General features: G+C 32.9%; 2 protein-coding genes and 2 long non-coding RNA genes across 5 annotated transcripts; 3 read left to right on the top strand and 1 right to left on the bottom strand.

The window, feature by feature from the left end:
* The first annotated feature begins 59,865 nt into the window (after positions 1–59,865).
* Positions 59,866–78,144, top strand: LOC143076415 (Na(+)/citrate cotransporter-like). 2 transcript variants are annotated; one of them, XM_076252170.1, is made up of 14 exons: positions 59,866–60,051; positions 62,845–62,994; positions 63,712–63,827; positions 64,677–64,825; positions 65,885–65,984; positions 66,776–66,949; positions 68,358–68,483; positions 69,146–69,238; positions 72,387–72,491; positions 73,271–73,356; positions 74,931–75,034; positions 75,923–76,084; positions 76,857–76,994; positions 77,948–78,144. In XM_076252170.1, the coding sequence occupies exons 1-14, from the start codon at positions 59,953–59,955 to the stop codon at positions 78,122–78,124; spliced, it is 1,779 nt and encodes a 592-aa protein (XP_076108285.1). In that variant the 5' UTR covers positions 59,866–59,952; the 3' UTR covers positions 78,125–78,144. The 2 variants fall into 2 exon arrangements, with proteins under 2 accessions (XP_076108285.1, XP_076108286.1); XM_076252171.1 differs by lacking the exon at positions 59,866–60,051 and adding an exon at positions 61,383–61,427.
* Positions 78,145–81,207: 3,063 nt separating this feature from the next.
* LOC143076414 (Na(+)/citrate cotransporter-like) lies at positions 81,208–107,021 on the top strand. Its single transcript, XM_076252168.1, has 14 exons — positions 81,208–81,408; positions 86,165–86,314; positions 86,742–86,857; positions 88,056–88,216; positions 88,696–88,801; positions 89,390–89,548; positions 91,613–91,738; positions 92,186–92,278; positions 94,399–94,503; positions 96,219–96,310; positions 97,089–97,201; positions 98,020–98,181; positions 98,894–99,031; positions 106,796–107,021. Exons 1-14 carry the CDS (start codon positions 81,310–81,312, stop codon positions 106,988–106,990), a joined length of 1,815 nt encoding a protein of 604 aa, XP_076108283.1. The 5' UTR covers positions 81,208–81,309; the 3' UTR covers positions 106,991–107,021.
* An 8,329-nt stretch (positions 107,022–115,350) lies between these two features.
* On the bottom strand, positions 115,351–121,262 carry LOC143076413 (uncharacterized). The gene is made up of 4 exons (XR_012978639.1): positions 121,192–121,262; positions 119,076–119,136; positions 117,503–118,268; positions 115,351–115,476 (listed from the first exon to the last, which is right to left on the bottom strand). It is a non-coding gene; the product is annotated as an uncharacterized LOC143076413 (long non-coding RNA).
* A 52-nt stretch (positions 121,263–121,314) lies between these two features.
* Positions 121,315–125,236, top strand: LOC143076412 (uncharacterized). Its single transcript, XR_012978638.1, has 3 exons — positions 121,315–121,497; positions 123,266–123,322; positions 124,090–125,236. It is a non-coding gene; the product is annotated as an uncharacterized LOC143076412 (long non-coding RNA).
* Positions 125,237–144,179: the final 18,943 nt, after the last annotated feature.

The raw sequence follows: 144,179 nt of genomic DNA, 5'->3' as shown, positions 1-144,179 counted from the left end.
AATAAGAGGGGAAGGAAAAACGGCCTTCCGTTTAAAAAATCAAATATTGTACATGAAAAAAATTAGCCAGTTTAATATGTTGCTGAATAAGTTCACAATAAGACGTTTTCGAAGAAAAATAAGAAAAACATCCATAAATAATGTTTTTGTGAGTACTCAATTTTGAAATGAAGAGATATCCAAATATAGATGTAACTACCATTATCGACATTAAACATATTTGTACCTATTCTTTAAAAACACAGATCAGAAGTTTCACCTGTAAATCAATTTTAATCTTATAAACCAATATAACGTACTATTCAAATCAACATGCATGTGAATGTATTTTACATTAAAACTTTTGCAGAGACATTACACACAGGTGTCAATATTTACACCCCCACCGATTAAAGGTTAAATGTATGGCAAACATGTTTGTGTGTATATAATTACCTTACGCCCTTGCATTTTATAGTTAATATAAATAAATAAACTAATATTTATTAAAAAATAAGCAACATATATAGACGAATAATTTATTAGTTCCTCAACAAACTACAACAGAAATAAAGAATCAACAGAGGATTTAATCTTTAATTACTTTTTTTTATAATTATTTATTCGAGAGATATAATACTTTAAATAAATATATAATTAATCTAAAATGCACTTATCAAGCAGAAGGGCCGTAACTCGTGGCATACTGAACGGGTCTAAACATGGTCTGACACTTTTGAATGTTAATTTTGAGATTTGATCTGTTTTGGTCTAACACGGTCTTAACGGATCTAAACAGCTCGCTAGAAGATTCAGTCTTGATAATCGTGACATGCCTTAACGGACTAATTTACCTAATGAGACTATCGATCGGAACGAAGACTTAACGATCTTACAAGTCTTGACGTTTTCCTCTAGTGGTAAATCCAGTCAATTAAGATATGATCAGACCAAAATGAACGTTTCAGACTGAAATCGTGCTACTAGTGTCACATCTTCATAGGTAAGTTTAAAGTAAATTCCTATTGTAATAGGTCTAAAATTCAGAATAAAATTACATCAATCTAAAAAAGATATATATTGCGTACAGAAATAATAGAACAACTGACGATTTTGCACCCCACTACACAAAAATATTTTTTGATTTATCATTATTTATATTTTGATTTATACTGCAGTAAGCATCTGTGTATTTTACTTTATGCTTACTGTTGGTAAGATTTTAGTGACTATGTGTAACATTGAGTGAAAGTGTGAACGTGAGTAACCTTTTTTCAATAACTCTGATACGTACTTGTATACAATTTTCAATAGTTATTCCAAAAACTATGGTGAAGTGTTGCGTTTTAGGGTTCTGTAAACAAATGAAATATAAAAAAGAACAATTATTGCCAAGAAACATTTCTTTTTGGCAATACATTATGATTTGATATGCTAATATGATTCAAAAGTGAACTTTTGATATTTCCTAGGAGCCTGTGTCGCTCACCTGATATTTCTTTTTATTTACAATTGATGCATACTATAATGGAGCTGTTACACTTTTGCTTAAGTTTCAGTGATATAAGTCTAAAATTGCATTTTCCCCCTATATGTCCTATTTCTATCTCTATAATAATATTCAAGATAAAAACCAAAAAATGCAAAATGTCATTAAAGTTACCAAATCTGGGGCGGCAACCTAATAACAGGTTGCCCAATTTGTCTGAATATTTTAGGGTAGATAGATCCTGACCTGATACGCAATTTTACCTTGTCGGATTTGCTTTAAATGCTTTCAGAGCTATAAGCCAAAATCTACATTTTACTACTATGTTCCATTGTTAAATGTAGCTATGACAGCCATTTTGGTTTGGCGAGCCGGTTCATCGGACATATTTGATAAACTACATACACCATTGATGAGTGTGGCTAGGTTTGGTAATATATTTTATTAAGTAGTTTCAAAAAAAAAAATTGTAAAAGTTAACGACAGACGACGGACACCAAGTGATGAGAAAAGCTCATAAAAATCGAACTAAAACCTTACAGAACTTGTAAGTTCGTCTTTTTCTTTTGTCCTTTTCTCTTGAACTGATTTATCCAATTGTGACACCTCGGAAGACTTCCCAGGCATTGATAGGGACACTGCATCAGGCTTCAATCTTTTTTGCGCTGGAAACGTTTTACAATCATAAGATTTGCTTATGTCGCTCAGCACATGCTTATCCTTTCCTGTAAAAATACAAATTAAAATGTCAATTTGAATCATAAGGAAAGCTTTTTCAAAATGATAGATATGCCTTTTTGCAATGATATAGATTGACCGCAAAATCAGTTTTATTTCTTTATATGAATTACCTATAACATGAAAATTCATGGTTCGCCCTATTTGCAAATCATAAATGTTCTTAAGTATTGTATTGCCTAATCGAATCCACAATGAATGGCTACAAATCTGATAATACAAAAATGTTATTTTCATTATAATGCAAAGCTGTATATGTTGTAAAATGTGTAATTTAACGCATCTAAAATATAAGGAACATATTAATTGTATAAAGTAAAATCACAAAAATACTGAACTTCAATTCGAAAAGTCCATAATCACATGGTAAAATCAAATAACAAAACGCATCAAAAACGAATGGACAAGAACTGTCATATTCCTGACTTAGTACAGGCATTTTCAAATGTAGAAAATGATGGATTACACCTGGTTTTATAGCGCTAACCCTCTCATTTTGATGACAGTCTCATCAAATTCAAATATATTGCTAAAGGGCAATTACATCAAGAGTTATTCAACCACTAGGGATATACGGAATACGTATACTATGAATATACATAGTTTTATCGCATAATGGCATTAACCATAGTAAGTCAAAAGAATTCCATTATTTATCAAAAGCTACCTCAATCCTTAACAACACATTCCACAATGAAAATCTAAAAAAAAAAACGTCCAAAATTAATAAACCTCATTGCCTAACCCCACACAACAAATCATACTACGCTAAAAGTTCATTCGGCACATTTTGTAAAAAAATCTACTTGTGGGTGAAACATGGTACACTGAAAAACAAGTATTCAGTATGATGGAGATCATCATTTACAACATACATTGTATTTGCAGAATTAATGGTAGAATATTCAAACCGATTGTTGGCATTCATATGGGAATCCACTATGCACCTCTCCATGCCGATTTTTTACTTTTTAACTCAACAAACAAGAGATCAAATATACCACAGTTACAGTTTCGAATGCGTCAATTTCAGATGATATGAGTAATAGGATATCTATAACATTACAATGTATAAATAGTAAACGGATTTTTTGCGAGGTTTTTACGATATAATTGCTAAATAACACTCGATTTTAACTTTTGTGGATGTTTTTCTCGTTTGTAATCATACAAAATCTTTTTTATTTTTATATTAATCAGTTGGTGATATTAAAACTAGTATTGTTAAATCAAACAGTTTAACCTAACCGGTTGCGTGAATAATCTATGGACCGATTTACCGATTAACTGGTAGTTTAGTTGATAGTTAAAGGCCTCATCACTACCTTAGACATGTGCGTTTTTATATTAACAATAGCAATCAATGTAATGGACAAATGATCTGTTAAATTCATTACCACGACGATCTTTTAAACTAAAATAAAAAAAGATTCTAATATTATCAGATTATTACATGGCATTTTTCATATCGCATGTATTATCAGCCCTAGGTTCAATATCAGCCCAAGAGCCGCATGGCTCGAGGGCTGATATTGACCGAGGGCTGATAATACATGCGATATGAAAAATGACATGTTATGATCTTTTTATCATATGCTTCAACAATGGAGAAAAATAACAGATCATATATTGATCCTTTTACGTGGTTCCCAAATAGAAGTTCAAAGATTGAAAAGTTCACGGACGTCGGACCCAAATTTAGTACATTCGATATCAAATCTTTCTACCATATGCCTCAACAGAGGAGAAAACATTTTTAATATGGACGACTCGACATACCCCTAAAAAAACCAACAATATACATAGTGAGCACTGTTTGGAAAAGTCAACCTTTTATTAAATATTTTTTTTTTTAATTTTAATTTTTTTATTATTTTAAACAATATACTTTCCAGTATTCAAATAATTGTTTTGTACACTACTTTGTAATGTTTTTCACTGAAAACGTACCATTGAGGTGTATTTTCAGGAATTGGCCGAGTATTACCGGAATGCCATGTGATAACGTTACGGAAAGGCATGTGATAACAATCGAAGCATGTGATAAACTTTTCATATCAGCCCGCTAAGCACCAATTCGAAAAATGTGGTTTTTACGTAAATGTAATGCTATTATCATACGGTAAAATTTATATGTTATTTAGTCTAAGTAAATGATAAACATTTATATCAAATCTATAAGAATTAGATAAAACAGGTTCGGTTAACCGGTTAGCGTTTTTGGTATTCGAAATCTGGTACTTCCGACGGTTAACCGATTAACCCGTTAATCGTTGACAACACTTATAAAAACCCTTTTCAAGAATTATTACCTTGAAAGATAGATACGACACAATTTAAGCAAGAGTTACTACCCAATTGTTACCGTGTTGGAAGCTACAATCTAAATTTATTTGTACCTTGGAATGATACGTTAGTACCTTTTATTTACACATTGCACATATTGTCGTCTTACCTCCTGGTCCAATTAATGAATAACGTCTGGTTATCTTTTTATATATAAAAAAACAACCAATTGTGGCAACACCAACCCCAACGGCTCCTACGATAACATCTTTCTGGATAGGCATGGTGTATTTTACTCAACCAATCGAAGAATTTTATCCTGTAATCAAGAATCTCATTTGTATAAAAAGACACTTCTTTCATTTTGTTAGATAGAAAAATGAATTCGAAATAAAAGTCATTAAAAACAAAAATGTCTAGCGTGTTTAGTTTCCTGTAGATTTTAATCTTGTAGTGAACAAATATGAATGATGATGAGGAGATAAATGACTGACGACCACTAAACTTTATAAAAAAAAATGTATTGCATATTTATATGTTGTACATGTCAGACGGACAGGTTTTATATATACTCATCATAGATACCAGGACTAAATTTTGTATATATACGCCAGACGCGCGTTTCGTCTACAAAAAACTCATCAGTGACGCTCGAATCCAAAAAAGTTCAGAAAGCCAAATAAAGTACAAAGTTGAAGAGCATTGAAATCCAAAATTCCTAAAAGTGTTGCTAAATACAGCTAAGGTAATCTATAAGACCTTAACCTAGTATCATGGTTTATTGAAAAATGTTTCGTTTTTTTAGTTTGATGGACGATCTATTTTGCAGATGCTTTATGCAATAAAGTCACTATATATACTTGGTGTGTGGAATGATTGTTAGGTGTACTGACATCTTTCATCTGACCTTGACATCATTGTTATAGTTCGTTTAATATACATATTCAAACATAATAGTTCCAATAGTGGCAATGTTGGTATCAAAGGAAAGGTGAATGACTGTGGATCATTGTAGAACTTGTATTAAATGATTATATTAAATAATGAAAAAAATTAACTGATATGAAGTTAAAACAGAAGGGCATTTATTGCCTGTTTCTCAGATCTGAAATACCTGTTTTAGTTCTTCCGAACTTCAAGGAACCAGTACAGTCTTATATGCAAAGGTATGATGACTTTTCAAGCAGGGGTAAACAGAAGGTATTGTTTTGATATGGAACGAGTGTCACTTCATTTGAACTTAAAACAAAAGAGCTATGAAAGCTTGAAATCAAGGAATTTAACATAGATATCAATTGGACCATTACTTAGTGGTGTCTCATGTTGTAAATTTCAACACCTCGTATCTCAAATACGAAAACAGGTTGCTCCCTTTTTGGGTTTTTTTGTCGTGCATTTTAACATGTCGAATTCGTAAGTCAAATCAAAAAACAAATAACGAGGAGTAGTTAAGTACATTCACTTCGCATCACTAGACACTTTACCTTCTTTTTTTAATTTTTTATGTAACAACATGTCTTTTATGTATTCCGTGTGCATGGAATTTGTTGATATGTCATTTATATTGTCGTTTATTCGATTAGAGCTTTGGTAATATTTATGTATTTGATCAGAATTCAAACAATCCAAACATATCAGGCTTAGTTCAAAAGACAAAAGTCATGGCCTGCCCAGGTGTTTCTTTCTAAAATTACAGTTATCTTCCTCGAGGTGAAAGTTCAATGTCACATGAAGGTAAAGATTGTAAGGGGCACAAAACCTCATGGTGATACATCAACATGCCAAAGAATTCAGGTAGAGGTACAAAATACGCAGAAGATAATGCCTGTTTGTGTTTTTTGCAAACAAATACATTAAGTTGACTTTGGGGTCAAATTTGAAGCTCACATGAAGGTTATCATGATACAAGACACCTTATGACTAAACATCCACATGCCAAGTATCTAAATCAAACGATGAAAAAAAGTTTTGGCTCATATGTACATTTTATTATACGGATGGAATTGCTATACTTTATTAAGGGTGGGGGTCTATTGTAATCTTGATTTGAAAACAATCTGATGGTGTAATTGATTTAGATTTTTGCAAGAATACCAGACTGATATTGTACAACAAATGGTTAGGTTTTTTTTTTTAAAAAAACAACACATGTTTTTAATTAACATCGACAAATAAATGACCAATCATAGTCATTTTTGATTGCGACATCTTAGACCACCCCTTCTTTTATCCGACTAAAATTTAAATTTAGAAACATAAATAAAAAAAGGGTATCAATCAATTCATTATATGATTATATTGACTATGCTTTTGTCAATTAAGGCTTGATATATAAAAAAAAACCATGTTTACCACTATACCACTATATGACCCATGTCATGTTTAGGTGGCCATACCTTTTTACTAACGGTTCAAATCTTTAAAACAAATTACATGATGTTCAGCTAGCCTAGCTTATCAATGAGATAAACAAAACAAGATGAAATAAACGACAGGTTTGTTGCGATAAAGGGGGGGGGGTATAGTGTAGGGTACTCTCTCAAATTATAGCTTACATAAATGTTCAATTCGGAGATATTTTCTTTATGGAAACACATCGATTGTCAAAAAGAGAATATGGCGCAAAGTCATTTTTGTGATTGAAATCACATCCGAAAACAAGCATATTTTATTTTTGTAAAGGGATATACACCGGTTATTTTATTTATAATTAGACCATTTAAATCCAATATCAATGGAAGCTAATACCCCTTTTAAGCACTGCTATGCATGTCATTTACAAATCCGTCTTTATAAAAAGTAAACCAGTTAATGCAAAAAATTATGTGTTCAACGCCGTGATAGAACTTTTTTTCTAAGTACAAATGATAATAAATTATTAAATGTTAAGTCATCACCTTTGAAAAAGACCAAAGTTCTGTAATATAAAATCATTAAATATCCAGTCATCAATTTTGACAAAAGACCATTGTTCTTTAAAATAAAATCATTGAATATTTAGTCATCATGTTTACAAAAGACCATAGTTCTTTAACAACCAGAACAATCTTCCACATTATACTAATTTCTGAATTTAATTAACCTTAAGCATGTGTTTATGAGAAACATAAGAACTTTAACATCACAGTAAAACCATAACAATGATTGTAATTATCGTTATGTTACACACTTTGTCAACATGATCTTTTTGATTAATATGATAGATATAAAGAGTTCTTAAATAAAAACTCGTTGTAAAGGTTGTCCGTTAGCACCGTGTTTCAATATGGTGTTGCTAATGTTAATTCGGTCGCACGTTATAACAAAAAAAATATATGATTACTTTTGACTGTACGTTATTTATCCGTCCATTTTTGGGGTCTTAAAGGGTCTTCAACTCTTCAGCATACGACACATTTTACGACAAAAGAGATTATTTCAGCTTTCCAATTGTGAACTTTCCATTTCTTAGTAGCAACATTCCAGCAGCACCTGCATACAGTGTATATACATGTTTCTCCCAATTGATACGATATTCCCGTGTTTGCATGTCCTATCATGATTTTCTTGATAGAGGATTATTGCTCACAAGGAAGCTATTAAACCAAGAGTTTTTAATGGGCTTCGTGTTGTTTATTCTTTAGTTTTCTATGTTGTGTCATGTGTACGATTGTTTGCCTGGTTGTCTTTTTCGTTTTTAGCCATGGTGTTGTCAGATTATTTTCGATTCATGAATTTGACTGTCCCTCTGTATCTTTCTTCCCTCTTTTAGATAATCTCCAACGGTTGCTTGCGATACACAAATATCGCCATCTCTTGATTTCTCAAAGTTGACAGAAAAAAAACACATTTCATAAGTGATTTATGATGACTGTACGGTATTTGTCCGTCTATGTCTTGGGTCTTAAAGGGTCTTCAACTCTTCAGCATCTTACTTTATATGACTGTTTTAACTTGTTTGGTTCGAGCGTCGCTGATTATGATTTTATGTAGACAAAACACATTTCTGGCGTATACAGTTTTAATCCTGGTACTTTTAAGACATTATATTTACCAACACTGCTGGTGTGGGTCCACATTTTTTTACAAAATATTAATCAAAACTTTCAATAATATTAAAACAATGATAAAGTCAGTGTCACTACGATCATGTTTAGAAAACGAAAAATCTACAAATTATAATTATGTTTTTATACAAAATGGTTCTGAAAACGTAATCAAGACCAACAAAGAATTTGCACAGACACAATTAATGGATGGTAATCTATTACAAAATGTGTACCAACAATAAACCTACCAACTGACTGTTGCATAAGTATCACACGGTGTCCATAAGTACAGCTTTTAGCAATGTCTCTACGATGCTGTAGAAGCGAATAAAGTATAATATAACATTGAGAATGAAAATGGGGAATGTGCCAAAGAGATAACAACCCGACAATAGAAAAAAACAACAGCAGAAGGTCACCAACAGGTCTTCAATGTAGCGAGAAATTCCCGCACCCGGAGGCGTCCTTCAGCTGGCGCTTTTCACCGTTTACGTTCAGGCTGAGATTATCTAGGACGTATTTAAATCATAAGAAAAGACAATTATCAAACTACTAAATACAGTAAGTTTTGAATAAAATAATATGTGATATGATTATCTTCTTGTTATAATCAATGACATATACATTTGTATAAGAAAAACTATGGTCGGGTAAATGAATAATTTAAATGATATCTCCAAATCTGTAGTAATGTATCGCTTTAATTAACTACAGTTTGTTTTGTAATTGATACCGTGATATGAAAGAGTAAGGTTCAAAACAATATGTAATTAGGTATCTAAGATGACAAATCCTATATTTACCTATTGTGTATTTAGATAAAGACAACAGTAGTATACCGCTGTTCAAAAGCCATACATCGATTGAGAGAAAACAAATCCAGATTACAAATTAAAACTATGAGAAAACCAGGCATTTGATAAAAATATCAATTCCTCGGGTATTTTCTTTTTCTCTCGAAATACATAAAAAAAGACATGGTTATGATTTAAAAAAAAACATAAATTTAGATAATGACTTATTTTTTACATAGGATTGTTAAGTACATGTGTAACTATCATATTTGGTCCATTTCTTAGTACTGAATTTAAGACATTTTATAACACCAAAATTTTCGGTTAAAATTGACCCTATGAAAATGACAATATGTGACTCTCACTTAGTTATCAGTTATTAATATAATTATGTGGTCATTTAAAAAAATGTCCTGTTGACAAAACATTTAATTGTTCGAAAAACTAAAGTTTTTTTTTTGTCCCATGCATAGATTACCTTAGCCGTATTTGCAACAGCTGTTGGGAATTTCAGGTCCTCAATGCTCTTCAACGTTGTACATGTTTGAGTTGTATGTAGACAAAACGTGCGTCTGGCATATTAAATTATAATACTGGTACCTTTGATAGCTATTTACCGAACCCATTGACAATCAAAATATACAAAGGCCGAGATGTAATCAGTTTAAAGACACGCTATTTTTCTTTTGTGTTTTTTCTTTCTTTTTATTAAATGATCCTATCATTACACAACATAAAACAGTTGTCTTTACAATAATCGATCATGACAATGTTTTGTCGGGATTTAACATGTTTAACAATATAACAAATTGTTTAGAATTTGTAAATCTCGACTCTTATATTCATGTGGGGAAAGAATTCAAAATCAATTGAAGCTTTTGTTAGATAACATAGCTATGATAATGGCGTCTATAACTATAACTACATTGTATATTTTGGCGCTACTTTGCCTTAAAAGAATCAATAAGTGTAGTTGTTATAACTGTACATACTGTATCTTTAACATGTTTAAGGCAAATCTCTGATTTCTTATCTAGTTCTTCAAACCGATTTTTTCTTTTTCTTTTTTTTCTTTTTAAGCATTGAAAAGAACTGAAGAGACATGCATTTTAATGCACGAGAGTGTAAATATAAAATGTTATAATTACCACTGGTTAGCTAACCTTGTCCAGTTTGACATTCTTTTTGTCTGTTTTTGTTTGTCATCTATAATTCAACTTTTAATATCAAGAACTCACATAGATTGTCATGTGCAGTCAGAATGATAAAATTGATGATCCGCGTATACAAAAATACCTTATTTATTTATAGGTATATAAACCGGATATTATTTTTAAGAATAAATATATAGATTTATCTCTACATGTTATTAAAAAAAAATCAAGTTTCAAATGCCATGATAGTATGAATAGATTGAACACTATTGTTAGACTGTGATTGTACATTCGGTTATTCTTACATTTTTTGCATTTTGCTTTGTAAAGTATTTCTTGTAAAATTGAAAAAATATCATGTTTGAAGTTATTATGTTTTGTGTTTGTACGTCTGCTTTGATGTATTACTGATCGAGTTCATGTTTGTTTCTGCTCTGCTGTTTTTGCCGAAACAACGGGCTTACTAATGGCCTCAAGTTTTAGTTTTTACTTTTCTAACAGGGCCATTCGTGTCGTTCCAGCACATATAGTTCTTTTATTATTTTCCCGAAACATCAGCGAAGAGGCATTCAAGGATATTATTAGGTCAGTAGCTAATAATTCGATGCTTTCATACAATTACGAGTGTTGTATGTGTTTAAATTGTTTTTAATTGCCTTGTCCAGTTTTCTGTACTTTTGTCTTTTTTTTAGTTCGTTTGATCATCTCTTCAATAAGGTCCGAGACCACAATGGTCGTCCATTGATTTTCGTTGTTCACAAATATAGTCCCTAGTATTGACAGTGGGTTACTTGCCAATAATTTTTATACCCCTTCCAAATTATTTCTCCATGTTTAATGCCTCACATTGCAAGTAGGGGGTGAAATGACATTGTAAAAAATGTGGGTCCAGAATTTTAGAGGACAGTACTAATTTGGTCCAGCTGAAAAAGGTGTTAAATTAGCACTTCGGAAGCTGTCAAAAGATTTCAAGACGCCCTAAACATAAAATTGTCCATATTTTGAGTTAGAGCCGATGAAGTTTTTTATAACTTTTATATAATTTGTCCCAAAAGTAGTACAACACACTGTAAAAGTTTCTTTGAGAAAGCGCAGGTGGGATTTTTTTTAATTTTCATTGATGTTTTAAAAGAAATGAAAATATTGTGGTCTCGGACCATACATCTTTTTTTAGTGAAACACATAGATTGTTGAACAGCGCATATGGCGTATAGGAACTTTTAGGTTCATTGTATTAAATCATTTAAACAGGCGTATTCTTTTTATTAATAAATATATACACTGGTAATTTTTATGATTAAATCAAAATCTTATATCCATAAAAGCTTATCCCCTTTTTGAGCAGTGTTCTGCATGAAATTTTTAAGTGAATAGTAAACAAGCTAATGCAAAACTTCTAGTGTCAATGCCATGGCCATGATAATACTTAAAGATTAAGTACAAATAATATAAAATCATTAGATATTTAGTCATCGCTTTTGAGGAAGACCATAGTTCTTTAATTTTAAATTATCAAATATTTGGTCATCACTTTTGACAAAAGACCATTGTTCTCTATATAAAATCATTAAATATTTAGTCATAATTTTTGACAAAAGATCATAGTTTTTTATCAACCAGAATAATCTTTCACATTATACTAAGTTGCTAATTTAATTAACCTTAAACAGGTGCATGAGAAACATAAGAACTTTAACATCACAGTAAAACAAAACAATGCGTGTAATGCTTGGTATGTTACACACTTTGTAAACAAGATCTCTTTAATAAAAGCTTGTTGTAAAGGTTGTCCGATAGCATCGTGTTCAATATATTGTGGCTAATGTCTACTGGTCGTACGTAATAACAAAACCAGTATATCATAAGTTTAAAATAATCTCAAAGGGTTGCGTGCGATACAGAAATGTAATCTCTTAAAGTTGACAGAAAAAACATTTCCAAAGTCATTTATGTTGACTGTACGGTATTTATCTGTCCAGTTCTCAGGTCTTAAAGGGTCTTCAACTATTCTGCATCGTACTGTATTTGACTGTTTTAACTTGTTTGGTTCGATCATCACTGATTATGATTTTATGTAGACAAAATATTTATCAAAGGTACCAGGATTATGACGCGCGTTTCGTCTACATAAGACTCATCATACAGTTCTGGCGTAAACAGTTATAATCCTGGTACCTTTATGAGATTATATTTACCAACACTACGGGTGAAAGTCCCACAAGTTTTACAAAATATTAATCGAAACTTTCAATAATAATAAAAAAGCGATAATGTAAATGTCACTACCAACATGTTTAGAAAACGAAACACCTACACGTTATAATTATGTTTCTCTACAAAATGGTTATTTTTATTATATAATGTGTATTTACAATAAACCTGCCAACTGACTGTGGCATACATATAACACGGTGTCCATTTGTTGAATGTTTATAGCAATGTCTCTACAATGCTATAGGAGCGAAAACTGTAAAATAAATCTTTTCTCCGTTTACGTTCAGACTGAGATGATCTAGAACGTATTTAAATCAAAAGGAAGGACAATTATCGAACAACAACATACAATTAGTTTTAAATAAAATATTATATGATATGATAATCTTGTTAAAATCAATGACATAAAACATTTGTATAAAAAAATATGTCGGGTAAATGTATAATTTAAATCATATCTTTAAATCTGCAGTAATATATCTCTTTAATTAACTACAGTTTGTTTTATAATTTATACCGTGATATTTGAGGGTATTAAAGGTACAAAACAATACGTAACTAGGTATCTAAGATGACAAATTCAAAATCAATTCACCTATAGTGTATTTAAATAAATGCAACACTAGTAAACCGCTGTTCAAAAGTCATAAATCGATTGAGAGAAAACAAATCCGGGTTACAAACTAAAACTATGAGAAAACCAGGCAAATTAAGCATGTTAATTTAGAAATAAAAAGTACAGGTTCCTGCCCCGGCGCCGGGGAGGAAGTTACGAATCATATCTACTCTGACATCGTTAGGTTGATTTTCTAGGCACTTTATAACAAAAAACTAATATATTATATATTCAGTTATAAATTTAAAAAAAATCATAAATTTTAATACTGACCTAATTTTTTTCATTGGATTTTAATGTAAAGTACATGTATAAATATCATATTTTGTCCATTTCTGAGTACGGAATTTTAGTCATTTGATAACACAAAAATTTACGGTTAAAATGGGCACTATAAAAATGACAATATGTGACTCTCACAGAGACAAACTTAGTTCCTAATGGTGTAGATGTACGCTAACATGTGCACATCCCTTACAAGCAAAGACAAGTAAAAAAAAGCCCGATAGAAGAATGACACTTGCCATGGCAAAAGAGATATAGGTGCATGACAGAACCATCACAGCAGTTTGAGATGGTAAGAATTGTTTGCATTTATATTGTCGCAATGATACATATGATATGAAATAAACATTCATTGTCTCCGAGTTTAAAATGTATGTAAGATTAGAATTGGGATGAAATGTTAGGCGTGTCCTGTTTTGCGCCGAGCACAATTGAATTATATTTTGGGACAATACATGGTTATTGAATTTATATTGTAACATACAATATTCAGCTACTTTTACAAAGGTGCTATTTCTGTACTGACAATTTGTAGTACTGGAAATTTACCTTTAATATTTAGTTCTATTTCTTTACTTTACACTATAGTAATATGTAGGTACATGTATTTCCAGTAATTGATTAGTACTTAAAATATTGATACAAAAATTATACCAACATTGATCACTGTAATCCATGTTTGAACATCATAACTTTATGAGATTTGAAATAGACAAAATTTCAAAATGCTGAAAATGTAACCATGCAATTAAAAATCTGTAGTACTTAACAATTTCTAGTACAAATCAAGTACTGTAAAATACAGGTACCTTAATATTACAATAATTCTTAAGTAGATTTCTTGTACTGCATATTTTTGGTACACAACTAGTACCTATGCAAAAGTAGATGTGTATAATCTCACTATTGTTATGGTACATTTTTTTTTACTAGTAAGTCATGGTTATAACTTAAAACATAAACCAGCCTTCGTATATTGTTGGGAAATATTCAGTGACAAAACATAATTCGATCTTAACCTATTTATTCTCAACAAAACACTATCTAATGGGTTATTTCTTAGTATTTGTTTCTATTATGCATTTCAATGACTAAATAAGTAATCGAGGGAATGTAAATGACCGTCACACGTAGTAAAGACTTCAGTGATTCTTTATCATACCTCTATCAGAGCATTTTAGAGTAAGTTTCACACCCTTATTTATGAAGATGCCTTATTGTGAACAAACATGGGCGTGTCATAGTAACTGATATATGTAAATGCCATACGGTTGAGCAGATAATGTACGTATGCAACTAAGAAATATGAAGTTGGAAACAAAAAAATGAACGTCCTCACGTTTGTCATCATTACAACCGCAGCATAAAACAGCCAAAGGCCAACAATAGGTCTTCAACTCAGCGAGAAAATCCATCACCCAAAATGATCCTCAAATGGCTTTTTAAATCAATTGTATACCAGTTCATAAAACGGATGTCACACTAAACATATTCTAGTCAACAGAACAAACGATACACGAATTTTTTCCATATTAAAGATGAAGTTTTCCGTTGAAAGGACCGAAATTGATAGTTAATGACCATGTATATATAAATCTGTTCGTCATTTGCGAAATTCAAGGTTTTTGACAAAATTAACATCAAACGACAATTTGAAGAAAAAAAAATTCCAAGTAAGGATGTCAACCACTGATTTAAAGACATAGATAATGTTTGCCCTCAATTCCTTTTTTTAAATCGTACAGTTTCTTTGTTTATTTGTAAAGCAAAATTTTGCCCCACAAGAAATCGTCTAAATGTAAACAGTATCAATTGCTTTACCATTGACAGTATATGTAACGTGAAATAAAAAAAAACGTTAACAGTCTTAAAACTAATCCGAAAGGTCCAAATTTAAGGTGTGTTGTTTTCATATCTAAAACATTGATTTGAAATGAAAATTATTTTTTCTGAGATTTCAAAAAAAACTTTTTTTACCAAATAAACAAAAAAAAACACAATACCTCAACCCATAAGTTACAACATAAACATAACTTGATTAGCATATTGAATATTTTAAAACAAATTTAAACATTCATTTTGGTACTTAGAAAAATGTGTGTCAATTTTGTGTCCAACTTTCCGCAAAAAAATTTTGCATCCTATGATCGTTTACACGGAATTTAGTTACTTTCCAAAAGGTTTTGATTTTCATTATCATATGTGCATACTTTGCAAATGAAAGCTTTTGGAAATAGTATATCTCCTTTTGTATTAGATTTAATACTTTTTGATAAATTTTATTCTAAAGTCGTGTATCGTTTCTTTTGTTAACTAGTATATAAATGAACTAAAATTACAAAAATAAAACACAAGACTAACAAAGACCAGAGGATCCGGACTTTGGACCAGCGCAAACATGCAGCGATGTAAAACATGTTTTGTGAAATCTCAACCCTCCCCCTATACCTGTAGTCTATTAAGAATAAAGACACACAAAGCAATAGCCAAAGTAAAACTCATTTTAAAAGAAGTATGAGTACAATATCAGAATAGGTACCACAAGAAACTCAGCAATTGACAATGATACATAAATTTCCAAACGACATTTAGCAAATACTGACATGCAAGCTCCAGACTTCAATTAAACTGATTGAAAGATTGTCTTCGTTATATAAAAATAAAGTACAATCCCTCCCATTTGGAGTTTAGTATCATACCATCATAAAATATTCGAGACGAACATAACCCGTATCATGCCAACAACTTGTTTTAGAATAAATGTTTTTTTATTTCCGATTCTCCTAAAACTGATTTGAAACTATTTGATATGGAATGAAATTGAAATTGAATAACAGTTGCTTCAAGGCTTTATGTTAATGGCCTCTTATGAATGTTAACTCGCTTTATTGGAATATTTAACCAATAAATTTAAAACCACATTGTTTCATAAAGAAATACAATAACATGATCATTTCCATATCTATTCTATCACCACATATCAATAAGATTGCAGCATGCGTCTATAACACACGATATTGTGAAAAAGTCAGTATCCATATTACATTAATATCACCTTAATAAATACCACTTACCGATTTATTCCGCCTTAAGCATCATAAAAAACGGGTTGACTTGCCCCCTTGTTAACAAATAACTGCACAGTACTTCTGTCAACATTTTACTTTTTACAGTCGAAAAGCAAAGATCAATATAATGCGTACATGTTGAACGAACGCCTCAAATTTAAACTAACTGATATCATTTACAGTCATTATCGCTCTGCTGATTATAAGTATTACGATTGGTCAGGTAGATTTGATTAACTTGTCTAAAACGTTAAACAAAGGTTGGCTGTTGACTTTTAAATCCATTCTATAGTTTGTACAAAAAGTGTGTATCTTTTTTTTTTCTAAGCAAAAGTTTGACAATACAACTTTTCATTTCACCTTTAACTGGTAAAACATGGTTTGTTTTGCACACAAATATCCATTTAGTGTTGTTTCCTCCAAACAAACAAGACAAACAATTGACACAACTACCAATTAATAGAATTTAAACAAAAAACCAGTTGTACACACTCCCCGTAATCGTACCCCAAAACTGGTATACTTACACATACTGAAGAATACATTTACTGAAAAATTTCGAAAATGCAACAGGGCACTCTTACTTACAACTTACAACTCCTGTTAGCGCCATGTTTCGCATAGGGCACGAATGGAAGCCTTTCATCTGAGTCTGTCTGCTGCTGCTTGTTGTGCTTCTCTCCATATTCTCAATCCAAATTCTGTTCTTTCCTCACCTACCATTCGTCTCCAAGTTTCTTTTGGTCTTCCTACATTTATCTTTCCTGGTGGTGTCCATGTCAAGGTGATTCTACAATCATTCCATGGGTCCATCCTCAGGATGTGACCTATCCAACTCCATCTCCTGATCTTAATAGTGTTGGTTATGCTGCACATGTTCACTTTTTGTAGCAGTTTTGCGTTGGATATCATAGTTGGCCAAAATATTCTAAAGATTCTACGCAAGTTCCTATCTCCATCTCTCTTGCTTATCTTCCAACATTCTGTCCCTTAAAGTAAAACTGATATTACATTGCTTTTATAAATTTTCATTTTGGTGTTTCTACTGTATTGGTTTGATGCCCATATTTTTCTTAGTTTATAGAATGCTGCTCTTGCTTTTTTCATTCTATTCCTTATGTCGGCTGTTGCATTGTCGTTGGTATCTATGACCGATCCAAGGTATGTGAAGCTGTCTACTATCTCTATTTCTTCCTTGTTCAATTTAATAGGCTGGATTTTGTTTGCCTTTACACACATTATTTTACTCTTTCTCTTGTTTATTTCTAAGCTATCTTTTGTATATCATCTGTTTAAGCTTGCAGCTGTGTTCTTGTTGCTGATAGGAGAGCAATATCATCTGCAAAATCAAGATCTTCTAATACCTCTTGTCTTCCCCAGTTGATAACTTGCTTTTCTGTGTTGTTTGCTTCATTGTCCAATCTATAACCAGTAAGAAAAGGAATCCAGACATCATACACCCTTGTCTGACTCCTGATTTAATGTGGAATCATTCCGAATGTTTACCCTCATGTTCGACTACACAACCGAAGTGATCATAAAATGCTTGTGCCATCCTGATTATTTTACCTGGGATTTTATAGTTTTTTCTTTCGCATTTAAAATCTCTTTAAAGTGTTCTTTCCATCTCTCTCACTGTTTCTTCTCGTTGATTATTGCATGTCCCTCTTTTGACTTTACAGGTGGTCTGCTCCCTCTCATGCTGCTGTTGGAAATTTTCTTACTCAGCATATATAGCTTGTTCTGCTCTCCTCTATTTTGCATTTTTTGCAATATTATCAATATATTTTCTCTTATCATCTCTTGTAATAAATTGTATCTCCTTGTTTTTCTGTTTATAATCTTTCTCAAGCTTTTCCTTCTGTCTTTGTGATCTTGTAGCATTGATTTTTTGATTTATCTGTTTACGTTCTTGTATTTTGTGGATACTGTTGGTAGTAATCCATTCTGGTTGTTTACTGTCTTTAAATCCCAGTGTGTGTTCACCAACCTCACATATTGCTTGTTTAATATCTATCCACTGTTCTTCTATGCCTTCTGTTTCTCCCAATATTTGAAATCTGTTCCTTAACTCAAGTCTGAACTCTTGTGCAACTTTAGCTTATCTGGGTCATATCTTTTCTTCTGTCCCTGAGTTACTCTCTGTCTACAAAGTTTAAGCTTAACTCTGGATATAAGTAGTTCATGGTCACTACCAACATCAGCACCTCTATATGACCGTACATCTTCCATAGATCTTCTAAACCTTTTGTCAATCGTAATATGATCAATCTGATTCTTGATGTTTCCGTCTGGTGACGTCCATGTATATTTATGAATATCTTTATGTTGGAATATGCTGGAGCAAATTACAAAACCAGGGCACTCTAAACGATAGAAAAGTGTTTTATTTTTAACAAATGACTTGATAAAGAAAGATGAAAAAAGAAAGCATATGGCCATCGTAGTAAAGTTATGCCATATCTTAATAAACTGTGTTCAGAAAAATCTACAATGTGATTTGGAATGTCCTCCACCGTCCATATCAACAAAGTAATGTGTTAGCGCCTACCGGAAATCAGAGTGCAAAAGTTGTTGCACTATCAAATTGTAACCAATATTGCCCCTTATAGGCATTGTTTTTCGAAAAATTGTGATCAATATGCTGTTAGTACGATGAGATACACTCTAATTACGATTACATTTTTAGCCATGGCGTTGTCAGTTTATTTTCGATTTAGGATCTTGGTTGTCCCTCTGGTATCTGTCGTCCCTCTTTTACAATTAACCATCAGATAATTACATTGTGTAAGTCTTTATTTTGTAGCTCTGGCTTACATTTGTGACTAGTATATTTTACCCGCCACATTATTTATGTGCCTGTCCATCACCAGGAATTTGTATTGGGCAAAAATTTCAATTTTGTTTTTCTGCGATGAAGTTGAGAAAATTCTGTGAAAACATATCTTTAAATGTCCAATTGTTTAAGTAATGAAATATTCATGGCCAATTACTGCATTAGTAATATTTCTGACGTCACAACTATGTATGAATTTGTTAACGCCTGATTTCTGACATAATTTGGTGAGAAACCTTGTTCTTTTACTTTTCAACCAAAATTATAATGGTCCAGAGATGGCGCCACATATGAAATCAGGAAATGTCTTATTTATTTGAATATATCAATGGATATTTTGCTATTGAAAAAATAAATTGAAAGCCTAAATTACATGTAGTTTTTTTACACTTAAAGTAATGAAGAAAAGTATTCGAAATGTATACGACTCTGTTCAATAAACAGGAGGGGGTCGTGCTACTTATTCTTTGATTTTCTATGTTATGTCTTGCGTACTATTATTTGTCTGTCTTTTTCTTTTTTAGCTACGTTGTTGACAGTTTGTTTTCGATCTACGAGTTTTAATGTTCCTCTTTCATATTCATTTGTTAAAATTTACTGTTTGCAATAGTGTGAATTGTTTTTTATAATATGAATGTTCTTATCCTGGGCATACAAACAATGCCGTATTTGGCAAAACCTTTTCAACTTTTGATCTTCAGTGCTGTACAATTTGTATTTTTTTCGTCACTGGTGAGTCTCGTGTGGACTAGACGCGTTTTTGGCGTATTGAATTTTAAACCTGATGCTTTTTGTTATCTATTAATCATGCTTTTCTTTGTCTAATATGTTCTGCTTTTTATTTGTATTGTAGTCCTGTAATATTTTGTTTTCATTTCAATGTTATATTTAACTGTGCCATTAAAGTGCGAGGTTTGGCATGCCTTAAAACCAGGTTCAACCCACCACTTTTATTCCCCTTTAAAAGTGTCCTGTACCAAGTCAGGAAGATGGCCATTGTAATAATATTGTTCGTTTCTGTGTGTGTGTTGCATTTTAACGTTGAGTCGTTTCTGTTTTCTCTTATTTTTGAGATAAGACGTGGCACGGTACTTGTCTATCCCATATTCATGTATTTGGTTTTGATGTTATATTTGTTATTCTCGTGGTGTATTGTCTGTTGCGTGGTCCGTTTCTGTGTGCTGTTGCGTTTCGGTGTTGTGTCGTTGTTCTCCTCTTATATTTAATGCGTTTCCCTCGGTTTTGGTTTGTTGCCCCGATTTTGTTTTTTGTCCATGGATTTATGAGTTTTGAACAGCGGTATACTACTGTTGCCTTTATTCCTCTGGCATCTTTCGTCCATTTTTCTCTTTCAGAACAGTTCTTTAGAGGTACTTTTGTACAATATAACAATCCATAATATACCTCTGTTGTCTTTGTCCAAAGTGTCATTTGAGGAATGGTAGTAATTGAAAGCCGCTAACAGGGCCTTTTCATAGTTTGAATCTCCTGTGGTACCAGTGTTTAATGTTAAGATATGCTGTTTCAATTCATCTGCATTTTCTATTGTTGCAAAGGCTAACTCGTTTCCATAACACGAATGACTGGTTGACGGTACCGATGGTGTTTTTGCCTCCTCATCAAATGAAACAATTTTAACCTATACAACATTTATGTAGTAAATTTGATGACAAAAAATAAAAACACAAACACAAAAGTCATATAAACCCAAAATAAAACGAAATAGGCCTTTTATATAAAAAAGAAGATGTGGTATGATTGCCAATGAGACAACTGTCCACAAGAGACCAAAATGACACAGACATTAACAACTATAGGTCACCGCAACAATGAGCAAAGCCCATACCGCATAGTCAGATATAAAAGGCCCCGATAAGAAAATGTAAAACAATTCAAATCCATGTTTTTCATCTCATGATTATGATTTGATATCACATTTGTCTATGCATCGTAAACCTATCTGGCTGGCTGGCTGGCTGGCTGTAATGTAATAATGTATAGCTATGTATCTTTTGTATATATACATGTTGCACTATAATAAATCAATCATTCATTCATAACACATATTCAAAAGAACAAATCATACAAAATTATTTACAACTTTACATTACCAGTAAATGTTTCGTTTTTCAATATAAAAAGTTGACCAAAACAATAATACGGTATTGGTCACTGGGAAAATAGAGACATGTTTGATTGAATTTTATATTTTCTGTTCAACCCTCTGATAATGTGGAAATGCTCGTATTATGGGTTTAGATGATAATATTATAAATACAATACATCTATTAATCTTCTTTTGTCTTTCTTTGTGGCGCCAAACCCGACGTGGCCATTGCATTAATATTTCAGGTACAATTGAATAATTTCACCTTTTAGTCGAAAGTGAAGAAATTAACAATTGATGCTGCCTTTCAGTTGATATTTATATACCTAACTATGAAATACCTTTGTTAGAGTGCCAACCGCAGGGCAGTGAACGGAATGACACGAACTATCAAATGCATTACGGTTAGAAGAAGCTAAGTATTTATGCATCTCGTCATGCATAACAATTACTTGTTATTTTTACGACAGGATTTATATATTTACGTCAGCTACGCTTTGAATTACATCAAACTATAGCAGAGCATTTAAACCCTTGACCCAAATTGACGAATACATGACCAAATATTGTTGCACAGACAAATAAAGACTAAGTAAAAAATGAAATAAAAAAAAACAAACAAACAAACAAACGCAAAAGCAAGTGCCACGATAATGTCATTAGTTCTTGTTTCACAAAACACCAAATGCTATTCGCCTCTTTATAATCTATAGGACTGTAGTTTATTCCTTCATCACGTCGTTGGTTTAATTCCAATTGTTTAGTACCTTTTTAACCAATCACAACGTTTTATTACCCATAATGCATTAGATTCTAAAACGGCGAATTGACGGACTAGAACTCTTGTTTCAGTCAACAACCATGTACATATGCATACTTACTCTGTCGTTCGATTTAAGCGTTTGAATGACGTTATTTGCCGCCTCTTTAACAATGACCATTTTTGTTTTGGCTGTAATACCAGATGGTTGTTTCATGGAGGAACTGGTGTCGATAACGAGGACAACATCTTTATCTGTTGGAGAAGCTGCTGAAGCATATGAAGACCTGTCATGATAGAATAGTAAATCATAAAAAATCATTCTTACACATACATGTGTGATACACAATTGTATACTGCAACTAGTTGTGATTATTCCCTAAATATAGTAACACAGCTATATTTTGTGCAATTTCAATTTCATTATGGAGAACCTTTCCCCATAATCAGGGGCTCTTTAACGGATGAAAATAAGATTGAACTTGTTTTACAATTAATTAGCTATCAATGCATTAATATAAGTTGCAGTATAAAAACAATATTAGGTCAATGTCAGAAAAATATTAACTTTTTTTATTCGGCGCAATACTGGGGAAGGGCGAGGTTCTACCAAGCCCTTTCTAAGTTTTTTGCCGAATACACTTCATACAAAAAAGTTAATATTTTTTCTGACATAGACCTAATATTGTATATACACATGTAGTGGTTTGCCTAAATTCATGTCATTCTTTCTTTGGCGAAAAGTTTCCTCATCGGCAATCATATTACATGTACATCTCTTTCTTTTTTTTATACCAAATATCTTTTTGTGTTTTGTGATATTACACTTCTGTGTACTATTTCGAAAAATTGCTAACGTTTTACTATATGCTACGTTTGGTTTTACCCTGTCTGGTGGTGTGTAGTAAATATGCGTCATTACTTTATACACTATATCCTGTCTTTTGTTCACACATTGTTTTCAATAAAATGGCATTTGATGCGACTGTGATACAAATAAGATGTTCAGCTACCTATAAAGCAGATTTTATTTACTACTGTATTCATCTCCATCTACATCAGAAAATGTCTGAGCTTTTGGTTTTGCCATTTGATAAGGGACTCTCCCCTTTTTTTTTTTACACGATTACTCGATATGTTTATATACCTTGATATGAACATCGGTAAACAACACACACCGCAATTAATTATATTGAAAGCATTACATACTATCCTAAATTGTATGTTAAAAGTACTTTGTACTTGGTTACAGATTTAACAAACATATTCAAACTTACGTGTATCTGGGATCAAAATTTCTACAATTTTCCCAATTAGTTGCAGGATAAATTACAGACACGCCCTCTGTCGTGCTGTAATGCTGCCACAAAACGTTCTTGTTTAAGTAGTATTTGTTTTTCATGGTTGCACTGATTTGATCTGTCGGATATTTTAAGTTGTCCATTTCAATAGGTGAAGTTGTTACACACGCTGTACTAACATCTACCTAAAATACCAATCGACAAACATCGGTGTGATTCCGCTTCTCTCCATCTGTTAAATGAAAGTACGGAATCGGCCGAGTTGCGACGAATGCCTAAAGTATGTTTATGGATGCTTGCTGCTGACATTCTCAGCATTAATTTGGTATTTGATTTGTAACTTGTAGAGTATTCCTTGGCAATTTTTTAAATCTTAAAAGTCACCTTTATTTTATTCAGTCTAATTGCAATATAAAGCCGTGCACAGATTTGTCTACTTAAAACTTTCATATTTTGAATGATTGTATCTCTAAAGAAACTTCTTACAGAAAATTCCTATACCAAGTCAGGAATATGACAGTTGATATCCATTTATTTGTTGTGTTTCAGCTTTTGGTTTTGCCATTTTATTACGGACTTTCCATTTTAAATGTTTCTCGGAGTTTGTTTTTTTTGTGATTTTTCTTTTTTTAAGTAAAAAAAATTATTCGGACAAAATAGACTTATTTAGGTTTTAGGCAAAAAAAAACATATCTAAGTAAAAGTATCAAATACGATAATTATATAACCACATAACATAACAATGGTTAGGAAACATTTTAGCATGTTACCATTGTTTTAACTTTTTCGAGCTGTGTGATCACATGGAGAGAAAAAGAATTTTTTAAAGGGTTTGAGCAGAAGTCTGAATTAGCTTTTTTCGCCATTTCTAAAATATTTTTTTTACCTTTGTTTGGAACTTTGGTATGTAGGTAAGTTGGCCGTCTGGTATATCACAACATCTTGGAAGACTCGAACTATCAGTATCTGTATTAACGTTCACTATTTTATCTTTTACATCGGTCAATACTTTGTTTAATTGTGTTAACGAGACGTCGAGACTAGACTGAATATGTGATAAAATAAAGTGTTACATTACAGATACCATTATTAAATTACAATGATTAGTTGATTGATTACATGTAGCACTGTAGCTAATACATTGACAAAACTGCTACGATTTATATGAAGTAAGTTCATGTGAATATCAGTTTGAACATTTTTTCATTCCTCAGTTTCAAGTTGAAATATATCTCATCTCATTTCAAAGTTTGAACTAAAAAATGTCAACCTCAGAATTTCATGTTGGAAGTATGATATGAAATGTTTTGTAAACAAAGTACCCTAACCAATCTATTGAAGTATAGTTGAATAGTGGCCTATACGAGCAGCTCCAATTATCCCCAGATTTTGGTGGGGTTCGGGTTGCTTAGTCTCTTATTTTCTATGTTGTGTACTATTGTTTGTCTGTTTGTCTTTTTTTATCCATAGCGTTGTCAATTTATTTTCGATTTATGAGTTTGAATGTCCCTCTGGTATCTTTCGTCCCTCTGTACCATCATTGTCAGTCCAGGTATATTGACACTATTGGACCAATTTGTGTTACTTCCAAAGAAAATAACAACAATGTTACTAATAAAATCTAATAATATTTAAAAAAAAAAATAGTACAAAGCTAATCCATGTGGTAATCAAAAGCTGCGGTGCGGTTATAAGTCAAAGTTCTGTACAGCTGAAATCAAATGTTGACCTATAAAAGTGAGAATGGAAATGGGGAATGTGTTAAAGAGACAACAACCCGACCATAGAACAAACAACAGCAGAAGGTCACCAACAGGTCTTCAATGCAGCGAGAAATTACGCTTCCCGTTAGCAGTTCAGTGTCATACCATCATAACATATATGAGAAGAACATAACCCGTGTCATGCCAACAACAATTTTTTTTTAAATAAATGGGTTTAGTTCCGATGCAAAGACGCTATAGGTGATCCATGGCGTTGTCAATTTATTTTCGATTTATGAGTTTGAATGTCCCTCTGATATCTTTCGTCCCTCTGTACCATCATTGTCAGTCCAGGTACTGTAAACCAACTTATTTTCGCGAGCGATTTATTTTCGCGACTTTCGCGAGTAGAAAAATAACGCGAAAATAAATCGTCGCGAATATGTTAAACTCTGTTGTTACCTTAATAAAAAACACCAAGTCAGCTGGAAAATCGCGAAATTAAATAGCCGCGAAGTGGACTAGAGAGGATCAAACGCGAAATATAGTATCCGCGAAAATAAGTTGATTTACAGTATATTGACACTATTGGACCAATGTGTGTTACTTTCGAAGAAAATAACAACAATGTTACTAATAAAATCTAATACTATTTAAAAAAAAATAAAAGTACAAAGCTAATCCATGTGGTAATCAAAAGCTGCGGTGCGGTTATAAGTCAAAGTTCTGTACAGCTGAAATCAAATGTTGACCTATAAAAGAGAGAATGGAAATAGGGAATGTGTTAAAGAGACAACAACCCGACCATAGAACAAACAACAGCAGAAGGTCACCAACAGGTCTTCAATGCAGCGAGAAATTCCGCACCCGGAGTCGTTCTGCAGTTGCCCCCCAAACAAATATATATACTAGTTCAGTTATAATGAACGCCATACTAAACTCCAAATTGTACACAAGAAACTAAAAAAAAAATAAAACAAGACTCACAAAGGCCAGAGGCTCCTGACTTGGGACAGGCGCAAAAATGCGGCGGGGTTAAACATGTTTATGAGATCTCAACCCTTCCCCTATACATCTAGCCAATGTAGAAAATTAAACGCATAACAATAAGCACATTAAAATTCAGTTCAAGAGAAGTCCGAGTTTGATGTCAGAAGATGTAACCAAAGAAAATAAACAAAATGACAATAATACATGAATAACAACAGACTATTAGCAGTTAACTGACATGCCAGCTCCAGACTTCAATTAAACTGATTGAACGATTATTAGTTAATCATATGAATATCAGGCACAATCCTTCCCGTTAGCAGTTTAGCATCATACCATCATAACATATATGAGAAGAACATAACCCGTGTCATGTCAACAACTGTTTTTTTTTTAAATAAATGTGTTTAGTTCCGATGCAAAGACCCTATAGGTGATCAATATTAACGCCAAATTATGCAATCTCAAACTAAATAAATAAAGGTTTGTTTTGCAAATGTTATTATTAAGGTAACTTTTTTGGTACATCTCATCGTTATTTCATCGTTTCAGTAACTCTTGTTAAGGTGTACACTTGTTTTATTTCGATAACATCATTTACACTTCCAGTCTTCTTACCCGTTGTAACAACTGGTTTCCAGTGTCTGATTTTGTTTCATAAGGAAAATTGTTAAATTGATCCTGAAATAAAATGAAATCAATTTGATGATTATTTTATATCATTTGTATTGTATAACGTTTTGTTTTAGCTTATAAGAAACCATAATCTCATCAACATATGAAGTCAATCATGATATGCATGTATGTTAGTAAAACATATATGTATATTGAATGCTTGTCAATTAAGAAAATGATAAATAGGTAAGTAAATATAGATCACCGTACAACCTTCAGCCATGAGAAATTTCTTTACCTGGTATAATCCATAAAATGCCCCAAAAAGGCAAACCAAAAAACAACCGAAACGGAAAACCAACCGACAGATTTACGCATAAAACAAATCTGAAAGACAGCAATTAAACCAACGACAACCACTAAATTGCAGTAAAAAAAAATACTTGATGTACATTTAAATTCAAAATCTTTTAATGTTTTACAGAGGAAACCCATGTGTCCTTCTCCTACCTGTAAATAATTTACACCAATCCCCTCCTTGGCCTTTCTGAGTTCAGCTGCTAGTAAAGCGCCATCTATACTGTCAACTGCAGTTACAGTGGAACATGCATATAATCCAATCAGAAACGTCAATATAAGAAACATGTTCCACTGTTAATTTAATGAAACTAAAACTGTTGCCTGCAAAAGAGAATGACATGTGACTTTCTACAAGTTTGTAAAGATTTTCGATATGTAATGTTCAAATATCTGTTTCATATACATGAAAAAAAGGATATGTTCCACCAAATTTCACATGAAGTAGATGAAATTATTTTAACAATCAAGCAGACGGCCTTCAGCAATGGGAAAAATGCATACCGTATAGTAGGCTATAGAAGGCTCCGACATGAAAAATATGAAACATTTCAATTCAGAAAACTAACGACCTAATCTAAAAATAATAAATTCAATTCAAAGTCAAAACTTGTTGTTTACACTCTGGTCATGGACATGCTGTTTTAAGCACACTTTCACTGCTTGTTTTTGAAAGCTATCATTCCCGACTTTAAATTATAATATTTTGACAAAGTCTTCGTTGCATTACAAAACGTTAAAACGTTTTCATTAATCATTATTTCACATAAGATATACTTATTGCTTAAACTATTTTGTCTGCGTATATCAATTTATTAATACAAATCATTACCCCATAAAAAGTCGAACGTTTCATCAGTTATGATTTTATATGCAAACGAAAAAATATATATATTGTTGATGTAAGGTATACGTCGTCAATGTGACAGCAAGCTAACGACAACAATTATAAAATAACATCTAGAAGGCAACACACAAACAAGTATTCAACCAGAGAAAGATGTCTATAAAATAGGTCCAGCTAAAACCGCCTAGAATCTATTTAATGTGTATAACAGTAACACATGTTAAAAAAAAGCATAAAACTACTGCCGAGGCTACCGACTAGAAAATGTGGCAGTGATACACGCTCGGATACACGTGCATTTAAAAATATCAACTCCTACGTCGTTCGGATTAATTAGGGTCAACAGAGCCGTGAGGATTATATGATATATTTTATACCGACTGGCTTGGTCAATATCTATATAACATATAACTTTTACAGATCAAAATATCGTCAACATCATGTTCTCAGAACCTATATCTTAATTTTCGGAAGTAATATTTATGAATAAGAGCTGCATCTCAGGTTAATAAAATTAATTCACTTTACCTCATTTGTTAAACTGTTGTTGTCCTCAGCTTTTAGTAATTAAAAACACGTTGGATATTTGGATATTATACATGTTATACACAAAATAAGTGCAGAAATAGACACCCTATTTACGGTAATTTAGGTCAAAATGATTTAATAAAGTGTAATAACCCACCTACGTATAGATGGATGACTATGCATGGTCTATTTTGTCTCATATTTCGTCCTTGCAACGTCTCGCGCTATTAATTTGTATTTTTCCACAAATCAAGGAACTGAAGTTGGGAATACCCGATCTAAATTTAGAATGTAATTATTCTGTAGTCCACCGTTTTACTATTATGAATGCAGACGTATATATAATAAATAAAAATGTAATATTATTTTCCTACAAGAGGCCTAATCAACGATTTATACACACAAAAATAAAATATCCTTGTTTTGGTATATACATACATGTATATACAAGTCTAAATTGAAACTACGTTCAAACCTATGATTGCGTTGGATAAAAACCGCAATTTTTATACGTGTGCATGTAAAACAAATTTCGTTGTAGAAGGGTCTAAATACTGCACAAACAACATTTTCCAAAAGACAAAAAAAGTGAAAAAGTATATTTAAACAAAACGCATTTGACTACCAGGTCGAACATACATGTATATATATATATATATATATATATATATATATATACAACTCGTCTAAACATCAACCCAACAATGTTAGATCTGTAAATTTGCTTTCGCAAATTTTTGGTTCTTCCCTCGCCGGGATTCGAACCCATGCTACTGTGATATCGTGACACCAAATCGCCTGCACTGCAGCCGTCCCGCTAGACCACACGACCACCTGGGCTCTCAAAAAAAGAGCTTTCGGTGGGCATGTGTTACCTTTCCACGTCAGTTTTAATCTAGCGGCGTACTACAGTACATGATATATAAGGTATGAAGATGTTATTGTTACAGATCAGCTAAATTATCTATAGCAAAGGATCCTACAAATTAATGTAAGATACAGTCACAGAAAATAATTATATTCATAAGTACGTCTGAGTCAGTGACAACCCTACAACAGATGTATCCATCGGATCGCCATCAATGATGGTGATACATGGCTGTGTACATAATGTATATACAACTCGTCTAAACATCAACCCAACAATGTTAGATCTGTAAATTTGCTTTCGCAAATTTTTGGTTCTTCCCTCGCCGGGATTCGAACCCATGCTACTGTGATATCGTGACACCAAATCGCCTGCACTGCAGCCGTCCCGCTAGACCACACGACCACCTGGGCTCTCAAAAAAAGAGCTTTCGGTGGGCATGTGTTACCTTTCCACGTCAGTTTTAATCTAGCGGCGTACTACAGTACATGATATATAAGGTATGAAGATGTTATTGTTACAGATCAGCTAAATTATCTATAGCAAAGGATCCTACAAATTAATGTAAGATACAGTCTATAAACAGAAACATTATTTCGATATTATCAGCCAGTTAAGTTAACTTTTGTCAAAAGAAGGTCATAATGGCTTATGTATATCTATTTTATGGCTTCCAAGTCAATGTTTTTAAAACTTAAAAAAGTCCGTTTTATCCGTAATTTTGAACCTTTGCAAGAGACTGGAAATCAGGAAGCCTCAGAGAAAACCCATTTCATTAAAACTTCATACAAGTATAAAGCGAAAAGATAATTTACCTTTAAAAAAATATATCTATCTAAACTATTAAACGAGAAGACCTCATTTTGTGTGTCGCTTCTCTTCCTTCCAGAATAAATTAATCATCATAACTCTGTGTTCTTTAGGTAACATGCATAGTCGCATTTGTCATCCATTCTTATGATTATTCAGATTGAGTTTTTTTGGGAGAAAAACGACAAAATAGGTGTCCGGATATTGTTTCCGTTATCAGACTGACTTTTAGTCATAGATAGGACTTCCGGGTTCAAACATGCACAAGAACAACCAATCATATGATAGATTACAAAAATGAAAAATAAATAAGCCAATCAAAGCTTTCTCCATATCATGGTTTTTTTATCGCAAGAACCACAACTATGATACCTCCTTGGAGACAATTATGTTTTCGTGTTAATCCACCTGTAAACTACGATTTGTACTTCTATAATATACAGAGACTCTCTGTATTCTGTCTTCTTTTTTCTGAAATATTTACTATCTAAGGGTCATACCAGTTGCATATATATTGAAATAAGTAAAACCTGTGGAAACAAGAATGTATTTATAGTATACGGCTGCCACATCGGCACTATCATTTACTATGTTAAGTGGACCGTGAAATGGGATAAAATCTCTAATTTGGCATTCAAATTAGAAAGATCATATTATAGGGAACATATTTACTAAGTTTCGAGTCGGTTGGACTTCAGCTTCATCAAAAACTACCTCGAAAAAACTTTAACCTGAAGCGGGACAGACGGACGGACGAACGAACGAACGGACAAACAGACTAGAAAACATAATTCCCATAAATGGGGCATACAAATTTATTGTTGAAAGTGAAAGAAGGGATTTGGCCAAAATGAAAGTAGGGTAGAGATTAGAGGGAGGCAGGACTTATTCTGGACGTCGGGATCGGGTGTTTTTAAGCTCGGTATTTCTGGATTGATCTTTACGGGATGCGGGAATATATTTTTTTAATATCGGGATGTCGGGATATGAATTTCGTTAAAATACGCACCTCGGGATTTCATGTTTTTAAGCCCGGGATTTCGGGATCAGGGCCCCTCAGACCACCCTCAAATGAGCCTTAGTCATTTATACGAGATTCAAATCCTGCCATTGGCATGTTAATATGGCTCTCAAAAGGAAAAGCACTGATGGATTGTCCTAGAAGCACATTTTATTATAATAATAATGGTATATAAGCAGTTTCATTTATTTCATGTTTGAAGCGTTGCAAATTTTTAATTTAATTTGACTTTTAACAAAAAATGCATTGTAGCAAAGGGGAAGAATAATTGTGGTATTAGGCCAGAAACACGAAAAATAATTGAATTTAACAGAAAGGAAACCCATAACGGACTTTGAAAAAAGGGAGTGGGCTGTTGATACCTTATATGAAATTCTCCAGTCATAATATCTTTTACAAAAATGCATCCTACGACAGTTTGCAAGCTTAAATGCCCGCGATTTCGCGGGTGTGTTCTAGTGACACTAAATCAAACGGACATAGACGAATCGTTATTATACGATTCATCTCGCTAATCTATATGCTTATACCTGTGCTTATATCGAGTCGTATGACCGTCAAAAGTTGTTTCATGTCACCCCGAAAGTTAATTTCATGGTTTCTGGTGAAAATTCGTATGAAATGATGATACAATGTACCGATTTATGTTTCTTATAGTCTTTTATTATTTTTTGGATGCATTTGCACGTTTTAGTATGTTACAAATTAAATATCAGAATATCCCTTGACCATTTATTAAACAAGAAACATGGAACATGTTTGTCGTCTTTGGTTATCGTTTTCCTAAGGTGACATGAAAATAAGAATATGTGGAATGATTGCCATTGAGACTACTCTCAAAAAAAGACAAAATGACATAGAAATTACCAACTTTAGGTCACCATACGGCCTTCAAAATTGAGCAAAACCCATACCACATAGTTTATAGCTGTAAAAGGCCCCGAAATGACAAATGGGAAACAATGTATATATACACAACAATGGAAAAAAAAGTAAATATGATATACAGCAGCAAACGACAACTACTACATTACTTGACGAAGGACAAGTGCAGACAAAATATGACTGGTTGGTAATACAATTTACATGCAAGACCACAAAAACACAACCAACTTGTACTATTGAAATGTTTGTTGCCAGTCATCTTAAATAGTCATTTGTTATTTGATATAGAATTAGAAGATATTTATAAAAGTTATTTACTTCTTACCTTTGCGTTTTCAGTTTACAATAAATATAAAGTGATTTTTGTAAACATTTAAATTTTTATTACATATTAATGTATTCTGAATATCTGTTTTCAACTCACTGAAGTGTGATTTAACTATTCATGTAGCGGGTACATTTGCATATACATTATTTGTATGTTACGATTATGAAGTTTTCCGAAAGTGTTTGATTATAAAAGTATTTCCCGTTAAGGTCACCAGTCAGGGTCGTCTTCAAAATCACGAACTTTCAATTTTAGCCAAGAGATAATATAAAATTGCAGATTGTGATTGGGCAGGAAAGATATCATATTTTATATTATACATGAACACTATTTTAAAGTAAAGCAATGCCATTTTACAAGTTGCGTTGTCTGCTAAATTCCATAGAAAACCTTCCAAGGAAAGTTCAAACAGTCTTTTTCAAATGGTAAAATCAAAAACTCAAACACATCAAACGAACAGACTCATTGTTCGTTGTTTAACGTCCAGTGGCAAATACTTCATGCACATTTTGGACAAGAACAACTTAACAATAAATACAAAAGGTAGGTTTTTGTAATAGAGGCGTCCGGGATTAAAGTCGGAGAAATTTAGACTGCAACGGGAAATGATGGTATATTGGATAGAGACATAATTAAGCCTTGCAACAGGTCAATTACGGACACCTCAAGGGTTCTTAACGTGCAAAGAGCGTGACACTCTCTTTACACGAGGCATCGGATTTAACTTATCGGACGTAGCTGCAAATTTGTACATCCCGCACAGCAAACGGATATCACACTTTTGCAAGGGTTTTACTGCTAGACGGAGGAAGACAAGCCAAAAGAAAACAACATTGGCCATGGCCTTATGTAGAAGCGGTGAATTAAACCTGGTGTTATTAAATTACATGAGAGTGTAAATGGGGAATATATGAAAGAGACAACAACCCGACCAAAGAGCAGCGAACAACATTAAAGGCCATCAATGAGTCTTAAACGTAGGGAGAAAATCCCGAAACCAGAGGTGGTCCTTTTAACAGGCCCCTACATAAAAATGTGTACTAGTTCATCAGTGACAATGGACGTCAAACTAAACTCCAAAACATATAAATAGTATATATTTTAAAGCATACAAGACTAACAAAGGCCAGAAGCTTTCTGATTTGGGTCAGGTACAAATATGCAGAGGGTTAAAACGTGTGTTGTGGGATCTCAACCGTATTCTATACCAATGAAGAAATACGCATAGTAAATCTGAGTTATAGCTATCTGAACATATCACTGGTATGACAGTCTCATAGAATTCCATTATATTGACAATAATGTGAGCAAAACAAACAGAAACACTTTGAATGACAGTTGTCTCATTGGCACTCATACCATATCTTCTTATATCTATATAATAGATAAGATTTTTAAAATTTGGATAACACATACTGTTGATACTGATTTGAAGTACAGCACTGGAACACATATTTTTTACTATGTCATTGCTTTAAGTTACGAAGAAAACCACCTGAATAGTATCAACTGGTCATTTTGTACAAAGCACAAATAAGATACGAATAAAATGGAATGCATTTTTTAGGATAACATACTTGTTTCTTTCTCACAAAATCTGGAGTGCAAATCAGACATGTTAATATGGATTCATATGTTGTTTCCTATTTTTTTATTGTTCATATTGTTTATCAACCAATTTGTTAACATATTTCATAAACAACGATAATATTACTCAAATTTATGGAAAAACAAATTATGAATTGTGGCAATAGCTTTTTGAAAGAAAAAAAAATATAGAGTTGTTTTTTAGAGAAATTAACGCCTACCTACACCTAAATGTGTCCTAATTTCTTTAATTTTAACCCAGACATTAACACACATTCAAACTTTTATTGAAAATTTTGTTTTTTGATAAAAAAAATAAAGAGAATCGATGTTTAAAGAAAAATAGAATATTAAACTTAAAACAATTACATGCTAATATGGATTCAGTTCACAATAACCTACGAATATTAAAATTTAGAGAACCATTTTGAATTTATTTTACTGTTAGTATTTTCATTTTTTATACAGAAGATTTCTGAAACGCATGTTTTTTGAAATTTTCATTTTTGTTTGTTAAAGTGTCAAGGTACATTTTTTGTCAAAACTTTATAAAAATTAAGCGAGACAAATTAATTTTAGTCGAAGTGTTTGGTACCACCCTAATAAAAAAATACCTGCTAAAGTAAAGGTTTGGAATTAGGGACATTAATAACCAATGTTGAGACGTAATAACTATTTAAAGAGGGACGAAAGATACCAAAAGGACAGTCAAACTCATAAATCTAAAACAAACTGACAACGCCATGGCTAAAAATGAAAAAGACAAACAAACAAACCAGAGGCAGATTTAAGGGGGGGGCAGGGGGGCAGGGGGCCAGGGTCCCCCTTTTTGTGAACAAATTTGGATGCTTATATAGGGAATCACTGAAGCGTGACTGGAGCAGGCCCCCTCTTAGGTCAGTCAATGGGCCCCACTTATGACAATTTCTGGATCCGCCACTGAAAACAGCACACATGACACAACATAGAAAACTAAAGAGTAAACAACACGAACCCTCCAAAAAACTAGGGGTGATCTCAGGTGCTCCGGAAGGGTAGGCAGATCCTGCTCTACATGTGGCACCCGTCGTGTTGCTTATGTGCTAACAAATCCGGTAAATAGTCTCATTCGGTAGGTCACATTCATGAAAGGGAAGGGGATTAACCTGTCAACATTAGAGTAACATGTTCCACATGCTTACATTTTTGTAGCATGCATAACTGCTAAACCTATCGAAAATTTCACTATTCATCACACATCCATGGAATGAAAAACAATTTGCTTTCTTTAAAAAAAGAAAAGCAATATGTGAACCTGAGATCGCTGGTCGCCAAAAGATTTTTAACGAATTTTTGTTTGCTTTTGAACTGAAATAATTGACTACGAATAGACGTCGATAATGATTTTAAACTAACTTTATCAATAATATGTAATTGTGTGTACATTCTTGCACAAGTCAGTTGAAATCAATGCTGGGTAGTTGTGAATATTAAAGGGTATACGTTTAGCTACTATTTGAAAATACATTTTAAAGCTAGGCTATTCTATTTATTACCTTGGAATACACATAACATTTGCATAACCCTTTTGTAGATTCCAGTTTCTACAAACCAGATCTCTAGTGCAAATTGCACAAACCGATAGCAATATTCATTTAGCCACTAAGTTTGCTTTATCATTTGAATGCATTTATTGTTTTTGTCATATCTTTATATGCGGTTTCCTGCATGATACCTTCATACCATAAACTCATTATTGAAGGTGTATCAACTCATGGTAGATGTTGTATATATATACAGATAAATTTCAAGTCCAATTTCAATTTAAAGTTAAACCCAGTGCCATGTCACTTATATTAGAAGGTTTCGTATATTTTTCGTAAGAGTGTCACACCAGCTTAATTTGGTCCTCTTATATAGATACTTATTTTAGTCTCATAAAACATCAAATGTTAAGGATTTAGTTTTAAATGTTTATAAACGTGAATGGTACATTCATAGTGTATACATGTAAGTTTTTTTTATATACATATTTTTTTTCTTCATTTTATCACAATCTTCAGAAATGTATTGTGATAGAATTATTGTCTTCTAATTATCTTATTCGCCGAAAGCTTGTTCGCATGCACTGAACTATGCACGTGTACACAAATTTACATTTAAATTACAAGTTCCACTGTAAATATGATTTATTCCAATATTAGGCTGGTATCATAAATTGCAACATGCAACATACATATAATTGCCATCTTAATAAAATATTCAGTAGAGCAAGGTGTTCAGATCCAGAAAAATAATAAAGTAAAATTTATTCATTATAACTCTCTGGTCTCTCGTCTTCATTCACTTCTTTTCCCGCTTCTTCGGATTCCGGTATTTGTGCCTCATTTTCAAGTAAAAGTTTTTTATGTCCATCCCAACATTTCCTTTTGTTGTCACACCGTTTCATAACGAATGGATTACTAAGATGTGGCCGGTAGATAATTTTAACACGATGGAAATGACCACTATCCTCACTGCTTCTAACATTTAACTTTTTATTCGATTTTAAAGCTTTGACGTTTTCTGCTGATAAATCAATATAATGAGTATGCGGACCCGGATTGGATATGGTTGCCATTGACATTACAAGCGTTATGCCACTTTTCACAGACAATTTGATCTTTTCCTTTCTCAATTTTTCAATACTCTCATCTTCAAGTACATTATGGAACATTTTCAGATATTTGTTATTTTCCAAAACTATGTCTTTAAGAGATTCCATTTCTTTATACGCGGTGTTTCCTTCGCTGTAAAGTGGCACGATTGGGTATCTCTGACGAATGATACCTATATCTTTAATTTCTGGAAGAAACACCCGGATACCAGCTGACCGGGTATATCTTACTTTTCCATTGCGATCTAGCACACCGATACCTCCGTTTCCCGTATTTCCCCTTTTCTTTTCTTTTCCACTATAAAAACTTTGTGGGGTTTGGAAAAAATACCAACTATTTGTACCATTATATGCTGTATGAATATCATTACCGCCATTTCGTTTCCCATTCTCGGTAACATATTGTGCTTCCGGGTCATTCTTGTAATGACCTTTGTAGGTTATATTATACGGATTCCAATTGCTAAGTGGGTTAAGGTATATGATTTCAAATGGAACAGCGTATGACCATCGCTGGTTGTAATATTTACAAGGTTTGTTCTGTAATGATTCTTCTTTTGAGCAATAGTTTAAACTTTTCCCTCCAACTTGTGGTTGTGATGTCATCGACATAAACAGATTGCTGTCAGAAAATGCTCGTTTTCGTAACGATAAACGCATGTAATCAGGTCGAATCTCTTCCCAGAATCGATGATAATATGCACTGTTTAATAGCTTTTTCTTTTTCATGTTTTTACCATCAGCACTATATGCTGGAAGATTTAACGCTTCGTCTGTCAAGTTCCCGCCATAATTGTCTAAAAATTAAAAAACATACAAGACTAACAAAGGCCAGAGGCTCCGGACTTGGGACAGGCACACAAATAAACATAGAGATGTCCTCGCCCGGACACACACTCCATTAACTAGCATATTATAAGAGCATAAACCTGAAGCACGGGGAGGCACTCTACTGTCTCCACACGGCATGTTCATTTTGTATAAATCAGCAAAAATTCATATATATTAACGTTTTATTCTCCTAGATAAAATATCACCATCAATTTCTAATTCAAAATATCAATTCTCTAATTTTTTTAAATTACTATGCTCTGTCATTTTATAACTTTATGCAGGAACATATATAAACTGTTGCCAGCTTTATGAAACAAGTAAATATAGGGAAATTAATTTAGAGCAATTTATTTTATGGATTCTCTCAAAGTTTAAAGCCATAATTAACTAGCGGTGTACCGTGTAAATCTGTTTCCAATAATTTAATTTGTTCATAACAGTTTTTACCTGGGACTATCATCATGATTATACAATATAAAATCTGATTATGTCCCAGTCTTTATATAATACCTTTATTTAATTGCATAACTTGACCATCAGCCAACATTTTTTTCATACAATTTTATACATGTACCTAAATTTCAAAATGTTGGCATAGGTTGAATAAACCAAAAAATCACCTGTGGTCCAGTAATTATCTCAAATTAAAAAAATGAAATAGTTCTTTTTCCTGTATGCAATAGCAAAAATAATTCATTTTAGTCTTTGATCTAGATGCAAAAGACGATAATACTCCTTGCATTTTAAACAGTCTACTCCAAATTTCGAAGTATGTCCAGTGCACGATGTTTTGTCGATATTGTCAACATCGCAATGTCAACTTTATAGTGTCGTTATAGTGTTTACATTGTATCCTATCTCTATGTTCTGTTCTATCGTTGTGTTTACATTGATCACATCGTATATTCGTGATGTTAACAATGTCGTGTCAACATCGTGTTTATGTTGTATATCGACTCTATAACTTTCTGTTTACATCGTTGACATCGTATACATCGTGATGTTGACAATATCGTTTTTACATTGTCAGCATTGTATAGATGTTGTGAACCAAGTCTTTACTTTTGTGTTTACATCGTTCACATCGTATACATCGTGATGTTGACAATATCGTTTTTACATTGTCAACATTGTATAAATGTTGTGAACCAAGTCTTAATCTTTGTGTTTACATCGTTCACATCGTATACATCGTGATGTGAACAATGTCGTGTCAACATCGTGTTTATGTTAAAGATAGAGTCCATACCTTTCTGTTTACATCGTTCACAACGTATACATCGTGATGTTGACAATATCGTTTTTACATCGTCAACATCGTATAAATGTTGTGAACCAAGTCTTTACCTTTGTGTTTACATCGTTCACATCGTATACATCGCAATGTTGACAATATCGTGTCAACATCGTGTTTATGTTGAATATAGAGTCCATACCTTTCTGTTTACATCGTTCACATCGTATACATCGTGATGTTGACAATATCGTTTTTACATCGTCAACATCGTATAGATAGATGTTGTGAACCAAGTCTTTACCTTTGTGTTTACATCGTTCACATCGTATACATCGCAATGTTGACAATATCGTGTCAACATCGTGTTTATGTTGTATTTCGACTCTATAACTTTCTGTTTACATCGTTAACATCGTTTACATCGTGATGTTGACAATATCGTTTATACATCATTTACATCGTCAACATCGTATAAATAATGTGTACCAACTCTATACCTTTGCATTTACATCGTTCACATCGGGTACATTGTGATGTTGACAATATTAAAAAAAAAGTTTTTTTATTCATTTATATAATAATTATTCAATGAAGTTTGTCGATTACATGTCAACAGTTTACAATGTGATGTTATAGCTCTAATTTAACACTATTTTGTTAACATAGTTAATATGGCGATGTAAACAATGTAAACACAAAATCTTTTTTAATATTGTATACATCACGATGTTTACGATGTCAACGATGTTAACAATACATAAGGGCTGCGTTCAATATCGTAGCAGCTACGTAGTGCTACGTAGCATTTCACTATTGAACGTGTAGCTATATACTAGTTGTTACATAAATATTGATAGCAGCTACGTAGCCGCTACGTAGCTGCTACGATATTGAACTCAACCCAGATTTAAGACAATGTAAACGATGTTGACACAACATCGTGTTAACATTGTATACATCGCGATGTTAACGATGTCAACGATGTTAACAATATATAAGGGTTCAAACAATGTATACGATGTTGACACAACATCGTGTTAACATTGTATACATCGCGATGTTAACGATGTCAACGATGAAAACAATATATAAGGGTTCAAACAATGTATACGATGTTGACACAACATCATGTTAACATTGTATACATCGCGATGTTAACGATGTCTGATTGTCAACGATGTAAACAATATATAAGGGTTGAAACAATGTATACGATGTTGACACAACATCGTGTTAACATTGTATACATCGTGATGTAAACAATGTAAACACACAATATATTTTCTAGATTGTATACATCGCAATGTTAACGATGTCAACGATGTCAACGATGTAAACAATATATAAGGGTTCAAACAATGTAAACAATGTTGACACAATATCGTGTTAACATTGTAGATATTGCGATGTCTACAATATTGATTAATCATCGTACACTGGACATGAATGCAAATTTCATAGTGTATGGATTGCAGTGATTGGCAGATACCCGATTACTGTGTCTGTAGAGTTGCGAATGATAAATTTCTAGAGTAGACTTCTTAATGGAAAAGAAAGTAAAATTTGTGTTGTATTATCAAAGGAGTAGGTCCGGTAAGGACCGATTTTGGCCTCAAATTTCAGGTTTATCTGACGAAAGATGTTGACCACTTTTTAATCACTTAAGTGTCTATTTAATTTGATTCAAATAATTTATGTGAAAGATTTTAACTAATTTAGTCATTAAAATCGCTCCCATTAAAGCTAAAATATGAAAAATCTACCAAATATGCTGAAAAATGTCACTTTTAAGATGGTTTTTGTCAAAAATGAAAGTGGCCGCATCCATGTTCATCCTAAACCTTTATATATGTTATGTATTCTCATCAAATACAACTTACATTTAAATATTTTGGATGAACACGAATGCGGCCACTTTAGTTTTACACGGAAACCGTCTAAAATTTAACCAAAATGCTAGAATTGTGAAGATTTCAGTAATTTAGCATGACTTAATGGTGCTAGTACTCGATATATGTACATAGCATTGTCAAAAACAGCCCATATTTATGTAGCGGAAGCATCCTACTGTCCAATAAATAACTAAAAGTATACATTTTAACAATTTTGTAAAACTGCCATATTTTGGGGCCAAAAATGGGTCTTACTGGACCTACTCCTTTGTGTTTTTATACTATAATGATAACGGAATAGAAACTAAGTGGATATCATTTATAATTTATTTTTTTTTATAATTGCGGTATGATTATGTCCAATATATGGAATGCAGTTTGCTGATAAATGGGTGTATTGAGCAAAAACCCAACGACTAGTTTCAACAAGAATGGTTTGCTTTTGTTGTAGAATCGCATACAACTTCATGTTATCGTATTTAAAAAAAAATACAATTTGAAAACTACTTTTCATTTGTACCTTACAAATTCAAATATATATAATGTAAATATAGATGTTGTAGTCACCACTTGCCGATTGAGTCTGGAAGGTGGAAGGTTTTACAGAGAGAAAACAGAATATGCCGTCTCTGTGACTAAAACGAGATTGATGACGAGTACCATTACATTATTAAATGTGGAACTTTAAACTAGAAAGAAAGAAATTTTTACCGAACTACCGTTGGTCAAACCCTAATATCTATAAATGTTAGCAACTGTTAAACTCATCAAATATTGTAATATTAGATATTAGACCTTTTCAACATCTTTCGACACCGACTAATGACACCTACAGTTTACAGGTAAAATGAATGGGTCGTCTCAAAGACAAAAACCATCATGATTATCAATACGTAACATATTGGATTGGCGGTTATATACTGTCTTGACTATATAGCTTCAGAATATATATCAACCAAATAAATAAATTAATATATGTCTCTGTCATATAATATTCTTATTTTGTATGTATTTACACGACATTTTATATTGAATTGATTAAAACAAATACAGCAACCATTCTGCATCCTGATCCGCTTTCTCTTCAATTTTATGATTAAGCGAGTCTTTTACTAAATATTTGCCGCATGTAAATAACGATTCAATTGTTCGTGTACAAGCTTTTATGAAATTTTACATTTATGAAAAATACTTACTTGACTGTCCGTACGTCCGTATCACACTTGTGAACACGACCAAATTGGTATTTTTCAACCGATCTTCGTCTTAGTTGATGTACATATTCAATTTCTAGAGGGATAATCACATATTGATTTTGAAGGTCTTAGGAAAATATCACATCTATTTTTTTTTTATCAACGGCGGACTTCTCTAGAGTTGATGTTTTTCATGATAAATTTGGAAAACAAATATAATTGACTTCTCGTTTAAATGTTACAACATCTAAGCAGTGCATTTTTTTTTTTACATACCTGCGTATGAAATTTATATTTCAAGTTGTTAGTTATAATTACTATAGAGCTTGTTGAAATTGCAAAAATCAAAATGGACATTGCTAATCAGTGGTTTGAAGACCAACGGCTGATGTCCCGAAAATAACATACATTGTCCCTTCGTAATTGTGTCCTTGAAAATGACCTTTGGGCTTATTACAAGAAGTTAATTAAATTTCGTTGACTTTATTTATACATTGTCATTTCTATATTTTGTTTTGTTTGCACCGGGTCAGAATTTGTTTCTCTAAATCCAATTTCCGGAACAAAGTTTTGTACCTTTTTCAATTTTTTTCGTACTTTTTTTTTATCTCGTCTATGAACATACATACGGGAGGTTTTGGATCAAAATAGGGAGAAATGATCCGCTGCATTTCCAGGAGGACTGTGTTCTCCTTACAGACAAAGTTTATCCAAATCGTCATCCTTTAGTTACACCATTTACAACACCTCAAATTAATCGTAAAGCATAACATTTGAGAGAAAGAGCAGAAAATTTAATCGCGTGATTAGTGAATACAGAATTCAAGTGGAACACCATATTGGTGAATTGAAAATATACAAAGTATTGAGTACATTATGGAGGCACCCAAAGCCAAAACTAATAGACATTGTGGAAATATGTGCCGCTCTTGTCAACAGACATATTTATGATAAAACATTAATTAATTAAATATCAGCTACAATTAAACATGCTTTGTTCTTTTCATTTCCCAAATTCCACCAGGACAGCTAGAAGCTCAACGTCTAAAAGATTAAATGTGACTTAAAGTCCATCATTTTCTTTATGATAAATAAAAAAATCCATGTTATTTGGACTCTGTAGGAAAACGGTATCATTGTCAATGAAAGCAAGAAAATCAATAATGATTTCAATTCTTTTAAGTTTTGAGACGACCCCTAACATTTTACCTGTCGTAGTCGTTCTCAACTGTAGGTGTCGAGAGATGTTGAAAAGGTCTAATTGTACCTTATAATTATTTTTATGTATGTACTCTATAACTAGTAATTGAAGTTTTATCAGAAATAAAATATTCGTATTCCTTTAAACTATCAATAACATGAAGACAGCCTACGGGTAAAATACAAGTGTATATGATACTATAAAGTATTTAATCCTCATCCGTCCTTGTAAATGCAAAACTCTGAATTTTCTTTGATATTTACCTTAGAGATAATAAAAGACAAATCGTACAATGGTGTTTGCGATTAACGAAACGAAATAACAGATTTTATTTGTAGACTAGACGAGTAACACCCTGAAGTAGGAAAGATCGAGTGAATGAAATAAACTTTAAAAAACAATCAATGCACATCTTTCTATAGTGGCTAAAAACACGCATACATATATCGTATTACGTAGATGAAAAAAAAAAAGTATATTAATAATAATTATGATGTCAATTTCATAAATTCAATGATTATAACTAGAAAACAATCTTAAACGCGAATCGTGATTTCCCATGTACAAATGATGTATATAGATAAGAAGAGATTTATAATTTTTATTCTTTAATTAAATTCTGCAATACACAGGCATTGCTCTGGTCCTTGGCAGTCCAGCGAACAATATAAGATGAAATGCACGATGCTATTGATCGAAACAAAGGTGAGAGATTCAAATTGTAAAATCAGCCGCTGGACGTCAATAATAAATAAAGATTTTCGAAATTAAAAGTATTATAGAAATACCTTTAATTTATTGTAATTATGGCACCCTCAACGAAGTTGGGGTGACGTATTGTTATTCTACGTTTCTTTTTTTCTTATTATTATGGCACCCTCAACGGAGTTGGGGTGACATATTGTTATTCTACGTTTCTTTTTTTTCTTATTTTTTTTCTTGCAACAAATTTTGTCCAGGGGATTTCTTGAAATCCAATGGACCAATGTCGATGAAACTCTACTATAATAAGGACTCCCACGTGCAGAGTTGCAGGAAGCATGGAATGGTTCAAGATGGCTACCGTTTCCATGGAAACAGAACAAATGTGAAAAAATCTAGTTTTTGGTTGTGGTGAACTGTTTGGATACGCTTTAACTCAGAATCATTATATTTTAACAGAATGTAGGTGCCCACTATATACAGGTTTTGGATGATTTTGACACTCATTGGAACTACCATGTTGCCATGGAAACTACACCAAAAATTTCAAAAATATCAAAATGCTCTAAAAATAATGAAACTTCACAGTTACGATGAGCAACATTGGAAGATGTGGAATTTGGCGTTGGAATTTCCAAAATATCTGTTTTTACCATGGAAACAATGCAAAAAGGTCAAAACTTTGAATTTTCACAGAACATTCCAGAACGTCAATGTTAAATATATTCTAGAGACATTAAATGGAATATGATGGTATATATGATTATGGAGGGAAAAAATTGCAGCGGGGGTTTGACTTTGGAATATTCAAAATGGCCGCCGTTACCATGGGAACAGCAAAATTATGAAAAATTTCAAAATGCTTTAATTTTAATGAAACTTTGCAAAAATGTTACTAGACATCTGTAGATGCACTCTTTGACTTTGGAATTTTCAAAATGGCTGCCGCTCACCTGGCAATGGGGGGAAGGGTGCCATCCGTTATTGCTAGCAATTACAAATCTAGTTATGTCACCCGATCGACAATGTCGGGTGACATATTGCTTTTCTTATGTTTCTTTGTTATTATTATTATTCTTCCACCTTTTTTTGTCCGACAGGTTTTTTGGAGTAAAATGGAACCAATCTTAATGATAATTCACTATAAGGAGGAACACAAAATTTCGGGTTGCAGTAGGGTCTAAGACCATAAAAAATGGCTGCCGTTTCCATGGAAACGGAACAATTGTGAAAAATTCCAGTTTTTGGTTTTGTGAATAATTTAGAGATGCTTAAACTCAGAATCATCATATTTTATCACAATGTAGGTGCCAGCCATATATTGGTTTTGGATGATATTGGCAATCATTGGAACCACTATGTTGCCATGGAAACTACCCCAAAAATTTCAAAAATTTCAAAATGCTCCAAATTTTTTGAAACTTCATAGTAACGATGAGCAACTTTGGTAGATGCGTAATTTGGCATTGGAATTTCCAAAATGTCTGCCGTTACCATGGAAACAGTGCATAAGTGTCAAAATGCTCTAAAAACCTCAGGGTTTGGTAAATAATTTTGGTATGCTAGAACTTGAAATCATCAAATTTTTACACAATATAGTTGTCCACTATATACAGCTTTTGAATGATTTTGACAATCATTGGAACTCTTCTGTTACCATGGATACAGGACCAAATATTTCCAAAATTTCAAAATGCTCCTAAATTGATCAAACTTAATATGATTGTTGACTGGCAAGTCTGGATGAGACTTTTGACTTTAGAATTTCCAAAATGGCCACCGTTGCCATGGAAACTGCAAAAAAGTCAAAAATTCTCTAAATGCTTTGAACTTAATGAAACTTGATATTATTGTTAACTGGCAAGTAAAGGTGAGACTTTTGACTTAAAAAATTTCAAAATGGCTGCCGTTGCCATGGAAACAGCAGAATTGTGAAATTTTTTAGAATGCTCTCAATGTACGAAAAATTTACAGAAAGATGTATTGCCATGCATATATGTGCATTCACTGTTTAACAATTTTGAAATGGCTGCCGCTTAGTGGCAATGGGGGGAAGGGTGACATCCGCTATTGCTTGCAATGGCAATTCTAGTTATTTTTATTTTTCTTCCACGCTTTTTGTCCAGGCCATATCTTGGCACTGTATGATCGAATGGTCATGGAACTATACCATAATTTTACCCAGCATATGAACTTTTGCAAACAGGGTATGGCATCATCAAGATGGCTGCTGTTGCCATGGAAACTGATAAAATGTGAAAAAAAATGCAAATTCTAAATCTTTCATTATAAGACCTAGCTGGATGAAACTTTATGGTAATGTTCCTTGGTATGTCTAGATGTTGTGACAATATTAGGAAATTCCAAAATGGCCGCCATTGTCATGGAAACAGGGCGAAAGTTTAACATTGGCCCTATGGGAAAACACATTGAAGCTGCATTTCCTGCAACAATATAAGATCAAACCTTCTACAACTTCATGGATATGTAACATGGCATGTCCCAAAGTGGCACCTGTCTTTGGAATTTTGTAAATGGTACCCGTTACCATGGAAATAGCAAAAAATTCAAAAATTTCAAAATGCTCCAAAATTGATGAAACTTTAGAAGAATGTTAATAGACATCTGTAGATGAGCTCTTTGACTTTGGAATTTTCAAAATGGCTGCCGCTCACCTGGCAATGGGGGAAGGGTGCCATCCGCTATTGCTTGCAATGGCAAATCTAGTTACATATTCTTTTTATCAAATGAAATTTTTGTTAAACTGCTCCAGACATGGTTATTAGTAACCGGTTGTCAGTCTATTGCGATATTTCATAGCTCTTTTGCGAATTCCGAAACATTAATGTTCCCATTGGAAGAATAAATGTTCCCAAGGGAAAAAGGTGTTCCCATGCCAGGGAAGAAAAATTAGTTCCCTTGGGAAATTATCTACTAATATTCCCATGGGAAATTGTAGTTCCGATAGGAACTTCTAATATTCCCATGGGAAATGTACTTTTAATCAGCTGTGGTGACAACTATAACAACAGTGACATGTTGGGACATATGGGGAATTTTTTTTTAATTATCTATCATATGTATCACTTGGCCATACAATATTCTTGTTATCTTGTAAAACAACAAAGTCAGATTTGCCAATTATGTAATGGCAAATTTGTTCCGCACAGTGTTCACTACTTGTGATAGATGATTGTTATTTGATACAAAGAATTACCATCAGTACTTATCAGTTTGACGACTATTTTGAGACCTTGCCTCATATGTCATGGTCGAGCCACTTTCAATTGATAAGCAATATTAAAAGTCTTGGTATTTTCTATAAAGTTACATTACTATCAGTACATAGTGCCTCCTAGGTCATGATACGATGATTTTGAATTAATTCGCAATTTTCAATGTTAAGTTTTCTGCTTAACTTAGATTGATAGGAACTACTTACAATAAACAAGGATGTTTTCTATAACGTTACATTAATGTCTATAAATCTCAGTTCGTCGACCATTTTCAGGTATTGCCCACTAGATTATGGTTCAGCGACTGAATTAATAAGCAATGTTGCTGTCCATCAGATTGTTTTTGTTTTAATTTTTTTTTATGTCAAACAGTTTATTTTTAAATCATTTTGAAAGAAGATCTGAATGATTCGAATTTTGTATACAAATGCCTTATTTATATGTTTAAATAACATCATTTCCTATTGTCATTGATTTCATTTTTCGTGGTTTCGTTCGTGTAAAGGCTGATTGCAGGGTGTACATGTCCGACCGGAAGGTTTCATCGGACCGTGATTCATTGGTCTATGTTATGTTTTCAGGGTTCGTTTTTTTTTTTGCCATATACTTTTTCAGCAATGGGTCAACGACAATTAGCGTATGCAATGCTTGTTATTTCTACTGAAATATTGAACGGGGTTCATTTAACCTTGATCTCATTTTCATGTTTCATTGGTCAATTCTTATTTTCCATGTGAAATAATTGTAAGGTGTATAAAATTGAGAATGGAAATGGGGAATGTGCCAAAGAGACAACAACCCGACCATAGAAAAAAAACAACAGCAGAAGGTCACCAACAGGTCTTCAATGTAGCGAGAAATTCCCGCACCCGGAGACGTCCTTCAACTGGCCCCTAAACAAATATATACTAGTTCAGTGATAATGAACGCCATACTAATTTCCAAATTGTACACAATAAACTAAAATTAAAATAATACAAGACTAACAAAGGCCAGAGGCTGCTGACTTGGGACAGGCGCAAAAATGCGGCGGGGTTAAACATGTTTGTGAGATCTCAACCCTCCCCCTATACCTCTAGCCAATGTAGAAAAGTAAACGCATAACAATACGCACATTAAAATTCAGTTCAAGAGAAGTCCGAGTTTGATGTCAGAAGATGTAACCAAAGAAAATAAACAAAATGACAATAATACATAAATAACAACAGACTACTAGCAGTTAACTGACATGCCAGCTCCAGACTTCACTTAAACTGACTGAAAGATTATGATTTCATCATATGAACATCAGGCACAATCCTTCCCGTTAGGGGTTTAGTATCATACCATCATAACATATATGAGAAGAACATAACCCGTGTCATGCCAACAACTGGTTTTTGAATAAATGTGTTTAGTTCCGATGCAAAGACCCTATAAGTGAATCAATATTAACGCCAAAATATGCAATCTTTCATGACCTGACAACAGTATCGTAACTATATCCCTTCTTAATAAGTCTATTCAAAGGTTTTGTTAGTTTTTAAGGTGAATACTGACACATTTGTGCTTTATAAAGAATATTTCCATAAAAAATTGGATGTGAAATACCTGAACGTATAAGAAGTACATGCTAGTCGCGAATGGTTCATTTGAAATTTACTTCATTTTCTATGGTTCACTTTTTTTTTTCTTAAAATGTTTGAAGGTTCGTATCTAAGATACTAAATAGAATGGGTGGTTAATGTTGGTTGAATTGGATGACTGCATGTAATATGCAGATGTCGGATTGGCAATGTAAACTGACATTACCTTTACTTCCGTTTTTCTTCGATCAATCTTGAATTCTCATTTATGTTGGTTTCTAAGAAACTATAAGACATAGGCTAGATTTAATTGACATATCCGAAAAGAAGTGTCAATCCGACCTTGAGCCCAGTTTGATAGTTCATTGGTTATTTGTGGTAAATCTGTTTCTCAGATAATAAAAACATTTATAAAAGATACAATACAGTCTTAACTGTATTCTACAAACTCGCGTTTTCACCATGAACAAAAGACTCACCAGTGACGCTCGATTCAAAATAGGTTAACTATAAAACAAATTGTTAAGATTGCCAATGAGGAAACTCTCTACAAGAGACCAAATGTCTAGTTTTGCTAGCAACTGCATGACACCATACGTCCTTCAACATGGAACAAAAGACTACATCTCATAGACTATTCTAAACGTGAAAATCAACGGCATAAAAGTAGTATAGAAAGGGGGATTCTGCCTAAATCTCGTTTTAATTTTAAACTCTCGCGAGATTTGTCATGAGTCAAGGAGCTTGGTTAAATCTTAGAGAGAAAAAAGGAGAGTGGGTTTAAACGGGAAGTAGTATATAACCGGGAAATGGTTAACAATATGAAGTGTATGACATTTATATGATGACGTCATATAATTAAAAAAAAAAGTCCGAGGAAGAGTTAAAATTGAAAAATTTAACAATTAAGACATGAATAGTATAGTATTATATGATGGCTTCTTGTGATAATGATTTTATGAGTATTAGTGCTTTGTATAATAGAAAGTAGAAGAACAAAATGAAGAAACTTTGAAATGGAATAACCTCTCAACTGGCGTATGGTATAAAATTATGAAAGTGTTAGAAGTGAATGGTAAATTTGGTAAGAGTAAAATATTTACTATGAAAACAAGGGAAGGAGATATACTAAGAGGGTATGGAGTGGGTTAAACAGAGAGAAGGACAATTTCGAAAGGGTTCATGTAAAAAGTACAGAATTGAAAATCAGTAAGAAATCTAAACAAGAGTATTTTTGTTACGACTTGGTTAGAATGTAACATGATTACCCTAAAGTTTTTTTCCCTAAAAGGAATACCAATCAATTTTTAATCTAGCTAACCACTAGATTAAAAAGAAAATATTGGTAATTGAAAAAAAAATAACAATAAAGACTTAAAGATGAATCGCTTTATAAAATTTGTAATTGCTTTATCTAATCCCGTTAGAAGATGGTGGAATAATGAAGAATTACCTATTGTTAATAATGAAAAACCATCAAGTATTGATGATGGTGTAATACCAGGTCCTTTACATCAAAGTGAAGAACCTATACGTATTACTGATCCATCCGGCAGAAGAAACACTTAAAGTATTTCGCACTGTGATGATTGAACCTTTACGACAGTTTAATGTAGATACATTTATTGAAGTGGAGTCAAAGCACTCTTTTTTACGAAATTAACGAGGCCCTTGTTTTAGATCAATCAATTCTTATAGGTGTGAACGAAAAAATCATTGGTAAGTTTAAAGATGAATGTAATGATAAGTATATGACTGTGAGTTAGTAAGAACAAACCCTGCAACAGGTGACAAAACTTATGTGACTCCTTTTTTTTTTTTTTTTTGATCAATCAAAGTGACTATCACCAAAGCAACTCATCTTGATTTAAAATTGACACACATAATTGAAAAGGTAAAATGAAGCATGGTAAGATACATCCGAGAAGGTAGTGGTTGGACGTTTGGTCATATTGAACAAAATTGAAATTCATATAATTGAATGTATACCAATTAAGTGAGGTTCATACATACCTTTTCCAAACAAACTAGCTAAAAAGAAGGCTATGATTAATGTCCGAAATAATGACAATAAGTGTTTTCAATGGGAGGTGTTAGCAGCATTACATTACGAAAATGTGGATAAAAACAAACACTAATCAGATAAGTCAATACAAGAAATGGGAAAACGACCTTAATTTTGACAGTATCCCAGTATCATTAAAATCGATTGATCAATTTAAAAGACACAATACACACCTTAACATTAATGTGTTCGGTTATGATGGTGTAGAACTAGAAAAAAATAATTAAGAAACATTAGAAGTGTACCCTTTAAGAATTTCCAAAAATACTGGCACAACACATGTTGGTCTTATGTTTTTAATGAATGCTACGCAACAATATTACTGTTGTATTAGAAGTATTTCATGTCTTTTAACATCACAAGTAACACATCATAAAGAATCGGTTTATTTTTGTCAAAGATGTTTAGGGGATTTTTCAAGACGAAACCTTTTAGATACACACATAAAGTATTGTATTGAAAAGGATCCAGATAGAGCTGTAAAGCCAAATAAAGATACCTTTAAAATTTTTAAAAATCATAAACGTAAAATGCGTGATTCTGCTGTTATTTATGCTGATTTTGAATGTTATTTAAACAATATAGATACTTGTCAACCTAATGCATCGAAACCTTACACGAATGCATCTAAACGACATATACCTTCAGGTTTTTATTACCGAGTTGTGTATACACATAAGGAAACTAAAGAAGGACTAGCATAATGCGGGGAAGATATAGCTAAAAAGTTTGTGAAATGTATGGAAGAGGAAATGAGTGACATTATTGTCTGTATTAAGATGAAAAAGAGATGGTCATGACAAAAGAAGATAATGCATGTTTTAAAGCGAGTACACGTTGTGACATTTGTGATGATGAATTAGGAACGGACAAAGTACGATAATATGATCATTTAACAGGTAAGTATCGTGGTGCAGCACATAAAAAGTGTAAATTAGATTTTCAACTCCCCACCTTTGTTCCTATTGTGTTTCATAAGGTAACAGGATACGAAGCCCATTTGTTTGTGAAGGAGTTAGGGTTTACTGAAGGTAAGATTAATTGCATTCCAAACACTGATGAAAAGTATGTAAGTTTTTCTAAGAAAGTAAAAGGTGTGGGGGGGGGGGGGGGGGAGGGGGTAACTATGCGATTTCTTGATTCATGTAGGTTTATGTTAAGTTCACTGGAAACCTTAGCTAAAAATCTAAACAAAGCCCAATTTAAGGCAGTTAAGGCGTGCTTTGGAAAGCATTACGAATTGATGATTAGAAAATCATGATAATGATATCCTTATGATTATATGAATGGTTCTTTAAAAATGAAGGAAACACAATTACCACCTCCTTACGTGTATTTAAAACATTTAACTATAGAACTATGCAAGATTATCACAATTTATATTTGAAAGGGGATGTAATACAATTAGAGGACATATTTGAAGACTTTAGAGATATGTGTTTACAACATTATGGACTTACATCATTATACATCACCAGGATTAGCTTAGGATGCAGCTTTAAAAATTAGTAAAGTAAAACTAGAATTATTACACGATCGAGATATGTTACTGATGTTTGTAAAGGCGGCTCGAGGAGGTCTGTCTCCAATAAGTCATCGACATGGTAAGGCAAACCATAAATACATGAGTCATTACGACACTACACAGCCTACTAAATACTTAACGTATTCAGATGCCAATAATTTATATTGGTGGGCTATGTCTGAACTTTTACCTACCCATAAATTTAAATGGAGAGGATGTAGAAGACATTTTACAATGGAAAGATGATAATGATATGGGATGTATGATTGATGCGATTTAGAGTATCCATTAAAACTTCACGATAGTCATAACGATTACCCCTTCCTACCAGAAAACATAGACATCAATGGAGTTCATAAACTAGTATCTCATTTTAACAATCACGTGATAATTATGTCCTTCATTATAGAAATTTGAGACAATGTCTTCAGAATGGTATCCTTTAAACCAAAGTACATCGTGTTATTACATTTCAACAATCACGTTGGCTTAAGTCTTACCTTAACAAAAACACAAAACTGAGAGCGGTATCTAAAACAGAGTCTGAAAACATAGACATCAATGGAGTCCTTCATTATACAAAAACACAAAACTAAGAGCGGTAAAGACTAAGCAACGCGAACTCATGGCATGCAAGGTTGCTTTACCTTGTCTATTGTAGTTTTTACATTTTAACTTCCAATACAGATGTCATTTTGATCTCCTATGTGGAGGTGTCTCATTGACGATCGTACCACATTTAACTTTTGTATTAACTATATTGGCCTTCAACAAAGTAATACCAGGTTATACAAATACATTATCGTGTAAACTATTTAAAACACGAAGTATACTGTTCTTCTCCGTACATTTTCATTTTTACCTAATGTAAACAGAAAAAAAACCTATACTTTAAAATGTTGTAGGTTGTTGGTGAATACAACAAAACTAAACTTAACTTAACTTTTATTTGGATATTTAACTCTAAGTCTAATTTAAAAATTCAACTGAATCTCGTAACTGATTTATAGCTGAACCGATCGAACATGATAACTTTAAAAAGAGCATACTAATGACGTCACTTAGTTAAGAAACCAAAGATGATAACAGTAAGTAAGTAAAGTAAGTAAATAGTTTATTATAGTGTCACGATCCAATATACATCATCATATACAATATAAAAATCTTTAAAACCATATTAGATCCCTGCCTTTAAGACATATGAGACACTTTCATCCTTTTCAAACTAAAAAATATATACTATAAAGTAAAAGAAATATTTAAATAATAAAACTTTTCATGATACTAAAAATTCTAAGAAATCTCTTTTAAGTTCATTTATACAATCAATAATGATTAAAAATTTACAAATTAATTTTCCTACGTTTAAACATAAGATGTAATGTCTTGGCTAATAAAACCTGAGCATGATCACAGTTCATAATAAAATCAAATTTTTCATCAGAGTTAAAAGCATTAAAAGTGTTATTCAAAGCATTAATATAATTAAAAAGTTCTTCTCTTATATCTGAATAATAATTACAGTCTATTAAAAAATGTTGTTCTGTCTCTATAAAATTGTTATTGCAGAAAAAACAAAGTCTATCACATAATGGAGTGGTCGGCTTGGTGTAACGTCCGGTCTCAACCGCAAGCTGCAGCGATCCACATCGAAAGTTTGATTAAATGCGTCGATGGTCACGAAAGTTGATTGTTTTAACAAATAGACTAGTTTTGCAATTGTTTTTAAACCTTCTGAATGTTCTAAGCTTGTTTCCATTCACAGAATTTTTATCGTCAAAAACATCAATTAACCATTTCTCTTGAGCTATAGCTGTTAATTTGTCTTGAGCCATTCGTAGCTTTTGTTTGGTTGTTATGTTGAGTTTGATTAAAAAGTTCAATTCAGATTTTCTCAGTAAAGCTAATACACGTGAATGCCAAGATCGTTGTTTTGTCTTACTAGTTTCATGGATAGTCCGAACTATTCTTTCATCCTCTAAATTAGAAAGTTTGAAAAATAATCTCATAACTTCAATGTTCTGTTTTGTTTTAACTGTTGTCCATCCCATATCTCCACGAATGGCTAGATTGGTGGAGTTTTTAAAGGCCCCTAAAAAGTATCTACATGCCCTATTTTGCACAGTTTCTAGTTGCTTATGTTCCGATATACCCCAGATACTTGATCCATACAACAATACAGGTTGAACAAGGTTTTCATATAATTTTTCATATATATCAAAGTCCATTCCACCACAGGCTATAAATTTGGTATACAGTGCCGACAAAGCTCGACTGGCCGATTTTCTTACTTCTCTAACCGTAAACTTCCAGTCTAGGTGTTCATCTATCCACATTCCAAGATATCTATATTTGCTGTCGTACTTTACAACGGTATTTCCACACGAAAAATCAAAGTTAGATCGATGTGAGGATCCACTTCTGAAATGCACTACACCAGTTTTGTCAAAATTTATACATAATCTCCATTTCAAACACCATATATGAACAATATTTAACATTTGCTGAAGTGATTCTTCGTTGGGCGCCAATAGAACAATGGCATCTGCGTATAATAATATCGAAATCATACTATCTGCATTAATTGGTATACCCAAATTCAAAGAGTTGATTTCATCTGCCAGATCGTTTACATAAACTGAGAACAAAGTCGGAGATAATTTACATCCTTGTTTCACACCCAAATTAACGTTAAACATATCTGTCATGTACCCATTGATTTTTACTGCGTAACGAACATCTACGTACAATGACTGTAACCCTTTCAAGAACTTTCCATTTATACCAAGTGCCATCAGTTTATACCACAACATTTCTCTGTTCACGGTGTCAAAGGCCTTTTTTGCGTCGATGAAGCACGCAAAAGTCGACTTACGTTCAATTTTCCTATTAGTTATAAGAGTTGTTTAAGCGTAAAGATGTTCCATACAGCCACGATCCTTCCTGAAACCGTTTTGCTCGTCAGCAAGAATGTTGTTGTCTTCTAACCAAGATGACAATCGTACATTTAGAATGTCAGCATATATTTTACAAGGAATTGACATAAGAGCTATTCCTCTATATCCCAGAGGATCACGGTTGTCTTTGTCTGGTTTTAAAATCGGATTGATTAAGATTTGGTTCCAAGTTTCTGGTACAACTCCGTTATCGAATGCAAATTTTACGATCCTGAATATCATATCAACACATGAATTGTTGCGGAGAAATTCTGCGCATATCTGGTCTAACCCGGTGGACTTGTTCAACTTTGCACGATAAACAGATTTTTCCACGTCCTCATATGAAATATCAGAGTTTAATGTGTCCGAGTTATTCTCAATATTGTTCACTAGGTCATGATCTACTTGTTGTTGAATAAATGTTAGAAATCCCTCATCGTATTCCCCGTCGCTAGTGTTAAACAAATGTTCATATTCATTTTTCCAGGTTTCATAAACAACATTTATATCCTTGCTGATATTGCCATTAGGTAGACGAACTTCCATTGGTATTTTGTCACGTCTATCTTTCGCTATTCCTAGTTTTCCTATTTTTCGCCAAAAATCCCTCGTATTACTTTCTTTCGATAGATCAAAAAGTTCTTTTTGTTGACGCAATTGATAATTACGCTTTTCCTTTCGCAAAAGTTTATCAAAATCATTTCTGGCTGTTACGAAATGTTCTCTAAGTTGTTTTTTCTTCGGTCCACATATCTTACACTTTAGCCAAACTTTCTCTTGTTCACATGCGTTCTCCCAATGTTCTTGAATGTTTTCGTTCCAGTATGGTTTATATTTTGACTTTCTACTAGTTATTTTATGCTGGTCATCATGTGCACTCTTGTGTCCTATTTTTGAGATAACTTCACTATCAATCAATTGAAATAAATTACTGTATGCTTTGTCAACGTCTCGTCTATCTGCTAGTGCATTTTCTATTTGTTTATAGTTTGTTCAATTTTTTCTCGATCATTGTCATCATTTAAGAAATCGTTAGGAATTTGGTAAGATTTTGGTTTATTTGGAATTCGTTTTAAATTTGTGGGATATTTTAACAAGGTATTATGAGGTACAAATGCTTCCCTTTTTATTACTGCCTGTAGCACTGAATGATCTGGTATTTGGCTGCACTCTTGAAGAAGATCTAAGGAATCAGTTATATCAGACATGGTTTTCACATTGAAGTCTATGCACGAGTTTAAATTTTCGTGAGTTGTGAATATATAGTCAACTACCGATTTACCACGTTTTGAGATGCATGTAAAGTCTTGTTTTCCTTTTCTTCTGTTTATCATACAAATATTACAATCGACTAGAAAGTCAATGAGTAAATCTCCATTTGCATTTGATCCTTGGTCAATTGTCTCTCGACTTGGTATCTCGTCTACCCCTTCTATAAAGTCAGATGTATCTGAGCATCTAGAATTAAAATATCCAACTATATATAATTTGCCTAAATTCTGATACATGTACACTTGTCTAGTAAGATCGGAATAGAATTGTTCGGGATCATTTGTTCGTGTTGAGCCTTTAGGTGGTAAGTAACACACACATATACAAAAAGTTTCATGCTCATTGGTAAGTTTCACCCAGAGTATGTCTTCTATGCTTTCATCTAATACTTCTATCTTGTACTGTTGTTCAATAATATCTTTAACGAATACTCCAACTCCTCCTGATCCACGTTTTGCTTTTTTATGATTTATTTTTCGGTTGTTTCCATAAAAATGATAGCCGTCTATATTAATTTTATTTTTACCAATCAGAAATGTTTCACATACACCAATGATGTCGCAGCTCAAATGTTCTAAAACTGTTTTTCGAAAGTTATAATTATCACTTTCAACATGATGCGACCAACCGCCTACGTTCCAAACACCAAGCAATAATTCCTATCTTCCATCATTTTGTGACTGATTTCGCTGAACATTTCGCACTAATTTTCCTTGTGAGACTTTAAATTCGTTTAGTTTTCCCATCTCCTTTAAAATGGTGCGCATGTTGGAATTTGCCACTCTGGTTTCATATGGGATATCACCTTCAATATATACGTTTCTATACTTTTGTATTTTTCTAAGTTCTTTTTTCTTTTCCATAATTTCTACTTTGTTTTGTTTTGATTGCAATCTTGCTATAACAACTCCAGGTCGTGGTCCATTCGACTGTTTCCTCTCTACTTTTTCGACTATGATGTTTTTGAGTTTCATTCCATCTTTGACCATTGATATAACATTGTTTTTCAGACAATTGTTTGTTGGTGTTTCATTTTTATCTACTGGGAACATTTTAACAATAATATTTTTTCCTCTTTCATAATCTTCTGTGTTTGTTTGTTTCGAATTCTTCACAACCGATGCATATGACTTTTCAGCGCTGTTTAATCTATTCTTCATAGTATCTATTTCTGATTTTATTTCTTGCCTTACATTGCTGAATTCATTTTCTATTTTTGTATCAACAGCAATCAACAGTTTTTGTGATATCTTTTGTTCTAATCTGTATTCTAGATCGGTCATTTGCTTTGATAAAGTAGAAACAGCGGACTTCAATTCTAATGAAAGACTTATTACTAGAGATTTCAGATCCAAATCATTTAGGTTGTCACAGTCCACAACATTTGCATTATTAAATTGTTCTTGAGTGTTTTTCGTCTTTTTGTTTTCATGTTCGGTTCTATTTAATTCTGAATCTGAGGCTGATAAGTTTCTTGTTCTACTTTGTTTATTCTTAGTCATTTTATGTGTTGATTCCTTATGTACAATTGCTTCTTCAATTATATCAATTTTATCTAAGTCAATGTTGTTATCCCGGATTTTATTACCAGGCATCTTGTTCACCTATCACCGGGCGTATCAACAGAAACAAATTTGTTTTCACTGCTCAACTGTTTATCCGCAAAATTACAGAGTGAACTGTCTATATTGATTAAGTGAGAATTATGATGTTATAATGTCAATTGTTTCATTAATATTCACTTACAATTGTAGATATTTTCATATTATTATCTCTCAGTTTACGTGCTACTTCTTGACACTAGGTGCGTTCGATAACATCTTTTCGCGGAATTTTCTTAAATGAAAATTGTACATTGAAATAATGTTTGAAATCTAAATATGAATTTGTTTTGCATTAGAAAAGAGATAACATTATTGAATTTGAAGCTTTGATGACGTCCATCGGTAGTTTTACTGTCGTAAAAAAAGAGGGTATAAAACAGAAAAAAATAATATAACATAATATGAATATAGCATAAAGTGGTGTCTTAAATCATATATGACACGGGTAAGATAAAACACTTGTATACAAGGCTAAACAAGAAATTATATAATATAATCATTATTAAGTACACAGCAAACATTATTAATCTCTGTTTGACATATTTGTATACCAACGACCATATTCTTTCAAAATGTAATATCAAACTCCATACTATTTCCAAGTTAACAAAATTATTTATTTGATAATTATTTTTATAAATCCATTTTCTGTCGTATGCATAATGCCATTATCAGTAATAGAAAAAGGTTTGTAAACATCGATTTGGAAAGGTAAAATCTTAAAGTTAATATTCAATACAATTCCTTATTAAAAAATTCATAATATTTCCTTTGATAATAACTAGTGGGCCGCTGCCTATCCTGTGGACGTATTGTTCACGTGAAACGTATCAATAATTGTTGTGTTCACTTGAAAAACCAGGTTCAATCCACAATTTTCCTCATTAGAAAATGCCTGTACTTAGTCAGGAACATGGGCTAGGTTTACAATAATTGGAACATATCCATTGTAATCTGAGAAACGGCTATCCTATAACGGTCAAACACTCGTGAAGACTTCGTAAACGTAACGGAGGGAAAATTTCAACTTTACAAGTTTGAACTCTCATTAGCTTCCCTGTGAGCAACAACCCTTTATCAAGGAAATCATGGTAGAAAATACAAGCCATTAAATAGCATATCAACTGTATGTGACACAACATTTTCGATAGTTTCGATATTAAATGCTCTTCGTCCACATATTTAATTTTGCATTCATATTGTTTTATTTTGACTTGAGCGTCACTGACGAGTATTATGTGAAGAAAACTAGCGTTTCATATCACATACCTTAAGTAATAGTTTACTACATGTGATCGGGAAATAGTCAATTTTTACCTATTTGTTGATAAAAGTTTTATAAAATAAAAATTAAAACAACTAAACACTGGATAAACAGTAATAAAAACAATCCAACATTAAAAAAGAATTGAAAAATACGAAAGGGCTACAATGGTTTACTGTAAATACACTATATCTATTACTAAAGACTGAGCTGCAGAAATCACAATAACAGACCGATGATAATTTGAACTTACGAATACCATGTATACCGTTTTTACTATTTATATCTTTATATAGTCTCCGATGGGTATTTGTGACATTATAGCTATTTAATTTAGATTGCGTCTGAAGGTGTTTTTTTCCCTTTTTTTCAGATGTATTTATGTTATGGCCTTGTTCTTCTTTCTATTATGTTACTTCATTTACGTGATAAAAACTTTTCAATTTATAACCCGAGGAATCTACTTAAACGTATCCATAGTGTGGTGTTATCTTTTAAATACATAAAAGAACTGCCATAATTTACGTGTATGTTGATCTTGCAATATATACGGTCTCTTTTTATGTACGACTTGATGCACTATCATATACTATGAAGATTACTAAGGATATTGCACGTGTATTTAATATACTTGTTGTTGTTTTGACGCCAGTCCTTTTGTTGCCGTTACCATTTGTTATCGGAACACAGGTAATGTTTTTTTTTTATTTATGTATAGTTTAATATTTTCGTTGTTTTAAGAGAAATATTAACAATGTAAAAATTCAAACTTTATTTTAATGACATAATTCATATCTTTGAGAACTCGTTATTTGTTAAATTGTTAATGATTGTCAAAATTTATTCAATATATGAAAAGGATTTTTATTTACCCGTGGGTTTGTTGTAAGTCCGCACTATTTTGATCTCAGCATCACTGATTAGTCTTCTGTAGACAAAACGCGCGTCTGGCATATCAAATTATAAGCATGGTACCTTTGATAAATATTGACACGACTGGGTCGATGTCACTGCTGGTGGACGTTTCCTCCCCGATATATCAGCAGCCCGGCAGTCAGCACGTCGGTGTTGACATGGATATCAATTATATGGTATTTTTTTTTTTTATAAATTAACCGTTTGAACTTTATTGTACTAAAGTTTTTTGATACATATACGATACATGAATGTAAATAACAAGACACAATATCGTTAGACTTTGTTTAACAGTCATTTTGTATTTTCGTAATTTATATCGTGTTGATTTGAAAAATTAATCCTAAATGACACGGATAAATTTATGACACCCTTATCTTTAACAACCCATCTTCAAATAATAAAAAAGAACATAATCGTTTCCGAGGGTATCACTACCCCAGTGGCAAGTACTCCAGTATTTGCATGCAAATTCGGATTTATGTTTTAAAAATTGATGTTACAAAATTTGGGAATCATGTTAAATTAAGGAAGATATCTCACTCATGCAAAGCTCTGATTTCTTACCCGGCTTTGGCTATATTTTGTTTGTCCGTTTGAGTTACAGCTCTTCATCTTTTAAATGAATTTTGTATTTTCAAATAATGGGGTCTCTAGCATCACTGAAGAGACATGGATTGTCGAAATACGCATCTGGTACCGACAAAAAGAGAAGCGTTTTCGTTAGCATACGTGCAAACAAAAGTTCTGTTGAATTGATTTCGCAATTTGTCAGCTATATGTAAATATGTAAATATAACTACGCCAAATATATGCGTTTGCACAGCGGAAAATGTTTTAAAGACATTTTAATTTACGAATTTTATCAATTGTATTTTAATTTTTTAAGCTTAACAAAAGGATATTATACATTTTCTTATTTTTGACAATATCTTACAAAATTGAGGATAAGAGGAATAATAAATGCTATCACTTATGATCAGACACTTTACATTTATCAAAAAACACACAGGTCAAATACTGGTGTTACATTTACATAATATATATACCTAATTCTTTAGGTGTGTAAATTCTACATTACAAACCGAGGGATGAATATGTCAACAAGTAAAGACAACTGAATGGATAGCAACACTTATTTCTTCAAAAATGTAATCTAGATTATAATATTAAATCAAGATAACCTGCGTATATTTTGGTATCATTATACATGACATAACAATGATGAGTGATGCATTATCTTTAATTTATACAATATGATCGGCGTTAAATCTTACATATTCTGCTCGTAATTTCAAATAATAAGAACCAGTTCTAAGATTGAATGAGATAGCTTCTATGGAAAACTTAACCGGCAAATATATAAATACACGTAACGCTTAAGTATATACTAAATTTAGTCCTGGTATCTATGATGAGTTTATTCAACACCACTGGGTCGATGCCACTGCTGGTGGAGATTTATTTCCCCGAGGGTATCACAAGCTCAGTAGTCGGCACTTTGTGTGCTGACATGAATTGTCATTGATATGGTTATATTTATAAATTTACTGGTAACAAATTTTTGAATTTTTTGAAATACTATTAAAGGCTTTTCTACCTCAGGCATAGGTCACCTCAGCTGTATTTGGCAAAACTTTTAGGAACTTTGCTTCTCAATGCTCTTCAACTTCCTACTGTATTTGGCCTTTTTAACTTTTTGGGATTCGAGCCTCACTGATGAGTCTTTTGTAGAGGAAACGCGCGTCTAGCGTATATACTAAATTTAGTCCTGTTATCTATGATGAGTTTATTTACTATGTCAGTGCAACCATCCCTGCTGATTTTGCGAAAGTATCTATGATGCGTTTGTTTAGAGCGCTTGCATTTCAACAACCGCAAACACAAAAATGCCACATAGTTATATAAATTAATTAGAAAGGTGATATTATGTTAAATGTTTGCATGAGGACTTCCTTAATATAAAATGACAACTTGTTGACGATTATACGATATTATTGGTAAAATATGAAAAAATCGTGCACATAAGACTAATTTGATGATCTATGCATTGGTTCAAGAATTGGATTATTTTTTTTCGCCTTTTCATATGTCTTTAAGATTTACATATTTTTTGTCGATTTGGATGTAGATTGTTCATAAACGAGTTAATCATTGATGGTATTTAATTTCTTCATAGTACAATTGTAATGCTTAAACCAATCTTTCTTTTTGCATTGAAAACACAAAACAACTAAAAAGATATGAGGTGTAAAAAAGGCAACAATAGTATACCGCTTTTCAAGAATTCGATTCATCAAAAGCAAACGTCAACATGCATTCAATCGGCCTATTTGATTACAACTAGCAATTTCCTCGTTTAATACAAGACATTTGAACTTCTATTATTTATACTGTGATATAAGTCAAGTTATTTTCAGACAGGTCTTGAAGAAAGCGTCGTCATTCGACTTAAGTCTGTATTCAATGTTACACGTTTTCCGAAAAATTATCGATTTATTTGCCAAATATAGTCCTAATCCTGTTTCTTGTATTAAATTCAGGTTTTATATTAATTTGTCATTCTAGGAATCAAAATGTGCTTACATAGTGTTTATAATGGCAATATACTGGATCACCGAAGCTTTGCCTATCGCAGTGACGTCACTATTGCCTATTATTCTGACACCATTAGTTGGACTTGGGAGTGCAAAAGAAGTTTCTTCACATTATTTGAGTGTAAGTTATTTGTACAGATATTATTTTATGTATGACAAGTCTATATTTTGAGAGGAAACACATACTTATTTGAACATTACAATTCAAACGAAGCAATCAAATGCAACAACAAACCAGCATCATGAACTGATTACTTAAAAGATAAAAGTATTGTATTTGAAGCTTTGCGGGCGTCCTCATATCATATAATGATATGACACTAAGTCTAGTACATTATGTTTTCCTTTATTATGTTGTTACATGTACTTGCATCGGTAACTTAACTGACTTAATACGAATTTCGCTTATTCTGATGGTTTGAAAATTTACACATTTAAGGAACCGGATTATCGAAGAAAAACGATTGAAGGGATACCGTTGAGTTAAACGTTTAAATTTGTGAATATTGATTTCGTAGATTAAAATCTGGAGAAACAAGATAAGTCTTCCCCATAATGCCATTTCTTATTAGTCGCGGTTTCCATGACACTCACACTGTCTGCACGCCCTTCTCTGTTTTAGTTTTTGCTATTCTGTAAGTTATAATTTCTCTTCGCAGTTACACTTAAACAAATAAGATTTTTAAACATAGATTAAAAACTCGTGTCTCTACCTTATATTTATTTATATTTGAACATTTTGATAGAAGAACAAATACTAAGACGTGTTCCTTGGACTGGTTAATATGTGTAACATGTGTATTGACTTAATTAACATGTAGTGTGAGTTCTGTTTTAGGATACATCCATGTTATTTCTTGGTGGACTCATCATTGCCGTAGCTATTGAACATTGGAATATACACAAACGATTGGCCTTGGCTATTCTAATGTACGTTGGAACTGAGACTCGATGGTATGAAAAAAAATAATGTAATGTGTACTGGTAGTTGGTTATTTGCAGTTTATGCGACATTTAAGTTGTTAGTATTGAAATAAAAAAGAAGATAAGGGATTATTTCGTATGAGACAACTCTCCACAAGAGATAAAAATGACACAGAAATTAACAACTATAGGTAACTGTACGGCCTTCAACAATGCGCAAAGCCTATATTGCATAGTACGCTATTAAGAGCCCGACATGGCGATGGAAAACAATTCAAACGAGAAAACTAACGGTCTTATTTAAGTCGGTTTAAAAATTACTAGTCATTTCATTTTTTTGCACGGTATTTTGTTTCCCAGAATACGTCTAAAAGAATATACAAGAATACATTTATTCAATTCCTTTAAAATGTTTAAAATAAATTCTGTGTTCGATTAGCGTTTGTCCTAATTGCACACTTCTAACCATATGTATAGTTTGCACTCGAAAACAGTATTTTGTTTTTCTTTCTACAATTAATATCTATGATCTTTGTCTAATTGAAGAATTGATAACTCTCTTATACTTAACGAAGAAAGATTTGTGAATTTTGGTCCTCAGTGCTCTTCAACTGCGTACTTAGTTAGGCCTTTTTTATTTTTATTTTGGATTCGAGCGTCGCTGATGGGTCTTTGTAGACGAGGCGCGCGACTGCCGTAAGTGCAAAATTTAATTTTGGTATCTATGATGAGTTTATCTAATACAACACTAACTGTAAAGAAATGCATTCAGCACGTAAACACATACATAACATACGTAATAAGGGCAACATTAATGCACTTAATGGTTAATTATTCATCCCTGATGATTACATACTAAACATGCGACAATATTTGAAGGTTGATGCTTGGTCTGATGTTACCCACTTGGTTACTATCCATGTGGATCAGTAATACAGCAACAACGGCCATGATGATTCCTATAACAAACGCCATACTGGTACAGCTAAAGGAAGCAAACGTCCCCAACGAAGAGATTGTAACAGAAGGTAGAACTTTGAATGTACATTATGTGTAAAAAAAATAAAGGGCTGTGTTTTTTCGTGAAGAATGTTTCATGTTTTGTGTTACCGAGTAGTTTTTATAACTTTAACAGCTAACAGTATGCTTAATTATCAGGCGAGTTAAACTTGAAGCTCATTCTATATCAAGGGATTTCTTTTGAAATTAATGGTCATTTGGTTAAAGTTAAAATTGACAGTTTATTTTCGACTTTGAAATTTCCTCTACACCTTTTCGTTTGCTTTTGCCTCTCTTAAAGATTCTAGGTTGAAAATGCACTCAAAACTAGCGTAATACGAACATTTGTAATCCCATACAAATTGGTATGAAAGGCATGAATATAGAGTCGTTATGATCATTTATTGAACATAACATAATCATTCATCGCTAGATTGACAGGATCAGCCTACCCTTCAAAGGGAACCTACGATCACCATATGCATGTGTTTATAGTATTAGTTGCTCAGTTAGATTCCATGCAGTGTGCTGTGTTTTTTATCTGTCCGAAGTGTTTGTAATTTTGACCTGACATTTTCGCTTATTCTTCGACTGATAAGTTTTCTACGTCAGAAAATGCCTATTCCAAGTCAGGAATATGACAGTAGTTCACCATTCATTTGATGTGTTTAAGCTTTAAATTTTGCCATTTGATCAAGGACTTTTCGTTTTGAATTTTTCTCGGAGTTTAGTATGTTTCCGATTTTACTTTTTACATGACTCCCTTGCATCATCCGTTTCATTTTAAATCAATACTAATTCGTGTTGCTACATTTAATCGAACGAATTATGCATTTGACTGATAGATGAAGCTATGTATACGTTCATCGTAAGATATTATAATTCTAAATTGATAGAGGAGAGGGACGAAAGATACCTAAGGGACAGTCAAACTCATAAGTCTAAAATAAACTGACAACGCCATGGCTAAAAATAAAAAAGACAAACAGACAAACAATAGTACACATGACACAACATAGAAAAGTAAAGAATAATAATATTATAATTCTAAATTGATAGATTACTAATCAAATAATATCTCTTCACAGTTTATGATAACGATGCACTTAAGTTAGAAGATATAGAAGTTAATGGTGTCATCAAAGAAAATGGTCAACCTACAAGTACCGATATAGAGAAAACAGATAAGTATGGAAAATCTTGTATATTTATTCAAGTATACATTGGAACTAGTTCTTATTAAACGTTAAAACATGTGTGCTACATGTTTATTCAAAGCCAAAAACAGGTCCGAAAACTTTAAAGGTACATGCCACTGATACAAATGTGTGCTACATGTATATTCGAAGCCAAAAACAGGTCCGAAAACTTTAAAGGTACATGTCACTGATACAAATGTGTGCTACATGTATATTCCAAGCCAAAAACAGGTCCGACAACTCTAAAGGTACATGTCACTGATACAAATGAGTGCTATATGTATATTCCAAGCCAAAAACAGGTCCGACAACTCTCAAGGTATATGTTACTGATACGAATTGCTCTTTTGTGTATCTTAATCTTATAAGTGGCTTAAGAAAAAAATGTATGCAGATTGTACTACTTTCTTTCCATATTTGATGAATTATTTTCATGAAAAGTTAGTATGATTTAAAAAAAAATTAACGTTGGCCGCTTTGCAATCAGCATTATTGTCATCATACTTATCATCATAATACCTGCCTCTTTTTTTCGTATGAAACATATTCCGAATAGTCGTTACCCACTAACACAAACTCGTAGTAATGATTAAATGTCTGCCAAACGCTTTGTGACTGGTGATCGCAATCTCTTTATTATCCCCCCCCCCCTTTTTTTTTTAAAGATTCTGAATTACTTTTTGTTTTTGCTTTTTGTTTAAAAGTGTTCCAATTACAATTACTTGATAATACTTCATGTGCTGAATACTTGTTCATCATTATTGTTCTATATATTTTCAGAACTTCAAATTACAAGGCTGAACCTGAAGACAACATGAATCAAACTGAAAGCAAAGAACATCTCGAAATATGTAAAATGATGTCGATCTGTATAGCACATGCCGCAAACTGTGGTGGCCTTGGGAGCTTGACCGGAACTGGTCCTAATGTTGTTTTCAAAGGACAAAGTGATATGTTAGTTTACCATTTACATTAATAATTTCAAATGTAGATTCATGTTATTGGCAATAAGTTTTAAAGTGACTTGTAATTTCTAGCCCCATACTTTGTTGTTAAAATATACGTTATTAAGGATCTTAGTTATTACTCTAGTTGTTTAAACAGTCTAACATATTAGATTTGAACATGCAATAGTCACTGTTATCTCTAATTCAACGTTATTTCAACAGACCAATACTCGTATGTAGACTCTGAACTGCAAGTTGGTGTTACCGTTTAACCCTTGAAAAAAGTGATGATAAACACAAAGTTATGTATTTATGTGACGTTTATATTATAACAAGTATTTTTTTCATATATAAAACATATTCGTTCAATTTATAGATACTTACAAGAATATAAATTGTGATGGAGTTTGTATTGATCCTATTTTATATATTTTTTGCGATGGCAGGAATATTTAATAATAAAAAAATGAAAACAATGCGTTTAATAATTTCTTGCGTCCGAAGAGCTTTTTGGATTTACCTTCATCAGGCACGCATTAAGTCAAACATTTGAAACCCGAAGACGTATAAGTACCGACAATTGAATTGTGTTTGTTATGGTGTTATTATTTGTTTTTATCTAAACCAATCTTTTGTATAAGAAAAGTCTTGTGCATACAGTTGTTTTGAATCATGTAAATTATGTATCGGATTTCTTTATCTTATCTTGGATTTTAGTATTTTTGTGATTTGATTTTTTTACGTTTTGAAAATAAAAATAAGAATAGATTGACCAGATCATGATACACCTAAAAGTAAACAAACACAAAGACAAACACCATAACACTCTGTAGAAGAACCTCGAGTATTTGACTTTACTGACAAATAAGAACAACGTAAATTGTATAGAAAAAAAGAGAATACAAACCACAAACGAAATAAACAGACAATAGCCCAGCACAAAATGGCCTATCGGATCCACACGTAAAAAGTAACAACAAATTCCACAAATCGGAATCTATAAATAAAAACAGGCCCATCTGACATACACGTATAAAGTGACAACAAATTCCACAAATCGAGATATATCAATAAAAAATGGCCCTTCGGACATACACTTATGAAGTGACAACAAATTCAACAAATCGGGATATATAAATAAAAATTGGCCCATCGGACATACACGTATAAAGCGACAAAAAAATCCCCAAATCGGGATATATAAATAAAAAAGTAACAACAAATTCCCCAAATCGGGATATATGAATAAAAAAGTAACAACAAATTCCCTAAATCAGGATATTAATTAAAACCCACATCATTTCTAACAACGACATTAGACATAACAAGATATGAAACCGGACCAACAAAATAAACTTTATCACTTGATACACATACGAAATACTTAAGATAACACTATGTTTTATTCTTTTAAGCATATTCGAGAAGTACGGAGGAGAATCGCCGGTTACCTTTTCGTCGTGGTTTGCATTCGGTTTACCAATATCTGCTATAATGTTATTATTATCCTGGATATGGCTTCAGTTGTACTTCTTAGGAAAGTAAGGAATATACAATATCTAACGTTATATTTATGTTTATATTGTTTTCAATATAGATAAGTGACATTGTCTTATTTAGAAAGATAAATCATGCGAAAACAATCTTTTTAATTCTAAGTCTTTAAATGTTTCAACGTCAACTGAAACATAGAAACCTCATATGTTCACGAACGGTCTAGTATTTATCGTTGTCGACAAGGTGTAGCACGTGAAATTCAATATCAAAAACATATTTACTGTAATTCTATTCTTTGAAATTTCTATTGCAAGAAGAAATCAGCAAAATCGCGGTACAGTTAGGCAAGTGTTAAAGCAAATAAGTTTTTTTTTTAATTTCGCGGACAGTAAGTCAACTGAGCTTGCGCAAAAACGTATAAGACAAGAATCGATAACGGTCTCTAAATTAAATTAGTTTTTCAAAACATGGCGTTATCTTTTAAAAAAGAGTTTCAAAGATAAATCTAGAGAGTACAAAACACTACAAGTTTAACAACAAATATTTCCGACTTGGTATGGTTTCAGAGGAACTGCGTCCCAATAATATTATCTGTTCCTTAAGTAGTACAGATGTTGTACTTATTTCCGAAAGACCATGTTTTTGGATTGTTAGTTAGAACTCCAGCAATGTTAACACATAATTTTTTTTTGTATTGTACTTGAAGAGGTTGTTTGCAGTTCTGTTCCGGAAATGCTGAGTCTAGGTCAAGAATCAAGTCGCTTTTGAGAAAAGAATATGCCAGCCTAGGCCCAATTGAGTAAGATTATGCTTTAGCTGAAATATTCATAAGTAGATAGATAAACTCTCTATTTTGTTGTTTTTCTCTTGCCTTTAATATGTTTTTTTTTGTGTTGGTTTCGAAATAAGAGGCGGTATTGAAACTTCCAAAGTTAATTTTGGATTTGTATGATACTTACTAAAACAAACAACCGTCATATTCCTGACTTGGAAGAAGTGAATTTGTAATAAGGTGATTTGGTTAGGGCCATCAATTGGTGACCACGTATTTACTCGTAGAGGTCTTAGATTAAATACAGCTACTTTGAATTCATTACATTCGTTGGATATCAACTTTCGTGGGTTTCGTGAATACAGGTGAACCACGAATTCAAATGTTCAACAAATAACATATTTTCAATGGGCTTTGTATACAATGCTTGGCAAAATCACGAAATCAAATATCAACAAATATGCAAATTTTCGGCAATCAACAAAAATTACATACCCACTTAAATATATGAATCGACAGTATCATGACTTGATTTCATAATTCTTCTTTATACTAATGTCGGAAGGACTAGTTTGGTGTACGATGAACCCCTAATAGGGGGGGGGGGGAGGGGTGCTAATTATCCATTACAAATGCATAGCGGGATCGGTACACATATATCAGGATGTTTTGTGTAGGTTTTTCACTAAACCAAGAGCTCTGAGTGATACGCTAAATACAGCAATTCCTTTTTATGTTTTATGGACATCAATTAAAACAAATGAATGTAATAAAGTTTCCTTTGAATTGAAAGTAAGGTCAGTCAGAGACCACATGACTTAGGAATTATAGTACGACCTTCAACAATTAGCCAAACCCCTACCATTCATGACCGTGAATTCAGCTATCTTAAACTAGGAAACTATCTGAAACGTAAATGAAGAAAAATATCAAACGACGAATCAAACAGCCGATTCATGTACACAAAAAAAGAACGGAAAAACAATATGGTAGACGATGATAATCAGGCTGAGGGGTTAAACTTAGTTTCGATCGCTGAACTCTCCATTAAAAGGGGTCACTGGTGTAACATAACCACATCATTAAAACCTTTACAAACCATTACGAAAGACTTTTCGTCCCCGAGGATATCACCAGCCCAGTAGTCAGCACTTCGGTGTTGACATGAATATCAATAATGTGGTCATTTTTATAAATTTCCTGTTTACAAAACTTTGAATTTTTCGAAAAACTAAGGATTTTTCTTATCCCAGGCATAGATTACCTTAGCCGTGTTTGGCACAACTTTTTGGAATTTTGGATCCTCAACGCTCTTTAACTTTGTACTTGTTTGTCTCTATAAATATTTGCTATGAGCGTCACTGATGAGTCATATGTAGACGAAGCGCGCGTCTGGCGTACTAAATTATAATCCTGGTACCTTTGATAACTATTGACACATTACAAAGAATAAATATTAAAAGACTAAAGACACAACGTCCCGAGATAAGAGCACTCGAAGTCACTAACAGCTGGTTATAGGCAATGACAACCAAACAAAATTAATCAAGCTGTCTACAGACTATTACATATCAATCAGTGAATTAATGGATTCAGCGTACATATGTGAACAGGGCCATTAAAGATATAATAAAGAACTTTTACTTTATTGAAATAATTTCAGTTCTATAACTTAAAAATACTAAATGTGTTGTTTTGAAGGCTGTTAATTGCATTTTAATATATGTTCTTTTTATTTCGGTTATTGTTTGTTACTGGTTTCGACTAAGAGTTTCTATTTTTTTTTTTTAATATTTTTGTGTTTTTAAGCTGATCTTTTGTTACCTGCATTACCATCAAATGGAGGTATGTAACAGAAAATATTAAGATGGTGATAATTACTAATGACATAACTATTCAATATGTTTAATTAAGGCATTCTTGTACATTGTCTTTCATTTTTATTATTTGTATATAATTACATTAAATGTATGTTTCACTCTAATACGTTATTCTCATTGGCTAACTGTACATCACGTGTTATTCCTTAAGCAGTTGTATCACACAATAAAACTTTTCATTCAGGATGACACGAGGTCCCACAATAAAGTGCACAGGTAAATGAAATAAAAACTTGATAAAAGGCGTGTTTTGATGATCCTATAGGTAAAAATGTTATTATAAGTATTGAATGCTTTTTTTTGTAACTTTATAGGGTTGTAAAAGCGTTGACCGTGCGCACATTTTTAGTATGAAGCGCTTCTGCGCTTCATACAAAATGTACTTCGGTCAACGCTTTTACACCCCAATAAATTTACAAAAAAGAGCATTCAATTCTTAAATGCATTTTGTTTCAGCTTTGATAAGGCCGCCGTATTTGGTCACTTTGTTCCCCTGGCATAGTTGTGGATAAAAATATACATTTTGTTTTAGCGTTGCTCAGGCCGCCGTAATTTGTCACTTTCTTCTCCTGGCATTGTTGTGGATAACAATAGACATTTTGTTGTAGCTTTTCTCAGAACGCCGTAATTGGTCACTTTGTTCTCCTGGCATTGTTATGGATAACAATAGACATTTTGTTTTAGCTTTGCTCAGGCCAACATAATTGCATTGGTCACTTTGTTCTCCTGGCATTGTTATGGATAACAACAGAAATTTTGTTTTAGCTTTGCCCAGACCGCCGTAAATTGTCACTCTGTCTCCTGGCATTGTTATGGATAATAATAGACATTTTGTTTAAGCTTTGCTCAGGCCGCCGTTATTGGTCACTTTGTTCTCTTGGCATTGTTATGGATAACAATAGACATTTTGTTTTAGCTTTGCGCAGGTCGCCGTAATTGGTCACTTTGTTTTCTGGCATTGTTATTGATAACATTAGATATTTTGTTCTAGCTTTGCCCAGGCCGCCGTTATTGGTCACTTTGTTCTCCTGGTATTGTTATAGATAACAATAGACATTTTGTTTTAGCTTTGCTTAGACCGCCGTAATTTGTCATTTTGTTATCCTGGCATTGTTATGGATAACAATAGACATTTTGTTTTAGCTTTGCCCAGGCCGCCGTTATAGGTCACTTTGTTCTCTTGGCATTGTTATGGATGACAATAGACATTTTGTTTTAGCTTTGCTCGGACCACCGTTATTGGTCACTTTGTTCTCCTGGTATTGTTATGGATAACAATAGACATTTTGTTTTAGCTTTGCTGAGGCCGCCGTTATAGGTCACTTTGTTCTCTTGGCATTGTTATGGATAACAATAGACATTGGCGATGGAGGTGGATGGCATAATATATTTCCACCTAAGTAAGTAAAACAAATGTGCTATATGTTTTCAATACAAAAAGCTTGATCTTTTAATTTCGTGTACTTGCTTTCGTTTCGAACCCCATTAACTAATTAGGGTATCGAAATATGATTCCTTGGGTTTCACCTCTACAAATAGTGATAGTTCTCATGTCAAAGAAGTACGTCCATAGATAATGATGCAAGGCATCATTCTTGTCCGTATTTAAATTTACAATTTTCTAGTTGTGGTCTAAACTTTCTGACCTTGATCACAGGAGATCATTATGCAAAATCTAATGTTTCAAACTATGAACTCTTTGCACTGAACACATATGAAATATTTTTTATTGGAGGTTAAATACACTACAATTTATCAATCTGATAAGTGTTCGTCAATCCATATAAAGTTTCCTAAGTTTACCTCTAGCCAATGTAAAAAAAACGCATAACAATACGAGAGAAGTCCGTGTCCGATGTCAGAATAGGTAACAAAAGAAACAAAACAAAATGACAATAATACATAAATTATCAAAGGAATATTAACAGTTACTGACATTCCAGCTCCAGAACTCAATTAAACTGATTGAAAGATTATGTCTGCATCATATGAATACCAAGCCCAATCCCTACCGTATATTTATTTAAAGCTGATATCATAACTTTTCAGAACAGTTTCAAACTATACTCCAGCTATATCATAATCATGTAGTTTGTTTATATTTAACTTTTCAGAACAGTTTCAAACTCTACTCCAGCAATATTATTATCATGTAGGTTGTTTATATTCAACTTTTCAGAACAGTTTCAAACTCTACACCGGCTATATTATTATCATGTAGTTTGTTTATATTTCCGTCAAGACTCCGAAATTTTTCCGAAAAAGGTTAGTATTAATAAATCTGTATTATGAAGAATTGTTTTGTCTACTAGAATAAAATGATAAGATCGTAAAATTACTTATGCGTTCAATATTATAAATTAAATCAATGTTTGTTGTTGTTGGTTCAAATGACAGAACTGTTAGTTAGAACCTCAATTTCCTCTTTAAATCAGTAAATTCCGTTGTGAATCGAAATTGTCTACAATTTTAACAAAAGGAAAATGAATCAATGAGGGTATTTACAGACAGTCGTCAAAGATAGACAGACCCATTTATTACCAAAATAGAAAAGAGTAAACAAACAAATAACAGTCGACAAACGAAACATATACAACTTAGTACTGAGGAGAACAATCCCTACTAAACACTTGGTAAGTCTGGAAAGATAGATAGATCATGATCACTGTTGATGCTAGTTTGACTGTATTCAAAAAAATACTGAACTCCGAGAAAAATGTAAAACGGAAAGTCCCAAATCATATGGCAAAATCAAATGATAAAGCACATCAAACGAATGGACTACAACTGTCACATTCCTGACTTAGTACAGGCATTTACAAATGTAGAACATGGTGGATTGAACCTAGTTGTTTAGCGCTAAACCTCTCATTTGAACGACAGTCGCATGAAATTCCTTTATATTGACATCGATGCGTAATCAAAGTGTCACACAAATAGGGGTACAACAATAACACAAACTAGACCAAAAACTAGTGTGATTTCAGGAGCTCTGGAAGGGTAATTATGTATTGTTCCACATGTGGCACCCGTCGTGATCCTTATGTTATTTCAAAGCCGGTAAATAGTCTTATTCGCTAGGTCAAGTTCGTGAAAAGGAAACGGTATTACGACATAATAATTGAGCATATCCGATATCATCAGTATTACGGATATCCCATAACAATCAACCAACTCTTGATGGCGTCCGTGGAATTTACGAAGTGATGATTTCAACTTCACCATTCGGAACTCTCGGTTTAAAATGACAAAGTCACAATTGGGAATCTGAAATCATCTCTTTTGTCGTAAAGGTTTGTTTCCAACCAGAAAGTCAATTTCTAGATATAAAACCTAATCAAATGGCAAAATCAAAAGCTCAAACACATCAAACGAATGAATAACAACTGTCATATTCCTGACTTGCATTGGTGCAGGCATTTTCTTATGTAGAAATTCTATTTATGCACGAATCACTAAGGGTTCACATATGCTTGATGCTTTTGCCGTCAATTTTCTAGAAATAAATTGACGATACACACAAGCAGAGGAGAAACTGAAAACTCTGCCAAGATGTTTTCCAGAAGTCGTTGCAATCTGTATTCATATGCGAATTTAAATGGCATAAATTCTATAGTCCTAGAACGTTTTGTGCGATAAATCAGGAAGATATCGTTACAAATTAGACGATACAAAAATGTTTGTATTCATAAGTAAGACAAGATTTGCAATATTTCTGTTTAATAAAATTAATATCTGTATTCAAAGGACAATTAAAAAATCTCATGATTTCTTGTTGTGAAATAATTTGAATATATATATATGAATTTTTAAATTTGCTCTGTTGTTTTCCAAAACAGGACCAATACCTCCTTTGCTTACGTGGAAGATAGTGGAAAAGAAGTTACCATGGGGCGTGGTTATATTGTTAGGCGGAGGATTTGCCCTTGCTTTCGTTAGTCAGGTGCTTTTTTAACCATGTTGAAAATTCAATCTTTACAAAATAACGATATATTATCGATCATTTACTACTGAATATCAGCACTGATCATATTAATTATGTTAATGGCTTTAGAACAAACAATATTCTGTATTGTTGCTAATTTGTTTATCTTACTGACTGATAATTTACTTTCTCATCACAGTAGAGTGATATGAAAAATTAAAGATAGAAACTAAGGGCGCATGTTCTCGTTGTCAACGAAATTAACATTGTCGTCATAAATAAAATAGCTATAAACAGATTGTTTTTAGGCAACACAGATCGATTGCTGTTCTCACCATTTCCGTGCCGGTTAAGCGTGAAGATCAATCTCCTTGAGATGATCAACGATAATCTAAAATTATTTAAGTTTACAATATGATGCGATGGATACTTCATTGATAAAATATGAAAAGGGACAATTTAACCTAGCAGGAACATAACGCTTATTGGTCATATACGTTTGTCTTCCTTTAAATTGATGACACGATTCGAATCACTGGTTAAATTTTAGTTTTGCGAATGTGTTGCCTACAGTTGGCGATTTACACGATCTATCTTAGTTTCCTACTAAACGAAATAACCAGCGATATAGTTAAAGTAAAGTCAATATCATGGTCATGATGGTACATGTATATTAATTTTCACTTTCCAACATTTTTGTTAAATTTCCATCGATCGTTATGAAAGAAACATTAGTTTTCCTGTAGAGTAAAAGTTGTATTCTGAAATATTGTATTAAACCAGCAGACAATTTAAGAACTAATAATGAGACTAATTATTTCAACCTTTCAAATAACAGAGTTCCTTATTGTTTTCGAATATGATGTTACAATATTATATCTTTATAGACGATGCTATTTTTTGTAGGAATATGGATTATCCAAATGGCTAGGAACACAATTGGCTGTGTTAAAACCCCTTGACCCATGGATTGTGAATATGATATTGTGTATTATTGTGGCGGCAGCGACAGAGGTCACAAGCAATGTTGCAATTTGTACACTCCTGATGCCGATTTTGGCTGAACTAGTAAGTATATTTTAATATGTTATTTTAGAAGCACGCTTGGACATGTTTTTGGAAGTAAACGAATACAGATGATGGAACATGGTTGTCGGAACACAAGGACTCGTTTCATTTGGAGATCCTGCAAGTCCATTGTATTTTGTTAGAAACTAGAGTGTGGTCTTTTCTTCGACGAACGTATAATGTAAAAGAATTACTGTGGCCTTGAATGAAAAGATCATGATATATCCAGCCAAACACAGAAATAGTTGACATGTTTAAGCGACGCGTATTTAATAATCAATAACAACGTTTAAGTACTCATTTATGCTCAATGTAAAACATCATGATCAACTGACTTAAAACACACATGTACACATACAAATAACAAGAATGTGTCCTCAGTACACGAATGCCCCACTCGCGTTTTCATTTTCTATGTTCAGTGGACCGTGACATTGGGATCACAACTCTAATTTGGCATTAAAATTAGAAAGATCATATCATAGGGAACATGTGTACTAAGTTTGAAGTTAATTGGACTTCAACTTCATCAAAAACTACCTTGACCAAAAACTTTAACCTGAAGCGGGACATACGGACGAACGGACAGACGGACCATACCAGAAAACATAATGCCCCTCTACTATCGTAGGTGGGGCATAAAAAGGACGACGTGAAGATTTTCAAAATTCAAGTGCTTTATTGAGATCAATCTATGAATCGTCCGAGTATAACGTTGAATTAAGGTATACTGTAACAATTATATTTACAAGCATTTATTATATATTTGTAGTCTTTACAACTGGAAGTTAATCCGCTGTACTTCATGTTTCCGGCAGCTATTGCGACATCGTTTGCTTTTATGTTACCCGTGGCAACACCGCCAAATGCTGTGGTGTTTGCCTATGGATACCTGAAAGTTATAGACATGGTAAGAATTGTTGTATACAATTTAAGATATGTGTACTAGATAGTAGATTGATTTAAGGAATGACTTTAATATTTTTTCTGTCAATGAGGTGCACATTGAATAACCCATTTTAAACTGGAGTAAATAATGAAAAATATATTGATGACTTCAAACCACAAGACAAAGTTATGTCTATGAGCTGATAAGCAAAACGAAGTCAGACAAACAGAAGACGGGTTACATTCAAAATTAAATTATTGGTATATTAACATCAAGTTTGGTTTATAATTCATCCGGAAATGTAGAATAATGGTACTTTAACTAAAAGGTATTTCATAATTGGTATAATTTATCTGTTAAATACACTTCATTGGTCATTTATGAAACAATGCAACAATCACAATGTGAGTTTATTTTTGGTTCTAATACAGTTGTTTGGTAATTTCTCTGACAGAAATTCATTGTGATTTTTTTTTGTCCGAATACAGTTGATATGTTATTTCTTTACCAATTAGAGCAATTGTATTTTATTTATTATTCCTAAAAAAAGTGGAGAGTAAAATCACAAAAATACTGAATTCAAACAGGAAAGTTCCTGATCAAATGTCAAATCAAACGCTAACACTGATGAATAACAACTTATTCCTGATTTGGTAAATGCATTTGGTTGTGTAATAGTGGATTAAACCTGTTTTTAAAGCTAATTAGCCTCTTACTTGTAAAACAGTCGCATCAACTTGCAGTATATTTACAACAAGGAGTGAGCAAAGCAAGCAAACACAATAAGTAAAAATGTCCCAAATAAAGCTACGCCACGAAATAGCCTAAATGCAGTGCTTAAAAGTGGCATTAAAACACCGAAAATCCATAATTAAATCAAATTTAATTGATTATTTCTCGAACAATTAGTACATATGATAACAAAAATAACTACATTGATAAATAAGATGTAACATACCAATGTTTTATTCCAGGTTAAAGTTGGTTTTTTGATGAATATACTTGGAATAGTTGTACTGGTTATAGGAACGGAGACGTGGGGAGAAGCTGAGTTTGGTTTCCATAATCAACCAGACATCTTTCAGCATGGACTAAATAACACTGACATTGTAAATAACACTTGCATCTGTAACGGAAGTCAACTTTTGTAAAAATAAAAATCCTATGTTTAGACCGAAGTCAATTCATCTTTGTTTCATTAAGTATTTGCAAAAGTTAAATAAAAAAATTCTGAACTCAGAGGAAAATATAATCGGAAAGTCCATAATCATATGGCAAAATCAAATGACAAAACACAACAAAAACGAATGGACAAGAACTGTCATATTCCTGACTTGCAATGGAACATTGTATTCGGCTGGTGATAGTTTTTTGTCTGTTTGGATGGGTAATGACCGTTCTCTCGTTTTATAAATGATGGTTGTTATCTCTTTTTGTTGGTTTACTGTTTTTGTCCTCTAGTCGTATGTGTAATGGCCATTATCACCTTTTTTTAATTTGTGATGGCCATTTTCACCTTTTTAATGTGTGATGGCCGGTTTTTTTCCCTGTTATATGTCTAATGACCGTTTTCACCTTTTGTATATGCACTGGCCGTATTCTTTAGTTTTATATGAAATGTCTGGTTTTTACTGTTGAAAGTCTTGTTTTCTGTTGCATGAGCTATAAACGTTTTCTCCTATTATATGAGAAATGGCCGTATTCTTATGTGAAATAACCGTATTCTTATGTGAAATGGCCGTTTTCTCTGGTCTTATGTGTGATGGCCGTTTTCATTTGTTATGTTTGAAATGCCCCTGATGTTTGATGGTCATTTTCTCCTGATGTATGTAAATTGGCCTTTCTTTCCAATTGCATTGTAATTTCGTTTTTTTTGTCTGTTGCGTATTGTCGTCTTCTCCTACTGTATGTTTAATAGCCGTATTCTCCTGTTTAATGCGTAAATGGCCGATTTCTCCGGTTTTACGCGTCATGACCGTATTCTCTATTTTAAAATGAATGTTTTATCCTTTTGTTTGTGTAATGGCCGCATTATTATGTTTTGTGTATAATTCCCAAATGTCTTCTGTTGTATGTACAACGGCTGTTTTTTCTCCTGTTGTATGTCTAATGACCGTTGTCTCATGTTGCATGTGTAATTGCAGTTTGTCTTCTTGTACACGTAATGACCATATTCCCTTTTATTATTAAAATAAAAATGATTATATCATAGGAAACATGTAGACTAAGTTTCAAGTTGATTTGAATTCAACTTCATCCAAAACTACCTTGACCAAAAACTTTAACCTGAAACTTGCACTATCATTTTCTATGTTTAGTGGACTATGAAATTGGGGTAAAAACTCTTATTTGGCATTAAAATTAGAAAGATCATAAACAAAATTATCATAGGGAGCATTTATACTTAGTTTCAAGTTGATTGGACTTCAACTTCATCCAAAACTACCTTGACCAAAAACTTTAACCTGAAGTGGGACGAACGGTAGAACTGACGAACGCACAGACCAGAAAACATAATGCCCCTCTACTATCGTAGGTGGGGCATAATAAAGTGCCGATCCTAAATCACTATTTTCACTGAATATACTATACTTTTCTAATGTAAAATTATAAATGAACAGAAAAACAATTCATGATTTTGGCATAATATTAAATGGATTGTTTTGAAAACCCTGTGATATAGTAAATTGATGCAAGCTCGTTCATTTTTGTTAATTCATTACACAAATGCGTGTTCATTAAAAGAAATTATTTTGCATTTTCAAGTCGAAACGTTTTTTTTCCATCGTTTTTTATTCTACAATGGTAATACTCGCATATGACAGTGAAAATGAATCACCTCGATTCGCACGTTTTCTATACGGATGACATGTTCACGTGGAGTAGTACATTTAAGTAACTTTACAACAATCATCCTTAAGTCACACTGTTCATGAAATACTTTGGTCTATATGGAGTGTACATTTTTTCCAGCTTACTAGAACATAATCATAAAAGTTGTATAAAACAATTGACGATACAAAAAAAAGACCACTATTCTTGTTACAAACATATTCAGTACTACAGATACATGTATATTTAATAATTATTTATCAACTCAACGATTCTTAGTTAGAAGATGCTGCACACGAAAGAGGCTAGATATGTATTGGAATATTTTATATTGTAAACAGCATAATTAAGGGTCTTATGGAGAAATACATATTGATAAACAAATAATAAAAAATCAGACATTTTAAACCTGGAAGGGAGCGGGGTTGGTGTGATCGCTCTTAGACTGATCGGTTGGCAGAGTCTATTTGTTCTTGTAATTTTCATTGTCATACATTCAAGATCACCTCGATCAAAAATATCACAGTTTTAATAACCGCTTTCTCATACCACCCTAATAGACGAAACAAAGATTGACCCATTTACCACGTACCAACGCTGCATGTGCTATGATTCAGATGATTCTTATTTAGCTGTAGACGCAAGGACGGACTTTCGGATTTTTAAGGCGGGGGTGTCGCGGGGGATGTGGATGTGCTTTAATACTCAATTGATAGGGGGTGTCGCTTGGATTTTGTCAATCCGATCGTTTATAGAACATTAGATTTTAAATATGTATACCTTTTGATAAATTGCGTAGATAAAAACAGGACCTTTTTATCATATTGGTAGGAGTTGTTTGTTGGAAAAACAAATGGAATACCAAAGGCTCAGATTCCGAGAGTAATGCTGACTTTTTTTACGAGATTTTTAGCTGTGAAAAGAAACATGGAATTTCATATAACAAATAATGAGAACTTTTTTGACAATATCATAAATTTCTGATAGTTTTCCCAAACTATTCATATATTTTCAAGTTAGGAAAATAAACTCATAATAGATACCAGGATTAAATTTGTGACCTAATATTTTGAACGATTATATGATAAAACATGATACCGCCTCCCCCTCCCCATTATACATTTTCTAATCAAACGAGAAGTATACACCCTCTACACCCTCTACAGCATTGAATCTGCAATGGAGTATTACTAAAATTTACAATCGGGTTATCTTAATCGGTAATTTCCTTCTAAAACCCTTAAAGCTTGTATCTGAAAACTAATCCCCTTTTGTCCTATATCTTCGATTATAGATAATGTTATACAGTTCATTTCCTGATTGACTTCAATCGGTTATTTTCGGTACGTTAATCTCACTTGAGGTACTTTCGTAAACTATTAAAGAAAGGTAAAGTTACATCTATCTATGTATATAGCGATACCTACATGTCACCTTTCAAGAGAAGTTGACAGTTTTTATTTATATATATATGATTTAAACCATCACAATTTATAACCGAGAGATGGGTGTATTACAAGATTTATTTCGATTGAGGAACATTTTTATCATAATTCTGACACCTATAATACTATTGCCGATTATTTATAGCATTGAAACAAAGGTAAGATTTGTTTTCGTCTTTTCTTATTTAATGCAACTAACTAGTATACAATTTTATTTAGGGGCCAGTTGAGGACAACCTCCGGGTGCGGGATTGTCTCGCTATGCTGAGGACCCATTGGTTGCCTACGGCTGTCGTCTGCTCTTTGATCGGGTTGTTGTCTTTTTGACATATTCCACTCTTAATTTTATTTACATTGCTAGATCACAAAAAGGACCAAATTGATGAATTATCCTACGAGATAAACATGATAAATACCCGTGTTTGTGTAAAATTTATGCAGGAGCATGTGTGGTTTTCTGTTTATCCATATAATAACATACATGTACTATATACAATTTATAAAATTAGTGTCGACACATCTCTCTAACTTCTGTATTATTTTTACAGTTGTGATTTATAAACACTTTTCAGAAATTAATGTTTTGTATATTTACAAGGCGTATACACCTTCTGTTTTGCTAAATTCTGATAGAAAATGTATATGACCAAGAGTTTCGTTCGTAGTTCTTCGACCGTTTCGTTCTTTGATTGATTTATTGGTTGTTATTTTTTAAGTCCAGTGCTAATTGATTCATGTTAGTGAGGACGAGAATTATCTTTTGTGTATATCATTGTCTGACAATCATACAGCATTATAAACTTCACGAGTTCAAATATATAATAAAAAATTGTTCCTGCAGCAAAAAAATACTTTTGATTTTAGTAGCAAAAAAAAAATCCATGAAGAAAAGTACTAGTACTTAACATCTTAAAAGGAAATTTGATATTTAGCCACTTCACATAATATTACTGTACGAGAGCAATGCAGTATGCATTACTAACTATAACATGTATTTGAAAAAAATGAATTGTGAGAATAGGTATATATATATTGATTGACTGTTGGTTACTTAACGTCCAGTGGTAAATATTTCATGACCGTTCAAGACTATTGACGTCAATAATGTATTAGTATTTGGAATCTGATGTGCAGAAAAACTAAAATATTCTCCTTTTTTACTGCAAATAAAAACAACCAATCCTTTAGTACTTGATAAAATGTAAACAAACAAATATGAGCGTATACAGGTATCAGTATAAACTAAAAAATCTGGCAATTAGCCACCAATAACAGCAAAAAAATCTTACAATAAAATTTCCCATTTACTAACTTAAATAGAAACATTGTAAACAATCCCGTTTTTCCTGGTACACTTAAAATGTAGGTAAACAAATATTTTAAAATAGCCAATTTCAAACTTATGTTAATGTATATAGTAATAAGAGATGTGGAACGACGATCAGTCCCTTATTTAATAAGGATATGATTAAGGAGGTATCCTATTACCTTATATACATATATTTACTACATGGAATACTAAAGTAGATTTGCACTTTATATCGTTGTTGTGCAGGATAAAAGAATAAACCGCGCTAAAACATCCATCATAAAAAAAAAGTCCAATATTATTTAATAACAACAAAAAAAGTCGAATACGTTTTAAGAATTGTACTTTTATTTGGTAGATTTCTGAGATAAACAATGTTGTTTAGTGCAAGTTCTGTATGAATCTTTGTTGTTGTTTTTTTATTATTTAGAGGATAATGATGTTAAAACAAATAAAACAAAGAATCTTTTTAAATATTTTTTTTTATCGGACAATCATGTCGTAAATCAAACTTTCTGTTTCCTTTATATGCATATGAGATATCCTTACGTAATTTTGTCAGTTTTTGAAGAGTAGGCGCAGTCAATGAGATATGTTGTATTGGAATATTTTACGTGGTCTAGCAAAGACTTTATTTTTATAACAAGAAATTAACTGTTTGGACCGATGGCTTTTTTTTAATCCGTGACTTTTTTAGATTATTTTAATAATTTTTGTTTGACCATTTTACATTTTATTCTATAATTAATGTTTATCCATTATTTGCTTATTGTTAATCAAGTCAAGTCCCTCTTTGAAAAATACCACTTCAAGATATAAAGGGGTCGTGTCATCGAAGGTGTTACTAATATATGTTCTAAGTCCTGCTAGGAGAATTGTTACTCTAAGTGGTGTTATCGAAAAGATCTTATTTAGGATATGTCCTAATTTTGGTCCAAACTTTAGGACTACTTATACGATGTCTTATGATATACAAGTAGTAGGCCAATGTCAGAAAAATATATACTTTTTTGTATGAGGCTTAGAAACTGGGTAAGGGCGAAGTTCAACCGAGCCCTTTCCCAGTTTTGCGCCGAACACAAAAAGTTTATATTTTTCTGACATTGACCTTATATTGTTTTCATACTGCAACTTACTTTATTTTTTTGTAAGTCCAATTCACCCTTACATCCCATTTTTTACATTAACAGTCTACTTATTGCGACTTTTAAATCAATCGGACCGTGTAACAGTTCGTACCTGTATCACTTGAGATTGTTTTGTTATACATGTGTACTTGTCCTGAATACTAGTATGTATGTAATGTTTGTCACTGGACGTTTAACAAACAACTTGATCGATCACTCTTGAGAAACAAACTTTCCTTCAGCAAATAGATACGCACATTTATTTATACTTTGACAGAATTACATTGACTTATCGAGCTAGTCATTAAGAATACAATCATGTAAATACATGCAAAATATGCGAATCATTTCATGAAACATTTTTTGGATAGTTCTGGAAAAAAATTAAATAGACACATTTTATTTTTGCCTTTTTGTCTAATTTGATTCGAGCGTCATTATGTTTGTAGACGATATGTTGGCTGTGGTCTTGAATTCGTGCACTTATATTTTAATCCTAGTATCTTTTGATTGATCAATTCAAAGGTATTGTTTAAAATAAATCAGTTTATTTGTTCGATCATAAGTTAACAAGAGTGTACTTAATAAGTTAAATATTCTTCATTTTGACCGAATCACACTCAAAAGTCAGTTAATTTATACAATATGTCGTGTATCTATTTACCTGTAACCAGTAATTTCATGATTTAAATGTTTAAACTTTCTTTCAACTTTAATGTATGTATATTCAATAGACATGTTGATGTTGTAACGCTAACATTTTTTTTCACCGAAGATAATTATTCATATTATATTAAAAACCAATTGTTCAGAGAACAATTGAAGGTCTTTCCACCAAAAACAATGTATGTTAATATGAAAGTTGTTAAATTAAGTTTAAAATTTCATTTCAATCGTCAAATGATATCTTATTGTACGCTGATTCCAAAAATATTTGGTTTCTATACAATATTTTTCAAATAAGGGAGATAATTTGTCACTTCCGGTTTGAAAAATGTTACTTCCGATAATATTTGAATATTTACTTGACACTGGTTCCAAAAATAATTGGTTCTATCTACTTTTATATTTATAAAGTACAAAAATAGATACTTCCGGTTTACACAAGGTCACTTCCGGTTGTATTTTTCAAGGTTAAATGGTTTGATACCTTTTGTCAAAAGCCTCATGGCTTTTCTATGTATACGTATGAGGTAAAAGCAAAGGTCAAAATATAGAACGTAAAATTTAGCTATGACCTTGAGATCAATTTCAAGGTCATAAACCAAGAACCTGAAATCAAAAGACCATTGGTCTTAATGATATTTGGTTAATGAGTTATATCACCATACGCGTATTTTTAAATACAAGAGGAGAGTAAACTCCCTTTTACGTTCAACATACCCTTGCAATCAAAATTTACGTGTTGAGACATGTCGCAACTAACAATTTAGTAAAAATAATATGTTGATATGTTAAACAGTTTTTTCGAATAAGTGAAAATAAGTCAACCTCAAAAATTAGAATATGACCTTGACCTTTGACCTTGACCTAATTTTATTATTTTTAGACCAAGGACCTCAAATCGAAAGATCCTAGGTCTTTATCACTTATGGTTTACAAGATAGAAATGCATATCACTAATATCAAATTGCATAAGGGGAAATAACTCTTATATCGAGTGTCCATATTGCTTCAGTTAAAATAGGGCAAATCATGCCAAGGATATAACGAGCAATATTATAGAATAAATTTGTCGTAATCATTTACGGTTGCGAAAGAGTGGTGGACACAAGGAAAACAGTGGTTGGGGAGATAACTCCTACAAAGAAAAGTATTCGGTTACGCAGTGTAAATTTCAAAAGCGCAGAAAATGTTCGATATCATCTATATACCAAATATCTAAGCGACATATTGCGAAACAAATATTTATCGCAAGAACCAAATTAGGTGGAAGAAAAAAAAATCAGAAGAAAAACAACAGGTCTTTCCACAGAAAAGTGGAAAGACCTAATGATACTTGGAAGGTGTGGCCTACTGGATTGCATATTATATACCCGTTTAAAAGAAGCAGGATATAAAGTTTACGTCTGTCCGTCCGTCCGTCCGTTTACCTCCTCTCCTATAAATTATTGGTTCATTTTCTTTAAAATTGAAAATGGAAATGGGGAATGTATCAAAGAGACAACAACCCGAAACTATCTATTTATGAATCTTACAACTCTTTATTTAGGGGGAAATCCGGAATTCTGAATCAAACGTAATATTTTAAATAAATCCAATAGCGAAGAAAATAAAAATACTCAAGATGGTCTAAAAGCGTGAGAGCTATATTTGTAATGTCCTACACTTGCGAGTTATTAAAGTTCTATCTTGGAAAATTAAAAATTAATACACCTCACCCTCCCCGAACATTTTGTTGCGGGGACATGACAAATAAAGATATCTGTTTTCTTAGAGGAAACATTATGATTATTTGTTTTTCTTTTTACACCAAAGGAGGCAAAATGTGCTTATATAGTTATACTTATGGCTGTGTATTGGATAACAGAGGCCTTACCTATAGCTGTGACGTCACTGCTACCAATCATTCTCACGCCATTGACAGGATTGGGCAGTGCAAAAACTGTGTCAAGCAAGTATCTTAATGTAAGTTCACAATACGTTCATATGTAATATTTAGTTTGAACAACGTCTAGTGATCAGATGTAATCATATCAAAACTTTTTTGTGCACTATCGCTGTTATGTATTTCATATTCATGTTGCTCAAACTTTAATTTACTCGTTTTAACTTTTGATACACGCATGCGTTCAATCTAAACTTGTACACTTTTTCTGAAGTTAAAAATCGTAAAACAAAAACAGCAACAAAACCTTTCAAACGGTCTGAAACTTGACAAAAAAAACGTTACTCTTTCAAAAGATAATTAGAAAAAAACCCACGGAAAACAAATAACTCATAAATCTGTTGTTTCTAGAGGTTACTGCGCATTTAATTGAAACAGCAAACTTAGTACAACATTTTGAGGAAATTTTTATGCAAAAAAAAAAATGCTATTCATAATTTCATCTAGGACGTTTCTATGTTATTTCTTGGAGGACTAATGATGGCTGTAGCTATAGAACATTGGAACATCCACAAACGATTGGCACTTAGAATTCTGTTACTTGTTGGATCAGAACCAAGATGGTATGTCAATTTAAACATTATTGATTTGATTCAATGTGATAAGTACCCGTTCATATTTCAAACAATTATTGCGCAATGTTTGACGATAGTGCAGACATGTAGTTTGTTTTAGAATGTAATGCCTATTTTTGTAGTATTTGTCATTTTTTATTGGTTTGGTAAAGCTTGACCGAAGCAGATTAGTGTATTACACTGTTCAACCGTATGAGAATACTTTGAAGCACACATTTCTTTGTTGTGATTACATTTATATGTACCCATCATTAGCTATATAGGATATGTATATCAAGCTTTTCGTTGTGATGCCGCGCATTGTTGTGACGTAGTAGTGAATGTTGCATGTTAATTATTGAGAATTATCATATGGTTATGGAATAGCCAATCAAAAGTACGGATTACGGTGAGTTGTATACGAGAGTGTGGATGGGGAACATAATAGAAACTAATTGGAAAATAGTATAAAGAATACAGAAAACTAGACCCCCCCCCCCAAAAAAAAAAAAAAAAAAAACATAGAGAAAAACAGGGGAGAAATTAAGAAATGAGCAAACAAGTATAGCCTAACAAACTAATGAATACAGAAATGAAGAGAACCCCGCAATCCAGACCCTTACGGGTACCGAGCGTCAATAGAAAGAGTATGTTATCTGTTAAATTTTGTCATTATGTAACATGGGTTTCATAAAGCCCAAGTCACACGGTCGTTTTGAAAGCGTAGCGAAACGGGAATATACGTAACGAAGCGTATTGAATAGTAGTGATCCTTTGTCCTGCCCCTTATGTTTTGAAGATTCAACAAACCTAGCGAAAATTGAAACGAAGTAGGAACCTAGTAAATACGTATCAAAGATTAGCAGAACTTAACAAAACGTGCTAACTACGTATCGAAACGTATCAATGCGTGGTGGAAACGTGATAAGAACGTAACACAAACCTTGTAAAACCTAACTTTCAAAATAACGGGACATTTTTTTCAAAACGTGTTTGAAACGTAGCATTTTAAAACATAGTAACACGTGACAGTGTGACTAGGGAATTAGTATGTGTACTTAACGCATTTCTACTCACGCATTTAATGGTTTGAAAAAATCAATTCACCTACCGACACATAATCACAGTGTCTGCATTATAGTTTAGATTGCTGCATAGGTACAGTATATTCTACAAATGTTTCAAAGTCGAAGGGTTTATATTTCAGGCTAATGTTAGGACTTATGTTACCAACCTGGTTCCTTTCGATGTGGATCAGTAATACAGCAACGACGGCCATGATGATTCCTATAGCAAACGCCATACTGGTACAGTTAAAAGAGGCAAAAGAAGAAGCAGAAACAAACGGACATGTTGCTGATAAAACTGGCAAGTTCTATTCAACATATAATGGCCAAAAACGTTAGAAAAGGCAACACCTTTTCCTAGTTTGAATGCTTCCCTCTTTCGACGAACAACATTAATTTTAAGTCGAGTGGGCTACTGATTTTTGCAAAACATTGCAATTAGATTTCTGATGTCGCTTGTTTATTTTGGTTTTTTTTTTTTTTGGTTTTGTTTGGTGTGTATTGACCCTTGAATATTGCAAGGAGACGATTCAGAGACTGGGTGTTCTAAATTTATATGGCAATAGGGTATGATTTATCATATCATGAGGCCATATGCAAATGGCAAACATTGTGGTAACCGTTTGGAATATAAATCGACTGGGTTTTTTTTTCTGAATAAAGGATATGACCCAAATATCAAACGTGATATTACCCCTTACGAATTTTACCATATATTTCAGATCATAATAGGATTAGATAAAGTGATGTTACCCTCAAGAATTTGACTATATATTTCAGATCTTGATAAGGTTAGATTAGTAGATGTTACCTTCACAGTAAATGATAATGAGGAAACAATGGAAACACAGAATAACGGTGATGTAAATAAAGAAGAATACGAAAAGTCAGTTTTTTTTTTATTTGTTATTTTTTTTGGCATTTCGATGTACGCTAAAAACCATAACAGAGTGTATATTTATATGTAATCGAGGCGATTTACATGAAACAGAAGTTACTAAATAAACATGACATGGAAAACAATTGTGATGTAAAACAAAAAGGTAAAACATTACTAATACATAAAATATATGTTAAATTGGATCAGTCAAAAATGTTAGTCTGCTGTTGACTCATTAAGAATTAAATACCTTGCCAGTACAGTACTAGTATGATACTATTCACTCCCCTTTTCAAGAATGTGTTTACCGAATTAGACTATATACCGGATTTGAAATAAAATGAGCAACACGGCCGGTGCCACATGTGGAGAAGGATCTTCTTACCCTTCCGGAGCACCTGAGAACACCCCCAGTTTTTGCTTGGGTTCGTGTTGCTTATTTTGTTTTCTATGTTGTGTCTTGTGTACTACTTTTTGTCTGTTTGTCTTCTTTCATTTTTAGTCATGTAGCTGTCAGTTTATTTTCGACTTATAAGTTTGAATGTCCCTCTGGTATTTTTCGCTCGTCTTTTTTAAATGTTCATTTTATCTTAGAAAGACGAACATACCTGTCACATCGAAGACAGAGAATCAAGAATATAAAAGGATATGTAAGATGTTGTCTATCTGTATAGCACATACAGCTAATGTTAGTGGTATAGCTAGCCTTACAGGAACCAATCCTAATGTCATACTGAAAGGACAAAGTGATATGTGAGTGTTTGGAGTTACTAGTATATAAGTTAGCTTTGTGATGTCAATAGTTCTCATTTTTAATTCCTATGGCAATACTAGTCAAAAACTATTGTTTATAGACACACAATTGCATCGGGTTTTTTTTCCATTTTCTTCAGCTACTCCTTCTTCGTGCCCCAAAGGTTTTGGTTTTTATTCTTATAGGTTCAAAACTTTCATATTATTTCAATTATATAGAATATACTTCTGGAAAACATTTGTCACTCAAATGTTTAAGTAAAGTAATTCAAATTCACTTATCTTGTATATATAAAATAGATGTGGTGTGATTGCTAATGAGACAACTCTCAACAAGAGACCAAAATGACACATGAGTAAACAACTATAGGTCACCGTATGGCCTTCAACAATCAGCAAAGCCCATACCGCAAAGTCAGCTATAAAAGACCCCGAAATGACAATGTAAAACAAATCAAACGGGAAACTAACGGCCTCATTTATAACAACATTTCGGTATGTTCACTCGGGTTGCATCACAATTTCCGGTCTCGGTAAAGCAGAAATCACTTTTGAAATATTTTGCCTACGCGTACAGTCAAACCTCTTAACCAAATCTTTATATCTAGAATTTAGTAATTTCTTTTAAATCAATTGGTGGTAACGACGTCTCTGACTTAATAATTTAGACACTCATATAATTGAGAATAGAAACGGGGAATGTGTCAAAGAGACAACAACCCTACCGAAGAACAGAAAACGCTTAAGGGCCACCAATATCCAACAACGATCACCAATAGGTCTTTAACAAACAGCGGGAAAGTCCCGCACCGGAGGTCCCTAAATAATAATGTATATTATTATACCTCAGTATGCTTTTTTCTATAAAATGTAATGAAATAGTTGTGCTGTTTCATTCAACAGACTATTTGTCAGTTAATAGTTTCAAAGACTATTGCCCCGGTTAATAGTTTCATAATCATCTTTCTCGTACTTTTCCATGCTTATTTTTCATTGGACAATAATGATGCATTTGACTATTTTGCTTGGCAACGTCAAACTCTAATATTGTAAATGGTATAATCTGTTTGTGTCGATTGTAATTTCACTTACAAGAAGCAAATATAAAAGAGAGAAAATCTTCGCGCGCATTTTTCAAAGATCAAAAATATAGTACCTTATTCATAATATGGGTTTGATCGTTGTATTCTAAAAGTGAATTTGTGTTTGGTGTACTTTAGCTTAGATTTATCATATGCATGGAACATTTAACTCGTCAAGTATTTCTAGTCTTGATTGCAATTAATGAAATATTTACAAATACAAGAAGAACTATAAAAAAAAGTGTATAGTTCAGCTTGTTAAGTTATGTGACATTTTTTGTCTTTTCTATCAGATGATATATGTACACTTTTAGAAAATTAGTTAATTTGGTATATAAAAACACTTAATGACTGTGTTGTTCCGTATAATAAACACCTAATGACCTGTTGTGCGGGTAATAGCAAGTTTGTTGTCCCTTCGCATACCAACTATTGCACTCGGCTTTGCCTCGGTCAATAGTTGGTATCTCATGGACAACAAACTTGCTATTACCCTCACACCCAGTCAATAGGTGTATACTATTTAAACGAAAATGGAGGTCACTGTAAACTTCTTTACATACAAATAAACCATATAATTTGGAGAAATGCCATTTGATATTGGAATGCCTCGCCGCGATTGCTTTCATCCAATCAAAAGAACAGTTTCTTATGAAACATACATTGTTTACATAATTTAGATTTGTGTTCATACTTAGTCCTATAATATATGCCTTCGCATTATATATTCACTATTTAACGTTTTCATGCTGATACTTTATTTTTTTTATCTTTTGTCTAAGGCACATTGTAATAAAACATATATCAGAACAGTAAATAGAAATAGTAAATAATGCCACAGAGGTCATATGTTATAGGACTATGATCATACTCAACTGGTGTTTATATTTATCCTCAGAGTGCTATGTTCTTTAAAATGATATAACAAGTTAGACGATTGTTTCTCATTAATGTCGTGTGTTTTTTTTTTATTCAATTGCAGTATATATGATAGGTACAACGGAACTTCACCTTTGACCTTTGCCACATGGTTTATGTACGGATTACCAATATCAGCTATTATGCTTGTTCTCGCCTGGATTTGGTTACAGATATTTTTCCTTCGTGGGTAAGATTTTATATCTTTTTTTTTTTATTTTGTACACCAAGTCGTCTTTTACTTTGCAGTTTATATCTTTATAGCTTAGTTTGATTATAAATAGTCTCCCTATATATGTGACTGTTAATTACATGTTTCATAGTATTTTGTAACGGCAAAGTAAGAACAGTATGTATTAATTAATAAAACAAACTTATACACAACCTCACTAGCTTTTGTTTCTGTTCTATGTCTCAACGAGGTAGCCTCTACTTAAAATGTATGATTTTTATATAAAAAAAAATGATGATGTATTATAAGTACCCTAGTCGAGAATTTTTGTAATTCTTGATTCTTAAGTTAAAATCGTAGAGTACACGTCATGGAAATCAGAATGATGTAACCTTATGTGCTTATGCACATACTAGACTTGATAGATAACCAGTCTTTTATTAGTTTTTATTTCTTTTTTTTCAGGTCATTTTTTAAATGCTGTAGGGTAACTAAATCAGCAGGTGTAAGAATTAAATCAGTTCTGAGGAAGGAATACGAAAGTCTAGGACCAGTTAAGTAAGTATATACATATAAGGTGAATGTTTGGTACCATTAAAACGTTTAATCCTGCTACAATTGTTTGCGCCTGTCCTAAGTCAGAAATCTGTATTCAGTTGTTGTCGTTTGTTGAAGTCGTTGATAAGTGTTTCTCGTTTCTCTTTTTTTGTGAATTCTGGACCTTGAATTTGCCCTTGTATGTTTACAGTGCTTATCTGGAGCAAGTAGCCTGAAATTCAATCAATGATTGTCGTTTGTTGATGTAAATCATAAATGTGTGTGAGCCAAGGCTCCGTGTTGAAGGAACGTACCTTGACCTATAATGGTTTACTTTTATAAATTGTTACTTGGATGGAGAGTTGTCTCATTGGCACTCATACCACATCTTCTTGTATCTATGTATTTGTTTTTGTGCACAAATTAGGTCGTTAGTATTCTTGGTTTTCGTTTTTTCATTTGTCCTTTTGGGGTCTTTTATAGCGGTATTGGGTTTCCTTATAGCTGAGACCGTACGTTGACCTATAGTTTGTTAACTTCTATGTCATTTGGTTTATCGTCGAGAATTGTCTCATTGGCAATCATACCACATCTTCTTATTTTTATAGTTCACGTTTAACTTAAATTAAAAAAGAAAGGGTATTCAAGGTCAAAATGAGATTAAATAGTGTGTATATGCTTAAGAAGATGTCAAAACTCCCACATTTTTAAGATTTACATATTCAACAAAATTGAAAAAGTATATAATATATATGACAAACATATTAAAAGCAACAAAAACATAGAAAGGGTATATTTTAATTATAACGACGCAACCAGTAATATACATCTCATATCCATGAGTGCATAATCTTGAGCTTTTGGTGGCATGTACTGTTTCGTTTATTGGCGGTGAGGGTGGGGTAAATTTGGGCTATTACTAAAAAAAATTGGGTAATGTGGTTGTGGACAGACATTTTGCTTTGCCACATACCACTAACTGACCCCTCAAAGTGTTGTTGCAAGGATTATTAACGTGTTCAAGGCGTGGTATTTTCTTAACAGTATGCATCTGATGGATCGTCTCCATTCTGACCGGACGTAGTTGTGTATTTGCGCATGCCGCATAGCCAGCCGGACGCTCATCTTTGGTAAGGGTTTTACTGCTAGTTAGATCAAGAATGACCATATTTTAATTCCCCAATCACCCTTGGGGTGTCGTGTGTATGAAGTCAAGTTTGAAGCGTTGTCACATGTATCCGCTGTAGGAGTATATCATATATACGTTTTTAATCAATTATGAATAACTGCAATAAATATATATACAATATATTTTAAAACTTACATAAATGAAGAGGTAAATGCAAAATGAATATTTTGTCTGTTCTAGTATGGTCGGGTTGTTGTCTCTTTGACACAATCCCACTTCCATTCTCAATTTCAAATTGAGGTCCGACTTATATTGATCCAAGGTCGTCAGTCGGTTTAGTACGACGAAGCAGCGCATCTATTTTCGACGGGCAAATAGCTACTTTTTTTATATGGGACGTGCTCTAATGTTCCACGGACCTAGCTTGTCTGGTAAAACAGCAGTTGGACGTAAAGTAATAACGGACTAATAACTTGTATGTCTTGGTGTTTAGTGTAAAACGTAGCAAATTCAGAAAAATATTGGTTTGGTCGCGTTACGGTTTAAAAGTTCTTCCGTTTCACGTTAATTTGATTTTATAGAATAATCATAAACATATGTACTAGGTATGTAGATCCGAAGTTGTGTTGTATCAAAGTATTTTGAACTATATGATTGAAACAAAGTACGGAAGTATAGAGAATCGCTATAAAAATTTCCACAATTTGTCCTTTTCTCCTAGTATTTATTATAATATTTTTGGTTCTAACTTTTTAAAGAAAACCAGGAACTTTCAGTATAGAAAATCCCTGAGAAAACAGATGTTACTAGGGTAACGACAATAAGAGACAAAATCCATGCCTACCAAAACACGAAAAGATATCTTGGTTGTCTTATCTAAATCCGATGGACTACCAATAAAATATACTTAGTCTATTTCAAGAGTCCGAACAAAGTATACAAAAAGTGACGAACATGCTTATTAGTTCGGTCTGTGTATAATGATAGTTCAAAATGTTTTTATATTTTACAGTTTTGCACAAGCTGCTGTGATAGGTCACTTTTTTATTCTAGCAGTATTATGGATAACACGTGACCTTGGCGGAGCCGGTGGATGGGGAGATATATTTCCCCCAAAGTAAGTATACGGTGAATTTTTTTAGTAATAATATTATAATACATTGTTGACTGTTGTACCCCAATTTTTTACATTTTTACTTATTATGTCTGTTTGTTTTGTTCAAGCATCGTTTTCAATATAATGGAATTTGATCCGACAATCATACAAGTGAGAGGTTTAGCTAGCTATAAAACCAGGTTCAGTACACTATTTTCTACCTAAGAAAATGCCTGTACCAAGTCAGGAATATGACAGTTGTTATCCATTCGTTTGATGTGTTTGTGCTTTTGATTTTTCCTTTTGAAAAGGGACTTTCTGTTTTGCATTTTCCTCGAAGTTCAGTATTCTTACTTTTTCAGTGTTATACTTTAGCCAGGACCATTGCTTATGTCATTTATACTTTTCCAAAAATATTGTTATGAATTTTGGGCAATTGCAAGAACATACATGTATCTGTATTATAAAAGTAATAGAGCGCATGTTTTAAGCAGAATATTTTTTTTTACATTATCTCAAATTTAAACATGATGTTAAGTTCTTAGAGTATTATGTTTGTTAGATAGGCGCTATATAAAAGCTATGTAATAAAATAAATAAATAGCATAAACGCAGATAGTAAACATCATCTACACTTGTATGTTTGTCCATCTGATGAGTTAAACCTTTTTCAACTGATTTTTATAGTTCGTTCTTATGTTGTACTGTTATACCACTGTCCCAGGTTAGGGGAGGGTTGGAATCCCGAGAACATATTTAACCCCGCCACATTATTTATGCATGTGCCTGTCCAAAGTCAGGAACCTGTAATTCAGTGGTTGTCGTTTGTTTATGTGTTACGTATTTTTTTCTGTTCCTTTTTTTTTTACATAAATAAGGCCGTTAGTTTTCTGGTTTGAACTGTTTTACATTTTCTTATCGAGGCCTTTTATAGCTGACTATGCGGTATGGGCTTTGTTCATTTTTGAAGGCCGTACGGTGACCTACAGTTGTTAATGTCTTTGTCATTGTGGTCTCTTGTGGACAGTTGTCTCATTGGCAATCATACCACATCTTCTTTTTATATGTAATAATAAGCCTTCAAAATTTTGATTAGTAGTTATTTGCTTTCAAATAAAGGCCAGTCAACGATAACTGCGAGTAGTCTCAGATCTGTACTTTGTGGTTTTGTTGTTGTTTAGAGGGATGTATAAATACCCTGCCACATCCGTTCAGTATTTTTTTATGATCTTTTGTATCTATCCGATGAGTAAAGAGCCTTTTTCAACTGATTTATATAGTTTGTTCTTATGTTATACTGTGCCATCTCTGTCTCCGAGCTGGTGTCTTATGCATGACCTTCTACTGTTGTCTTTTCTATGGTCGGGTTGTTGTCTCTTTGACACATTCCCCATTTCCATTCTTAATTTCATGTTAATAACGCCCCATTTTTAAAGTACGTGTCCCAAGTCAAGAGCCCGTAGTTCAGTGGTTTTTGGTTCATAACTGTCATATTTGTTTTTCGTAAACTCTTTAGTTTTAAATCAGGCCATTGAACTGTTTCGTGACTGTTTAACTTTACGTTGTCTTAACTTTGGTGGAAAATCGTCTCATTGGTACATGTAATCATACCACAACTCCTTATTTTCAAATATATATATTTGTATATAATCAACTTCGGACACACGAAATATATACACGTGTATAATTTGCATTTTAATAATCACATTCAAATGCATTGTATTTTTTATTTATAGGACAGTTACAGATTCCACACCATCGATATTGATATCGTGTAGTTTATTTATTTTTCCATCAAGAGTACCAGATGTATTTTGTTTAAATAAAGGTATGTATTCATTGATTGTTTATTAATTGCTTAACGTCCAGTGGCAAATATTGTATGTATGTTTAACGGATGTTCATGACGAGAACAAATTTTATATATATATATAGTAGGTTTGTCCTGTAATAGAATCCTTCGGGGATGAAGCTCGGGGGAAATTTAGTAGACTTACACTAAAAAAACCAGGGTAAATTGGATGTGGACAAAAATTAACCTTGGAACATGCCACCTAAGGAAAAAAAAGATTAGTAACAAGGTTTCTTAATTTGAACATATCGGGGTACTTTCTCTACAAGAGGCATATAATTTAACGTCCCAACATTGACCGGACGTAGTTGTGTATTTGTACATCCCGCAAACCCAAAGGGTTTACTGTCGGTCGAAAGAAGATTCACAGTCCTCATATTTTTAATTTTAATATTGCTGTTGTTTAAACACATTGCTTTTATGTTTCATAGATAAATGTATATAGTGGTCAAACGAGTTCGTACTGCTTAGTGTTACAAATGTATGTACAATATGTACAGAAAATATCCGAGGCATACTAGTTGTCATTTTATTTATATTTACACGTGTATTTCAAAATATAAAACGTTAATTTTAAGATGACACACATTAATTAATTATACTTCTCTTGGTAAATTTTTCAGTATATAATAGTATCACAGAGCTAAAAAGTGTACACGAAGATTTAAAAAGTCTCATTAAGACCTCACGTCATCTCTATTTTAAGTGTTAAATGTTTTGATGACTTGTATGATGATTAATGTTCTAATAACAGGAAAAAATGAACCAATACCTCCGTTAGTACCCTGGAAAGTTGCAGAGAAGAATTTACCTTGGGGTGTTATGATACTGCTTGGTGGAGGATTTGCATTAGCCCATATAAGTGAAGTATGTTGATCATGTTGATATAAATAGTCAAATCAAATAGTTACAAATACTACTTTTTGGTTTGTTTAAAAAAGAAGAAATACTTTTATGTAATCGAAATATATAAAACAATGGTGCTTGAGATTTCCCGGTAAATGAGTGAATTATTTATTTAGAGGTATATATTTATACAGTTAATTTACTTCCTCATGTTCTATGGCATTTCTGATGGAATGTATAATACAAGTAATCTGAGCGGTAGAGTTTTCAACTGATGCAGCTAAAAATTAGCATTTAAGTTCATGTACACACTGCGAAAGATAAAAGGTCGCTAGGTTGATGACATTTTGTCAATTGCTTTCATGTTATAAATAGAATTAAATCATAGAACTGAATATGAGCATCTGAATTTAAACATCAGTTTAAATATACACAGTCATGCATGCTTTTTTTCTGTCAGATCATTTGGTCTCTTGCGGAGAGATGTCTCACAGGCAATCATACCAAATCTTCTTTTTATTTCTTAGTAGGGGCATCTGTGGCCAAGTAGTCTGTAGTACACATTATAGTAACTACTGTTATCACCAGACAGTCAGCACTGAGGTTGTGAGTTCGAACACCGCTCTTGTGGGTGCTCCCAACTCCAATTTTAATTGACTAGGATTGACAGTGGTCGTAGGTTTTTTTCCGGACACTCCGGCTTCCTCCATCAATAAAAACTTGCTACCACGAATAAGTCCAAAGACATGCTATAAAGTGGCTTTAAAACACACAAAATTAGAATTTTTTTATATATTAGTCGAATTGAATACTCTGAAAAGATTTTTTTTCACTTTCAGGAGTCTGGATTATCTAAATGGTTAGGTAATGAGTTGGCTGTCTTTAGCGACCTTGAACCTTGGCTTATGAATCTAGTGTTGTGCGTTGTTGTCGCTACAGCAACAGAGGTCACCAGTAATACTGCAATATGTACTCTTATGATGCCAATTATGGCTCAAATAGTACGTAATCCACACGTTTTAAGTCAGAAACTATTCAAATAATTTATTTAGGATTATGACTCTGTATTCACTAAGTATTTACCTACTAAGCTTACTACTCGAAAAGCAAAATAATTAAATAATATATACGCTATTTGTTTATACGACACCAGATCAACAGTAAATTTTAAAAGTATGTTGTCCCCGTTATGAATTTACCCAAGTTTTAACCTGTGAAAACTTTTTGTGTCTCAAAATTATAATAAGAATGCGAATGATGACCTACTGTGCATACTACTGTGCATACTACGGTTTCTGTTTTATCACACAACAATGCGAATATTTAATGAACTTGTTTTCTATTTTTTGTTTACCATGTCGACTTTAGATTCCCTTTGACTTATAAGTTTTAAGTGGTCTATTGGTATGATTCTGATCTTGCGGGAACTTATGAAATATCCAGAATAATTGTGGTGTCCGTGTATTCCATCGTTAAATCTTGAAGCAAAACTTTAATAACTCGGTGTTTTAGATTGGTAAGAAATTTTTGCTTAAAATGTTTCGTAAAATATCATAATATTATTATAATCATTGGAAAAAAGGATATTTGTATAATGGTATTTTGCGTATATTCCGTAGTTTTTTTGTTGTTCTGTTAAATTTTTCAGATCTTAACATCTGGACTAGTTGTTTATGTTTTTATTTTCATAAGCTTTTTTTCGTACATTTGTAGGCTCTACAGTTACAACTAAATCCATTGTATATCATGTTTCCGACAGCCATTGCAACCTCCTTTTCATTTATGTTACCAGTAGCAACTCCGCCGAATGCAGTTGTCTTTTCATACGGACATCTACGAGTTATAGACATGGTAAGTACAGGGAATTAAATGTACTATTTTGATATAATAAAATCTACCGGTTTCAATATCAGGGCATTTTATATAGGCAATTTAATCTGTGTGATGCGCACATCACTTTTAATTACTTCTGGGTATTTAACGTGAGAACAAAAAATGACATGTATGTTAACTAGTATCAGCATAGAAATTCATGATTTATTTTCAAATGTTGAAGACATTATATTTTAATCAATTTAATTAAATTCTGGATCGAGCGTGTCAGTAACTGCTAGTAGTCCTGTAATGACCTGACAACTAAGTATAACCGACGATTGGGCTCAGGCAAAAAAGACTATCAGGTGCTGATACTTTAATCAAGAGTCAATCTAACAAATGTTAAAAAGCTGAAAAACAAATAAAATACAATTTTACAATTTGTTGAATTAATGTTTCTAGTGTATGAAATGTCCAAAATAATTGATTTCAGTCCGTTGAATCCGAGAAAATGTTGTACTTTCAAGAACGGTTACATTTCCAGTATTTCACGGAGAAAAGGCAATTTGAAGGCTTTAAATACAATGTTATATAATTAACTCACTCTGTGGTAAGCCACAAACTGTGTCCACGATGACGTCTCAACGGAATGTTCCTCGTGATAGCCTTGCAGTTTTCCTGTAACGGATACGTGTGAGAGAGGGAAAGGTAGCGATGATACGATGTTTTAACGTTCTTATAAGGTTAAAGATGAATAATCCTCCTAGACTCGAACACATAAATAGATTAAGAATATAATCAAACGAAGTATGTCAATTGAGGAACAGCGTAACAGAATACTCCCAGTCTGATGTCTATCTGATATCACTTTTCCATAACTAAATCGCATATGAATATATGAAATAAATAAAATCCAAACATTAATTGATTATGTACAAGAGTAATGTCCACTATTGGTCGTATGAGAAATGTCAGGTTTCAACTTACGTCCTTTTAATATAAAGTTTCCAGAATTAGATTAATTCCACGGGAAACTGGGTTCGGCACAGTTTCTTGTCCTAAGAAGAAGGATCTCTCTAACAAGGTTGCTTTGATTTGCAGAATGTTCCATAGTTAATGTAGAGATAGTAGGAACTGTTTTCTACAACGTTGTTAGACGGCGACGACGGTTGAAGGTGGTCCTCCGGTGGGTATGACGAGGGCTAATACCGGATCCTCTTCCGGTTTGGCGAAATGTCACATCTTTTTGAGTATCAGACGAAATTAAGCATTTCGTGCTAAAGTTCCATCCTGCTGATCCAGTTGTTCTATCTGTGAAGTGGGGTCCTCTATGTTTGATTTTGTTGTAGTAATGTCCAAGAAAAAGGTGTTACTTTATGTCCAGATAAGACTGCTGGTTCTTTATCACTAAAAATAAGTCAGATTTGGCAATACTGCTTCTTCTTCGTAGTAGAGGTTGCATGCTTAAAGGCAGATTGATATTGGCAATAGGTCCTTCTATCGGAATTGGTTTGTGAATGCTACCGATTTCCTCACCATGAATTCAGGTACTATTGATTTCGGAATGACATTTTCTTTATCTATAGATTTTGCTATAGAAGTCAAAGATTTTGCTTTTAGTGACGCGAGTGATGTCCCTTTAGAGGAATTCGTGAGTTTACCAGGCTTGGTACTAGGTCCTGTACATTCAAGGAATTGTATTGAATGCGATTTTGCGACTTTGGCATTCGAATGAAAGTTTTTGTCGATAGACTGACAAACAATTGGATTTTATGACGAAATCTTTTCCTCTTTTTCCGGAAGTAGCTACTCTGCCGGAGCATGTTGTTAGAGAGTAGTTTTCAGGTTTTTCCCGAACGTTGAACAGACTGAAGAATTCAGGCGAGGTAAGAGACCGGTTGCTTTGGTCGCCAATGATGGCGTACATCCTTTACTTTGTACTTTGTCTGTCTTGTCCTTGTGTTACACGTCCACAGGTAATATCTTGGCATAATATTTCTCACTCTTATGATCTTTGTAGATCTCTGTGCAGATCGAACTCCCAGAGGTTAACTTTGTTTCAGCTGACTCTGTCCGCTCCCCGCCGTAGATTTGCGTTAGCTCCCCGCCGTAGGCTTGTCTTGGTGAGCTAAACTGGGAACTTTTAGATTGTTGTTGTCAAGTGATATGAAGTGCTGTCCACTTTCACACTCGTTACAAATGATACTTGTGTTGCAGTCCCGACTTCTGTGTGTGGTTGACTCACAACACTTGTAGCACACATTGTTTTGTCTTAACAGTTCCTTGCGTTTATCGATTGGTTTGGCTCGGAATGCTAAGCATTCATTCAAGGTATGCTTTGTCTTGTGTAGGATACACAGATCTTGTTGTTGACTGCTGTCTTCAGTTTGCTGTTCAACAGCCGTCTTATGGACGTTGATTTAGAGTACCTCTGAGGTGTGAACCTTGGCGTAGCGTCTTTTGTATTTGGTGTTACTTTTGACCCAAAGATGAACCCAGGATCGTTTTTAATTTTGCTCATTTTCCTGATGAAGGTAGAGAATTATGTGAAAGGTGAAAAGGCAACTTCATATTTAGACTTGTATCTTGAAAATCTTGTAATCCACTTTTCTTGGGAGTCCGTAAGGTAGTTTTTCCACAATAGGATTTATCCCGGACGAAGAGTCGAAATAAGCAAACACACATCACAGCTTTGGATTTTCCTTGTGATACTCGATTTCTGATAGAATATCAGACAAGTCATAAAGAAGTGCGTTATCTTTGTTTGTCAAGGTAGGGAAGTTGTCGAGTTTACTTGTGAGAGAGGCCTCCAACATTTGTGGAGCACAATATCGCTCATCCAATCTCTGCCATAACCTTTGTAGGCCTCTTGTTAGGTTGTTGTCATTTGATGCCCTTACACTCATGGCATGTTTAGTAGACTCTGACCCTAGCCACTTAAGTAATATATCTATCTGAGGCAATATGCGCAATTGTTTCTTTATAGGCCGTAATGGTAACGTTTTCTTCTGTTGCTCAGCCCATATCGTAAACTTGTGTATGTATGATGGCTTGTTTCGAAGCTGAGACATTTTTACATATGTGGTTAAATTTTCGGGGTACGAAGTGTGATTCATTTTTTCCGTAATTTAGCAAACCCCGAGTATCCCTTTGCGATGTGGCTCCTCATGGTAAAAAATCCCATTTTTAACACAATATGTTCTATGAAATTTTAATACTTTGAACACATTTAATAGCTCCATGGATTTTACACATTTATTCTGTGTTCTCTTACTTTCCAAATTAACACTAATGGTTCAGCTCAGTCATTTGTTTATCATAGAAATGTGTCAAATATCACTACACAGAGATTTTTTGTTTACACGTGACTTTTGTGTTCCTCATTTGAAGGCGCATTAGGGGTATTGTCCCATCTGTTCCGAGTAATTCGTCTATGACATTTTTAAAGCTGGCTTTCCATGTATGGAAGGATTCTGCCCGGTCGTTAAAGCTTGTTAGCCTGGAGAACAACAGGTCCTTACGTAGGAGAAATCTGGTTATTTCCGACGTAGGATTGATTTGTTGCTGGTATGCAACAGGGGTCCCTTCTATTACGCCTTGTTTTTGTTGTAAGATAGGGATCTCTTCTATAACGTCTTGTTTTATTGTGTAAGACAGGGATCTTTTCTTTAACACCCTGTTTTTGGTGTTCAGCGGGGATCTCCTCTGAAAGGCCTAGTTTTTGTATGCTGGTTACTATTCCCAGATTTGGGATTAAGGTAATTTCCGGTGACTTAGTATCAGAAGCAAGACTACAGATGTTTGCGACGGTAATTTCAGTGCCAAGGATGGCACGAACGCTGGTGCGTCATGAATCAGCTCAATGTTAACAGAAATTTTGATTTATCTTTTGAGGTCCGGTTACCTCCTTTAAAGCAGTTGATACAGGAAGTTTATTGACGAAATCTTTCACACGCTGGAGCGGGTCTTCCTTTTCGTCAGGGAGACCGTTAAACGCTTGGCTGTCATCGTATTCCAGAATACGAGCCTCGGCTTCTCCGGCTGCAGCCTCTCTGCGTGCTTTTAGAAGGTTTGACTTTGCCTTTAGCTCGGCCTTTTTTCGGCTTACACGTACAGTCTCTTGTTAGATTAGTGCTTTTTTGCGCATGGCTTCTTGTTCTGCCTCATGTTCCATTTTAGCCTTTGAACGCGTGACTTCCTGTTCAATTATAGTTTTTGTGTGTGCGGCTTCCTGTTCTATCTCAGCCTTTATGCGTGCTGCTTCTTTTCCCAATTCAACCTTTTTGCGTGCTGCTTCTTGTTCCATTTCAGATTGTCTGAACAGGGCCTGTTCCTCTAACATTACCTCTTGTTGTAGGATACGTGAATGTTGTTCAACAAAGGCTATTTTTGATTAAGCGGCCTCTCCTTTGTCACGCTTCCCTCGTGCTAGGCTTGACATGTCCGATACGTTAGAGCTACCGCTGTGTGAAGTTTTCTTACCCTTAGAGCCTGAGGTCCTTGTTTGAGCAGATTTAGCCTTAGTGAGGGCAAGGCGATGCTCGTGTAAAGATTCAATGGCCAGTTCCACTTTGGACAGACGAAGATCTAATGTGAGGTTACATGCGTCCTTGTCTTTTTGACTGTCATTTAAGAAAGTTCAGATTATCGTCTGTGAGCCTACGATAATTTGTGCAGGCTGTTAAGTTTGCTGAAGTTCATTGGGAGGTGTTGTGATTTTCAGTAACTGGTTTGTTATATCTGACAAAAGGTCCTCTAGTATCTCACAGAATTGTGTAGGCTTCTTTACCTTTCTCGGTGAGATCTCGTACTCGCCTAGTCTCGGGATTTTCATCTAAATGTGTGGTATTGGACGGATTTTCTATTAGTTCTTTAGAAACATCTCCCTCCGGGGGTTGAACCTCGTCTTGCTATTCTGCGTGACTGGGATCCATGATGGCTCAACGTTGTTGGGTTGCTGCTTAGTACACACAAGTTATTTAGTCCACTGTCAGTGTAAAAATATGTACTTTGCTGCGTTGTCGTTCCTTGTACGGATATGTAAAGACAGGTTGCCGTCAATTTACTGTACGCTAAGGGATGACGTGTTCTTGCAGGTCGTAGATGTAGAACTGACGTGGAGTGGCGTTATTTGTGAGACACAACAGGCAAGTTTTAGACTTTTTACTGTAATGGCCTGACCACTAAGTATAACCGACGATTGGGCTCAAGCAGAAAAGACTAGCAGATGCTGATACTTTAATCCACGTCAATCTAACAAATGGTAAAAAGCTGAAAAACAAATAAAATACATTTTTACAATGTGTTGAATTACCCTTATGAAAAGAGAAACATTGCTGCAACCTTGCGGTAAGGTTGCAGCAACCTTGCAGCAATCTTTTTAGTTCGCCAGAAGACCTGAAAGTTGTTCACCAGTGTTCGCCGCTAGCAGCGACCTTTCGGCAAACATATGTAAAAGTTTGCCGCAAGGTTGCTGCAAACTTTTAACTTTCTTAAATTTGAAGGAAATTTGTAAACAAACTTTAAAGGAGTCCTAAAGCTTGCTGGAACTTCGCCGCAAACATTATAGCATACTGAGCATGCTCCCTGTACTAAAATCAGACTTCCTGCTTCTTTGAATTTGAAATAGGAAGGAGTTTTTAATGTTGGTGTTTTCATGTTAAAAGTAAATGGATGTTATATATGATAGATGTCTGAGTTATATATGATTCAATTAGTTCCTGGAACAGGCCATGCATTATTGATCATCTCTTTGTAAGTTAATTTAGACAGTTTTTGCATGTTAATTTGCTATTATTGGTACAAAAATTATGTCAAAGAACCCCCATTTTGAAATAACGATTGTGTTACACTCTTATTGCCCTTAGAGAAAGATCATTACAGTTGTAATCTTAAACTTTGTGGATAATGATGTTTTGCAGGAAAGCCGGGAAGGTCTTCAAAACAATTTGTAATTCTATATTGTTTCATCACATTTGTCAGATTTATATTTTAGATATGATTTTATGCTTTATGTTGTAATATGCCTTAATCATGTTAATCCCAGTTTCTTTATAATTGGCCTTATAAAGGCAGATCTGTTCTTGATTTTTTCATACATATGAATCTGTTAAGAAATTAATCAGCTCATTCTGAATTATGCACTGAGAAAATTAATAAATATACATGTACCTACATTGTTTTTATTGTGGTCACAACTTTTATTTCTCTCTTTCACATTTCTTTGAAAATGTAATTTGATCAGAAGGTGAGCAGGTAAATATCAGTTATTGGTCATAATGATTAATTTTGATCCACATGTGCATCATTTTGAATAAGAGGTACAGTTTTGAAAAAAGAATTAACAGTTTTGAAAAAAGAATTAACAGTTTTGAAAAAAGAATTAACATATAAAGGTAGTCATAGGGCATCATTATCACTTGATTTGCCAGAAGTTCACCGCAAACTATATAAGGCTTTGAAAGTTTGCCGGAAGTTCACCACAAAAATTGCCAGAAGTTCGCCACAAACTATATAAGGCTATTAGAGTTCGACAGAGGTTCACCACAAATATTCACCAGAAGTTTACCACAAACTATATAAGGCTATCAAACTTTGCGGCAAGTCTGCCGCAATCTTCATTTGCATGGTAAAAAGTCGCGGTGAAGTTGCCGCAAACTATTTGCAGCAACCTTACCGCAGTGTTTGCGGCAGATCTGCCGCAACAGTTCGCCAGAATGCTGATTTTTCAGTAAGGGTAATGTTTCTAGTGTATGAAATGTCCAAAATAATTGATTGCACAGTCCGTTGAATCCCAGAAAATGTTGTACTTTCAAGAACGGTTACACTTCCAGTATTTCACAGAGAAGAGGTTTAATTATATGAAAGGCAATTTGAAGGCTTTAAATACAATGTTATATTATTAACTCACTCTGTGGTTAGTCACGAATTGTGTCCAAGATGACGTCTCAACGAAATGTTCCTCGTGATACGTAATGACCTTGTCGTTTTCCTGTAACGGATACGTGTGAGGGAGGGAAAGGTAGCGATAATACGATGTTTTAACGTTCTTATTTAAGGTTAAAGATGAATAATCCTCCCACACTGGAACACATTAAAAGATTAAGAATATAATCAAACGAACTGAATAAATTGAGGAACAGCGTAACAGAATAAGTCCTTTGTTTATTGATGTATCATTATCATTGCTTAGATCTTATGTTACCTCGGACTCGGACTGATTTTAATCTGAGTTGTACCGTGCGTTTGTTTCTTTTATATTGGCTAAAGGTATAGGGGAGGAAAATTGAGATCTCACAAAACATGTCTTACCCGCCGAATCCAATTTGAGGAGCCTCTGGCCTTTGCAAATCTTCAATGTTTTTTGTCCCCCGCGTAATACGTTGTGGAAGAGGACATTTAAATACTGCGCGTCCGTTCGTCTGCTTGTCCGTTTGTTCGGTCTTGTTAGCGCGATTCATTTACAATTTTTGCCATATTTTTATAGAACTTATACTATAAGTTACTACCAACAATAACTCAGACAAGTTCTATAATGGTGGAAAAAATGTGGTGCACACTTTCAAACAACCCGCTACGCTGGTTATTCAGTTCACCACATTTTTTATGTTATTTTTTCATAGACAGAACACATATTACAGTCATTCCTTAAGTAAAGGCAATACAAAAACAAAGATACTGAGTTTATAAACTGGTATCTTTAAGTGACCAATATTCATAAGCTTGTATTTTTTTCATTGTTTTATTTCAGGTGTTGATTGGTTTTATAATGAACATTATTTTTGCATTGTTATATTTCAGGTGATGGTTGGTTTTATGATGAACATTATAGGAATACTGGTACTCATTTTAGGAACAGAAACATGGGGAGCTAGCGCTTTTAACTTTCACACATTTCCAGATATATTTAGGACAAACAATATATCTGATATTGTACAGAACATTACTTTACTAGTAAATGGTACTTGTTTGTGCTCAAATATTACCATGACATAGCATTTATTAAATAAACTCTTCATAGATACAAGGATTAAAAATTTATATTTACGCTTCAAAAGACCCATCAGTGACGCTTGAGTCAACAATTGTTAAACGACCAAATAAAGTACGAAGCTGAACAGAATTGAGGACCACAAATTCCTTAACGTTTTGTCAAATACAGGTAATCTATTCCTGAGGTAGAAAAGCCTTAGTATTTCAAAAATTCAAAATTTTGTTAAAAGGATACTGCCTACCGCTCCTCTTTCTTCGATGCAAATTCTCGTATGAAGTAAGCATATTTAAAACAAAAAAGATGAACAAGTCGACAAGTAGAGAATCGTTGTTAGTTCTCATGGGAATGCCGTTAAAAACACGTCCTCCGAACATAACAAATATGTTGCCAATCAAGACATAATTCATCTTGTTTTAAGTTTCCTTGGTGTTTTGTTTTATTAATGTAAGTTTCAGAGAAAAATTTGTTGGAATCAGTATGATTTTCCCCTCTCTAAGACAAAAAACTTCGAAGTATGACATTTTTTTTTATGAAACAATATCCATATCCAACTATTTCAATTTGTACTTAGTTTAGAATTATTAATACTTGTGTAAAGTGAATAAAGTCAAATGTTTTCATACTTTTGCAAGATGAAAGAGTCTTAGATTATAAGTACTGTTGAGATCTTTGGGATTTTTTATCATCCAAATCTGATCACCCCACAACTACAATAGGTAGTTTCACGATTAAGTTGAAGCCCGGATTTGATTGCTGATTAAATTGATGTTAACAAAGGTACCAGGATTATAATTTAGTACGTCAGAGAGGTTTCATGGAATACTTTGACTTTTCTACTCTTTACACCAGTATTCCGCATTCCAAACTAAAAGACAAATTGAAAGAGTTGGTATTGCTTTGCTTCGTAAAAAAGAATGGCCAACGTAGATGCAAGTATCTTGTCTTAGGGAGGGATAAATCCTACTTTGTAAAGGATCACTCTGATTCGAACCAAAAATTCTCTGAAACTGATATTATCAAGATGCTTGATTTCTTGATTGACAACATATTTGTTACGTTCGGAGGACGTGTTTTTCAACAGACTGTCGGCATTCCAATGGGAACAAAATCTGCCCCTTTACTTGCCGACTTGTTTCTTTATTATTATGAGGCTGACTTCATGCAGGAACTTCTTAGGAAGAAAGATAAAAAGTTAGCAATATCCTTTAACTCTACTTTTCGCTATATAGATGATGTTCTTTCACTAAATAATTCAAAATTTGGTGACTATGTGGAACGCATATTTCCAATCGAGCTAGAGATAAAGGATACTACAGATACAGTTAAGTCGGCTTCATATCTTGACTTACATCTGGAAATTGACAATGAGGGTCGGTTGAAAACAAAACTTTACGACAAAAGAGATGATTTCAGCTTTCCAATTGTGAACTTTCCATTTCTAAGTAGCAACATTCCAGTAGCACCTGCATACGGGGTATATATCTCCCAATTGATACGATATTCTCGTGCTTGCATTTCCTATTATGATTTCTTGATAGAGGGTTGCTGCTCACAAGGAAGCTATTAAACCAAGAGTTCCAAATGGTGAAGTTGAAATCATCCCTTCGTAAATTTTACGAAGGCCATCACGAGTTGGTTGACGGTTATGGGATAACCGTTTCACAGATGATATCGGATATTTTCCTTACGTCGTAACTACAATCCCTTTCGTTTCATGAATGTGACCTACCGAATTAGACTATTTACCGGATTTGATATAACATGAGCAACGCGACGGGTGCCACATGTGGAGCAGGATCTGCTTACCCTTCTGGAGCACCTGAGATCACCCCTAGTTTTTGGTTGGGTTCGTGTTGCTTTGTCTTTAGTTTTCTATGGTTTTTCATGTGTACTTTTATTTGTCTGTTTGTCTTTTTCATTTTTAGCCAGTGCGTTATCAGTTTATTTTCGATTTATGAGTTTGACCGTCCCTCTGGTATCTTTTGTCCCTCTTCTATAAAAGACTCATTATTGACGCTCGAATCAAAAATGATGAAAAATTTGAAAAACCAAATAAAGTACAAATTAAAAGAGCATTGGGATTCAACAATTCCAAACGTTTTTTCCCCAAGGTAATCTATTAATGAGTCAAACAACAAAGGTGTTAAAACTTTTCTAAAATTGATTACAAAGTTTTTTTTTTATTTTTTTTTATTTGACAATCGGCCAAGACCCTTATATAACTTATCTTTGAAGGGCTCCACACATTTTTGAATTGAACTTTGAATCGGTCACTGCGTGGACAGTCGTTATGGAACTTCCTAATACATTAAAAGCCTGTCTCTCAACCAAGAAAATAGATGGAAAGAAACCGGAATGGAAATTCTTCGACAGTTTTAACTACGTTTCAGTTCAGCTCACCTAGAGCAAGGAACCGTTCATTTCATCCAGAAAACATAAGCAGGCCCCAAAAAGCAAGAAAAAGACACCATCTACCAGACGACACAATGCTAAGCGTTTTGCCCAATGGACGAACACTAAAACAGTGCAGGTTTGCGCATCCCAAGTCAGGAGCCTCTGGGCTTTAATGGTATTGTACATGTTGTATGATTTTTAATTTTAGTTTCTGTCATATGTTTTGGAATCTAGTATGACGTTCATTATCACTGAACTAGTATACATTTTTGTTTCGGGCCAAGCAGAAGCACGCCTCCTGTTGCGGGAATTTATTGCTGCATTAAAGACCCATTGGTGGCCTTCGGCTGTTATCTGCTCTTTGGTCGGATTGTTGTCTCTATCACACATTCCCCATTTCCATTCTCAATTTCATCGTTTCCGCTACTGCCCAAAACCAAAAGATTAAGGCTAGAGTTTACTTCAACAGTCAGAAGGAAGCCAAGTATGCAATCAGTGTAAAACATTCACACCAAGTATGCAATCAGTGTTAAACATTCACACCAAGTACAAAGGTAATTCAGAGGGTTGTTATCATCAATACGGATATAGCCACCAGCCCAACCAAACCTCAAAAGGCCTGCCATCGTCTTAGTACAACACCTCGGCTACAGAAAGAGGGAAGAGAGTATTGGGATTGATTTTGATGAGCGATTTAACATTGAAGACCTTGAAATACAACACACACCACCGTCAAAAACAACTTTACAACGCCATGGAAAATAAAGCCAATTGTTTTAATATAACTTTATACGTTTTACATGTTGTACTTATCAATAACTTTGACTTTTATTAAATGCATCATATTTCTTGGATTTTTCTGCAATATACTTACTACCATTAACTGAACCTAAATAAAGGTTATGACTGATTTATTTACTATAAGATAATACATGGTCAGCCTTACATAAACACAAAGTACAGGATTATCAACAACAAGTCGTGAAACATCAACCAATTGCAATATTTTAGTGCTGTGATTTTCTTCACAAAAGAAGTATCAAACTGGCCGTGTAGGCGATGAATAAGACAAATGTATGTGCAAATCTTATAAGATAAGAAGATTTTTGGAATTACCAGGTTGATTCCAAACAAATGAGTTCAAGCAGAATGGCTATTTTATCTTTTGAATTCTCATGTTTTAGTGATTGCTGCTTAATATCTTTTTTTTTAATATCTACTTAAAATATTTAAGTGATGCAAATGCGTCGGAACTTAATCGAAATGACTGATTTACAGTCACCATAAAAGTCGTTAATCTACGACAATTCTTTAAGTCTTCAATCGAACAAATATTAACAAATCAAAACACTTTAATTTGTATTGAATGTCATTACAGTATCAGTGATAAAAGTGTAAAATTAAAATAAAAAAATAAGATAACATGCTCCACTCTTCCTTGATAACATGTTGTTAGCACATACCACAACATTGCAGAATGGGAATTATCTACTAAAAGACTAAAAGAGTTGCTTCATTTTGTGTGTAATGTACCTCATTATTTAATTTAAAGACATAGCATCGTCCATTGCATAGTTGTGTTGCATTGTTGTTCGTTAAGCAAATGAATAAAACCCGTACCCCATTGTCAGTTATAAATCTGCCTGTATGTCTGTCACATATTGGTTTCGTCATCTAACATAAACTGCTAATCAGACCTGGAACTGTGAACCTTGACTTTGTGATGATTGCTGTTTCAAGGTGGAAACCTGACGTGACTTTGTGTTGATGGCTTTGTCAAGGTAAAAACCCGACGTGACTTTGAGATAATGGCTTTTTCAAGGTTAAAACCCGACGTGACTTTGTGATAATTGTTTTGTAGAGATGAAAAACATACGTGACTTTGTGAAGATGTATTTGTCAAGGTGAAAAACCGACGTGACTTTGTGATAATGTCTTTGTAGATGTGAAAACCAGAGGTGACTTTGTGATTATGGCTTTGTCAATGTGAAAAACTGACGTGACTTGGTGATTGGTGGTTTTGTGTAGGTAAAAATCCGACGTGACTTTATGATTGGTGATTTTGTGAATGTAAAAACACGTGTAAAAGTAAACCAATATATGTCAAGGTACGGCCTTCAACAGTCCATATGCAGTATAATCAACATAGTTATAAGGACCTTAAAATGTACCAAAAACAAAATCGCAGTTTATGTCTATGTCCAAGTCGTTCCCTCAGTTACAGATACACCTTCTTCCGTCAAGTGACATTATTTTACCTCTTCGACAACAAACAAATACTACATCACTGGGTATGTCGTAGTGCCATATTTTACCGCGATTACCAATAGTTGTATCAGCTCTGCCACATTTACTTCCAAATAAACATCCCATCTGGTATCCTATCGAAAATAAAATATATTGTTATCAAAACCAGTCTTTTACCTAGTTTTGTGAAGACGTAGCATGCGTCTGGCGTATACAAATATTTTTTAACTTGTTACCTTATGATGGCTATTATTCGTTTGTTTCTCTATCCTATATTTTCGCACATTTATTTTATTGTAGCCCTGTCGTGTAATATTGTCATTCTAATGTTATAATTAATACTGCCATTAAGGCGGGAGGTTTAACATGCCACAAAACCAGGTTCAACCCACCATTTTTTTCATAAAATGCCCTGTACCAAGTCAGGAAAGTGGCCATTGATACATTATAGTTCGTTTCTGTGTGTTTTACATTTCTGTGTTGTGTCTCTGTTGTGTTATAGTTCTCTTTTATATTTGATACGTTTCCCTCAGTTTTAGTTTGTTACCCGGATTTGTTTTTTCTCTATCGTTTTATGAATTTTGAACAGCGGTATACTACTGTTGCCTTTATTTATGTGTTGAATAAAATATTTCTCGTCCTTTTCCTAAAAGAAATTATCGGACGATATTAAGATCTTGCTGATAAATATTCCGTTTTGACTTCACAAATAATACACGATGGTCATGAAGTATATATTATAGGTACTGACGTTTTTTTATAATCTTAATTAAGTCTTTTTGTATTCTTTTTATTGTCCTAATACATTATTACTTTTACCATTTAGTATGCTTTGGTAATATGGATGAGACGTGTCTCGTTTCTTAAACATCCCGTCATTGTGTTATTGTGCAATGGTAATTATTTGTATTCTTGTCTTTTGTCTTTGCTTATGTGCTTTGAATATATATGCCTTTTATATGATAGTTGTTATCCATTGGTTTAATGTGTTAGAGCTTTAGATTTTGTATTTGATTAGGGACTTCCATTTTGAATTGAGTTCTGTACTTTTGTTAATTAACTTTTGTTATATAGTTCTATGTATTTTATTTCGGTTGAAATAGGGTTTTTCCCGTTTGCTATTTGTAGTTAATATTTACAGATGGGAACTAGTATAACTAGTTCGGATACTGGTTTTGTAACAGTATGTACTATTTATAAGTTTGACGTTAGGTGCAGGAGGCACGAGAAAAGTTTTGGCGGTTTTTATGGGTGGGGTTTAAAGGTACTATATAAAGTTTGGGATTTAAATGTATTAGTATCGAAGGTGCTCGCAGTTACGTCGGATTGAAGTTGGTCACATAGGTATATGTGCAGTTGCTGCTATGTTTATTGTACGTACAGGCGTCGGAGGCATTAGCCGGGGGGAAAAGAAACGATGCGAAAGAGGAACATGTTTTCACATGACGGACTTGAGTATAATGTTGACTTTATTTACATTCTGAAATCATGCCTGGAACGTATTATTAAGTTAGAAGCGAAAATCAATATATTTGTGTTCTTTTTTAAAAACCGTTTTACAGGTTTATGATTTTATTTTAAAATACTACAAAATTTGGTTATATATTTCCATTCAATACTGAACCATGTGAATCATGTTGAGTTCATTAATATAAAACAAAATAGCTTTTAAGCATGCAACTTTTATTTAAAAGTTGATAGATGAAATGCTCACTAAATATTACAGTGTCCACTGTTTGTATAAATCTGATTACTGTTTCAGTACAAAGTTCAGGTAAAGAATTTGTAAGACTTGTACTAGATTTGAGACATGGAAACAACATATGTTTAAATCTTCTCGCAGTGAGATGATTTTGTCACGGAGAGTGATGCGAGTTACAGATGAGTTTGAAATGGTATGTATGAAATTTATTTTATTAGATCGCTGGGAGCGATGTGATTGGTTGCACAGTGTAGTGCACCATGGAATGTTGTCGCTGGGAGCGATGTGATTGATTGCACAGTGTAGTGCACCATGGAATGGTGTCGCTGGGAGCGATGTGATTGGTTGCACAGTGTAGTGCACCATGGAATGTTGTCGCTGGGAGCGATGTGATTGGTTGCACAGTGTAGTGCACCATGGAATGTTGTCGCTGGGAGCGATGTGATTGGTTGCACAATGCACCATGGGATGTTGTTAAATTAATATACAGAAAACAAAAGATTAAATATGAAGGCATTAACGTTTGTACATAATTTAATATATGTATACAATTGATTTGAAGATGAGACTTGTAATAATCATCAATTTTATGTTTTTTCATTAAATACCACAATTTTGATTTTATTTTATCAGCAGGTCGCATTTACTATAAAAGGATCAGAGTTTTAGTACCATATTGGAAACCTTATGCATGTGCTAATTATTTCCCGGATGCCACAAAAATGCAGGTGTAGGTATAAAAAGTAGCCCGTTTTTATGTGAGATAAATCGGACAGTACCAAGAGTTCAACTTGAGAGATTTTAAAACGGTAAGCAGTAATATTTTACAGTCCGTACACATGGTACATAACATATTGAGTGGAAAACTTTTTAATTTAAAATCGATAATAAAATGTAACATAGATAATAAGAAACCTTGTACAAAGTCAGAGCTTCAGACATAGCTGTAGACTTTGTTTTTTGTTGTTGTTGATATAATAGATATATATATATATATATATATATATGTTTAGATTTTTATGAATGCAACAATAGGATCACACAGTGTGATATGAAGTTGATGTATGTAGATCTGAGATGCATATATGTTTAGACTTTCATGAGCTATGTTGCGCAGTGTGACATAAAGGATCACAGTGTGATTAGAAGTTGATGTATGTAGATCTGAGATGCATATATGTTTAGACTTTCATGAGCTATGTTGCAGTGTGTAACTATAGTTCTATGTATTTTATTTCGGTTGAAATAGGGTTTTTCCCGTTTGCTATTTGTAGTTAATATTTACAGATGGGAACTAGTATAACTAGTTCGGATACTGGTTTTGTAACAGTATGTACTATTTATAAGTTTGACGTTAGGTGCAGGAGGCACGAGAAAAGTTTTGGCGGTTTTTATGGGTGGGGTTTAAAGGTACTATATAAAGTTTTGGATTTAAATGTATTAGTATCGAAGGTGCTCGCAGTTACGTCGGATTGAATTTGGTCACATAGGTATATGTGCAGTTGCTGCTATGTTTATTGTACGTACAGGCGTTGGAGGCATTAGCCGGGGGAAAAGAAACGATGCGAAAGAGGAACAATGTCATGTGTTTATATAATGTTTCGATTGAAGAAATATGTACAATTCAGTAAAATAAAATATTGTATCGCAAGAGAAAATAAGATGTTACTGCGAGCAACTAATCCTATATCTGTGTTTGTCTTGTTTATAGCCTATTGAATTAGAAATTAAATGCTTTAAATTCGGACGAGCAGGGCGAGGGTTAATTTAATGAACACTATTATCATAGTCACCATAAAAAGTGGATAATATAACCGGAAACATTTTCATTTCATCTTTTCTGCTTTATTTCAAATGTATTCCGAGCACGTTCAGATCAGAGCTTACTATCAATTTAATCTTCGACGATTAAGAAAATACACTTTTATACCGAAACAGTTTTAACAATAAACAGTTTCGTAAAAAACTGTAGCCTTAAATCATTGAACAATTATAGAAATTCCTAATTTACCTTCAAATAGGGCCAACATTTTTTCGTCTAACTTTTCATTTAACTTCTTTTTCTCTTCATTGAATCGATCTATTTCTTCTTGTCGTTTCACTTCCAACTGTCTGCGTTTATCATCCAATCTCTCACGTTCTTGTCTTCCTCAAAAAGATTTTTCCCAAAATTAATTTTGATTCTTGAATATACCTAGTAAGGAATATGACCGTTATTTTCAATTTGTTTGTTGTATTTGAGTTTTTATTTTTGGCACATGCATGATCAGAAAATTTCCGTTTTGAATTTTCCTTAGAATTTAGGGTTTTGTTTTGGTTTTTTTTTTACCTTTAATACTTGATTTTTTTCATAAAACTGCTGTAGCGGGTTTGTGCTATCTTACTTGCCTGGATCGTTTTAGTTGGTCGTTGGTTTGATTCCCAACCGGGTCAAATCAAAGTCGTTAATACAAGTGTATCAGTGGCATTTACATGATAACCGTAAATGCAGTTACAGTAATCCCAATATGGCGGAGCCCAAAACAGGTAAAATCGTCTTTTTCTAATTTCTCCTTGTACACGTGATGTTGTAAAAAATTACCCCGCCGCTAGGTTGATCTGTATGGTATTGTTGTATGTGTGTGTTCATAATGTCATATGTGACCTTGTTACCGAAATAATAGCCATTAAAAATTTACGGAAGATCACCGTACCTCCAACGAATTTTGTATGTTATGATAGTCGTAACTTGTTTATAAGATAGTCCTTACTTGGTCATCATCATAGTAACTTGATAGTGGTGATCGTAACTTTCTCTGTGTGCTGATAGGCGACTATATATAAATCGTGTTTGAATGTTTAATACTGTGGCTTGAACGAATGAATAATTTGTCGTCAAGTACTGTTGGTGAAAATTTCCTTATCGAACACACCTACTTTATATATATGTTATAAAGTCAACCTGTAAACTTGATATATAAAAATGATACAATCTGAAGCGAGATGATGTATCAAATACCTTTACTTTTTACGTTTTCAAGAGCAAGTATTCATCTCAAACATGCACTCTTTTTTCTCGATGCAATTTTTGCTGATTTTTTTATTATATTTATTGAAGGTTAGAAACGAAAATTAAGAAACATCTATATTGACATGATTTCCGTCAGTTGCAATTTTTTTTTAAACCAAAGGTTATGCATTTTTTAGATACAACTAAAAAGACACACATGGTGTCGACTTGATATCTGATTGTTCTGCTAAATTATGCAAAAGATATATTGTAAACTTATGCAAATGGTGTTTGTATGTTAAAAAATATGTCAATCACGAATGTTGTTTACGCGTTTGTTGTTATCTATACACAACTTTTTTTATTTGAATATTTCGTAGGCGGAGGGTTCTGACAAAATTAGTAACTATGATCATGGACATATTTTTAACAGTTACGATTATCTTTCAAGTTATTTGTCCACAAGTTACGGCTATCGTCTTTTAGAGTTACGGTGATCTTCCGAAAATGTTCAATAGCTTTTTGGGGGGGAATAAGGGAACCTATGATATTAAGAACACACACATACACCAATACCATACACATCAACCTAGTCGCTTAGTAATTCTTTAAAACAACGCGTGTACACGGAGAAATTACAAAAATACGATTTTACCTGTTTTGGGGGCCGCCATGTTAGAATCACTGTGATCAATTTAACACCAGTGGCGTATGTTGCTCAATGCCTCGCATGTAGATAAGTCGTAAAGGCTAGGGCTGGTCAGATCAGAATCGCAATAACGTGTCGAGATAGGATGACAATCTTAAAAGCTAAATTAGCAAAATGTATAACTGTCTGCTGATTACTCTTTTTTTTATACTCGTATTAAATGTTAAAACACGAATTAAATAAACCGAGCATAGAAACAGAGCATGGATTATTTCTGTATACCTTAGTTTACATGTTTGTTTTATGTTTTAAAAACATACCATTATAACGACCCAAAAGTGACTTGAAACTGAATGATGTATTATCTGATTTAAAGATAATTCTTGTTTAGTACTATTGCCATAGATCATAAACAAACATGTATAAACAAACTATTTAAATTTATCCAATATTAAAAAAGACATGCTCCTCCCCCTTCTCACAAAAGATGAATGGTTGGTGTCTACATGATGCATATTACATAATATACATACCCGAGTGCCTCAATCTCTTGATTCGTCTCAAGTTCTTTTAGTTTTTGTTTTTGGATTCTATATTCCTTAGCAATTATTTTTTGCTTTTCTTTGTTTCTCTCTTTCTCGTTTCTGTCCTGGTCCATCTGTTCTCTTTCGTGTTGTCTGTTTCCAGCATCGGTGTACATTTCATGTGTATAAAACCTCCCTCCATTATTTCTAACAGTATTATATACATTTTCGATTATCATGTGAACGTCTTGTTCAGTGTTTTTTAGTCCGAGTGAAATGTAACGGTTGTCTATTTTCTGTAGAAGTGCACCCAAAGGAGAGTATTTTTTTACTTTGTTTTCGACAAAATCTTTTATATTTGTATTGGCATTTTGGAGTCTATCCTTATTTGTAAAGACAACGCTTACAAAATCGCTAACTTCATCTCCGAAGTAGTTCATGAAAATGTCTATCGTATTTTGTTCTTCTGCAGTCATTCGTCCTATTTGAAGAATAAATATGATGGAATGCATGCCGGGAAATGTCAATGCTTTAGATATTTCCTGTAGTATAACTGCATTATCGTCTTCCGTATCAAAGAAACCCGGCGTGTCAAAAACAACAATATGGCGACCATTGCAAGTTCCCCTTGCAGACTTGGTATATTTGGTAACGGATTCGTCAGATACATCCGCAGTGAATTCTTCTCTTCCTAAAAGACTATTTCCGGTAGTACTTTTTCCTGCTCCTGTTTTTCCAATCAATAAAATGCGAAATTCATTTTCAATGGCTACATCTGGAATGATTTAAATGAAAGTTGTGCACGTACGTATATAAAAAAAATCATAATTATTATTCAAAACACCCGGACAGATAGAGGTATGGTTAGAGTCTTGAAATTGTTCTTCGAATTTTAGATATTAATTCTTTCCAAATGCTGTGTTTAATTTAGTTGTAGGAATATGATTACATGAATTAAAAACTCAAGTGTTGAAATGCCATTCTTTATCTCACTGTTCGTATAGCGTATATACCTTGAAATAAAGTAAATTTAGTTCTCACGATAGTGGCAGTCGTAAGCATTAAGTCGTTCGTGTAAATGAAAATCTCTTGTTCAAATTAGATAAAAATCTCTTGTTCAAATTAGATAAAAATCTCTTGTTTTATCTTGTATTCATCATTTCCGATCTCACTTTTCAACATAAATGAAATTGTATTTATCCTGCAATCAGCCATCTTTTGTACAAATAACAAGTTACTATTCTAACACATTTTGCTCTTCATTTATTATATAAAAAGTATTCTGCTACCGCCTAGCTAACGAGATGTTTTTTTTTACAAAAATATGTAGTTCATATTGGTGTCTGCTTCGCAGTCCGTGATTTTTTAAAGTGTACATGTAGGATAAATTGCAGAATAAAACAAATCATTTGTAATTTTAAAAAAAAATATATTTGTACTCGTTAATTAAGAAAAATGAGAAAATATTGGCTAGCGTCGTTTCTCGTTCTGTTTGTAAAGCTCGTGCAAATAAATATTAGATTGTTCGACAAATACTGTACTTAAACTTTGTAATCAAAGAATTTAAATAACAGCTACATACCATCTGAAAAATACATAGTAAACAAAACAGCTAGGAATACTTGTTTTCCAATATAAAACATCTAAAATCCAAAAGAAAAAAACTGTGCATATAGTCGATTGTTAGTTATAATTATTGTTAGAATTGTTATGTAACACGGGTAAGAATAAGTATTATTAAAATTAATATGATCCCCATGAAAACCTTATAATATATAAAACTTTATGAATTAATCACCTTTAAGAATTAGGCACCATTATATATTTAGGGAGGGCTGTGTGGTTTTGTTCGAGGGACATAAACTATTTTTCTCTTATTTGATCCATCAAAAAACTTTGTCAATTACTTAGGTAACCAATATCCCTTAACTTTACTTTCAGCTATATAAATGATGTTCTCTCACTAAATAAATCCAAATTTTATGACTATAGTGAAGTCATATATCTCATTGCACTAGAGATAAAGGATACAATTCATATAGTTAAGTCTGCCTCATATAATAATAATAATAATACTTTATTCAGAAGCAATACAGCTTATAGAATATACAATTTTACAATATTTTGTATCAGTGAAATATAAATACAATAATTATACACAATACATGTATGGCGGATAATGAAAATAAATTCATATGATAAATAATTAATACAACTACATATTACGAATTTTTTCAATATTAAACAAAAATTTACCTAAATTATTAAGTTCTTTCACATTGTGAACTGATAACAACTGTATAAGTTTAAAAGTGGATGGATATTGCCAATAATATTTCTTAATGTATAGTTTTCTTACATCACTATATCTATTACATTCTAGAACAACATGGTATTCATCTTCTACAATATTGTTATTGCACATAGTATATATATTAACTTACATCTAAAAATTGGCAATGCGGGTGGGGTAACAACAACATTTTACGACAAAAGAGATGATTTCAGCTTCCCTATTGTGCTTTTTCACACTTTGTTGCTACATTCCAGGAGCATCGGCTTAAGGAGTATATATTTTTCATTCGATATGATATTCCCATGCTTGTTTTTACTATAATAATTTATTTGATAGACGGTTGCTGCTCCCGAACCAATATTTCCTAATGATGAAGTTGAAATCATACATTCGTAGATTTTACATTTGATTAATTGTTATGGAATAGCAGTTACACAGATGATATCGGATATGTTCTTTATGTCGGAATCATAATCACCTTCCCTTTTCACGAATGGGATCTACCGAATTGGATTGATGGCCTAGTTTGTTGTTACATGAGCAACACGACGGATGACACATCTTGAGCAGAATCTGTTTACCCTTCCGTAGTACCTGTGATCACCCCCATTTTTGGTCTTTTATTTCCTATGTTATGTCTTGTCTACTATTATTTGTCTGTTTGTCTTTTTCCTTTTTAGCCATGACGTTGTCAGTTTATTTTCAATTAATGAGTTCCTTTGGAATCTTTCGCCCCTCTTTTACGGCGAGAACAACGAACTTTGTTTATAAATTTTGTTTTTATTTTTTCACTAATTTTTTTACAAATATTTCTTATTTTCATATTGGCTGAAATGTACAATTATTCGAACTGAGTCAATCTGAATAGTCGAAAAAGGGCCCGGTATGTTAATATGTGTTTTTAAAACGCATTTTTTGATACTTAACTTTGACGAAAACATTACATCTTAGAGAAAAAAAATATTCTGAATTTCTTATTAAGATTTTGTATCATTAAATTCACTGTTAAATCTGAAAAAAAATATGTAGAATGAATCGATTTGACAATTGGAAATTCAACCTAATTTGGGTAGATTTAACCTCGTCTATTGATAAATATATTATTTCTTTTTCGTTTATAACTTAATCAAGCCGTTAATTTTCTCGTATACATTCTGTTACATATGTCTTATGATGGCCTCTTCGTATAGGGCTGCAGATAAAATGAGATATGAGTACAGGTGTCGTACGTTTATTTATATTTTAATTTCATCGGACAAATATTCTGACTTTAAACATGAAAAACTGTATTATTCTATTTAGCGGTGACCAAATACAAAAGTCAACTATTTAAACGATACATTGAGAGTCTAAAATTTTGGAGAAAAAAAAAACAAACTTATAATGTAAAACGATGACCTACCATGCAAAAAGTCAACAACCTAAGACCTCCTTAGTATATATCAGATAATAGCTATAATCAATGTATATTGCATACGCTATATTCACATGAGTGTGTGGAAATTCTCAGTTTTAGTTTCGATTTCGATTTTCCGTAAATATATATTGATTCGGTATTTTCAGCCAACAAATTGTAATTAAACGTCATTACAAAACACGAACTCGTCACTATACACAACCATGAAGGTACTACAAATCTCACTTATTTTGTGGGTTATAATTTTACTATCTTCATGTTCCGCAGAGGAGAGCTGTAGTTCACAGTCAGGTAAGACATTCAAATATTTAATTTAAAAAAAGAGAACATATAGTATGTATCATTTTTACACGCTTTTGAATTATTCCGTCTATATATATATGTATATATTTATAGTTAAGCACTTGACCAACTGTATAGGAGAAAAAAGTAAATACAAAATAACTGAGCTCCAAGGAAAATTCAAAATACGGAAAGTCCTATATCAAATGGCAAAGTTAAATGCTAAAACACATCAAACGAATATAGAAATATGCATGATCCACAAAAAGTGCACCCAAAGGGTTGACTTGAGAATATTAAGGCTTCTCTCGGCCGCTAGTAAAACCTTTGTTACATTGAGATATTTTTAGACTATGCAGGATGTATTCATAATTAACACAGCTTGATACGGTCGCCAATGGTTGTCAATGTGACAATTCTCCCCAGTGGCCATTTAACAACTATTAGTCGACAAACTTCCTTCAACTATGAGCAAAGTCGAAACTACATAGAAAGCTTAAAGAGGTCATAAAAAGACAAATATAACAGAATTCAAACGAGAAAACTAACGGCTTGATTAAAAAGAAAAAACGAATTTAGTTGAAAGTCCAATTGCTGATTTGTTACATGCAAGTATAGTTTTTTTTAAACTTAACAGTAAATTTAATGTTTATCGGAAATGCACCAAAAATATGTTTTCCTTTTCTTAGATTACAGTTTGGTTTTCATCAAAGCTGAGAATCAGAATATTCTTTTACATAAAAAAAAACCAAAAACAGAGCTCTCCCCCCTTTTTTTCACTACGTGCTTATTTTATAGCTGTCTGAATGAATTGGTCAAATGTCGAGTGAGTGTTAGTAATGGGACACAAACAAATGGTCGGCAAGAATATATACATTTTAGTAAAATCAGTGATGGCGACCTCTTTCCAATGTACAACAACGTTCGCTAAATGTTACAATTTAAATGTATTATATTAATGTGGGTTTTTCCCGGTTATAAATAGTCTAAATTATGGGATTTTCCGTCTGTAACAGTTATAAATAGTATTAGCAAAATGAATAATTGAAACTATTTGGATCGAAAGCGAAAACAAAAATTAAGTAAAACCAAATTGTTTAATTGAAAGAAAAGGTTCGTGGTTCTGTATGATTATATTAATCATTGAAATCAAATAGTTTAGTCCTACAATTCTTTTACACATGAATGAAATTAAAACTGTTTAATTCATGTAATGTAATCATACTTGTTCACAATAACAATTGAAATGTTCGAATTAAAATATCTTTAGATTTGTAAATGTAGGATGTTTTTATATACCGTATATATATTCAATGATTCCATGAAATTAATGTTATTGCTTTGTAAGGACTGAAAAAGATAACATACCCCGGTTAAGATGTTCTATGGATATATCGTGTTTAAAAGTGAATATGTATATTTTCACTGGAAAACCTCGCAAAAGAAAATCGTACAAGCGTTCGAAAAAAAAAAGCCTCTTTCAAATTAAAAATCAGTTGTTTTAGCCTGCAACAAATAATGTACGACATTTTTAATTTTCTATATTGAAAATCTAATTTTCGAGAGTTCTGATATTTACCGTGTAGCAGTTATTGGTTAAACAAAATGAGCCGTTTCAGTCAAGGCAGTAACAGTAGAACCATAGTTTAATTCAAAACAGACTTACATTGACCTTCCCTCCAAAAAATATAAACGGGAATGTGGACTCCGGACAATTCTATTTAATGCCACACTGTTTCTCTTTCATAATTTAATTCAAACGATTCCTTTTTTATAGAAACGGTTGCAGATAGAGATATCCGTCACTGTTCACAAAAGGAGAGTGAAGATATAGGTATGTATTGAAAACATACAAGTTAAATTTCCTTTAAATTTCAAATATATATCAGGCAAAACAAACACATTTGGAATAGAGGACCTCGTTCTGATTCGCTCGAAACAAAAACAAATAATTATGACATTTTCAGAATACAGAAAACAAAACAGAACCTTATAATAAAACAAAACATAACATCTTAGGCAAACTTTTGCGTTAGAGACTTCAATCTAAATAGTATAATTATGTTCTGAATATGTCAATACGAAAATATGAAAACTAAAAGCATAACACAAATTAGGGTTCTTACAAAAACGGCATACAATTTAAGGTGCAATAGTTGTACCTTTTACAATAATATGTTTAAATGATAAATTGCAAATATATCTACTTTTAAAAAAAATACGGTTTCAATGTTCTCATCATATTTCATTAAACCAAGAAGCTTCTTTTTTTAATTGATTCTTGTTTACAATGCCGGGATATTCTAAGTAACTACAATATTCAGTATAGGATTTGTTCATTGGTGAAGGCTATTTGATGACCTGCACTTGTACATTTGGCAATAATACCACATCTCTTTATTTTTATATAGTTCTACAACCCTGATTTCCCAGTTGCCTTATGTATACATTATTTTTTAGTTAAAATTATGGCGAATATATATCTTGCAGGTTCATAAGTAAAGTGTTGCATGCTTGCCATATCATAAAACGTAAACAGACGTTCAGTACCTTCGCCGGTTTCTTCTGTGTAATATTTTTGATATTATTTTTCGTTTTTAGGTATAACCGAAAATGAACGCAGAATATTGCTAATAGGCCGGACTGGAGTCGGTAAAAGTACTACTGGAAACACAATACTGGGGAGGGACGTTTTTCATACAGACACTTCGGGCGAGTCAGTCACGAGAAAGACGGAATATGCGCGCTCACTGCGTTACGGGAGAAATCTTTTAGTTGTCGACACTCCGGGATTGTTTGATACAAGTATACCTAATAATGAAACTATGAAAGAAATTGCACAGTGTTACAGCCAAACTGCTCCGGGTTTACATGCTATCATTTTTGTTACTACGACTGGACGATTCACCAAAGAAGAAAAAGATACATTTGACTTTTTTCTCACGCATCTTGGAAAAGAAGTAATTGATTATATGATTGTAGTTTTCACTGGTAAAGACAAACTAGATCATAAAAAACTTACAATTAAGCAGTTTGTTTCCAATTTAAAAGATGAGTCGGCTCTAAGGTGGTTGTTGAATCGGACCGAATACCGATATACAGCGTTTGGCTATGGCGGTGATCGTGCTGATCGTGAGGCAGAAGTTATAGAACTTCTTGAAATGATCGACAACCTTGTCAAGGAAAACGAAGGGAGCTATTATACAAATGACATGTATAAAAGAAATGAGAAATTGTTAAAAGAACGATGGGAAGAAGAAAAACGGAAAGAAACAGAAAAACTTGAAAAGGAAATACAATCAGCTAAGAAATCTGCTCAAAACGAGTTCGAAGAAAAACAAAAGGAACTTGAGAAAGATTTTGAAAACCAGAAGATTGAACATGAAAATAATATGAAAAAATTGAATGCTAAATTCAACGAACAAGAATCTGATATTGAGAAGATTAAAAACAAAAATAAGCAGGACCTTGAAGAGATGCGGAGAGAAATAGAACAAAGAGAAATGGCATTAACAATTCGTCGTATAGAAGCGATAAGAGACATTGAAATAAGGTTGCGAGAAGAAGCTGAAAGAAAAGTGATTGATAAAGAAATGACGTTTCGAGAGGATAACAGATCTGATTCTGGCTTTTTTGAGCAGGCTCTAATGGCAGCAGGGAAGGCTATAGGAGCTGTTGTAGACGCTGTTTATAATTTTTTTGGAAGATTATTTTAAAGTATATAAAACTCATACGTTTGTCTTAGAAATGTTTTATATAAAAAAAGCACCATGTTCTTTAAAAAAAAACAGGCATACCTTCAACTAATTAGCCATTTTTATAAACGGGACATCATATAGATGCTTGAAGAAGAAAAATCGATTATCTTTCTTTGGATTTTTTAGTCGGAAGAATTTATACTTAAGCACAATAATAGTTCCTCGTGAATTTACACCTACCACAGTTAACTGTTATGTGAATTCTTTTATGGATGTGAAGTTAGTAGCCGGTTCGTTTTTCAATATTGGATATTCAATTTAAAACCGGCTGCTAGCAGCAGTCTGTTGGATATTCAAATTTATTTGAAAATCATAAAAAAAAATGTAATATTTCATAACATTAAAAGCATGATTTTCATAGTTGAAAGGAGCGAAAATATACGTAGGAAATCGTTTTATGACCCCATCAAGTAGTCTTACACTCTCGTTGTCCACAAATATAAACACTTAAATGTTTATGTAAATTGCATATTTGTCTTAATGATATATAGGTTTTTATCAATAAAACGACTTAAAAAATGTTGATTTATATCTAATATTTCTCATAACAAAAACAAAAACCGATGACTTTAGAAACATTTAGAAAAAGAAATAGAAATAAATATAGAAAGCTCCAAAAACAGAAATATATAGTGTAAACCTAACTTAGACCGCTTAAATGACGGTCACACCCCCTGTTCTTTCGAAGTACATACAATTGGACAAATTCATAGACTCTGTATATATAATGATTGTTTTAAAATGACTTTATAATGACACAGGGCAATGGAGAGAGCCCCTTGATCTCTCAATCTGTCTAATATTAAGCAGACAGTAAGTTGATATGTAGATACAAACGAGACTAAAGGATATTTGCGTACACTTCATGTCTTCTATCTTTGCGGAGGTTCCAAAGTGCCTGTTGGATATTCAAAATATATAGCAAAAACCTACCTGAGACCGCTTAAATGACGGTCAGACCCCCCTGTTCTTTCAATGTACATAAATTGGACGAATTCATGGACTCTGAATATATATAAAGATTGTATCAAAACGATTTTTGAGAATATTGGCATCTTCGATATCTACTGAGGGCTTAGATTGTCACTTTTCAGCTAAAACATGGTCAAAATTTCAGGACAAAAGGCATAGGGCAATGGTGAGAGCCAAGTGACAATCTAAGCCCTCCGTAGATATCGAATATGACATTATTCTTGAAAATCCTTCTACATGTTCTAATACAACCTTTAAATATACGGAGTCTATGAGTTAGTTGAATTTTATGGACATTGAAAGACCAGGGGGTATCACCTTCATTTAGGTCTCAGGTAGGTTTTCACTAGTATATATTTCTTTTTGTGGCTTTCCATAAATATTTCTATTTATATTCCTAACTGTTTTCAAAGATATCGGTTTTTCTTTTTGTTTAAGAAATATCATGTATAAAAGTACATCTTTCATGTGTCTTTGGAGTTTTTTTATTGACAAAAATCTATATTACATAAATACAAATATGCAAGTTAGAAAAGGGTTTATATTCGAGAAAAACGAGAATTTGCGCTAGCTTAACTAAAAAAATCATGCATTTTATGTTATTAGGTATTTATTTTTTTATGATTTTCAACTAAATTTTGAATATCCTACCGACAGTTAGCAGCCGGTTGGATATTGAATATCGAATATCGAATAACGAACCGGCTGCTAACTTCACATACATTCCAACAATTCTATAATTTTAAAGTGTACAAATATCTCGAAGCTCAATTCAATAATTTAAGTAAAACCGCATATAAAAGATGTGTAAAATCCGAAATAAGACACATTCATCATACTTTTAAAACCGAAAGAAACGAAATAAACAATTCAAATTAACTAACTTCGCCTTTTTTGCCTTCTCTTACAAAAAGTTCAATTTATTTTGATAAATTTCAACTAGGTTGCCGCCTGGTCTTTAAAGCTTCTAGTTCAATCGTTTTTGTTTTTGTTTGTTTTTTTATTTATTAATTCTTATAGAAAAATTATTTCAGACGAAAACTGTATATTAGTAGCAGCAAATACATCGAACATAAGTTTAATAAAAACATGAAAAGTTCTGTTTGATAAGTTGCTGCAAGGTTAGTGTATAGTGTGGAAAAGTCTTAACAAAGAACAACATTTGCCATCAAAAATACATCTATTTCCACTGTTTGCATGTGCCTTATTAAAAATTAAATCTGTTCTAAGAAATTAGTCAGAACAGTTGCTAAAGAACCAGACATATAAAGTGTAGAACACTCATTACGAAATGAAATCTAACGTACTTGACGCGCGTTTTGACTAGTTACGATAGCCCAAAATGTGATAGATATTTGAAATAGGGAGAAAGGAAAACGCGGATACGGTTTTTATCATATGTAGATATAAGAAATTGTGATATGAGCGCGAATAAGACAACTCTCCATTCAATCACAGTTTGTTTAGGTAAACCATTATAGGTCAAAATAGTGTCTTCAACACGGAGCGGTAGCTCACATCGAACAGCAATCTATAAAGGGCCCCACAAATAGTGTGGTAGACTAATTTAAAATATTCAAACGGCACCATTCAAATAGGTGAAAACAAATGCATCCGGTTTTAACGTTTTAATATGCGTGACCACCTTTACCCTTACCTAAAACAATAGTCTAACATCACAACATAGAAAGACACACTATTAAATATCATACGAAATGGCTTTACCAGTTTAAAACGTATTACAAACGGGATATGCTGTCCTTATTTTTTGTATCGAGCCCACGAATTAAGATACGTTACAGATAAACTTATAGACCTTTTAAAAAAACGTATTCGTTAAACGTAACAAATTTAACAATGCAATTAGATCTTTAAATAATGTTGTATTCGTTATAAATATTGTTTTGGCTATCAAAAACATAAAATTCAACTAAATATTATTGATGCACTATATACATTCTGTCATTGCACATGATCACCGAAACACGAAAAATACTGCATGACCATAAACGAGATAAAATAATGGATTCAAAACTTCGGGTGTGTTCTAGTTTGGTTAGAAAGTACGAGAACAAGAGAAACAATCAAACAGATTTTATCTTTCAAATTTTCTTTTTTTAACAATTATGGTTTCATTGATGATTCTTCTTGTCATTGCTTTTTCAGTTATTTTTTATGAGTTTGAATGTCCGTTTTTGGTAGCTTTACCTCTCATTTAATAATCCACGTTTCTTTCCTTTAGAATCGTATCTTGATCTGAAGATGTGTTAAATTTAATTGTCTTGATGGGGAAGATGTTTCTCTGACGTACATTACTTTCGCTAATAACTCTCCAAACAACTTACTCCTTACTCCTATTTACACTTTACTTATAATTGCAGCTGTAGTTAAGTTTAACAGATCACCTTGACCTTCAAATTAACAAATTTCTGCAGGTTTACATAACACATCTATAAAAGACGACAATAGTTTCTAGGAGAGGGTCGTCTTGAAATAGTGTAAGAGTAGGATGCCCATATTTGCAACAAAAACGGTTCATTTTCATTTGTGACCCATCTACATTCAAAATCGGAAACTTCCATTCTCAATTTTATTATGCAATTTTCCGAAAAATGACTTTTACAAACAAACTTGTCTGATAAAGGAGGATCTTCAAAGAAATAAATGGAAATGATCAGTCCGTTTAAAATTCATCCGATGTATATTATAGTCACAACGCGCATGCACATAAAAAAAAAAGGAGCAGTGACAGGCGAGAAAAGGAAAGAATTGGCAATTAAAGGTTGATTTATATTATTTCAATAAAAAAAAAACAGCATCGTTTCCTAATCATTGAGCAGAAGAAACTAAATATCTGGTTATTATCAATGTTTTCAGTAACGACAGCTTCTCTTTTAACATGAGGGTAAAGTATTTTGCAAGTATTTTGTTGGGAGAGTTATTCTTTTGTTCCCGTTTTTTAATTGTCATTGTTTTATACGTACAATCAAATTGATTGATTACCATTTCTGCTTAACAAATAGTGGCGAAATATTTCATAAATATTCAGGTCATTTACCATTTGATTAAAAAATGTTGGTTCAGCAAAGTTGGTAGACCGGCATGAGAGGTTCGAATGTTTATGGTAACTGAACAAAATTGTGAAAGGGACAGATATTTTTGTAGTAACACACCCAATAGGCCTCTAAAAATGTATGGCGACATAGAGCAAATGAAATAGACATCCTCCATAGACGAATAAATGCACTCTCTTGAAATCCTATTCTGACATTACGATGCTGCGTAATATTACAACCCACACATCCAAACAGACGTCCCTGTTTTTTTCAATTGAAACCTAATTTGGTTGTATTATATTTACCAATTGTAAAGCATTCGTTTGCTTTAATCACATGGCTAGTGTTCCACTTGCATCGTGACATATGCCTACACCCTCAACGAATTAGTTTAAACGCATCGAGTTTATCCATGAGTTGCTCCTGGTTATCTTTCACCACGTCAAAAAAAAGCACGCTTGTTTTTGTGTACGTAACTGAGATGCAACATGTTGTCATAAGAATATTGAATAACAAGCCTCCATTAACAAAATGTATCTGTTTGTGGCGATATCCATTTTAAGTAGCGCAGTACTTATGTACCCCGTTAATGTGTTGCTTGTATTATCTTTCATTTTTTTTAGTGTGCTTTGACCGTGTGACTTTTTGTGTTTTTTATACGTGTGACGGAGCTCTGTACTTTTAAACATCCCACCATTGTTATTGTTCTATTTTAATGTTTTGCATATTTTGAACGACACAATTAATTTATATCTCTACTTGCGTGACGTCTACATTATGTCGTCAAATACGCAATTCTACACCACCGTAGATGTTAATCTTACCATTCTGTCACAGGACTTGACATATTTCAATCCTTTAATAATGGGCTGATTTAACATACATATAAAAAAAATACAAAAATTAGTAAGCAATGACCGTGGTTGTTAAATTCAATATATTTTGTTCTGATTGAGATTGTGACAAGGTCAGAACTGCTGTACCCATATTTTGACAATTTGTCTGTTTTATTCACGCATCGTTGTCAATTTAAGAATATTTACTGCGACTGTCATACAAGTAAGAGTTTAAGCGCTATAAAACCAGGTTCAATCAACCATTATCTACATACGAAAATGCCTGTACCGAGTCAGGAATATGACAGTCGTTGTCCATTCGTTTGTTTTTACCATTTGAATAGGGACTTTCCGTTTTGAATTTTCCTCGGAGTTCATTTTTTTTGTGATTTTACTTTTTACAGGCGTATATCTAGCGCAAGGTCGGACAAAATGTGACCCATGTTATATGAACAGTTTTATGTTCTTATTTACATCTACTTAAAATGTAGAATTTTAATTGTAAATTTTATTTTAATATCATCCACTCGTTTTGATACAGTTCTTCGCGATTGCGTATTTATACATATCATTCTAAGAATTATACTCTTTCCCTGCTAGTCTGTTAATGTCGTCAAAGAAGGACGAAAGATTCCAGAGGGTCATCCAAACTCGTGGATCGAAAATAAACTGACAACGCCTTGGTTAAAAAAAAAGACAGTCAGACAAATTATAGTACACAAGACACAACAAAGTAAACTAAGACTAAGCAACACGAACTCAATCAAAATTTGGGGGGCGATTTCAGGTGCTCCGGAATAATGAGGAATCCTGCTGAACATGTGGCACCTGTCGTGTTGCTCATGCGAATACAAATCCGGCAAATAGTCTACTTCGGTAGGTCATATTCATGAAAACTGAAGGAGGTTGTTATTTAGACATACTAGGAACATATTTGATATCACCCGTGAAATGGATATTCTACTGACAACTATTCTTTCTATAGTAAAAGATGGGCTTCAAAAATATTGTGATGAGATATATTCTACCAGTGGTGTTAACCAGCTGTGTATTCTAAAAAAATCGAAAGATCTACTGCTTAATTTTCGATCACAATCTTTGTAATTTTGCAGCAACATAAAAACTTTTGATTTTTCTACGCTATATACTACTGTTCCCCCATGCTCAGATGAAAGATCGACTTCACCATCTCATAAATCAGAGCTTTTTCTATAAAAATTGGAATCGTAGATACAAATTTCTTGTTTTGGGTTACATTTTATTGTTGTGTCGTTGTTCTCCGCTAATATTTAATGCGTTTCCCTCCGTTTTAGTTTGTTACCCCGATTTTGTTTTTTATGAGTTTTGAACAGCGGGATACTACTGTTGCCTTTATCTATAATGATCAACCAACTCGTGATTGCTTTTTAGCGCTTTCGATGTTTCTTATTAGTATAATAATTAAATATAACAAATGATCAAATGATCGGAATGTTCGCTTCAATATGAAAATATTGAAAACAAATCGTCCTTATATATTCAAAATAAACAAATGTCGACAAATGTGTTATGATTAAAATATTAACATCCCTACCTATGGTAACTCCTTATTCCACTGCCACGAAAAAAGAACATGACAACAATCAGTACAAAACAAATGTAACAGAAAGAATAGATTTTTGTTAATGTACTTCAAATCAATAGTATTGATTTCATAGAAATGAAAAACCAAAATGTATAAAATAGAAAACTAGTTCTTGATGGAGCCGTCCACTAGTATTAAGCCATTGGCTTCAAATATTCAGCACTGCAGACATGTACAATCAGTTCTTTAGATATTGAGATGTCATATGCTTTATAAGGGCTTTGTATGCCTAATATGATAAAAATCTTATGTTTTTCATGTCTTTGTGCTTGTTTAATCCGTATATGATATAACTGACACTCTTTCTTACTATCAACGCAGAAAATAATTGTATAAGACTTTATAACATTTTCTATTCATGAATAAAGGCAACTGCATGTAGTTTACCGCTGTTCGAAATCTGCTATTTGACATTTGCTTTGAATCTTAAATTCTTCAGCACTCACAACATATAGCAATCTTTTTTTTAACATTTGAGGTAATCGAGAACAGATAATTCAAATAAAATATAAAAGGGCATAAGACATTTTTGAGATTATTATACTAATCAATTTTCGCAAACAATAAAAATACCTGTAATGAGGGTACTGACACAATTTTGTAGGGATCTGACTAAAACTCATTCAAAATTCGCGTCATCTCAAATGCAAAATGGACAGGTACAAACTACTTTTAGAAATATTATTAATAAACGTAACGTGGACTAGTCCTCAACATGGGGATGTAGAATTGTCATTATCCAAAAAAAAAATGAATATGTACGTATATTTAAATGTCACTTGACCCGCATACAGCGATTGTATTAAAATGTATGCTTTTAAACATGTATGAGAGTAAAATTGTCAAAACAAATGAAGCAATTCAAAAAGCATGAATCTTTCTTTTTCAAACCTATTTTGATTCTTTTGCTCATAATAGATTTTAATATCAATGTTGTCAGTGTTAGGTAATCTCTGTTTAATTTATTCATATGTTTCATGTTTAGAGCACGGAGGTTTGGAACTTGAAATATAGGTTTTAACATATGTCCATTTGTATTACTAGTATTTACTGTATTTATGTATATTTATACAGTGCTATAAATTAGATTGGATTGTGTTGTTTGGTTAGTGTCTGATTTGTATTCGCCAAACGCCATCTTTATTGAGAAATAGCTTTCTCGTGTTTTTAAAGATTAAACCGTTGCTTTTCCTGTTTCAATGGTTTAACACTAGTCATTTCGGGACCCTTTATATCAGGCTGATCAGTGTGAGCCAAGACGCAGTGTTTAAAACCGTACTTTGATCTATAACGATTTACTTTTACAAATTATGACTAGGTTGTAGAGGTGTCTCATTGGCACTCATACCATATCTATTCAAATACAATGAGTGAATAATAAGGCAACAAAAAGCAGTTTTACTATTCACATATATTACAATTAAGGTGGTATGGGTGTCTTCCTCCATCTTGGATTGTACAAAAACAGAGAACCAAAGGTCCCGAGTTTCCATCAAGTTAGCAAAATTTGATGCAGGAATGCAGATATTTAATGTGAATTTTCATTTATAAGAACCAATTTATAAGAATATAACTTATAAATATCAATATTTTTGCAAATGTTAACTATTTTTGGTTGTTGTGACCCTATCTTTTCTTTTGATATTCTCAAAGCAGTGTCTGAAAGCTATCTTTTTCTGAAGTATTTAACAATTCTATCATTTTGTTTAGTTTCTAATCACAAAATGATGTTTTTTCCTGTATAATCCATACAAAATGTGTCATTTTGTCCCGTCCTACAGCTTGAAAAAATGCGCGGTGACCTATCACGTCCGTGTACATTTACGCCAAACATTTTTCATTTTCAAATGAAAAATAAATTTTCAAATTGCTCTGCAAATCTTAAAGGTTGTTGGTTTGAAAAATGTAACAAAAACCTATAGAAATCACTTTCGAAAAACCATTTTCTCTATGAGATTTGAAATTTGTTCTTTTCATGAAATTATATTTTTGATTTAACGAAGATATTGAAACAAATAACAATAACTTTCTGTTAAAAATGATTTTATTTTGTCAAAAGTTTAAAATTATTAAATCATTTGTATTTGCTTGCTTTAGAAAACAAAACATATTTCAATCTCATTCTTAAAAGCAAATATTGAAAATACTGACCTTTAGCATTTTTCAATTTAGTTTACAATATTGACAAATGGAAAATGATCTAACGTGGAGCATTTTTCAATTTGTCTTCAAATATTGAAAAATGAAAAATGCTCCAACGTGGAGCATTTTTCAATTTGACGTTTAATATTGAAAAATGAAAAATGCTCCAATTTTTCAATTTTCATTTTACTGTGCAATATTCAAATTTGAAAAATGTTCATTATTTAAATGTCTAATAATGGGAACGAAATGTAATTTGTTTCAATGTATGCGTTTTAAATGTTTAAATTGTTGTCCCTTTTTATTAAATGTTTTACTATTTCCGTTTTTTTTTGTCTTGTTTTAAGCGCAATATGTCTTGAAGATCTTTTTAAGGTGTGTTTGTATGTGTGTGTGTGTGTGTGTGTGTGAACTATGTGTGGTATCAACAAATTCCGAACAAGAATGGTACACTGATAAGTACGATAATGACCACAAAGAATTATTCTTTCTTTTTATCTATATACAATGTACAATGTTTATAGCTGTCTTTGTAGCTACGTGTTTATATCTATCTTTCGATCTATCAATCTGTCATTCATTGTATATATCTTGCTATCTGTCTATCTATCTGACTTTTGTTTTTCTTTGTCTTTTCTTTCCGTAAGTCGTTTTTGTTCTTCTGAAAATGGAATTACTAGGCGATGCGGAGTAGACGAAGTTGCATTGAACCATATCGTGGCTGAATGTGTCAAACATGTTAGAAAAGAAGAGAAAATATTAGAATATTAGATATTGTCCATGTCAGTTTCTGTACATGCTCAAGGAGCAGGGTTCGCGATTCGAAAGGGATGGGGAGGGATGGGTGTAGATGTTAAATTATTCTGATTACTGTGCAAGTATATGTTTTCAATTTTGTATTCTTCTACATTGTACAACGTTTCCTAATTTTGAATCTGTTTAATACAAACTTGTTTTTCCCAAGCTTATGATATTCACAATTTCATTCGCAGAATTTCAAATAAGCAATCATCTTATAAAAGAAAATATGAAATTAACTTGCATGCATGTATGTGTGGTAAATGTATATTTCGAAGAACGAAAGACTTCTTATATTTGCTTTTACCGAAAACAAAATGTAGCAAAGAATATATAATAATTATGTGAATAGTATTTCAACAAACATGAAACAGTTCCCCCGAGGTTTTGTATTATGTACATTCTATTATCATGTCTTTAATATGATTTTACATCTTCAATATGTGAAAGCAAAACGAGTATTCTAGGACAAATATGTCGACACAAAAAAGGGGTCTCAGTCAGTGACAATCTTCTTTTGAAATACAAAAAGGAAAAAATAACAGATCGACACAGATCGACACAAATGATCGAATTTCAAACCGTATGCATCATGTACATGGAACAAATACTAGTGGTTACATTTATCAAGCAAAGGATTCAACGTGTGTGAAGCTAGAGTTGGTAAAGCATTAGCGATAGTTAACCCTCGCTACCATCATTTACGACAGCAGCAGTGGTTGATCCAAAACTTTTCATAAGGGGTGGCACTGACTGACCTGAAGGGGTTCCAGTCATGCTTCTGCGATTTCCTATATAATAAACCAAATTTTCCCCACAAAAGGGTGGGGGAACCAACGGAAATACATATTGCGTCCCAATTGGTAACGTTAAAATTTGACGTTTTGCGACGGTAATCGAGTATACTTTGTTCGTTTTGTTTGTAATCATTTTTGATCGATATGGATACTTCAAAGTCTTGAATATGTATGAAATATGTCCTACTGGTAGTTACGCAAGCAAAAATAAACAATACAAAATAGGTATTTGGTTGAGAAAATAGTGCCTATAGTATATTATATAATGCGTTGGTCACCCGTTTAAATTTAAGAAAAGAGGGACGGGAGGAAGCAATTCATGTTGCTTAATTAATATAGTTTTTGTGTTTTGTGCTTTTATCTTTTATCTTTTTTAAAATGTTGTTGTTTTTTTTTGTGTTTTTTTGGGGGGGGGGAGGGGGAGGGGTGTGTGTGATGATTAGTGAAAAGATTTTAATGAAAAAGACTTCTGCTGTTACAACGGAGTAATTAAATCAAGAAAGAGAATGATTGCGTGAAAAATAATTATATTCATCTGATATGTTTACAAGCTTTGTATAATATCGAGGTGTAACTCCTCAGGTACAACAATTGTACTGCCTCCTTCAATTTCAGCACAAATGAATTAAATGTACAACCCCAGTCATCTGAAATGTTTTACCTAATTATTGACAAATTACCATATGTTTTTTTTTCTTTTCATTTAAGATAATTATTCATTTTCTATTTGATTATCTATGATTCTATCTATTTTCGAAATTTGTAATTTTGTTATTTTGTTTTGTCCTCTGATCTAAAAACATGAAATCGTACAGTACTTGTTATTTAAAAACAATGAAATATCGTTCATATATCATGATAATACGAACTGCTTTCAATTTCGATCGCCAAGGAGGGTGATTGGCCTAATGAGTTCACATAAAGTGATAAAAAGCCTGCGGCGATTTTAAGATACGCTCGTGGCGAGATTTGTTCGACTCCAATCCTAATCGACAGTTATTGCAAATATTTTAACTTAAGTTCGCCTGATGTCCGGCTTCTCCTACCTATGATGACAGGTCAATAAAATACAACAAATGTCGCTTATACATGTAGCGGTGTTCAACACCAAAAAAAAAAAAAGAACAAACTTTTAGAAATAATTTGAAAACACATATAGCGTCCCGATCGAAAACGTTCAAAACGTAAGAAAATTGTTCAGTGGACAAACTTTCAAGACATTTGATTTGTTAAAAAACGAAGTCATTTCGACTTCACAGCTTATCAAAAAGTATGTTATCGTATTGTGGGGTGAGAGCACAATTACGCAAAAGTACTATGTTTGATGCTACAAATTTAATATTTAATATAATGACGTTGAAACTGACAATGTTTTGGTAAAAAGCGTCGAAATTCGACATTGGACTATCTTGCAAGACATTTTCCCGAAACTAATGCGTTTTTATTTGTGGTGCGAGTGCTGTAAAATTCCGGATTTGAAATGGTCTATCTAAGCACTGTAGTAGGAATCATTTATGAAAAAAGAGAGTACTAACAGTATAACATGGAAAGACGGAACAAGAATTGTGGAGCTTTTAAGTCTGGCACTGAATAACTGCAAAACGCTGCACGGCCCAGCGGAATCTGCTCAGCGTAGAGAAAGAAATATTTCAAGGAATTGGGATCTATCTTACTATTCGTTGCTTAAACTGTAACATGCTGAAAAACAAAATTCGGAACAAAACGACCTGCAATAGCTAATTATGAGTATTGGTAGCTGCTTAACGTACAGCGGCAAATTTATTTTGCACATTTATGACATCCAAATGTTATTTTAATGAACCTTCAAGAAATGAGAAAACGTATGAACCCGTAATTAATGAGAAATATTTAATAAAATCTATGGCGCGTAGGGTAGCCGAATCTGGTCTGGTGTTGAAATCCATACACAAAAGTCATTACTACAGCGTGTTGGACAGCTGTGCAACATTTTTCATGACGAGAACAGTTATTTTCATTTATTGATAATGAATTCGAAGTAAATAATACTATCTTGAATTCTTTTCTTGTTTAGCATTTGGCAGCCTCCAAATGTTACGGAGAATTGTCATTGTAAGGCCAAATTTAACATACTATCAATGAAATAACAAAACCGACTGCATGTGCGAGACCCTCATTGTTGGACAAGGTCGTATAACACCTCTATTTGTAAATAGAATAATAAGTAAAGAGAGTGTCTCATCCTATTCTGGACTTAAAATTGGTACATAAAAAAGCATATAATATTGTATGTGTATGAAGAAAAACTGTCAATAAAAATCCGTTAAAAAGATTTCAAAAAATATATTGGTGTCGTTTTTGGTTTGAATTTAAGCAAAATATTACCAATAGATGCAGCAATGTCACACGTTAGTTTGTTTAATTGGTTGTACATGTATTCTTTTTGTATATGAAACTGGATGTAATAGACCAAAACAACAAAACGCCCGTCCACATGCTGTTAAAAGGGCTTGTAATTAACGGTGTAGTTTGCTATTGTTCATCATTTTGTATGTTGTTCATTGTTTTTTACTTAAATCAGGCCGTAAGTTTGAGTTTTTTTTTGCATTTGTCATGTAGGTGCCTTTCATAGTTTACTATGCGGTATGGGTTTTACTCTTTGTTGAAGGCCGTCCGATGTCCTATAGTCGTTTAGTCATTTGTCTTCTTATTTGTATACGCATGTCCCTATTGTACATTTTTTACTTCAATGTATTGAGAGATAAAAATTGAAGTATCGGCAAATGTACACTAACTGCAGACAGACAGATCAGAAAGTGTACACACTTTAAAACTCGTCGTATAGTTAGACGATCAGACAGACGAACAAAGTGTTTTTAATATAGCTCTTCTTCTAGACAAACAAGTATGCAAATATTACAACTTCATTTTCGGTCGATTGATGCAATAATGGCATGCGTCAAATTGCACAAAACAGCTCTTATTATAAAACAAGAAGTATACTGCTCATAATTTAAATTTGAAAGATAATTATCTTTTGAGTGTAAAAAAAAATAAAATCAAAGTACGTCGGGACCTTTTAAAGTTGACGATACGGTATCGGTTTTGTCATTGTTGACGGTTATATGGTATGATCGCCTCACTTAATTTATAGTTGGTTCACATTTTGTCATGTCAATAATGTTGTCTATCATCCTACAGTACATCAAGCAATTTAGAACTAATGTCGGACTGAGATACACCTTTATACTTCTAGCAGATCTACATCTGACAAAGCAATCTGCTAGAATCCTTCATTTATATTAAGTATCAACGCTTTGAAAAACACCTGTATAAACTTGACAGCGAACTCGTGTACGGCGGGAATGATTACACGACGTTGTTGCTATTAAAACTTAATTTAACGTAATTTAGCGCCATACTGACAGACGTCGTAAAAAATTAAGATGTATGGCTTTTATTGAAAAAACAAGCACATGGACCCCAATTGTTTTCTTTTGCAATCAATCAAGTACTGTTTCAAGAACAATCCACCAAAATTTCAGGAAAAAAAACAACGATCCGTTGGAAAAAATTGTTTCTCTCGCAAATCATACCACATCTTTTTTTTGTGAAATTATGAATAAAACAAAGTTTATCACTAGTATTCGTCAGTTTAGTTATAGAGCATTCCATTCACGAATTGAGTAAATGATTACATGGAGAGCGCAGCGTTGTTTATTTTCATGTGCCATACATGCTATACATATATGAATTTTTATAAATGTACATGTATCAATTGGTGATGTTTTTTGTACTTGCTACCTGGGAAACTAAGAAAAAATAAGATGGCACAGTTTCTTCGGTATTGATTATGTTTATTGATTACGTTACGACCAATAACAATAATAACAACAGTTGAAATTACTGAACAATAAGTGATATATATTTCACGATTATTAAAAAAATGTATTCTGACACGATGAAAGCAGGAAACGTACGGTATCAACAATTCAAGACAAGAACCAGTTGCTTATTTTGATCAGTAGGAAAGGTAGAGAAACAAGGAGCATGTTTTATGCCCAAGTCACACTAGACCACTATTGCACCACGCTCACCGCGATCTAAAAGGTGAGGTCCCGGTACGAGCAGGATGAAAGTTTGGATTTTCATTGTTTTCACGATGCTACTACGATCCCGCTACGGGTCACGTTCTCATCACGCCTATTCTGAGTCTTCAATACGATGATCACGATTTATTACGCTAATCACGTTTTCATAAATATTAAACAAATATATATATACATGTACTAGTTCAGTGATAATGGACGCCATACTAAACAAATTAAAAACTAAAAACCTAATTTAAAAATAATACAAGACTAACAGAGGCCAGAGGCTCCTGACTTGGAACAGGCGCAAAATAAGTGGGGTTAAACATGTTTATGAGATTTCAACCCTCCCCTGATACCTCTGACCAATGTAGAAAAGTAAACGCATAACCATACACCCAGTAAAATTCTGTTCAAAAGAAGTCCGAGTCCGATGTCAGAAGAGGTAACAAAAGAAAATAAACAAAATGATAATAACACATACATAACAACAGACTACTAGAAGTTACTGACATGTCAGCTCCAGACCTTAATTAAACTGATTTTAAGATTACGTCTTCATTATAGGAATATCAGGCAACTCCCGTTAGGGGTTCAGTATTATACAAATTATAAAATATTTAAGAGAAGAACATAACCCGTGTCATGCCAACAACTGGTTTTTAAAAAATATGTTTAATCCCGATGTAAAGACCCTATAAGTGAAACAATATTAAAACCAAAATATGCAAACTTTAATAATCTGACAACCACAACAGAATCGTACTATATCCCTTCTTCCTATAAGTCTGTTTAACAGGTTTTTTTTTATCTTCTATAATGTTCCTTGTTGTCGTTAGTTGATGTGATTCATAAGTGTTTCTCGTTCTGTATATAGATTGTATCGTTGTTTTTCCCGCTTGAATCGTTTTACACTAGTCATTTTGGGAACAATTTATAGCTTATTGTTTTATGTGAACCATGACTCTGTGTTGAAGACCGTACTTTGACCTATAATGGTTTTTATTTTAAAAATTGTGACTTAGAAGGCAAACTGTCTCATTGGCACTCATACCACATCTTCTTATATCTAGAGAAATGTAAACTAGCTTCACATTTGAAGTTAATTTTTAGTTAAAATGCCACCGCACATTCATTCATAATAAAAGAAAATCTGTCTCAAAATGAACAAACTTTAAGTAATCAGCAATATCAGTCTTGACAACATTAAACATATTTTGACTATACATTAACACAAAATGTACCAAATAAACCATACTATAAAAATAAAAGACCACAGGAACAATTATACACCTACATTTTCAAAACTTGTCTCCTAAAGACAGTCGTATCTAATTCCACCGAGCACTGACTCAAATGTCTGCTTCATTTCTGATTAGTTTTCCCAAAATAATGTATTTCAGTTAAAAACAGAAAAATCGCTGTAAAATTCAACATCAACCTCGCGGGACCAACATTTAGCATTAGTAATTCTGATTGAGATTCGGAGATGTAAACCACAGCTTGTTCTAGTTGTAAACAGAGACGACGGATGCCAAATGTTAAAGCACTATTGGTATTAAAATAGCTAAGTAATACTAACCCCCCCCCCCTCCCCCCCCCAAAAAAAAAACAGTGAACAAATTATTTAATTCATTTTATCTAGTTAAGAAAGGGAGCATTCAATGACTTCCAAAATTAGCTGTATTTAGAAGGAAAATGGCATATTAATCAACCTTATACAGAGAGACTGGGAACAAAACAGCTTTCCTAGGTGTTGTTTTTATCTTTACATATTTTCTAGGTTGTCAACGAGGGTATCACCAAATCCGTAGCAATTGCATGAAAGTACGAAATCTTATGTTACAATATTTTTCATTTACTATTTATTGATGAATAGCTCTCAGCTTTGGTGAAGCTATTCTGTCGTTGAGGGTTTTATAGGGCATATTGTAATTGCTAACCGCTATGCTAAATCCTTTAATGGCAATAACCGAACCGTGTTGTTACGAGCAGGGTTATATATGCCTTGATCCATGCGTGTTCGTATTGCTCAGATGTTATCTTAAATGTATATTAACTTTTTAAAGAAGTTTACAAATGTTTTGCAACGGTGCAAATACTAAACTTTGGAGTAAAAATAAATATCTCTATCAATGAATTAAACAAACCAATATCCATTTGATTTAACAGATATAACGAGAATATGTAGTTAACCTGAATGTGAATAACAAAATAGGGAAATATAAAGTTAAGGGTTTTAAGCAAGGGAAATAACAATAATTTTTTGCATAATAATCCTGCGCCACATCACAAAATTTTGCTGGTGCGTTGTTGTTCTCCTATCTTTTCGGGGTAAGGTAATAAATGTGTATACACGGGTTCACACATACACATATGTGTATTATATTTAAAGCATAAAAACAAAACTTTGATTAAACAAATTGAAAAATCCTCAACACAAAAAAATTAAAGATGAAAATTCAACATTTTTCATTTTTCTATATTTCAAAGCAAATTGAAAAATGCTCCACATTGGAGCATTTTTCATTTTTCAATTTTTAAAGGCAAATTGAAAAATGCTCCACGTTGGAGCATTTTTCATTTTTTGATTTTTGAAGGCAAATTGAAAAATGCTCCACGTTGGAGCATTTTTCATTTTTCAATTTTTAAAGGCAAATTGAAAAATGCTCCACGTTTTAGCATTTTTCATTTTTCCATATTTTAAAGACAAATTGAAAAATGCTCCATGTTTTAGCATTTTTCATTTTTCAATATTTTATGGCAAATTGAAAAATGCTTAAGGTTAGCAATTTCAATATTTTGTCCTTAAGAAGGAGATTGAAATTTGTTTCTTTTCTAAAACAATCAAAATCAAATGTTTTAATTAATTCAAACTGTTGGTAAGATGAAATCTTTTTAAGACAAACTTATCATTACTTTTAATATTATCCTCGTGAAATTAAATAATGTAATGTCATGAAAATTACAAATTTCAATTCTCATAACGAAAATGATTTTTCAGAAGTGACTTCAACAAATGTTTGTTACATTTATCAAACCAATTAATTTTAAAATTTGTAGGGTATTTTCAAAATCTATTTGTTCAGCTTAAAATGAAAAATGTTTGGCGTATATATACACGGTCTCTATCATTTTTATTATATTTTTCGACATGTATCAATAGATACTACGTTTTGGCAAAGTATGAACAAATTCTATCATTTTTATTTTAGACTCCCATACCACCTTAAAGTCCAAATAATTATTCCAAATGATGATATTCTTCCAGAGTGCATCTCTTCATCTGTAAAGTAGCATGATATTAAATATTTTCAAAAACAATTACAGAATAAATACCAAAAGTAAGAACCATTGTTCTAAATTTGTTGACAATTACTATTACATCACTGTAAGGAAATTTTGTATAATCAACACCAGATTTCCGAGACATGTTTACAATTTGACAAGTAAGTAACCAATTGACACTGAATATCATATGTCCACTATAAGTCTATATTTTTTGTTTATTGATTGTTAAAATTTTTATCATCTTAACAAGTATATCATGTAATTCAGGACGATTTAATTTTTCATCAAAATGCGATACAAATTTTAGATAATTTTATGCATTCAGTTTATTGTCGACAGATATATGTATATCATTATTTCGTTCATTTGGTCATTTCCAGTCTTATATTTAATATATCAATTACGGTCAATTAAGTAAGTATGTTTTCAAAACTGTAGTTACAGAATTTAATAGGGATTTTTGTAATCCTCTTTTATAAGCACTTTGATAATATTTGTATATATACTTCGTGTTTCTTATATCACTTTCACAATTGTTAATGTAGACCACGCTCCTCCGTTCATAGAATAACCAGGATTGTGTACCCACACACTATCATTAGGATGTAATTGAAGTGCTAGAACAACAGTACCAGTATGATACATTAATGAAGGAGGACTACTGGAATATCCACTCCTTGTCTGCGATATCACCTTATCATTCAGCTTAATGAAGTAGTCACCCTGATTTTTATTGGACATGATTGAAGAAGAAATTATATACAACCCTTTTCTTTCACAAACAAACTTTCCAGTACTTTTATAAGCTGCGAGGTTATTAATGCCAACACTGAATATGACGTCCCCAAATTTCATAATGCCACTTGCTGTTGACGAGGATGTAAGGTGAGCTGTCATAGCAACTGAAAAAGATATTTGTATTACTCTTAATTTGATTTCATATTTTCTCTCAATAAGTTAAATGATAAATATATAACAATGTACAATATTTATGACATTAATAGTATTTTCTTTCTACAAACAAAATTAAAATCTTTGAATACTTTGATAAACAACCGATTTTTCAAAAATATAAATATTAAATCGTATTTATGCAAATTTAATTTCTGGTTTAGCTGCTTTTGTTCTGAAGATATGTTAACATTTCAACAAACAAAAACATCGGTGATTTTACATGAATTTTATATAATTTTCTATATCACCAAGTTTGTACAGCCATGTCCAACATGAATAGTGACTCACTGGGAGTAGAATCTGTTACGATTCCCGAGTACCGGAGCATATAACGGTTTTTGGTGGTGTTTGTTTCACTCAGTTTTTAGTTTTCTATTTTTCCTGTTGTGTATT

Source organism: Mytilus galloprovincialis, chromosome 5, assembly GCF_965363235.1.
Source record: "Mytilus galloprovincialis chromosome 5, xbMytGall1.hap1.1, whole genome shotgun sequence".
Taxonomy (NCBI): domain Eukaryota; kingdom Metazoa; phylum Mollusca; class Bivalvia; order Mytilida; family Mytilidae; genus Mytilus; species Mytilus galloprovincialis.
This window is presented reverse-complemented; position numbering and strand designations above follow the sequence as displayed.

What these genes read in the sequence shown, in the direction of transcription:
- LOC143076415 (XM_076252170.1), top strand. Translation starts at nt 59,953, where the DNA reads ATGAAGATTACTAAGGATATTGCACGTGTATTTAATATACTTGTTGTT. An exon ending in GATATAGAGAAAACAGATAA is followed by an intron (nt 65,985 to 66,775) that starts GTATGGAAAATC and finishes ATATATTTTCAG; the next exon opens with AACTTCAAATTACAAGGCTG. An exon ending in TGCCGATTTTGGCTGAACTA is followed by an intron (nt 76,085 to 76,856) that starts GTAAGTATATTT and finishes ATATATTTGTAG; the next exon opens with TCTTTACAACTGGAAGTTAA.
- LOC143076414 (XM_076252168.1), top strand. Translation starts at nt 81,310, where the DNA reads ATGGGTGTATTACAAGATTTATTTCGATTGAGGAACATTTTTATCATA. An exon ending in TGTATTTTGTTTAAATAAAG is followed by an intron (nt 96,311 to 97,088) that starts GTATGTATTCAT and finishes TTCTAATAACAG; the next exon opens with GAAAAAATGAACCAATACCT. An exon ending in TGCCAATTATGGCTCAAATA is followed by an intron (nt 98,182 to 98,893) that starts GTACGTAATCCA and finishes GTACATTTGTAG; the next exon opens with GCTCTACAGTTACAACTAAA.